General features: G+C 41.4%; 8 protein-coding genes across 14 annotated transcripts; 6 read left to right on the top strand and 2 right to left on the bottom strand.

The window, feature by feature from the left end:
- The first annotated feature begins 31,658 nt into the window (after window positions 1–31,658).
- cfap20dc (CFAP20 domain containing) lies at window positions 31,659–50,575 on the top strand. Of its 2 annotated transcripts, XM_062468670.1 has the most exons (17): window positions 31,659–31,852; window positions 31,963–32,052; window positions 32,219–32,312; window positions 32,478–32,550; window positions 33,394–33,508; window positions 33,637–33,790; window positions 34,308–34,454; window positions 37,341–37,471; window positions 38,075–38,201; window positions 39,021–39,146; window positions 39,233–39,367; window positions 41,432–41,769; window positions 43,783–44,118; window positions 45,907–46,149; window positions 47,131–47,192; window positions 49,380–49,474; window positions 50,426–50,575. In XM_062468670.1, the coding sequence occupies exons 1-17, from the start codon at window positions 31,832–31,834 to the stop codon at window positions 50,548–50,550; spliced, it is 2,412 nt and encodes an 803-aa protein (XP_062324654.1). In that variant the 5' UTR covers window positions 31,659–31,831; the 3' UTR covers window positions 50,551–50,575. The 2 variants fall into 2 exon arrangements, with proteins under 2 accessions (XP_062324654.1, XP_062324663.1); XM_062468679.1 differs by lacking the exon at window positions 49,380–49,474 and having other exon boundaries at window positions 50,426–50,546.
- A 603-nt stretch (window positions 50,576–51,178) lies between these two features.
- On the top strand, window positions 51,179–52,764 carry LOC134031894 (sortilin-like). The gene is made up of 4 exons (XM_062475684.1): window positions 51,179–51,342; window positions 51,538–51,644; window positions 51,762–51,870; window positions 51,957–52,764. The coding sequence occupies exons 1-4, from the start codon at window positions 51,328–51,330 to the stop codon at window positions 51,969–51,971; spliced, it is 246 nt and encodes an 81-aa protein (XP_062331668.1). The 5' UTR covers window positions 51,179–51,327; the 3' UTR covers window positions 51,972–52,764.
- Window positions 52,765–53,585: 821 nt separating this feature from the next.
- Window positions 53,586–56,422, top strand: LOC134026139 (protein FAM3C-like). The gene is made up of 10 exons (XM_062468636.1): window positions 53,586–53,713; window positions 53,792–53,899; window positions 54,261–54,359; window positions 54,458–54,487; window positions 54,582–54,705; window positions 54,914–54,972; window positions 55,183–55,233; window positions 55,320–55,404; window positions 55,509–55,635; window positions 55,739–56,422. Exons 1-10 carry the CDS (start codon window positions 53,701–53,703, stop codon window positions 55,823–55,825), a joined length of 783 nt encoding a protein of 260 aa, XP_062324620.1. The 5' UTR covers window positions 53,586–53,700; the 3' UTR covers window positions 55,826–56,422.
- Window positions 55,850–75,724, top strand: LOC134026155 (protein FAM107B-like). Of its 3 annotated transcripts, XM_062468641.1 has the most exons (11): window positions 66,635–66,750; window positions 66,844–66,951; window positions 68,060–68,089; window positions 68,179–68,302; window positions 68,519–68,577; window positions 68,809–68,859; window positions 68,947–69,031; window positions 69,130–69,256; window positions 69,360–69,499; window positions 69,772–72,841; window positions 73,368–73,461. In XM_062468641.1, the coding sequence occupies exons 1-9, from the start codon at window positions 66,738–66,740 to the stop codon at window positions 69,444–69,446; spliced, it is 684 nt and encodes a 227-aa protein (XP_062324625.1). In that variant the 5' UTR covers window positions 66,635–66,737; the 3' UTR covers window positions 69,447–69,499; window positions 69,772–72,841; window positions 73,368–73,461. The 3 variants fall into 3 exon arrangements, with proteins under 3 accessions (XP_062324641.1, XP_062324625.1, XP_062324634.1); XM_062468650.1 differs by lacking the exon at window positions 68,060–68,089; XM_062468657.1 differs by lacking the exons at window positions 66,635–66,750; window positions 66,844–66,951; window positions 68,060–68,089; ... (4 more) ...; window positions 69,130–69,256; window positions 69,360–69,499 and adding exons at window positions 55,850–55,878; window positions 74,225–74,378; window positions 74,867–75,724 and having other exon boundaries at window positions 69,772–70,562; window positions 72,784–72,841; window positions 73,368–73,590.
- A 154-nt stretch (window positions 75,725–75,878) lies between these two features.
- Window positions 75,879–89,572, bottom strand: camk1a (calcium/calmodulin-dependent protein kinase Ia). The gene is made up of 12 exons (XM_062468635.1): window positions 89,424–89,572; window positions 88,435–88,553; window positions 81,934–82,065; window positions 80,784–80,858; window positions 80,536–80,674; window positions 80,265–80,391; window positions 79,857–79,932; window positions 79,655–79,767; window positions 79,346–79,424; window positions 79,156–79,243; window positions 78,852–79,023; window positions 75,879–78,630 (listed from the first exon to the last, which is right to left on the bottom strand). Exons 2-12 carry the CDS (start codon window positions 88,521–88,523, stop codon window positions 78,527–78,529), a joined length of 1,194 nt encoding a protein of 397 aa, XP_062324619.1. The 5' UTR covers window positions 88,524–88,553; window positions 89,424–89,572; the 3' UTR covers window positions 75,879–78,526.
- Window positions 89,573–90,237: 665 nt separating this feature from the next.
- On the top strand, window positions 90,238–101,346 carry pbrm1l (polybromo 1, like). 2 transcript variants are annotated; one of them, XM_062468634.1, is made up of 30 exons: window positions 90,238–90,400; window positions 90,790–90,961; window positions 91,129–91,226; window positions 91,422–91,569; window positions 91,997–92,149; window positions 92,245–92,361; window positions 92,450–92,518; window positions 92,638–92,736; window positions 92,842–92,927; window positions 93,032–93,123; window positions 93,214–93,430; window positions 93,513–93,654; window positions 93,783–93,868; window positions 94,158–94,437; window positions 94,525–94,630; window positions 95,235–95,874; window positions 96,025–96,236; window positions 96,434–96,619; window positions 96,740–96,897; window positions 96,989–97,240; window positions 97,353–97,498; window positions 97,619–97,776; window positions 98,340–98,523; window positions 98,618–98,825; window positions 98,998–99,196; window positions 99,291–99,446; window positions 99,875–100,027; window positions 100,454–100,521; window positions 100,661–100,874; window positions 100,955–101,346. In XM_062468634.1, the coding sequence occupies exons 2-30, from the start codon at window positions 90,818–90,820 to the stop codon at window positions 101,116–101,118; spliced, it is 4,935 nt and encodes a 1,644-aa protein (XP_062324618.1). In that variant the 5' UTR covers window positions 90,238–90,400; window positions 90,790–90,817; the 3' UTR covers window positions 101,119–101,346. The 2 variants fall into 2 exon arrangements, with proteins under 2 accessions (XP_062324618.1, XP_062324617.1); XM_062468633.1 differs by having other exon boundaries at window positions 92,842–92,928; window positions 93,021–93,123.
- A 141-nt stretch (window positions 101,347–101,487) lies between these two features.
- stau1 (staufen double-stranded RNA binding protein 1) lies at window positions 101,488–107,090 on the top strand. Of its 3 annotated transcripts, none has more exons than XM_062468631.1 (15): window positions 101,488–101,666; window positions 102,377–102,689; window positions 102,807–102,928; window positions 103,044–103,188; window positions 103,342–103,492; window positions 103,615–103,786; window positions 103,871–103,966; window positions 104,124–104,336; window positions 104,472–104,615; window positions 104,695–104,841; window positions 104,955–105,048; window positions 105,213–105,535; window positions 105,675–105,797; window positions 106,023–106,102; window positions 106,208–107,090. In XM_062468631.1, exons 2-15 carry the CDS (start codon window positions 102,485–102,487, stop codon window positions 106,293–106,295), a joined length of 2,103 nt encoding a protein of 700 aa, XP_062324615.1. In that variant the 5' UTR covers window positions 101,488–101,666; window positions 102,377–102,484; the 3' UTR covers window positions 106,296–107,090. The 3 variants fall into 3 exon arrangements, with proteins under 3 accessions (XP_062324615.1, XP_062324612.1, XP_062324614.1); XM_062468628.1 differs by having other exon boundaries at window positions 103,339–103,492; XM_062468630.1 differs by having other exon boundaries at window positions 101,488–101,671; window positions 103,339–103,492.
- A 649-nt stretch (window positions 107,091–107,739) lies between these two features.
- rdh20 (retinol dehydrogenase 20) lies at window positions 107,740–109,853 on the bottom strand. The gene is made up of 5 exons (XM_062468632.1): window positions 109,401–109,853; window positions 108,574–108,672; window positions 108,288–108,433; window positions 107,978–108,109; window positions 107,740–107,867 (listed from the first exon to the last, which is right to left on the bottom strand). The coding sequence occupies exons 1-5, from the start codon at window positions 109,851–109,853 to the stop codon at window positions 107,747–107,749; spliced, it is 951 nt and encodes a 316-aa protein (XP_062324616.1). The 3' UTR covers window positions 107,740–107,746.
- Between the last annotated feature and the right edge of the window lie 1,559 nt (window positions 109,854–111,412).

The following is a 111,412-nucleotide window of genomic DNA, read 5'->3' as shown; positions in this document are numbered from 1 at the left end:
GAAACCATGACAAGAAAATACCTAACCCTAACCCTAACCCTAACCCTAACCCTAACCCTATTGTTTTAAGATGAAGCTAATGCACTCCTCTGACAGAAATCATTTTGAAGAATAAGAATCCATTGGGCCGAGTAAATACTGAAATGCTAACACCATGTACTCTGAAGACCGAACTGTGATTGCATTTGTAGAAAACCAAAGTAAAGGTCTATGTAGGCCCTGAACTTCAATTTCTGAATTTAGAATTACAATTTTGATTGTAACATATCAAAGACCTAACATCTCATTTCAGCCTTCTTATTAGCAATAGCGGCAATTGTTCAGTAAAAGAGACTGTCAGAGCAGGCATATGTTTCAGTAAATAAATTTGTTTGGAGTTCGTTATTGATCTGTCAGCTGTTGTGACACCATTTGTGACATTGATGGTAAAAATAACAATACAAATGTGGTTTGATTTGGAAGGAGAGAAAGAGAGAGAGAGATTTCAGCCACCCTGCAGTCAGCAATGCCCCAGGCCCAAGTTTCCATATGTTTTTTTATACATTATACAATTTGTCCATGAATGAGTCAGGGACATAGCCAGAGTGTCCTTTTTGGGGAGTTCCATGTTAAAGAGACACAAAAAAAGATTACAGTTACATTGAAAGTTAATTCAGCTTCTGCTTCATTGAAGTGGCATCATGTGGCCAGCACACTAAAAGTCTTACATGAATTGCACCAGCACCAAGGTCACTTTTCCCTACACATTAGTCTCCATTAGATTTTTAGCAGACTACTGTATTTCTTATATTCCTCAGTGACCTGTAATCCAATAGCAAACATTGGCACAGTGGATTACATGAATGACCTCGAACATTTTCACATTCTGCAAGTGATGCTGATGTTGAGTTTTTTGGGAGTTTTTCCTTGTCTTCCTTGAGGGTTTAGGTTGGTTGAGGGGCAGTTCTATGGGCATATGTGAAGCCCTCTGTGACATGCTTGCGTGTAAAAAGGGCTATACAAATACATTTGATTTGATTTGATGCCTTCCTGATAATATCTCTTCATTCAAATCCTACATCAAAGCCAATCCTTTGAGAACATTTGAGTGTCCAACTGTTGTACACTGTGAATATAAATCCACTTTCCTAGAAAACCCAAATGACCAGTGCGCTCGCATTTCATTCCACTTTAGTTGATCTGTGGAGTGAAACAGCATTATGGCTTGGTTAGCCAGAACAGATCCCCTCAGGGCTCACTTCCAAACTGCTACTATTGTACCATAGATACTCATTCAGGATGTTCTTTGTCCGGAGTGAAGAATTACATCTTAATTTCATTAGTCTTGAGCAGTTTTACAACAATAAAGTACAACTACTCAATACTTGATAGAGCTTTCACTCAAGACCTTATATGGGGCATAGTATTCGAATATTTGTGTTTTGTTGTGGCTGCATATGTGAGTTTACACACTTTTACAAACAATGTTGTTTCTGTATCTGTCTGTCAGTAGTAAAACATACTTTTGCAGATGGCAAAGTTTATTCTTTCACTATAAAGGATATTCAAAGATCCAGCTATGTTTGTTTTAGAAGGTTTGGCAAGCTTGCAGCATCTAGTTCCTTCAAGTTGAGCAATTGGTTGCATGATTTCCATTCTAGCTGTAGATTATTTTCTGGGCTTGTTGTGATGTGGCAGCTGTCCAGCTGTATGGTCTATGCGTTTGGTTTTTGGCCCAGCAAAATGATGGCCATGGAACACAATTTGAGGATGAAAGATAAAAGCATTTCAAACTTGGATGCTGTCATTCTGGATTTTTAAATTGTTCAATATAATTTATGGATCCGATTGAAAATAAGACTTTTTCTTTAAGAGGAATGTGTGGGGCTTAAAACATACACAATGTATACAACAGTATAGTTCATTATTGCACTGCTATAATCAAGGTACTGTATATGAAGGATGTTGTTAAGCAAATACTGAAGCTGGAATTCTAATACTAAACCATATTATTTTCCAAACTTCTGTCAGTCATAACTGACCTATTTGCACGCTGTATTTTGGTAATAATGGTAGAAATTAGTTGCTGTTGGGTGGCATTCTGTAACATAAGATAAGATAAGATACCCACCCACGTCTTTCCGTGTGTTGTCATGTTGTTTTTATTGGTTTGTTCTTACCTTATAGAAACCCATTACATTTTACAGTCCTACCAGTACCACGAGTGACTTGCAGTGTAATTGCAGTCCACACAGAACAAATTACATTAGACCTGGTGCTACTCATCTCACCATCTCCCGCCAGGCTATCATATGCCTGTATCCACCCCCCATCTATGCTTATGTTGTACTAGACTTATAGTGGTGGTCCGCATGATAAAAATGCATCAGATGCAATCTTCCTGGCCTCAGCACAACATCACTCAGGGGACAGAATGCAGACCTTTATGATAGCTAACGACCCATGGCTTTTAGTGTCCCACAACCATCAGCATAATTAGGTTCAACGGCTGTGTTCGACCCTTCGTTTACGTGCCCTTGAAAGCAAAGATAGCTATTGCTATTGACAAATTGAGTAGGGGGGTTGGTCGGGTGGTGGGTGCGAGAGGGGTGGGGGACACATACTCCAGATGATGTAGACACAAACATATTTAAAAAACAAGGATTTCCTCATCTCCAGTACCACACATTTCATTACACAAAAAAACAGCTTTAAGGGTTGTTATTCTTGATGAGACTATGGGTAGTAAGTGTATAAGACTGCGTGTAAATCATTTTGTGTGTGTTGATAGAATATAGTGTGCACTGTGTAGGCTCTCTGCTGTCAAAAGTTTAAATTTGTTGTTCAGGTTTACGGAATACCATGATGTAGCCATAGAGATGTAACATGATTAGTAAACACCATCAAGGTATTTATATGCTGCATTGGTTGAATGAAAGAAATCTGTGAGGTACAGATTTAATAATGTATTGAATAATGCTTCTGCGGACAATAGCCTAGGCCACTGAGGTCTATTCAAAACTATTCAATTTTGTTGTGAACACATCACCCGTCATGGTTATTTGCAGCAAGGTGCTGTTGATTTGAACGCTTCCTGTACAACTTTCCCTGCAAAATTAGTTTGACTCATAACTTTACTGCTAACATTACAGCACCATTCTGTGTGATCTAAAATTAAAGGTAGAATAATGAATAATGGATTATACCCCTTGTGTTGGTTTTTAACTCCCTAAAGATAAAGAAAAATATAACAACAATTAACACCTCATGCTAAACAGGGAATTACAAAGCAGTGGGAGCTGCTACAATTTACAATGCATATTTTCCAGTTTGTTCCAACAAAATGAGATGAGGAAAAGCTCTTCCGTTTCCTCCATATCAATTAGGAAGACAAAGGGTGAGCAGTGCTACAGGTACTGTGGTTGGAAAAGGCTATTCTGTAGTCTTCCATACCCTATATGGAGGTAGTAGTCTACCTCAGGGTTCGAATTACGGGTGGGTTTGGACTCCCCCAAAATATTTTTATAAATATACCTTTAATGTTGATGGTGTCTTTTGTTCTGGTTTAGCATGTGGGTCTGTGTTTGAGCAGAAATTATGGTCTGCTGTTGTGCGGGTTTGACGTGCTGCCAGTTTTGCTTTACGATACTTTGTTGGTGACCCCTGACTACAAAGGTTTTGTGCCATGAGCTTGTGGAATGGATTGGATTTATTTACCAACCGACTGCAGACATTACGTTAGACAAGCATGATACTGTAGGGCAGCCATTCCCGACCTTTTCCACGTTGTGGCCCACTTGCATAGCTCAAATATTTTTTGCGGCCTCCCATAACATTCGTTCACTTCATTTGCACTTATCACATATGTTTAACAACACGGTAGCCAAACAGTTTCGCTTTCACGGCCTTTTTTTTGCGATCTTAGAAGACAAAGTTTCCACCAGCGCCACAGTAGGCTATGAACACAAAGAGAGGTAACCACGTCCATCTTAAAACGTGATTTTTAATAACCAGAACAGGTTGTTAACCCTGAACTAATTGCTCTCTTATTAACCCTACACTCAGATTGCGATAGAAGATGTTGCAATCGAATATGCAATAAAACACCTGACGAGTCAGGTTAGGAAACACATGAACACAAGGTGGATTCCAGCTCGTTGTCGTTCACTGTAATGACATGTTACTTTTCCTATTCGCTTTCCTCAACCAGTGAGCGCCGACAGGTATACTCACAATGGCGTGCAAAGGGATTCGAGCGATTCCCGTTGAAAGAGCTCAGCAAGGGCGAAACATTTCTTCGGCTATGAAAATGAACATTGTTCGTCAGGTTTAAAGTCTTAACCATTCAGTCGGTTCTAAGCGTCGTTATTCCCATTAATCTAGATTGTCCTAGCATATAAATGAGTTTAAGTCAATAGAGTGCCATTTCGAATTGTGTAAAATAAAAGTAACTTCTAAATTGGCTGGTCTGGGACACTAATTATCACGGCTATCCTTTGATGTCGTAGCAAATTCGCTGTTGTCTTGCAATTAATAGTTAGTCGAAAGCTCAATATTTAAAGAAATGTAACATTTTGTGGTAGATGGGCTCAGATTCTTTGCAGAAGCCAAGCAATATTAGCAGTTATTTTGGGGGATTTTGAATGAAAGTGCAGACCAAACCATTTCAAATCATACATCCTCTTCCATATTAAATGATCCGGATAACTTTCATAGTAAACATTTTGAAATGCTACTATGTTTTTATCTGTGACTGTACGCTAATCTAGTTTGCATTACTTGTCTCTGTCACATTAACTTGTGGGTGGGAGAAACACTTCAGTTGAGCTCAGAGCTGGGCTGTTTGTGTAAGATGACAGTAAGTCATTGTAATGCAATTCCCGCTTAATGAGTCTCACCACCATTATGGCAATGCTCCATTCTCCTTCTTTTCTCAAATTTGACAATTACCACAGAGGAACTTTTTCAATGAGACAGATTCATACAATTTCACCTCTCCAACAGCTTATCAATATAGCTCATCAGTAGACTGTGACTCTGTGGGTGAGAGACTTGTTTTGGCAATTCACTTCAGTCCCATTGAGATATTTCTGATATTGATTGCAATGTCAAAAGACTTGGTTTTTAATGAGCTACTTATTTAGGGCAGTGACAGAAGTGAGATTGAAAACCATTCATGTATTATCTGGAACTGGAAGAAGGCTTGATGAGACTGGTTTAATATTTCTCTGGACTGAGACAGTTTGGTATCCACTTTTCACAGGGTGCATGCGTTATCTCTGACTGTTGCCTGACTGATTTGTGCAAATCGCTTGCACCCTGTGATGAAGATGTACTTCAATGTCAATGAACAGGTTCATGACTACATTTCTTTATCATGAGATGGGTGAAAGTGTCGGCAGGTGTTTATCCCACGAAGCCATGAACTCCCTGATTGAGCGTGATTAATCATATTTTTCTGCAGTCAGTTCTGTCAAGAACAGTGGGTGAGATGATTAGCCAAATTAAATGATTTGGTCTGGCTAAATCCTTGGGTTGATTATGTTGAAAGAGAGAGAGAGTTGCAATAACAAGAAATAACTTTACTGAAAAATTATTTGGCAACCATCCCACTGGGCATGATGGATTGTGAATGTTGTTGATATTGTAGTGGGTTGCCAATGTTTACTGTGTACCCCTTAAGTCGCTGCTCGCCGGTCTCCCTGCACTGGCTACCCATCACGGCCCGTATTAGATTCAAGACCTGACCTTCCGAGCGGTGAACCGGACTTCACCCAACTACATCAAGTCTCTCCTCCAGCCTTACACCCCCATCCGCCACCTACGGTCTTCTTCTGACAACTGTCTGGTGGTCCCACTGCTCAAGAGCGCCCGGTCCCAACACAAGCTCTTCTCCTGTCTGGCCCCCCAATGGTGGAATCAACTCCCCACCTCCATCAGAGACACTGACTGTCTGCCCACCTTCATGAAAAGGCTTAAGACGCACTTGTTCCGTACAAGTACAATGGTACTTAGGAATGATTTGCTGGACCTGATGATGCTAGTTTCCTCCAGGATCACAATGACTCTTATTGAGAGACTTGTTGCTCTTGTTGGTTAGTTGTAACGGATTTAAATTATTGTACTCGTTGTGAAATATTTTACTGTTGATTGCTTTTCTACAGGTACACTCTTGCACTTTTTGAGGTTCATGTTGTTTAATTGTAACTTGTTTAACTGCATGCTCTTATTGTTCTTCCTTTTGGCACTTATTTGGTTTTTCACAATGTATGCTTCATGTTTTGGCTGCCCACAATGTTTGGGGCTATCTTGTTGTTATGGTCAGTGACCTATGCACGTAAAGCTCTCTCTTGGAAGTCGCTTTGGATAAAAGCGTCTGCTAAATGCATACATGTAAGTTAATTTATACCCCTATTGAATACTGCCCACTATAGAGAGGCATACAGTAGAAACAGCAGCTTCCCGCTAGATTGATGGCCATCTTGTTATGTTAAATTTCCCTATTGTATGGTGCTGACAGAGAAGGTACTACATACAGCAATGTAATTTCATTGTGTTTGTATGCAATTTGGCAAGTCTAATTCTTGCCCTTGATTTGAATTACAAACCCTTGCAAAAGTATATGCAGTATTTGCATGAGGCGTGTTTTATATTTCAATTTCAAGGGTCATTAATCATGTACCCGTTTAGTACTGTATGAAAATGAATGCACCTGGGAAGGCATCGTTGAGCATCACAGAAGTAATGTTTTGGAAAGACTGAACATCCAATCCACACAACAACAACAAAACGTGAAACTGGGACCAGCCATTTAGCTCATATAATTTATGTTTTGTAAACATAGAAAACAGGTTCCCATCACATTGGTGACCTCTACCACAGCACAAAATTGATAAAATAACATTATTTTGAGTAATGTGGGTGTGAATGCATGTCTTTCCGGAGATGTGATTGTCCCTTCCAGACACCAGCCCTGACACTAATTCCTGTGCAGAGTCTTCACTGCCACTTTATGTGGCATCATGATTTATGAGCATGCTCTAATTGGTTCTCTCATTTACCTTTATCTAGTAGAGATATTTAGCATGAGAGATCTTATTTTCTTATCACAGCTGAGGTGCTAGTTGGATGAGTGATAGTTGAATGTCTTGAGACAAAACAAGGGGATATTAGTCTTCACTGTACTTTTTCAATCCAATTTCAAAAAGGGTCCTGAGTACTGAGTTCACATCTTGGAAAAACACATGCAATATTCTCCTATTTATGGTTAGTAAAGAGCAAGACATCTGATTCAGTTATGTAATCTCCAACTCTTACCAAGAGCACAATGTTTACAAATATAAATTGTTTGGATCAAAAAAGAAAAGAAAACATCTGGGTACATAGCCATTTCCTCTTATTCAAGAAATATGAGTAAAGTGATGGAGAAACCTGTGCATAACTTTGGCGCTTATGACCAGGTAAATCCTAGATAATCTCTCAGATTCTTTTTATAAGTAGCTGTATTTGGGGTTTTTGTTGCATGTATTTGTTATATGCTAATTACGTTTTGTATTGTCTCTGCATTCAATTATTCAGCCAAAGAGCATTCCAAGGCTTATTAGCTGGTAGATATTTCTGGAGAATGAAGATATGTTATGTCCACCCATTCCTTTCCAACATCAAAGCTCAAAGAATGTTAGAACTGTTTTACCATGCTGTATTTTTGTACACATGCACACATTGTCTCCAGGGACAACAGGTCCACATGTACAAAGAGACTGAGAGAATTCTGGTGTGGATTTGTTTTAATGTTGTGATTTCATGCAGAGAGTGAGCATGGAACCGGAGTAGGAAGATTGTACTCAATATAACAGAGTTACCCAGGAACCATCCCAACAATCTGTAAACACCACAGATGTTAACAATGTGTGAATTGTACTTGTCTCAAGAATAGATTTACAGGGGCATTGTTTGCAGTACCAGTGAGATTTTCAAGAAAATCACAATGCTGTCATAAATACAAACAAATGTAAGAGAATAATTTTACGGTGGTGAAGAATAGCTTTCCATGTTTTCAGTGAAAAGTTTGAACGTTTAATAACATGATTAAATACCATAAGTGATTTGACAAAAGTACCTACATTAATTGAAGCAAATTTTTTTGTACAACATTGTTTGGAGTTGATGGCAAGGGGATAACAGAGGAGAAGGCAGAGGAGACAAAACCAGTGTGTGAGAGAGAGAGAGTGTGAGAGAGAGTGTGTGTGTGTGTGTGTGTGTGTGTGAGAGAGAGAGAGAGAGAGAGAGAGAGAGAGAGAGAGAGAGAGAGAGAGAGAGAGAGAGAGAGAGAGAGAGAGAGAGAGAGAGAGAGAGAGAGAGAGAGAAGACAGCCATGGCTTTGGAGTAAGATGCAGGTAAAGCCATAGGGATGTAGACCACATAGGGCTGAGGGCTGTACTGAGATGTGATCGACCGCCTTGCTGTAATGAATTTATGAGCCTGATGTGTGGCTTTCCTGCCCAGAGCCTGTAAATTCATATTCTAGTGAATATAGAGAGTCTGAGGAGAGTAATCCCATTCAGTTTGATGAATGTTAATAGTCGATTCGGGTATTAGAGTGAACCTATTTATTCTTAGGGTTATGAATTACACAAATGTTATGACAAGAGAGCTGTATGTCGTAGAAGGATGGTTGTAGGCTCACCTCAAGTGCTTTACCAACCTTGAGGAGTTCAGCTGTGTTGATAAGTAGGAAAGCAAGGGAAGGTCTAAAGACACAAAGAACAAATTACTGTGCTGGGTTGTTATACAGAATCAGTGCACAATGTCAGCCCTCAAGGACCACTTTATGGGTAATTATTTATGAGCTTTGGTAGAGAATTAATTACATTTTGACATAATCCTGCAGTACACACTCTTTTTTAAATTCAATATAGGTAAGGTTAATGTAAGCAACCCACTACCATCCTTAACTAGACAAGAGCCTAGTCAGACATGATGAAGATTCTGAGGGTGCTTTTGAGGGTAAACCAGAACATTGCTTGGCATGTTGAACAGTTTATTTCACATGCGAACACCTAGAATAACATAGTATACCACAGATATGTATAAAAAGTATTATTTTGAAGTGATTCAAACTTTCAGGAGACTTCAGTTTTTATGTCAACCTTGGAGGACAGCAGTTAAAGTGCCAAGTCTTCATAGTTAGATTGGATCATTAGCAGAGATAATAGGGATAACTTCAGTAAGGCAGAGAAACATGTGCAGGAAGAATAATGAGGGATTCTAAAACCTGAAATCAACTACAAAGACATCTCAGTGTCCTAAATACCTTTAGATTTTTTTTTTTAACCAGGCTCTTGTAAATAAATATATTTTGTCGTTTTCTCACTTCTAGAAACAGTGTGCTGCTGTAAAAATATTTGTCTATGGTGAGACAGAGCGTGATAATTAAGGGTGTCATTGGAGCGAGGCAGACTTAATTTAATTCTAAATTGCCGCACATGGTAATAATGTAAGAAAGTTCTGATGCTCTGCCATCTGTCCCCATTAGTATGCTGTCACTGGCTGTTAATGGTCTAAGCCCTTTATGTGCACTTGGACATGAGAATGAGGAGAGCAAATCTGTGCAGAGTTTTTGTAAAGTACAAAAATCAAGCCCCCCAAAAAAGAGTCTTTATGAAGGTTGCCATTTCTTAGAAGCTGAGTACTGTGCATTTGTCCTTGATTAACTTGAAACACAACATGTACAGAGGAAGAGTAGAATTCCACATTCCTACCTGCCAACAGAGTTTACTCTGTCTATCTGCAACGTGCAGGTGCAAGATCTGTTGAGCTGAACAGCTTGTGCTTGACCCTTCCAACAGCAGCAGATGGATATGGCTCTCCCTGGGCATGCTGTCTAGTATACTACTCTGATTACAGCCAACAGGGTGGACAGGAGCCTCAGTTCATGACTGCATTAGCTGAGGGCCATGGTCCTCAAGGTTCTCCCACAACCTAGACCCACCAAGGGACTACTGCATGGAAGTGGGTGAAAACTAAATGAAAGTGGAAAGGGTTCAAAAGCTGTGTATGAAATTTAAATGTGAAGGATACAATTTGAAGTTTTATTTAATGATTTTTCAGTAAAGAAAACTATTCTAATGGGCTTTCAAAGACAGAAGTATGTTCTTTAGCTAATTGGTTGCGTGGAACTGATGATGTGCTATGAATCTCCATTTACTATCTGTTGCCTGCGCTGAAAAGACTATATTTATTGAATCCAATTACTGAATAAATGCAAGGTCCAGAGAGTGGGAAGAAGGTGAGATTCACATAGAGATCTACCTTTTGATACCTTAGTTACTCCAATTTCCTAGTTTACTTTACTAGTCTTGCCTAATCTTTTCATGGTGTTAATTGGAGTCCTTTCCACACGGTTATCCAATTGATTATGTCAACAAGCTGATGTTTGGGTTGAATCAACTTAATGAGCTCTGTAAATTAGCGTTACAGCTTTGAGTGAGTAACACCATCACCTTTGATGCACTGTGAGATTCATTAGAACAGGTTGCTCTCTGCAATGACCCATCACTCAGATCACACATACTGTATACTTTTTATTTTGTTTTGTGTAAATTGTGTTTCACCCTTCTGTCCAGTACATCCCAAACCGGCTCGATGGGGTTTAAACCTGGACTCTGGACATGGCCATTCCCTGATTTGAAGCCCACCATCTTGTTATCTTCATCTACATTTACATTTATTCATTTAGCAGACGCTTTTATCCAAAGCGACTTCCAAGCGACTTCATCTACGGCAGTTCTGTCAGGGCCAGGACCTATGTTTTTGATAATCATTTTGCTGTACTGTAGGATGAACCCCTGACCAACTAGGCATGCACCAGAATATTGCATGCCGCAGCAAAATGCTGTGGTAGCCTTTTTAGCTCAGCGTAGGCCATCTTTTCTGTGGCTTTGTTACTTCCATACAAACTTTCAGCTTGAATCTGCAAATTTTCAGAAACGTGTGTTCTGATTCTGTGGTTATGGGTTTGCCAGACCTCTTATAGTCAGTATCCTCCAGTTTCCAAGTGCCTTTTAACTGTGTAGAAAACTGGGATTTTTATAAAGGAAAGACCTGCCCTTCTTAGTCCATTATAATAGCAGTATACTACTTCCTGCACAATCTTGTCCAAATAATGCTTAAGAGTATGCAGGAACATTATCTGTTCCAACACTGCTTTTGTCAACTTTCAAGGCTTAATTGACTTCCATTATTGCAAAATAATGGAACTCATTATTTGTTCATTATTTGTTCCTTAAAAATGTATTATTATATATACTTATTATTTTGTTTACCAAAAATATTTTTGAACTTGTGCCTTTACAGAAGACATCTCAGATTTGGAAAACTTGTAGGTTTAAACCCACATTCCTGCTGACTGTTTACATCTTTAGATTGGTTGATTTCCTCATGTTGCTGTTTGGTTGCACTGACCTTTTCATATTTGCTCATCATTGACAGCACCTGTGTTAGTGGCTTAGAACAATAGTGAGAGTTCACCTAGGGATATGGCATTTGATCAAATTCTGCCACGCAAACTCGAACGTGTCCAGACAAGACAGCTAGAAATTTTTAAAAAATGAGTCTGTCTTCACTTATGTATTCTTTGATTTCTCTACCATCATCTCCACATACTGTAGTCCTTACTGACACTTTCCTAAAGTTCATCACCACCATGGAAGTGGGATGCAGATACCCAAATTCCAAGCTGCCAACTTTTCACATCATCTTTAATGGTCAGCTAATGATTTTGACCTTAAGCATGGCCACTAAATGGCAGTGAGGTTTGTATGTGCTCTGTGGGTCCTTAGAAGATCTGCAGGGGGGATTTCTCTCAATTACCCAACCTGCAGAAGGCCAGGGTAGATGTCTGACATTAGATGTCCTAATTATTGTATCAGTTCCTTTTTCTTTCAAAATGTACTGTAGCCCTGCTGTCTTAAGACTGAAATACATTTTCTGAAGTTTGCATATTAACAGTTTGTGTGTGAGTGCATGTGAGTGTGTATGTGTGCATGTATACAGACCCGAGTGTGGGAGAGAGGTTAATTTCTGTGTGTTGAAGCATTTAGGTCATGTGTTTAGATGTGGCCATGCATAGAAATGCTGCTGCCTGTCTCATATGCATAATTTAGTGTGAGATAAGTGTATCTGCGGAGAATGAAGAGCACACCTCAATGAATAATACAACTTTGGATTCTGGTTTTGGATGAGTGGGATTTTACATGACAAATAGCTCATTCACCAGTGCATCTTATAACCCGGCTTTACCTGATATGGTGTGTGACTGTGCATTCTTGCAAGATAATACCAGCTTGTCGTCTCTTTTTTTATACAGATTTACAATCCTTTTAGTTGTGTTATTATTCTAAACCCATCTCTTCCCTCACATCCTGGCTACTCCTACAAGAGAAGTCAGAAGGGCTAGTAAAAATGGTTTGTTCCTGCGCGGAACAAACTATTATTAACTACCCTGTTCTTAACTCACAGCTGGTCACATTGATAACTGTCAGAACCAACCTTTGAAGCATAATAGTGATTAGCTTGCTGGGGCCTCTTCTTTGATTACAGTTCTCACCCATTCCACAACTCAGCTCGCCTCATCTTATCAGTATTCTGGCTGATGTGGCAGGGTCATCGGTGTCCAGCAGGCTGACAGGATGCCAAGAGCAGCACAGCTGTCCGCTATTCTCATGACCCTGTGTTGCGTTGGACTAACCCCCTGAGTGGTGACACACACTCACACCTAGTAACACCCAGGTTGCTGATTGTTGACTCACTGTCCAGAGAGCATACCAAAACACATGTCTTAAATCTTTGGCAACTTGCTGTCTCACCAATTCCCTAACTCCACCTGAGCTATTTACTGTGCTTAAAGAGAAACAGCATCAGACAGAGTGTAAATAGAGAGATAGAGAAAATATACAAAACTCTACAACATAAATAATGATATATTTTTCAAATGTGAGATCAGGGCAGACCATTATAGTGGAACACACAGCTCATGAATTTACTCCTGAGAGTCCACTACTGTACTTGTCCTTCACAGAACAGTTCCAGTTCTAATAGAAATCCCTAAAAGTCTGATGTTGAGCAAAAGCATTATACTGATGTGTTGAAAATGCAGATTAGTAGCATGAATATGCTGATAAGTAATCAATGACAGTGACTTAAGTTCATGAGCTTACAATAAAGCCCTTAGGACAACATTATTTTGTACAGTGGGATCCTTTGTGTCCATGGTGATACTGTCGGCATACCATATCTTAACAGACAATCTCTTCCACCCATCCATTCATTCAGAGGACGTTTCTTGCTGATGCTTTAGTAGACCCCAGTGCACTGCCTAAATCCCTTCTTAAATCGCTTCCCCCCACACACATAGCTACAGAGCAATGATCAATTACAACGTGGTTCATGAACAGGACGGTTAATGAACTATGCTGCTTCCACAGGCTTGTGGAATTCCACTAGTAACTTCCTATTACAAATATCCTTCAACAGACGGACACGTTTGGACTTGAAGACAGCATCACATCAGTACAAACTCAGCTGGAGTCCATCACTCTGATTCAACGATGCAGAAACCTTCAAAGAGATGCACTAGCATATGGCACCGTCATGTTCAGAACATTCTAAATCTACCTGCCAGGGATGGCTGTACTGTAGGTTGAATGTACTCTACCTACATGAGCGATTTCTTTTTAGAATAGAACACATGCCTTCAGTTAGTCTCTGAAAGTATTGAGAGTTGGACACTTTCAGATCGAAACATGGAGTCCTCAGCGTAATGTGGTGTAGCCTACACTGTAAACCATTTTAGTGTTTGAAATGTTAAGCTACACAGTGTGAAATGTCATAAATTCTCAACAGTAGCACTTCATACAAAGACAAATCCTTCAACTCAATTCATCTCATTGCTATGTTATGTAATCCACTGAGCCCTTCAGCCCCCATACTGGGTAGTTTTGTTCATCATTTGCCCAAAGCTGAATGGAACTGCAGTCCAGTTCAGTTCTGGCCTCTGATGTGTGGCCAAGACTGTACACGACATGACATAGAGTATTGTTTTGTCACACATATCTCACATGGCACTGGTCATCTCAGCTGACTGTGAAGCTGAGGCACGCTTTCCTGGTCAGAGTTCTGTTTAACATAGTGAATCTGGATTCATGTGATACAGGTGTGGGGAAGGTGCGGAGATGGGGATGAAGGTGGAGGAGGAGAGGGGGGTGAGGGTGTGAGGAATGGAAGCCAGAAGATGGTGTAGTAATTTTAAGCAGAGGCTAAAGATTAATGGGAACAATGTAAATAAGACCTTTACAATGATCGGTATTTACATTACATTTAGTAGACGCTCTTATCCAGAGCGACTTGCAGTAAGTACAGGGACATTCCGCCGAGGCAAGTAGTGTGAAGTGCCTTGCCCAAGGACTCAACGTCATTGCATGGCCAGAATTGAACCGGCAACCTTCTGATTACTGGCCCGATTCTCTAACCATTCAGCCATCTGACTCCATCTGATTACAAGAGGTAAACTAGACCTTTGGCTGTCTGAGTGAGAAATAAGGCAGAGATGCCTAAAGTGTTAGTGGTTAAATGTTTCTATGACTATTTAGATATTTGTGCAGTGATACTTGATAGTGATGTATATATTTTTAATCAATTTCATCATTGATTTATTTAAGCAAGGGGAGTCCTAGCCTCAAATCCATTGTAACCTTCTTGCATCATGCTATCAATGGGAAACCATGCTTGATGGATCTACATTTTGCTGTACAGTATATTTTGCTCTACCAAGCTCTAAACAGAGTGGTCACAAGGGAGCCTGGAGTTGTGTCTCTCAGTCTATTTTACTTGCACTAATTGCACAAAACAAATCCGTATGGGATGAGAAGAGTTGGGATCTCAAGGTCTGTAATTCAATAAAATCCTAATTAAATGCTGATAGTTATTGAATAAACTAAGGAGCCAGTGGATGTATTGCAACCCTTTACGAAACCTGGTGAGTTCTTCTTCAGCATTAACTTTGATCTGTAATCGTAAAGTGCATTTAAACAATTAACGCAGTTCTCAAGGGATGTGAGAATCCACTTGATATGAAACATTTGTCTTTTTTTAAATTCTCATTAAAATCTTACCTCCGGTAAAAAGAAAAATACAGGTGGATAGTAATGTGCTATAGTGTGCAGCGTATTAATTGAAAAAGAAGATAATGGAATTAAAATGTGAGCTCTGCTATGTGCCACTAGCTACTTTCTATTTGTGCCAGTATTAACTTTAAGTCATCTTACTACTAGCTATTGTAATAATGAGTCTTGATTGCTTGCAAAATATTTGGAATCACAAAATGATGGCAGTTGACACCACCTTATGTTGATTTGAATACCTTTTTTTCTGAAATGCCTTTTTGCAGGATACCTTGATTGCTGAAATGACACAGAACAGGACACCATCATTTATCAGACAGTGGTAACATAAAGAGGACCATGGCTACTGGTGTCAAATCATATTATAGCAAGTAATTTATATTGTTTTGTTTGCTTTTATGCTTTCCCATTAACATTTCAATCTCTATGGAAAATAAAAACTAATCGAGTTGAAATTATATGGTAATGGATGTTGATTTGGTGCGAAAGAAAATAGGGAAAAATTTAGTATTGCTGATTTAACTGGTTAAAATGCAGGGAGGGATGGGGGGGAGGGGTTGGGGGAAGAGGGATGGGGGGAGGGGATCAGATAACTTTCTATACTCATCTGAGTTGGCTACTGTTATACCAAAACCCACAAACAACGGCACACACATTGAGCTGGCTTGCTATAGCATACAAGTGCTGGTGAAATACCGTACAGCTCTAAGATTTTGCTCTCCTCAAGGAGTCTTTGATTAGCTGCCTGTACTATGAGACAGCAAGGAGACAAGGCTAATTTGTTTAATGCTAATGTGATGGAAAAGAGATGAGGCCAGCGAGGTATGAAACTCCTCAGGGTGTAATTGATTCCAGATCAGATCTCACTTACGTGAGAAACATGGGTCTGAATGTATTGATTATGAATACTCAGGGACGAGTCCTGCTTTCCTCTGGCTCCTGAGAGCCAGAGTAAAGTAATGTCCTTCTTCACTGTGCCCTGTCCTTCTCATCATGACTAGACGTGCTTCAGTCAGCTTTTTCCTGCGCTAACGTGGCACTATCGGCCCTGGCTTGGGTTGGCTTTACTGGAAATCAAAGTGACTCAAGGTGTAATTAATAGATGCATGTTTTACATATAGGCTTCCTCAATTTGACATCAAACAAAGCCATGGGAAGACTAGGGTGCAACGGCTAAACAGTGCATCAAGACACTGTAGAGCTGCACTCTGTTGCCCCTGCTTTTAAAAGTGGAACTGAATTGTGATTTTATTGTTACTTCAGAACAATTTTCACCAGACAAGATGAATGTGTTGCATGTACCTGTGTCAATGTGCTTTGCTAGGGTGTTTTTCGTCCAAAAAAACAACCAGATACATTGCCAAGAAGGCAAATTATAGATGCCAATCAGGACATCATCTTTAATGAGAAGCCAAACTTGGTCGTCAGTACTATCAATAACTACTAAGTTATTTTACAATTAGTTGAAACGCAATTGGTGAATCATTAATGTCATTTAATTGTGTTGTTTGTTTGTTTTTTGGGAAGTATCTGGGCTTCTATGTGTTGTAGTGTAAGTAAAATTGATGAGACTGCCCTAACCTCTGAGGACAAAGCGTCTCACCTTCTGACTCTCAGGGTGACACTTCTCAAGTCAACCCCCACCCTCACAGGTCTCAATCACAATCTGCATTTAGATACAGCATTGATTAGGCCTGTGGATGTAAGAACCAGCAGGGAATTCTTGCCTGCGGGTGGAGGGAAAGTGAAAGGCGAAACAAACAAGATTAATAATAGCTGGTGGTGTTTATCCCAGGGGCCTGACAGCTAACAACTCTTGACAAAAACAGGCTTAGAGCAGCAGATGGATTGTCTGTAGACATGAAGGGAATATGCACTGGGATTGTAATAAGGAGTGAGAGCTGGGGGCTGGTCTGTCCCCAATTCCCGCTCAGGGAGGCTGGTGTATGGAAATTAAATCAGCTTGTGACAGTTCCTGTCCACAGCCTTCACCTGGGGAAGCCCACCGTGGTGACCATGACTGTGGATAAGCATTATTCAGACTTTGTTTTCCCTTAAAAGGCTTTTATAATCAGAACCGTGGAGAAAATAAGTTTTAAGTTTTTGGGGAGTTTTGAAAAACGGTTTGACAAGAGTTTATAAAGGTTACATTCATATCTATGTGTTCTTGATCAGTTTTTTATGCATATTACTGTTCATTGTGTAATATATATTCTATTTATTTATTTATAACTACAGTGAAATTAAAAAACATGTATTTTCTTCTCACTAGTAAACAGTAAATGTTTAATGTGGTCCAGCATTAAGGCTTGATCCTCCATCACGCTACACCTCCTGTCTTCACAGTGACAGGTGACAAGCTGCTAAAGTGGATGGTCAGGAATCTCCCAGAGGGCTACGGGCATCACAGTGTCACAGCTACAGTCTGCAATGATAGTGACAAATGTAGGCTTTGCTACAGGCAATTCTCTACAGGGTTGAGATTCAGGTCAGTAATAAAGGCTGTGCAGGTCTGAGATGAGATAAGACAGCCGCTTTGTTGAGCTTCTATTGACAAGATACTCAGTGTGAAAGGGTCAGCTTGGCACTTTATCAATTCATTTCCAGATAGCAGAGCACAATGGCCACAAGTCCTATCACTTGATGTGTTGTACTGGACATCACACTTCACTATCACAATCCCTGAGGTTGAAGTTAACACCTCTGGTGCAGTTTGTGCCTTTCATAAACATGTCCACACAGATAATAATTTTAACAAAAGGTCCATGTACTTATAAGTAATTGCATATCTTGTGTTGTTGAAAAATCAAATTGAATTCAATGGGTGAGCAAAAAATGTTGAAAAATAATCTCGCCACTTTCAGTAAATCTTGGACTGATCTAGAATGTTTTTGGGGTGCTGTGTAGATTTTTCACATGCTACTGAAATGTGTGTTTTGGGTTTAAGTTCTTTTTCATTAAGAGAGGTTTGGGATGTTGTGTAGGAAAGGAGTTTAGCCATATATATGTCTAATGTGTGTCTGTTACTGCATCCCATGGGCAGCCTTCCTTATGTCAAATCATCCACAGCTCCCTGTTCTGCTAAATCTTTCTCTGCTTCTTTAAAAAAAATATCGGACTGGTCCAATTACATCTACCTGTTCCCATGCATGACTGAATAGTTGGCACTTGAAACCTGGCTTGGCAGCCTGGCTTGACATTCTCTTCCAAATGAAACATTGCTTTTAGATGATTGGAGACCCATGTGAATAGTTATTGTCCTTCCTTTTATTTTTTAGGAGAACAAAACATGAAGGTCTCTCTTGCAAAGTATTCTTTGATCTCTGTTAATACAAACCTGTATATAAATAAAGGTTAAATAAGTAAAATGAATTAATGATATATAAAAAAGATAGAATCATGACTTATCTTAAATTAATGCATTTGGAAACTTTTTGGAGCTGTTGGTTTCAGAGATCTAAGCAGAGGCAATACAAACACATTTATTGTTAATGGCACATTAGTCATTGTAGGCATTAATATAGACGAGTCTTTGAAGAGGCAAGATTTCTCAGTGTGTATTTATGCTTCAATCGAAGATTAGTGCGACTAATTAAACCTCAAGAGAATAAACAATGCGCTTTGGTCTCTTTCAGGACAGCTGAGTTTTAAGAAAAACAAAAACAAACCTGTGGATTGGGTTCACTGAGGACCAGCATCTTCTCCTCCTCAGCTTGTCTTTCTCTTCCCTTTAGTCACTAACCATAAATATGTGTCCATGAATGTACAACGTCAACAGTTCTAGATGTTTAAAATGTATATGTCAATGTACAGTGAGTTCTGGTTGGGGGATGTGTAATGTTGACATTTTGCCACCATTGTACAACATGCAGTAATGATTTGAACATGGATGGACTGAAATTAATTGTTTAGAATTTTGCAACCAATTAAGGGTACTGACATATGTTTGATGGTAAATGCAGGGAGAATGATTGCATTCGCATGTACCAACCATATACACATTTACATCTTTCAAAAAAATTGTTTATCTAAGGCATAAACCATCTAGAAGTGGTGGAAGGACATAAAAGTTGCACATCGATTTACATTTTTTGTGGTAAAAAAGAAGAGAAGTCATGCATAAAGAACTGGCCTCAGAAAAGCTGAGGACCATGCATAGTTAATACTCTTAGGCCAAGTTATTGGTGGTTACTTCTTAATAACCATTTTTAAGTGTTGATTTGTTCAGTTCATGAAAGTGCACTGTCAGATCACTAACCTAACCAAGAATCCCATGGGGCGTAGAATCACTGAGGGCCGGCAATTGCTTGGCACATTTAATCAAGCATGTGGGCCTACTTGTAGAAAGGAAGAACCCACAGGGACCTGTCTCAATGTTCTGAAGGTCCCTATATCAAGGAGAAGAGGAAAGATCTCGTCAGAATCTGGCTTTACTTTAGGTTCTCCCTTTGAATGTATTCATGGAGACATTTGATGACAATGACTTTTTCAATAACTGGCTGAGTGACTTTTCCGACAGCATTGCAAATTACCTTTTCTAGACGCACTAATTAATATGTTTTTGATCAGTCAGTCAATTATTAGATTAAGAAAAGTATTTATTTTTCATTTAATGCAAACTAGAAACAGATTGTTGAATCAGCCAGTAGATTAACTGACTTAATACTTCAATGATAAAACAATATTTTAATTAACTTTATTTTATATGTGATTGTATGTGACATGTTTATACACTTGATTTAGTTGCATACCATAATGTCAGTCATATCTGTGTATGTTGAGTACATTATAAGCTGCATCTAAAAAGAGAATGTTTATGTTTGCAGGTCTGTTACATCATCAGAAACAAAAAAACTAAAGGCTATTATTTTGTTATTGCCAGACTGTACCTCCTTTTCACTTGAATCGTTGTTGTAACACTACAAGACCATGCAAATATTTTGCTCTTTGTGACACAAGGTCACCATCATCATGGTTAATTGCAATGTGTATTCGAAACAAAACAAGCCTTATGAGATTGGTGAAAGCCTTAATCAAAACTGTGAGGATCAGTAGACATGAAATAATGAATGTCATAGACCGGCCTTTATTGAGTTTCTTGATAAATTCCACATGAGCATAAAATTATAATGACTTTGTAGAAGTTATTTGTTTTAGTTAATCAACTAAATCACATCTTGATCTATGATCATGAAAAAAATATAAATATATCATCAGCCTTTCCAGCATGAGTTGCTGTAACAATAGAAATAACTGATTGTTTCAGTGCTGGTACAATAAATATAATTAAAAAACACTTATTCTTATGGACAAGCCTAATAGAAGGACAGGAAAAGAAGGATGGATGTGTTATGCCCTCAAATAATTCACAGTTTCCCATCCCACTGACAAATAATAAAGTCTTTGATTTTTTTAACAAGCAAATCTATAACAAATTTGCCAAAAGATGATCACCTAAAGTGTCAGTAAAAGGAATAAGATAATGTATCCTCTCACAAATCCGTTTGAATGAGTGGGTTGCCAAACCCATCTGTCAAACTGTTCATCTGACATCAAGTCTTGAATTCTTTTTTCCCTTGAAGCCTAGAATTTGCTTGTTCTACTGCAGAACTGACAACATTCACCAGTGATGGGCTGTTTCATCACTCAAGTGGCAGCATAATGCTTGAACTCGTTTAGCTGAACATATGGAAGGCGCCATCGAGTTCCCCTCGATGGCTTTTGTGCGGATCCGCGTGTACACATCCCATCCACAGAGCACATCACATTTGCACACACAGAGAACCAGGCTGCTGTGAATTTACAATAACGGAAATGTCACCTTCCCAAACATGCCACACTGACAGTCTTCTGACGTTCAAGCTGACTGCAATTTGAATTTTGATTGCAATACAAGGGCAAACTAAGTGCAGCCACAACAGAGTAAACCTGGACTAATTTCCATCTAAAATGCAAATACTAGCATGATCAGGGACAGTGACAAATATCCACCCATCGCCACCATTCTGTTCTGACTGCACGCTGCTTCAGTATTTTATTGAAAGTAATACAAAATCCAATCATTTCCTGAACATGTTCGAATTGATTGGCATCATGTATTACATTCTCATCATGAATCAATGACCTCCACAGCCTGCTTGCATTTGTTCTATGCATAGAGGGAAAGAAACGTAGGCACAGCAGGCCATGGCAGGGCAGGCAGAGAACTGACAGATCCTGACTAGTCATTTGGTACAGATTGTTTCTCACTTTCTCCAGCTGTTTCATGAATGCACATGTGGCTTGGGGATGAGACATTTCAAGTTTACAATAGAGGAGCTCAGAGTGTGCCCTACAGGACCACATATATTTAATCATGGAAATACTCCCAGCAGAGTGGAAAATAACCAGCCAGTCTTCAGCGTTTACTTCAGTTGACTTATTTTTCTTCAGGACTGCATCACAAGTGAGAAATCATTGGTGAAATCCTTGTCATTGTTATGTTGGTTTCACTTGTTTAGTTTTTTTAATAGTGTTGCTTGAACATTGGCAACACAATCACAGTTTCCTGTATTTGAGTTGCTTAGGCAGGTGTATAGGTTGCTAAAGGTAGTTAGAGAAAATTCTAATTTGTTCACAAACATATATTCTGTACATTCTGTCTTTTTTTCTTTGCTGAGCTGAAAGGCCAAATCTTGCATATGTATGAGAGTGACATTTCAAAAGGAAACACCGCTTTAGAACAAGTTTTGAAAATCAATTGGCTACTGGGCTGATTATTTACATCAGTCGGCTCAGAAAAGAAAGTAATTTACCCTGGGCACATACATTGCTCATGAGAGTTATCACTGTGTCTAAATACAGGAGATGAAGTGGTGGTTGTTAAGTTTTGATTAAGTAAACTACAGGGATTGATAATATGCATTGGTTAGATCAAGCAAGGCAAGTAGTGAACCGTCCTTGTTGTTCTTAAACTCTGATTAGTGGACCGTTGTTTTTAATAGAAGATAGCAGGTGTCTCGATAGTTACTGCACATAGAATGCACAAATTGTCGTCAAGGATAAGTTAAGGATGTGTGCATTTCTGTTATACTTGTCCATCTGATTTAAATTCATTAGTAATTTATTGTTTGATAAAAATATATATTTTTACTGACACCATCATTAGCAAAAAAAATAATGGATTGAGAATAGAAAGGATACCAACATGCAGATACAAATGTGAGGCTAATTGCCACTGCAGATTATTTGACTCTTCCAAACCAAGTCTGGTATGGCACACTGTTCTGTATAATGATGTGCCCTGATTAACAGATACCCTCCATGCCAAGAGATGAAGCCATGGTCTGCTTATGTGTGTGGCACTTAGATGAAGTGAGACAATAAATGGGCAAAAATATCAATTACCATGGCATAGCATAGCAATACGATTCAAATGCTTTGCATCGTTCAACGTATGACAGTATATGAATGCCAACTGTAAACAATAACGTTTCGTCTCATAATGAAGCATTTGTGTAGCTTCGGCATATTGCTTTTGTGGCCCTTGGCATGGTGTTTTGGCATACAACACTACACTGTACACCTACAGTTCAAGACATAAGGGATAATGCCCAACGAGGTGTAGGCCTACAATATCATAAAATAGTGGACGATGCGAAGCTTAACCGTCCGACGCGCAACGGAGTCCGCGGAGTATTTTCTCCAGGGCATAAATGACAACTCGTACAGCGCAGGCCCGTGCTTCAGTGACCTGAAGTCAGCTGTGATCACACCAAACGCGAAGCGAATTATTTGTTTATTTCACTCGGAGCCAACCATGTCCGAAATGACTACTATAAACCTACGAAGTAGTGTCGTATAGGCCTAGCAGAGGAAGCCCAGAGACAGCTACAATACTCTTGACCTCCATTTCTTCTCAGTGTCAGTGACATAAACTTTCGCGACACAGCGTCACGCAAATTTTTCATTTGAGTTGAAAATGATCGCTTCATTCGTGCGAATTCGCGTGTTTGCATTGATTTCACATGTAGCCTAATCTCGACGCGCGAATAATTCGCTTAACGTTTGGTGTGAACACAGCATGTGTCGCGAAAGTTTATCAATGTTGAGATGTCACTGACGTTTAAGAAGACACTGACACAGTAAATTCAGAAAATGTATATTCTCCAAGGATTTTTTTTTGTTAAAGTGTTTTTTGTTTACTTGCTGGTTTGATTCCCGGCCATGCGACATGACGTTGTGACCTTGGGCAAGGCACTTCACCCTACTTGCCTCGGGGGAATGTCCCTGTACTTACTGTAAGTCGCTCTGGATAAGAGCGTCTGCTAAATGACTAAATGTAAAATGTAAAGTAAAGGCACACTGTTCACTTTCCAGACATGTAACACCAGCTGCAGTAACAGGAACACTGATCTTGGGAAGAAGAGGATTCTTTCTCAGAGAAGAAGAAAGGAAGAATTGTCTTCAGAAAACTAACTTTTCAAAAAAAATAATTGATGGCCCTACCATTAAAGCTCTAACGTGGTTAAAATTGTCTTAGGTTATAGTATCAAGAGTATGATAACTAATTCTGCATTCTTCACTACATATTTTCCCTGAGAGCACTCTACTAAATGTTAAAAGGGTGTTCCAACCATACTCCTTTATATGGTTCTACAGGCCTGTGTCTAATAAGGCCAAGGTGGGGATAATTAACACAGACCAGGGGAACACACGGAAGTCTGGCTCTCACCTGTGTACCTTGACATGGCTGCTGCTGGCTCCTTAATGAGGGCTGAGGGCTCTCCTTTTGTCGGTAACTGAAATGTGAAGGCTTGTGAGACGATGCGTTTCTGTAGACAGTGCTGTACTGTATGGATCATTAAAGCATTGCAAATACACACAGGAGAAGCATAGAAATACAAGTATTCATGCTTTTCCTTTGCCTTTGACTAAATCAATGGTAAGGTCATCAGAGGAATGGGCAATATCAAGGTCAAGAACATATTGAATACTCCAAAGTACATATACTGTATGGCTTTATTCTTTATCCTCCATTGTTGGAATATAATAATGTGTCCTGTTGAGGTATTCAGTGTCCCATGTACTGATTCTAGATGCAGAACATCCATACCTGGTATATCACCAGTGAAATAAGGGAGTATTTGGGTATTTTATATACTTTGTGATAGAACCCAAAAGAACTCAGATCAAGAAAAAGTGTAAATATCTTCCTTAGAATAAGGCAGTGGCTATGATGTATTTTTGTGAACATGCTTGAGGACAGTTGTAACCAGACATGCCCTGGGAGGACTAGCGTCAGAGGCCCAGTAGACTGAGTCAATGTGACGAAGATCTGGGAAATGCCCCAAAGGCCGGGTGGCTGTCTATAGACAGTTCCAGCTGCAGGGTGAAATTTCCACTGCAGTATGATAATATTAGGTGACGTTGTCTAAGAATTGTCTAAATGTAACAATTAATGAATGTACATATATTTTACTTAGGTCTACATACCTTCTATATGTACCTCATTCTATTTTCTTATTGCAAGCATGTCTTCATTGTTGAACAGAAAAAAACACATACATAGGGAGTCAGGTGGCTGAGCAGTGAGGGAGTCGGGCTTGTAATCAGAAGGTCGCTGGTTCGATTCCCGGCCGTGTCAAATGACGTGTCCTTGGGCAAGGCACTTCACCCTTCTTGCCTTGGGGGAATGTCCCTGTACTTACTGTAAGTTGCTCTGGATAAGAGCGTCTGCTAAATGTAAATGTACAAGCATATTGTTCTGTTGACTGTTGCTTGCTCAACATCATTTGGTAATCTGGAGCAATGGGGAAAAACACAAATTAGTGATGTTTCTATACAATGAACTGTCTTTCTGTAAAGTAAGAATGTATGAAAATTAGTAATACAGTATGAAGTTCTGGGGGTTAGTTTTGAATTTATGATTTTCAAGATGAGAACTACTTCTGGCATTGATTTATAGTATCAGACATACACTCTTCCTTGTCCACTTATGAATGCCCCAGAACAACTCTAGGTTTTTGCTATCCAGCAGTAAGCTTTAGGTGTATCTAACCTCCCATTAATCACAGATATTACTAGGTCAAGTCAGGCTTCATTTGGTGGATGTTAAGATAGGTAAAGTTCAGAAAGTCTTCTCTGAAGGGGGGGAAATGCTTGCAGTCTGTGACTAACAGAAGCAGCTGAAGCTTTGATGGCAGTAGTAGACCTGCAGTGGCAGATGTGGAATTACTCTACAACTCGAGTGAGATGACTTGGACATCCCAGGGGATGGGAGGAGGTCAAACAAGGAAGACAGGAGAGAGGAAACCCATCCTCTCTTCATTCCATATGAGTACTATACTGTAGAGTACATGCATATGTAACGGGGATGTAACAGACATGGTCTTGCTCCGCCAGAGGCATACGAGCCACTATTCGCTCCCACCGGGAGTCGAATCTGCCACCTCTGACTTCCCAAGCGCAACCACTACCAGCTACGCCGAAGAAAAGCTAGCCGTTCGTTGATGCGGATGGCCTGTTACATACCTGAGGAGTGAGTTTCACCGATTCACACCGGTTACACATATACAATGAACTCAACATGGACCCAAGGCAACTGTGTGTCTGACAACTGTAGCGTTTGAGGCCCTGCCTGGTAAGCCCAGAAGCCCAGACCTGGCCAACATACTTCAGGGCACACTGCTTTTCTTTGCAGTGGTGGCTATTTTTTATCCGACTGGCATTTCCCAAAGGTATTAGTGCAAGGATGATAGGAGCTTTCAGTCTGGTAGCTAATAGATTCAGTTGCATGCGCCACTTATCGCCTTTGCAGATGGGATTGGAACCCAGCTGGTCTCACATTCTAACAGGGCTTATGAGAAGATTCTAAAGTGAGCCACAGACAAAGCTGGTTACAGAGTAATGCTACAGTATTGCAAGTAATTAAAGTCTGACCTTATTAATTCACAATTTAAGGAAAGATTTGCCTATATGATACAGGATTTGTTGAATCTTGCTGTTCGTATTCCCCTGGGAATATAATACTTGGTTGTGCAGCAGTGTGAGCTGGACTAAGCAATCATACTGTACATACAGAGCTATGGATCTCCCCAACATTCTCAGACTATGTATAAAGGTCATGGTAATTATATTTTTTATGATTTGAGATTAATGGTATTCCCACATTTGAATTTTCTGTGACCTATACTCGCATTTGTTGCAACAAATGAAACTTTTGGGAGTTGTTTTATAATAAAATCCAATAACTGACATTTATAATTTAAGTTCTGTGGAAGCTAACACTACAGTATGTACGTATGGTGATTTCCATGCTGCTAGTAAAGTTCCTCTAGTCAGTAGCTCCTCTACTTCACTTTGATACTCTATGCCTCTGAGAATTCAGACGTGGAGCATCTCAAATGAAATCCGATAAAGATAGACCACAAGAGAGCGACTAGTTTGATCATATTCTCTACATCTCATATTTCATTTTATTGATTTCTGTTTGTTCTTAGATTTTCTGGTTTGTAACCTATGGGGTCACAAACCAGACCTATGGGGTATTTTCCACACATCCCAAAGCGAATGTAAAGTCTTTACATGGGATAACCTTTATACCCTCCACACGTCTGGGTCCACATCATTTTGTTTATGAACAGTCTGGGGCCAATACCCACAGAAATCTATTAGCCAGTTTGACATGACAGCAGTTCCGAGTAGAATGGGTTTTTATTTCCCCTGTGAGTCCTAAATTTGGATTGGATCTCTGTGTCACAAAAGTTCTCAGGAAATGATTTCTTCCATACTTTCATGGAGGACAAATAAGAAAGCATATCGACTGCAGACTCAGGCCTACCTTTCAACTACAAAGTACTGGAGTTGGGGAAGTTTGATATTCTAAATATATTTTATTAGACTGACACAACTCTCATGTTTGTGCCTGAAGAAAGAATAACTATCCACATTTTGGTTCACATTAGATATTGAACAGTGGGTCATTAGAGCTCTTCATCCTTTTGAAATGCAAACAAGAAAAGTAAAGAAAAATCGACACTGTCATTGTCACCCTGTTTACTATGGCAGCAGGTTTATTAAGAGATCAAAAAGAATCATTTTTAATTAGCTACTGAGGGAGGCCACATCCGGAAGTGGGGCTACATGGCTTATTGCTTATTTACGGGTTTGCAAATATTTGATTCAACCACGAGGTGGTCTCCGTTATTTGTGGATGTGAAACAAAGGAGACCACACAGAAACCCAAATCTGCCCACTAAAGCCTCTGACTCTGAAGGGAATGTTGTGCCGAGGACATCCTTTCATGCCATAAACTTTGATGTTTGTGCTCCGGTTTTCTTCAGTGTTCACTATTTTCATGGACATGAATAGGTTTAAGTAGACAATCACACAATCACGTTGTTTCCAAACTCGGGCAAAGACGCAGAGACTTTTTTTGGGGGGCATCAGAGGAGAGCATCTCCAAAAAGTTTGCAGCTTTTTTTCCATTGAGTTGTTGTTTGCAGCTTGTTTGCAGCAATACTACTGTACTAATCACCTTGCAGATTACTCTGGTGCGGTGCCACATCAAGAGAGAATTCTAATGTTCCAGAAAAAGAAAGGCTGGTAATTGACTTCTGTCACAGGCAACGTCCTGACAATGATTGGGACTGGCACCATCATTAGAATACAATACAACCCAGTATGAGGTCCTCACAGAACAAACCAGCTTGGGGATTTTTTCAATTTTTACACCCTGCCCCTCTGCCTTGACAACATGCTTGATAACATACTGTTCCAATTATCAATTTATAATTTTCAGGAAGCCAGAAGAAAGTTATGTATGTATGTATAAGCAAAACAATCAAAGTCGACTAGCTATTAATATTTTACTGCAGATTCCACATGCAACTTTTAACATCCTTGTGTTTGATGACATCTGGAGGAATTAGAAGATATTTATTGATGGTTGCATCATCCTTGGTCCTTTGGTGGAATCAGTGATCTCAGCCCATGTACTACTGCGATAAATAGTCTATATTTATGCCATCATCCATGCATTAAAGATGATAGATTTTCATTGATCACATCTTAAAATAGATTACAAATGTATCTGAAAAGATATTAAAATACAAGATGTTCTCAGCAGATCTTAAAAGACACCACAAAGACGTCAACAAGTAGACCATGAAGTCAATAGCACATTAACAATATTATATTGAATGTAAGTTATTGAACATTACTATCAGCGTTCAGAGTTTTTATTGTGTGATAACTGTGTGATAAACATAATGAACATTCAAATGAAGTGTAAACATATACATGGATGCTAGAAACCAGGCAAATTCTACACACATGATTTGTGCACATACTTTACAGCAAAACATAATCAATTCATAGTTATCCACCAGCAGGGGCACCACATGTCAAGTATCTGTCTAATAATGCCAGGAATCTCTGGCCAGTTTGTTCTGTCAAGGGGGAAGCAGAGAAAGAGGACCCATATGCAGGAGACGGACAGGGAATAGGGAAATGTACAAGTATAAACACATGATGTTTAACTAGAAGTTCTAGCCACAAATCGCAGTCTGAAATATATACCACGGGCACTGTGTGAAAATAACGAGTGGGTAGATAATTACTAGACACAGGCATTACACATGAAACAGGAATGTCACTGCATTGGATATAAAATGCAGAATAATTTAGTACCACAGCATTTATTTACGATGTCAATAATCAGCAAATTAGTCAGTGTCAAAAGAGAGATCTTTGTCCTCACTACAGACAGCAACAGTTGAACCAATGGTAGTAGACTCCTCGCTGATTCTAGAGGCTTTTATCTGAGGTTTAATGGGTTCTTAGCTGTAATGATTAATGGGCAGTTAGAAGATCCACCAATCCTTAAGGATAACAGTGAATCACAGGTAGGCAAAGAATTCACCTGAATCCTCAACAGTTTATTGTGAAAAAGGGAGATAAATTATCGTGACCTTAATGGTAACATGAAGTCAAAATAAAAAATAATAATTCACAGTCAAGAATAACTGATATAGAATAAATATTAGCAAGCAATTAAGCTAGGTGTGAGGTAAGTAAAAAACATTGCAGCCCTATTTCAGATCTCCGCCATGGACTCAAGTCGTTTTGATAACTTAGAGGCTACTTCAGACACACTCCTCAAAGTGCCTGATCAAAATTCAGTTTTTTTTTTAAGTGCAGAGGAAATAGGCCTAAGTCTCAGACTAAAGCAACAAACCTTTGTTGGTAGGGCATCAACCTCCTAAAATACAAAATAACAAATATATTGTGTCACACTATAAGTCACAAACTCTAATGTGTGTTATTCCTTTAAAAAAAAGTGTATTTGGACAGTCGGTTTTCTCAATTAGGTCAGCCTGGGAATGGAACCATCTCCCTCAAAACATTAGAGAATCAACCTCATCCAACTGTTTTAAAAGTAATCTCAAAACATGGTTGATAAATAACCAAAAATGTGATCACTAGTGGGTAAGCAGTAGAACTTGTATATTGGGATTGTATTTTATTTTATTGTTTCTTATTTTTATTTTATTTTTGTATTTATTGTCAATGTTATGTTTGATATACGTTAATGCCTTTTTTTTTAGGTTGTATAGCCTTTTTCCCTCTGGCAGAGGGACTGCCAATGGAAATTAGCCTTTGGGTGCATTTTAATGTTTATGAATGTACACTGTCCCTCTTGATCAAATAAACAAATTGAAATTGAGCTCCCCCTCTTAGTGTATTATTTTGCACACAGCAAGATGAAACCATATACTATTTGTATTTCTTTGGAATGTGGTTGTCTAAGGCTGTGACCCTCACTTTATTTAGGAGAAGAGGTCAGGCCCACAATCCAATCTTGGCTCTGGCCAATCTGCAAATATTTGACTCCACACAAACTTGGTATCCAGAGAAACAGCCCTTGAATACAAAGCCATGTGTATGACCTGATCATCTTCCGGTCAGTCCCAGCAGATTGTTTCTCCAGAACTCATTTCACTCAGGGCCCTCCCTAACCCCTTCCCTCCCCCACCACTCACTGGCTATATGTACTCTTGTTTTACCCCTTTTTTGTGTACTGAGCATTTATTAAAACTAAATTTCTGTCCATCAAGTGCATGTTAGCTGTTTTTTTTGCGACAGCCGCCCTCCACATTTAGGGTGGCGGATGTTCAGACTAATATTAACTCCACAGTAACATACTTGTGCAATTATCAGCTACCATTAAAACATTTTGTATAACATCTTTATAAATACGATGTATAATAACCTAATTGAGTGGATGAGAATCAGGCTTTTGATTAGTGTTGTCCTAATTGGTGTGCACAAGCAATGTCCAAAATCACAAAGCGGCAGAAGACAAACCTTTTCATTTTATATATAAAAAATTATTATATAATTTAGTTATTTGGGGGGGGGGGGGGGTGGAGCATGTTCTAAAATGCAATTGGGTGTACTACATATCAGACATTTTTCACATCAGTTAAAGATTTATGTCTGATTTCTCATGAAACAATCAATGGGTAACGCTATTGTAAACCACAGACTAGCAGCTTCCCATAACACCAAAGCAAGGAAGAAATTATGTTTGCTGATGAGAGGTATCCTCCATGCTTGACAAGATTTACTGAAGTTCACTGAATAAATGCAATTAAGTCTTTATGATCACTACCTCACTGCATGTGAACAATTCATTAATCACAGAAAGACACTTAGAAATACACATTAGTCTGAAACTGAAAGCATTTAATTTGTTTTGCGCTTCATTGTAATTCTTAAAGGTCATACAAATTCCATTCCCTGGTGGTTGGAAGGAGGCATGCTGCCTTTTAATGAACACATTTCACAGATGTTCATATTCTGGGGACACTATTACAGGTTAAGCTCTTAAAAGTCAAATTATGATGTATGATGACATAACTGGAATTGTGACTAAATCCTTCTGCAGTAAATTATATAAAATACCTCAAAATCATGCACTTCTTAGCCTACTTGGCAAAGGCGAGAAGGTCTGCTGTTTTTTTAAGCTTTCCCTATTCACGAAATTGCAATATCGGTCCAGAGTAAAATGTTACTCCCAATGTTCACAGAAAACTATATGGTCCAACTAAAATAATATTTACAACACTTCTATGTTTATGACTGGGTTTACCGACGGGACTCGGGACTCAACAGATACGGGCTAAGAGTCCACTTGACACCACGCGCACTGGCGCTCAGTTCATTAAAGGAGGGCCTGTCACCATGGTGATATCACTCTAACACAGCAGCTTCCCTAGATGCGTTGAAATAATAATGTAGTTGTGTATAGCGATTCAGCTAGCAACAAATGTTATATATATATATATAATGAGTTTCAATGTTTTCATGGATTTAGTGACTTTAGTGATTTGATAATACAAAACCAAGTCAGAATGAGTCAACTATCGGTGTACAGTAGCTTAAGACGCAGCGTATAATGTTGTTGTCTGGGAGGACTAGTAGATCTACTACTAGTACTAGTAAGTCCTGTACTAGGCAGCACTGCCCGCACACACTACTACTAGTAGCTTGCTGGATAACGATAGCAAGCTACATTTCTATATGTAACACCAGCTAGCTAGCAGGCTTGTTACCTGCTAACGTACTTGGCATGACTGAAGTTTGTATTGATCCAGACCCCATTGACGAGGAAAGAAATATAGTTAAACATGTTTAAGAATGACTATCAGGTGAGTGTAAATGTCGCCATTGATTTGATTGGTCAATCAAAACAAGATATCGTTATCCTGTTCAAATAGCCTCTAATAGTTAACCCCTTTGATATTATGCAATATCCAAGGGTGGAGCTGTGGTTGAGATCTTCAGTGCACATGGCAAAGATCCTGTGGCAAAATGGAAGCTCTGTGGAGGGCAGTCAGCAATAAGGAAAGTGAGTATTCATTTTCATACTAATCAAGTGTTACAGTACTGTACACCTATGCTACATAAAACACTACACCGTATGTATTAATTAGGCATTCCGTTGAACACAATGTTAGACTATTCTTTGCATAGGTGCATTATATAGCCTAATACGGGTTCTTATTTCTGTATAGGACTTTGACAAAGAGGTCAAAGGCTTTGTGTACATATTGGATGGTAGCAGTCAGACAATTAAAATGCAGATGCCAAAGGATAGCAAAATGTCTCGTAAGTGAAAAAACTAAAATCACCTGTTTAAGCATCTGTAGTAATATTCTGTGGTTGGTGCTAGATATTCAGAGTGCTGTTATTACTATTGATTTAGAAGTACTAAAAACAGAATTCAATTGTTCATCAGCAATGGTGTTTAAACAGATATTTCTGTTTTCACAGTTTGCCTTGTTCAGAGATTCTTGGTCCTCCAATTGAATGTTCCTCTATGTAAAGAATTTTCGACAGAGCTTGTGTAAGTAGGCTTTTGTTCAGCAAGTTTTTATTTTATGATAATACATTCAATTAGTGACTAACATTATGAAGGCCATTTTTGTCAGGAAGATCTGCCTAGATACAGTAATACAGATATTAGCTAACCCACATATTTTCATAAACCCTTGGCAATAGTCCCCCCAATTTTCTTTTATTACTTAAATCTTTTGAAAGACTAATTAAAAAAGACACAGACTTGTGTGATAAAAACACAGAATTGTGATTGTGTTCTGATCACAACTAACTAACTTTTTAGTTATTTTTTACAAGCAATCACCACCATGTAATTATTCTAAAATGCTTGCTGAAGAAATTGCAGTTCATCATAGGCCCCATGGTCTACTCTGGTAATCAAGTAATCATTCAGAAGCTCCATGTTCGATCGAAATACTGTTAGTTTTTCCCTGTAGAGTCAGACGTTGGCACCCAGTTGGAAATATGTAACCCAGTCTGCGTTATTTATTCTCTTGCTACATTATTTTTTTTATGTGACCTTCCTAAATACTAGCCCTTGTTGCTACATCACAAGGTTTGCTACCTATTTAAAAGTTCAATGTTTTTTCTGCTTATACTTAAGGAGGTTCAAGAATGTTATAATTGATCTCTTTGTGACTAACAGAACTCACAAAATCTCTCTTCCTTTTAATTTGTGAGAGTGGGTGCTGAAAATAAAGTAGCACGTTAAGTGAGTTCTTTCCTTCATGACATGTTTAAAACAACCAGGGGATGCATTGTGCTGTGTAAAGTCAAAACCTTACATTGAAAATGAGAAACTGCTAATATTTTCTGTTCACAATGTTTTTAATTGAGTTTGTGTTTTCAGAATAACTGATTCTGGGCATCTTAAAAGAAGACTTTACTTTTCAACTGTTCATAAAGAGTTCTCTGCAACGCCTTTGCATGCTAGGATACCTTTTGTTGGACTGAAACGTTGCATTGTGAGTGTGTGTATTACCTAAAAAAATTGAACCTTTTTCACCCTCAATGTTATATTAAATCCTTGATTATTTAGTCATGTTACCACTTCAAACTAGTTTCTGCAACATTTTCCCCCTTTGGTGTTTAGTGGTGCAACATGTGCATCGACCTTGTTTCATTCATCGCCGAGCTTTTTAAAGGAGCTGGCTTCTTGAGCTTGGACGGCATCACTTTATCTGCCAGCTGTAAGCTCAGAAGAATCTTCACCATGAAGGAGGAGCCTACAGGGGCCTCAGTTGGAGGTAAAGCAGTCAGTCACAGCTCACGCCTAGTTATGGTTCCTGCCAAAACAGAGCTTAGACAGTTCACCTTATCGCTGGAGGAATAACCACCCACACAGTCTGATGTTTCTTGGTGACACTCATCTCATTACTAACTTATAATTAACTTATCTGCACCCTCGAAAACACCTCAGACATTTTCATTTGAATTTGTCTTTTGAATCCTAACTGTGAAGTGTTTACTTTCCTGTGTGCTTTGAAGTGCAAGCCAAGATGATTGAATTTGGGTATAAATCTCATGATGTGTGCGTGTAACTTTCCCCAGCAGTGGGGGAGGTTGCCATACTTTAAAAAAAATAATTACCCAGAGAGCACTGGAATGGTATTGTTAAGGACAGATGTGACCCAGCAAAGTGCAGCCACGTTGTCTCTGGTGAATTCACCTGTAGAATACTAGGGATTACCATTGTTTTTTGAAATTATATAAATTGAGAAGCACATGTGTGTAATTTGTGACCTGTTTTCTGTCCTTTCACAGACTTGTTCCTCAGTGGGAGTGGTCCTAGAGATCCTATTCCCCGGAGCTGCCAGTTTCCGTCTGATGTACAACATGTGACTCAAGTCTTGAATATGGAGAAAATAAGACTGGCAGGTGCAAGGGTAGCCCCAGTGAACTGTGAATATGGTAGGTGAGACAGCAAATAAAACAAGGCTTGTAAGAAGAAGAAACTTAGTTGATATGTTATTCTTGTATATTGCAACTGAGTGCATCTCCAGGAATCATTACTGTTCTCACTATCATATACAGCAATAAGTCATTGACTAGTTTCAAGGAATGACAGGTGTTCAAGGAAATTAAGTATGATTTAGAAGTTTATTGATAGATAAATATCCTTGCACAATCATTTAGTTTATAGGTGATTACTCTTGTGCAGAAACAAGGGGGAGAGCAGTTCTGTCTACTTCAGTTTGTACAGCTTGATCTGAGTTTGTATCTGAGGTAGTGTGACAGGTAGGCTATTTATTTGAAATACAGTTTAGAGCACTTTAACTCTTCTGGAGCAGCGTTTGCTATAATAAGTCATATTAAGCTAGTTATGCTTGCAGGCTTGCATTCTGGGTACAAAAAACTAGTTATTTGTTCTGACAGCTGTCTAAGTCATGGTGACTCATCCGGCTGTGGCGATAGAAATCCAGAGCAATCACACACTGAGTTTTCATGGAAATAAGCTCTCATAATTGGGTGTGCTCAAGCCTTCGGCGAGAGCACAACCTTTGTTCTCTCACATATATATTATTATTATTTTTATTTCTTTTTGCCCCCCTAAAACTCAGTCAATATTTGGCCTACATAGACAACGTAGGTGTCAAAAGTTTCGTCTTGGTAGCGATTGAGTTGCTTGTATTGGGATTTAGGTTCCGTTGCACGGTTTAAGTAGAAATTACGTTTTTGTGTCGAAAAGTGAAGCTAACGGTGGCTAACTTGCTAACCACAGACAATGACGCTACTTACGTCACTAACGTCACGAAAACTCGCGTGACTACCTCTAGCAGAATATTAGTTTAGCAGCTCGTTAACTTCTGGGAGATAGCTAGGCTAACTATAGCTTTACTGCAAGGCAGCTGCAGAAACGCCACAAGCAAAGAGGCCAGGTGATAACTATTTACTAATTTTACTTTGTGATATGACACACAATTGTGATGTGTAATGTACAATATAAGCTGATATTATTAAGGAAGTACATCTACTTTCGGAAACAGTAGTCTACTATTTCACTGAAGTATTAGCATCATGACATTAGCCTGTGTTGCCCGGGCAACACATACTACAGTGGTCTATGATGTAGCGTTATCTGTTTTCAATCGTTAAAATAAACATTCCTCACATATACATTTTCGTTGTAGGGTTTATTCTGACATTAGTAAACGATTTGTTGGTGAAATTACCATTACCTGTGGTTTCAAACCAGTGTAGCTCACTGCAACGCTGTAGCTTACGTGAGACACACTACAAAAACATCTAGCTTACACAACTGTAGGAAGTCAAACGGCGACAGAACATGTTCGGCACTCCCCTTACTTAAATCAAAAGTCTATCTAACTACTAACCTCAACTTCATTGCCACAGCCTAAACGTTGTCAATCTGTTCATGAAAATAATTAATTTCAGCTTAAACCGTACAATGGAACGTTAAATCCAATTCAACCAACGCAATCGCTACCAAGACGAACACAGCAGTAGTCTAGTACTGTGCCGTAGTAGTACAATTTATCGGGGCAGCTTCTCCACACAGGGCTATATCGCATTTTGCGTTGTTACCTTACAATGATCGCTACCAGTGAGCTTTTTATGAATGAGCGATTTTCCACTAAATAAATGTCAAGCTTATTTACGTTTTGGGGGGCATATTTTCAGTTAGCAGATGGTACTGTTTGAATCGCGATTCCATCTTCTACTGCCGGGTAACGTCGTAGAATAATCTTCAAAGGGGGTTCTTTATTAATGAATGAATGCAATGAGTAGGCTAAATGCATGAAAATATCACGAGAAGGGAAAAACTTAAAAGGACGTTTAAATCATAGAGATTAGGTCAATTTTTACACCGGTCTGCCCAATTTATTCGTTTTGTTTCAACGATGAGGCTGCCTCTTGCAGGGGAAATGAGAAGACATCCATTTCATTCTACACCTCACTCGTATTTTCAGTTGTAAATGAGCAGCAAAAAAAAAATGCTTTTAAATCTATGTCATCTTTATAAATAATAAGTATGCATTTTTATATAAAATACAGAAATATCAGTTGTAAAAATGTCATTATAAAACGGACCCCTGTGCAACCGACGCAAGCAAGCACACCCTACAATTTCCCCAGAAATTGTACCCTCTCTAGTTTGTGTTGTATTATTAGCATAACAGGCCTAATAATGATTTAAAATGATTGCTATTGAAGCAGGCACCAAATCTACTTGTGTAAGAAAGACCGTTGCTAATTACCGTTGCTTCAGTACGTTTGTCAGAGGCAAAAAATATTTGTTTTGTTGAGAGAAGCAATCACACTCTGGGTATAGTACTAACCAATCGCATTTTTGTTCCTTCAAGGTCATCCAGTTACCAAACTGGCAAGTGACTGTAAAAACATAAAGCCCATGTTTGGTTTTTCTTTACAAATCTAAGAATTATGAAACCTTCCCCTGTTACTATGAAACCTTAAGAAATATAAAATGGACATTTTCCCCAGTCAACACTTTCCAATACACCTATTGCTTTATAACTGGCACCAATGAAACTGAAAACAGCCTTTGTGTCCCTTTCTGATGAGAACAAGTGTCTGCTCTGATAGAGATCAGACAGAGGGTGTCAGTGGAAGTTGCCATCAGTGGTGCTTGAGCAAATGAAGACTGGCACACAGGGACACTAATAGACCTGCCAGCCAGGGCCATGGTACCAGTCAAGCCCTGTCCTTCCTGCCTTCCTCCTGCTCCAGACTGAACCTCGCTGGGGATCGGTTGGCTCAGCATGTTTAGCTACAACCATTGTGATGAAAAATGTGCTATCTCTCTGTACCTGACAGATCAGTCAGGCAGTGCCCGGTTGACCAGCGCACGAAGCTTGAGGACCCAAGAAGCCTCCCACATAGCGTTTGGGTCAAGGGTCGCAGGACCCCCCCCTCTCACTGGGAGAAAGAACAGTGGACCACAAGAGGTATACCGTACACCTAACAGGGTAGTCCATTGTTGAATATGCTTCTTAGTTTGCTGTATTTAAGTAGATGTGTAAGATATAACATTGATCTTGTTTTGTACCACAACCTTCACTTGCCTCTTTGCAACATGCACTTGCCCAATACAGTAAACCCCATTCTGTGTCCCATTAAAGCAAAAAAACACAGGAGGGCGTGGTATATTGAAGCAATAAACCACGAGAGGGTGTTGTTTATCGCCAAAACACTCATGGGTTGTGCTGTGGTCATAGGCACAAGGTGCATTATTCTGCTATCAACCAATCAAATTTTGAGGTCGAAATTACCCATTTTATAAACTTCAATAAACTTTAGATACCACTAGCAAATAATAACATTCAATAACATAGCAATTCCTATCTACTTACAATATTTTACAGAAGGCATTAATATGGTAGTTAATGCAACATTAATGTAAAGTGTTGCCAAAAGTTATTTTCAAGAAGACCTGTGGATTTATCACAAGGAAAAAGCTTTTTATGTAGATCTAACTCATTAGCGTTGTGTCATTACCATGATCCAACTCCAAAGTCTCTTTCAAGTGTATTTTATTAAACATTTCCCAGGAGTGTGATCCTGAGCCCAGACCAAGCCAAATGTGGGCTGCTGTAGAAAGACTGAATAATGCAGACAGGAATGAGAGACAGCCTTGTCCCTGTGCCCAGGAGAATGACATTGTTCATGAGCTGTCAGGTAAGAAAAAGACTAATCTGCTATTACGTCACCAGAATGAACTACTAAACTCACAGGAGGACTCGATTGCTAGTTTAGTCTCACAGCTTTGGAAAATCAATGTCAAATTGACAGATGTTTGGCTTTACAATTATTGATATAAGAACTTTGTAAGAAATATATGGTAGATCTGTCATATTTCAAATACTTTACCATGATGACAGCATAATTGATCACTGCCACCTATTACCAATCCCTTGTTAACTTTAAGCAATTATTTATCATTAAAAAAATACTATGGCATGAAATAACTGACTCAAATTATTAAAGCTCCTTGACTTGGCTTTACTGACTAGTAAATCAATGTATGTTACAGAAGTGTGTGTGTTACAGAACTATTTACTGACTAGTAAATCAACTGTCTGTTGTATTTTGTCCTGGCAGCTGCATATTGTAGTCTGGCCTATATTTGCTAATATTAGACTTGGTAAGGATATACAGTATTTTGAGTGGGATGGGATGCAAAAGAGGAAGTCTGCACTGATTAATTTCATAGCAAATGCAATGTACTGTATATACTGTGTGTGTGTGTGTTTATATATATCCTTCACTGCCTCACAAGGTTTTTTTTTAATATTTCTGTCTGTCGTAGGGTTTAGGCTGGCATATGTGTGTGTATGCATACTGTACACACGTGTGTGTATATATATACATCTGTACTATATACAGTATAAAATTGTGTTTCTGTAGTAACTAACACAGGAATTCGAATACATCCGATTTCTTTTGATGGTGATTTTTAATTATTTTCTATGTTTTTTCTCTAATGTGTTCCTGTAGTGTCTACGGTGCAGCCAGGGAGTCTGCAGCCTCAGCCCCCCAGAGACAGAAATAGGGCCTCTGATAGGCTGGCCTCTAGGAGGCTACGGCTTCACAGTGCTGGGAAAGAGAAGCCAGCTCCCACAGGTAAACTTTGTGTTGGAAATGGAAAAACACATAATTCAAGGAGGTTTTCTTACAGTGTGAATGATTCTTGTCTGTGGAATACAAAGGGACATCTGACATGGTGCGTGGCTTCAGTGGAGACATGAGAGCCTCTGGTCAGATGTCAGCTCCTCCATCTAGCAGGGACAAGAGGAGCCAACAACCTCTGGACCTCAGACAGACGAGAGAAGGCCGGCCAACAGGTCGGTTTCTAATCCAAAGAAAGTAGAGTCTTCTGTCTGACACGTGGCCTTGTCAATCAATCTTCAATTAGGCTATTCAGTAAAGTTACTGCTTGCTAGCAGCAAGTGTGGTTTTACAATAAAGAGTATTTTGTTCCATTGCCTTTTATGGACCAAACTTCATTCCCCCCCTCCCACACACTTACCCCGACACCCATCAACTGTAAATGAACCCGTATGTGAGCTTAATGTGTTTGAAGCACATTTATGGGCTGATCCCACAGGCAATAGCACACCCGTGGCCTCTAACTGAATGCAGTAAGTTCATTAATGGTAATGGAACATTAAGTACTAGTCAGAGAGCTGCCTCTTGGGTCCAGGGTCCACCACACCGTGGGCAGTTACAGAATTTGATTACACTGTTGGGACATCTAAATGTGTTATGAATGTGTAGTCACTCATACCCATGAACGTGGGACTTGTGTGATGCATTGTACCTTGCACCACGATTTTCTGATTGTGAAGGTGACAGGATTGACATGAGCCCTGCCAGCTGTCAAGAACAGTTTTCTTGACACTGTTGATGGCCCTGAGTCAATTTGATTCCTCTTTTAAAGTTCTGGCAACTTAATTGAGTCTGGCAGCATTTTTTTAGCCTGGCTCTGCCCTCCTACATACTTCCGCTCAATTTTATTTTTGCTTCTGTACATAGGTCTGGCCATGAGGTACGTAAGTCAGATTTTTCAGGGTGATTTTCTACCGGCGAATCAGTGAACAGAGGGAGTGGCTGAGAACGATGATGTTGATGCCGTGCGCTAGTTTGTGTTGTAGTTCCGTAATGGCGGCGGAGAAAGATGCGAGCAAAGCCATTCGGTCCGTTGTGGCAACACTGCCGAATATCCAACAGCTAAAGCCGGAGCAAGAACAAGTTTTGCTGAGTTTTGTTGGTGGCCATGATGTTGTGGCCCTCCTCCCCACGGGGTTCGGGAACAGTTTGATTTTCCAGCTACGGCAGCTAGCTCTGTTACAGTAGTGGTGAAGGAATTGGCTAAGGCGAACGCTAGCGATTGGTTATGGCAGATCAGAGTGGCTCTGGGCAGATCCAATAGTTTTAAACTTCAACAGAGTACCCGCCTACAAGGAAGTCAACGCTTGTCAATGGAGCGAGGCCAGACTCTCTGTACAAATGCAATGTACGAGAGTCTGGTTAGGACCAGGCTAGCATTTTTTTACTTTCCTGATAAAATCTCAGAGTTTGGTTTTTCACAGTAGCTACATGCAGCATCGCCAGCGCAATAAGCAAACATTGTTAGTCAGCTTGGACAAGAAGTCTCTAAGGCGGCCTTTTCCTGGGTGTTTTTGAACGTGGAGCCTGGTGGACCCCCTAGGCGGAAGTATCCGTGTGTGAGTGATGACTCTGCAGCAAAGTGCCGCCCTCACTACTAATGATGTCGTTTGTGTGCCGGCGGGTAAGCCCAGCTCTGCCAAGGCGACGCGTTTTTCTCCCTGCATACCGGAGACAAATACATTAGCATTGTTTCCAAGGCTTCGGCTCTGCTTAATGCATATTTGAAATGCTCATTAAGGCATTACACAGCTATTAACAAAACTGCCGAAAATATATCTACACTGGAGAAATTAATATGCAGCTTTTGGCAAGTATCATGGAATTCATTTCACTCTGCCATATTGTGATTAGGTGGTTATTTCCATATGAAAATGAACTGAGAACAACAGGAGCCTCCTGATGAAGACATGAAGAGGGATCAATTTCTCCCTGTAATTAGATTGCTATAATTGTTCTCTATTCGATCTAGCTAGCACAGGAGAAACACAAGAGGCTTGTGCTGTGTATTGTGCACTATGCTTATTGATTTGAAGTGCTAACTCGTGCGTTGTACGATCTCTTCTCTTGAGACCCAAAACATAATTGAATTGTGTGTCGTAAATGAGGTGCAACTGTTTTAGTATCAGAGACAATTTGTTGCATCTTAGAATCATCAAATTAGCTCATCGAGTCAACAAGAATGCTGAGATAACAACCAGACCACAGTCATGTTTGTTCTCTTCCTGCTCTTCTTCCAGATGAGGTGTTGTCTCACAGTCCTGTGGAGGAGAGGAGCTGTTGGCATCCCTGCTCCAGGCTTCCTGCCAGGCCCAAGTCTAGGCAGCCCCCCACAGGCCTACTCCCCTCACACCTCCAGCGAGGGAGTGACGAGGGCAGTGAGCCCCATCTCTCTATGGATGAGGTGTTCACGTTTGCCTCACAGCCCCACTCTGCCAGGAGAGGGCAGGGACGGCGGGAGCCAGAAGAGCCGAAAGACGAGGAGAAGGATTTGGAGATCTCTGACATACAGATGGATACTGGAGGATGCAGGGGAGCCCGGCCAGAGGACGACTTCATTGCTAGTGAGAGTGATGAGGTATGGTGTGTTCCACACGCGCACACATGAGCATACTGCCCCTGAAGAGTTACTCTCACCTTTACTTTTACTGTTTTAAAAGTAAACTTGTTTACTTTCAACTTTGATATTATAGAAGTTTAAGACTAATGAAATACTGTAATGTAAATATTTTACTGAATAAAAAAAGGCTGAGTGGAAAGTGAAATGACTTTTAAACAATAGATCTATTCAAGGGAAAGTAGAGATTATACAGTAGATCTATTCACAGGAAAATTGATTGTCTTTACTGATTCTAAATTTAAGAATATAATTAAATATTCAGACTTAAGGCTTACATTAATGATCAAATTGATTATGAATGGCTGAATATTCAAAAAGAGTTCTTAATGTTTCTTTTCTTGGCTTAGTCTAATGATTTTCACTCATCTGTGAACCTTTTTGTTCTAAAGTGAAGTCTTTGCAGTTGAACACAGTTGGACTGAAAATAACATCTTCAGTTGTTTTGTGGTAATCTTTCTCTCTCTTTGCCCTTATTCATGTTGTGCCAAAATAAGCTACCAACCTAGGCTACACTCTTTTCTATTTCTGCCATTGGCTATGAACCATTAGAGGCACTAACTGTTTCCAGTTATAACCATTATTCTATTTCTAGCAGATAGTTTGGGTGAAATATATGTTGCATATCCTACTCCTGTAAACACACCTACCTGTATGTGAGTGTTAGCATCATGTAGTTTGAGTGTGTTGAGTATGTGGGGCTGGAGTTCTGGGAGAGACACAGGAGTTGAGGTCAGACTGGTTTACACACAACTCTGTGGTGAAAACACATCACAGCTTTGTTTTGTTTGGGAGAAGTTTGGAATCTCTTTCAGTCGAAAATAAAACAACTTGGAACCAGTTTTTCTGAATATACATACAGTAATCAAATAGTATGTCAACTTTCATTTTATGAACCATAACAGTAGTTAGACCAATTGGGTATACTCACACATGATGAATTACAATTCAGTTTTGTTTGAGGTCCATTTCATTTTCAAGATACATATGCTCTGCTTCTGTTAATTAGGCCACTGTGATTGATGTCTGGGAGGTTTGGTTTCAGCCCTAACTGCTGAGCGAGAACTAAACATTTGACTCTTGAACAGCACTCTTTCCTTGTTGTTCTACTTGACAGTCCGTGGACCCTTTCAATGCACTGTAGTTTATTGGGGGTTGAATATTCCCCAAAAATGAGAAGCATGCTGCTTACATGCTTACATTACTGTTTTTAACATTGAAAACCGATATTAACCTATTCTTGTGGCCTGTTGTGGACAGTTTAAAACCCAACAGAAACTAGCGAATATAGTAAATATATATTACATAGTTACTAAACAAGTATTAACAGTCAGCTCTTCTCAACAGCAGATCCACTACTATCCATAATGGTATAGGGAAATGAGGTTACAAATAAGTGGAAGTGGATGGAATGTTTCTATCAGTAAAGGTAGGAAATCTTATCAGAGGAGGGATGAAAAGTAAATGGGGATTGAGGAAGGAGTCAAATATGCCCTTTCACCAGGTTGTCCTCATTAGAAGGCAAATAGAACTGTCCGCTTTTAAGCCAAACATAAGAAGACCATTAGCAAGGATGAAAGCCATGCAAGTTTAAAGACATCGCCTTTGCTAGATACACTAATGTTGTGCCTTTTTAGATAGCATACTGCCATACCTAATTGCAAGTAATTTGTGATGTTATCCCAGGTCCAGTAAGTCACATTTGCTTGACTTTATTTCTCATTCATCAATGACTAGTTTTTCTATGCAGAAGTCATTCCTTTCAAGGTACTGCAGCAGACCCACCATGATGCAGTTTTAGATGTCTCTTGTATTTAATCAGACCTAAAACCGCTTGGACATTTTAATATCCATTATCTCCACAGAAAACATCAAATTAAAATCTAACTTTAGACAAATGAAAGAAGTTGCAGAAAAGTCATTTTTTTGCTGGAAAGTTAAAGATGTTTTTCTGATTCATTGTTTTCCATACAGGAAGAGGCCTCCACTAGGTTCCTTCAAAAAAGGTGCAGTATTGTCTACATTCCTGCCACTCCGAGGCCATCCAGTCCAGGTGGGGACACTCCTCTCAGGCCTGAATCCAGTGCTGCAGACCGCACACCTATCAGACGGACCATCCCAGCCGACTCTCCATCCAGCAGGAGTGCAGAGGTGGCAGGGATGGTCCCAACCCGCTGTCTCTCTCCCAGCACAACCACCCAGGGCCATGGCCCGGGACCTGAGGGAGTGAGCCGGGACCAGAGATGCAGGACATCAGTGAGCAGGACCTCCCTCAAAGAGATCCCCCCAGGAGACTTCAGACTGTTGCAGGTTGTACAGTTATTTAGTATTCAGATCCTTGATTGGCTGAGATATGACCCAACTTCCTGTTTGGTGTCTTTGCTGCCGATTTTGATTGGCTGTACCATACCTCCTCATCAGCTCATCCCCCGGGATGGAAGCACATGGTTTCAGAAGAGAAAGTTCTGTTAACACTGTTAGATACAATATTCCACATTTTATTGGTGCTGGTGATTTGAACATCTGTCAGGTTGTTCACTCGATAATCGCTCCTCCAGGTGGCCCCGGTAACGCTGTCTCATGCCACATAGGGAATTTGAGGTCCAGTCAAAGTCCAATCCTGTGCAAAAACAACATGTGATTCTACCCTGTTTCTTTTTTAACTATATTGTAGACTACATCATTACAGAGTTGTAGATTGTACAACACTGAAGGCCCCGAGCACTAGCTGATCAGAAGCCCTTATCTCAGGTGCTTTTTTACATTATCAGCACTTTTTCAACATCATCGATACACTTATTTGGGTGCATTATAACCAAGGATAACTCAGGGACATCGTTTAACACAAAACGTTTTGTTGTGCTGATTGAATCATCTAACCCAGTGGTTCTCAAAAAGTGGGGGCAAAATCCCCATGGGGGGCTATGAAGGAATGGATAATAGGAGGGGGGGGTCCAAAATAAATTTATTCTTCCTCAAAAATGTCAGAAGCACTATTCTAAACCTTCTGCAGCCTTCAGAAAAGTGCAGTTCTCTTTCTGATGGATGATGAGTTTGTGACCCCTGTTGATCTCTCAACACCCCAATCTCTGGAGGTGCCGTAATAATCTCTGGAGGTGCAGGAAGAATGAGAAAGCTTTGAACGATCATGGGAGAATATTGGGATAGTGATAAAAACCCTAAGGAAGTTACAAGTGAAAGTGCCGAAAATGATTGCTGTGACTCTCTGAGGAGGGCATTGTTTACCTGGACCAACCTGACTCAGAACTCAGAACTGAGACTGGAATCAAAAATATGTGAAAAGGTAAATGTTTGTGTGAAGAGAAAGGTTGAGGCTAGAAGAGAGAGGCTCCTGTTGACAGAGAGTAGTTCTGACAGTCAGTGCATGCCACAGTCTCCCGTGGACAGGCTGGGCTCCAAGGCTGCTAATTTAATCTGTGATTTTTGGATAAGAGGGGAAGGGGGGAAGCTTGTTAAACGGTGGGCATTGTGCGCTGCCTCCTGTGGCATCGTATATCGTGTCGTGCTGCTCCCCTTCTTCATCCTCTCTGCTCATATTAAAGTGTGTGATGTGCCGTAGAGAGCAGAACAGGATTTGAGAGCAGGTTTGTCACGCTGCACTGAGGAGGATTTCAGAGAGGGTTGTCTCACCTTGAGGAGGCTTCTGCTGCTCCTGGGGGAAACCAGGATCAGAGGACAGTCAAGTGGACGGATCACAGGGCCACAGGGGAGGCTGCTTCAGGGTTTTCCCAGGTTCAGACCCTTCAGCTCAGTCTCAGACAGCCCTCACCTCCCAGTTCCTGGTTGCTGGATAAAAAACATTTTAGCCTTCCTCTTGTCTTTGTCTCAGAAGCAGCCCTTGATTATCATGCCTGGGTTGCTCGTCTGGTATCAAGTTGCCTTAGAAGTGTACTGAATCAATATTGTTTATAGATTTTTCTTCTGAGCCACGAACCAGTAGGTGGTTTGTCCAGATGTACCCCATGTTCTGGTTTAAACACCTCGTCTCTTTTCCTCACAGGGGATTTTCTCAGACTCTTGATTTCGTAAAATAAACATTGTAAGAATTCTCTTGGTTTTGTTGCGATGGGTGTAAAGGTGCAGGGGGAGAGGAGTCTGGCGCGTGTCGGAACCAGCAGCTGTGACCTGCATCTGCTGAGCAGTCTGCACATGCAGGAGGAGGAGGAAGAGCTGCGCATGCTGGCAAGTCTGCGCCGGGAGCAGGAGGAGGAGGAGGAGATGGAAGGAGCAACAGGTCTCACTTCCTCCCAGATCCACCAATGCAATGTCAGCATCAGCACCAGCAGTGACGACACCTCCACCTGGACACTCATCCCCGCGGTCCGTCCCATTTGTATCCTGCACACGCTCACTGTTGTTATTGATTTCACTCAGTTCCATTCATAATCTACAAACCTCCATTCTTACCTAACAGGCACTCATTCCAATGGCCAATTCCATTCATACATGTTCAGGAGGAGCCTCAGGAATCCTGTGTTATTGATGTGAATGTTTAATCACATCTTTCTCCTAACTCCCACTATCTTTAAATTTCCAGTTGTCTCTAGTTTGTGATGCTCTCATGGTATTACATACAAAACCTTCTTCCAAAATTAGCTACAAATGGGCAACACTGCTGAATATGAGAACATGATGTCCTTATTGACTCCCAAATAATCCCCAGCAGCCCTCCTCACTATGCAGCTTGCTACAGGAAAATACAATAGCTGACAATACCTTAGTTAAGTGCACAAGCCTGTAGAGACCGTTGTATCTCTGATGGATGCCTTCATTTTAGAAACCCCAGCTGTAGAACTATAATCAAAACTGCACACAGGCCTTTTCTGTTTTCACACTGAGACTGACAGACCTAAGGCACAAGCCGTCATTCCGTGTCAATATCATACTTAATCTCATACAATCTCATACAATGGGGAGCAATACAGTCATATGCCATTATTAGTAGTTTAAAAACAATTGTATTACAAGGGGCATACAGGCTGCTGCCAAGGCCTCTCCCTGCTCACCTTTAGTTTTTAGTTAGTTTTGAGGCTTTAGTTACACAGGGTTATTCTACTCTTCTGTTCTGTATTGAAAACATGTAGCAACAGTGCCACCGTTAGACATGGTCTAGGGTGTGATGTGATGGTGTGATGGTGATCAGGAAACTGATCACCATCACATAGTCTTACTACAATGTTATAAAACGAAATATAAAATATACTATTATGTGAAGACAAACGCTTTATGAACCTACAGTACATGATGGATCCTCACTGCCTCCTACTACCCTCATCTATTGTGTCCTTCCATTTCACCCAGCCATCCAATCAAGGACATCACTATCAAAATGAAATGAACCCTCTCCTACACTCCAATCCAAGGTGAGCATTGATCGTGCATACTAATGTGTATTAATTTAGGCCAATCAGATTTGGCTTTCTTTCATTACACACTTTTTTTTATATTATTGTGTTTATCAACCGCAATGGAATGGGAATAACAGAAGATAAAGGGAAATGAAAACATTTCCACAGTAGCTCTGCCTTGGTGTTAGTGTTTAACTTCAGCCTCGCTTATTAGCTCTGGCTGTCAGGGGTGATTAACACAGTGTTTCTGGTACTGGACCCACACACACACACACACACAGAGGTCTGGTTTCAGTCACCTGGCTGTCAGTGCCTGGACCAGTCTTGCCATGCAGGGTTACAGGGTGCCCCTCCCGATGAGAGGGGGTGTCATCTAGTCCTCTCTCCTCATAGGCTAGCTTGGCTCCCCACTGCTGCAGCAGCCAGAGCACAAGCCTAGTCAAGTACCAACGCCTCATCAAGCATGTTACACAGGAGACAAAGTTATTGCATCACTCTTCCACCACTTCAATTATGCATAGTCCACCAACATTTAAAAAATGTATTGATGAAAACAAGGCCACCTCATGTGGACATGTGTAGATATCCATGCCTGTAAATGTAATAATAGTTCCTTTTTATAGATCTAAAGTCAACACAGAAAATAATTGTTGGGAAGGTATCTTAGGACAGACTGCAGGAACAAATCAAAGACCATCACCATTACTGCATATGTGTATACTGAATCTGTGTCAAGGCTTTTTCTTGCTTTTCTGCAGTCTGAGCATTGTGAAGCCTGAAAGTGAGATCTGTCATGGTGTTGAGTATCCTGGCAGTGCTGCAGTCTGTTGTTTGGAGTGGTAGTCCTCCCCATGACAACTGAAATGCTGCTCTACCTCTGGTTTGTCAGTGCTTTTCCAACGCATTGAACATGTTCCTTTGTGTGGGATTTTTGTGTCTCCCTCTGGCAAACGAGCTTTGAATCCCTTAAACATCCTGTCATGTAGATGTTGAGTGGCATTTCCGCTGTTTCAGAAAAGGCTATTTTGAACATAAACAGGAATGCCAAACAATATAGTTTTTTTAACCTTTAGCTTTACAGATGTAGCCTGCATATATCATGAATGGAAAAGCCTTCGTCTCATTGTTGTATAAACTGAAGGCAAGATATTATAAATTTTTTCTGCCTGACAGTAATGGAAAACACAGACCAAGAGGATTTTTCCCTGTCCTATTTATCCGTTTTGCCTAAATGTTATACATATAAAGATTTTTATTTATTTAACAATTACATCTCTAGCCACGCTGGGTGCCACATAGCAATGTACGATCCCTGGGTGTTCTGTAAAGATAGGAGTTAGAAAATAAAGATACCATTGGTGAAAATAGATATCTAGAATAAAAAAATCCTTACATGTGGTAAAGTTTATCTTTACTTTCTGATGTGTGTTTAAATCATCAAAGGAGGACTTTTCTGTGTGTGGTGTGTGGCTGTAAAGTGAGAATCAACCTTGACCATGGAGGTTTTCTTCTGAGTGCTGTATATAACACAGTGGTGAAAGACTAAAAACTGTATTTATGCTTCCTCAGTGGGGAATATCTACCTCTCCTACCATTATTGAGAGGGCGAAATGTGTATTGGTACTTCACTGTCTTTTCTTCTGACAAACACACACACACAAGCCCACAACACGAAAATCCCATTTGGTCATGGATGTCAACAGTCCTTGAGCAGTTTCGGCCCCATCTGTCAGATGTTGGGGTGGTGTATTGATCTGCTTTGGACTGTTCCAAGAGAAACTATCCTGTAATATTCAATTAAATTGTCCAAAAGAAAGTTCTGAAAGATTTTTCCCAAAACCCTGCAATGATGTTTCACGATTAAACTTTATGTGTGATCCAGAGACAAATAATATAGAGCCATCCACCTCCAACTTACAGCCAGGGGCAAGGTTGAGCCCCCTGCCCTGGACCACAGAGTGTACAATTGGAGATCACAGCTGGCCATAGTTTCCTACAGCTAAGCCTCTGTACTGTAGCCAGTAAGAACACAAGAGAGGATCTTAAGAGCAGGGGGTTGGGAGTGGCTCACTCGGGGCTAGCAGAGAAGATGGGGAGATTATGAGGACATCATGTCAAGATAATAATATGAGATATCTACAGGAAGTATTTTATGCTTATGTTTGTTTTTGTAATGGCTGTCTTCTGATCTCTGTTTCCAAGAGAATGGATGAATGTCCTCAGTCCTCCCATTCTCTCATCCAGCCTGCTTAAGGGGTCAGGGGACACTTGGGACCATCACAAGGATCCTACCAGAGGTACTGGCGAGACACAGACACCCTGAATCCAGTTCTCCAAAGATAACCCCAACCCTCAATTACCTTAACAATGAAAACAGCACACATTCACTTGCTGATACTTTCATGATGAAGGGGGAGAGGGAGAGTGATCAAATGCTAGGGACATGCACAGAATACATACATTTTGATTTGTCCAGAAACCTCAGAGAGATAGCAGCTTTAGCCTGCATAGCACTAATGGAAACGTTGACTTGGGTCAGAGGTTACACAGGCGGAAATGTTACGCTCCTGTAAAGATGGCACTGCGTGGAGAGGAGGGCTGTAAAACGGGCTCCAATTAAGGATAAAACCCCCATGCGACTGGAGCGCTCTGTCCTCGGCAGGGCTCTATAGGTCAGCTGAGATGTGCTCGTTACAAGGCTGGGCTCAGAAGACGCGCCTGCAAGGTTAATTGGTGAAACCTTTTCCATTTACAACATAATTTTTAAACCTCTGACACATTGTGTCTTATAATTAGTTTTCATTATCATCGTTGAGTTCTGATTAGATGACAATGTTCCTCCTGGAGCATTCTATAACCTTTTTAGTAGTTAACAGCCTGTCAGTTTAACAACTAAAATCGTGTGCTTTAAGCAAGAAGTGAAATTAGATTTTGAGAGGCTTTTTACAGCTTCATGATGTGACTTTGGGTGTGAATGTCTTAAAAGTCCCTGTCTTGATTGATGAAGGAAGAGTGTTGGAGATGGTGGGAGAAAGGCTCCCATCGCTCTGGGGCAGAAGGTCACCCCACCCTCAAATCTCCCTGGAGCCATTTCCTTCTACTAATAGTTCATCAGGGACAGAGCAGATACAAACTTTTTCCTTTGGTGATTCTGTGGGTGATACTGCCATTGATTGTGTCTACATACTGTGCAGTATAGTTCATTCTGTGTGTATTTGTGTTAGTGAAGACCTTTATTTGTGTTACAGGGGCTGATGGCTCAGACAAGGAGAACAGAGAGGAGAACGAGGAGGAATATTTAAATCTGCTCTATGATCCCTGTCTAAATTGCTATTTTGATCCCCATACTGGAAAGTACTATGAGCTGGCCTGATTTAAAACCTTTCATAATAAAACACATAAAAGTGATTGAAATTGTCTTATTTATATGCCTATATCCCTATACATTATGTGTTCGTGGTTATGTATTCTTGTGATCTAAGACGTTTATAACTTAGCTATACATAATAGGTTGTTATAAACATATAATAAGTGTTTAGCTATCCTACAAACAAACCTTTTGTTTCAATGTGCCCTCAAATCAATTGCAGTGTTAGAATTGAGACATTTTACATTTAGTCATTTAGCAGACGCTTTTATCCAGAGCGACTTACAGTAAGTACAGGGACATTCTCCCCGAGGCAAGTAGGGTGAAGCGCCTTGCCCAAAGACACAATGTCATTTGGCACGGCCGGGAACCGAACCAACAACCTTCTGATTAATAGCCCGACTCCCTAAACGCTCAGCCATCTGACCCCTGTTGTAGTTTAAAATTTGAGTTTTTATAAATATATGTATCAACAGACAATGAAGTATTAGTTGCTGATAAAATAATGCCTGACAAAAGTGCAATCAACAACCGCTGAAGGATCGACTAAAGGTACAAATGTAATTTCACCCAATCAGAAAGGCCGTTCTTTTACATGCTGGCTTCTGTCACTACAGGTGAGTCAAACCAGGAAGTAAACAACGAGTACTCAAAAAAGGCCAAACTCCTCTTACTCGAGGTAGCAACATTTTGTGAGACATCCAAGTCATCATGCAAGATTGACTTCCGCTATACGACGATAAAATTGGATTCCAAAGTGCAGACCGTGGTACTGATAGGAAAATGTCAACCGAACAGGTGTTACACTCTAGCTAGTTGTGGCGTTAGATTGTAACGTCAAGGCAACTGCTAATATCACTTTTCGTTGTGCTTGTATTGGTCTATTAAGCGCCGAAGAATGTTAAAATGAAGACATGTGACAGTCAAGCCTATGTAGCGTAGGCCCACTGTTAAGTTAAATTAACACTCGCTGTATGATTTACCTTTCTAAAGCCAGGACAAAGACTTCATCCTGGGATCATTGCATCTGTGATATTTGTTTCATTGGTTGCAATTATCGCTGCAGTATTGATAATCAGAAAGTACTGCTTTCCACGCAGGTAATCTAAATGAAATTAGTGACCTAAAATCTAAGACCGCTGTAGGACTGTATTTGTTTAATCTGTACTTCAGTTATGAATTGAGTATGCTAATGTTATGTTCCCATGTGTTGTCAGTGAGGCATCATATAGATATTCAGTGCTGATGCGGATGGAAAATGAGGGGCCAGCCGGGACAGAATATGCTGATAAGGGGCTACACACAGTGGGAGAGGAGTCAGATGAGGTGAGAGTTTACTACTGTACATTCACATATGTCTCATTGTAATGCAATCAATTTTTGGCGGCTTATGTCCATGTACCTTTCAACAGGACCTTTTGGAGTAAGTCTTTCGGCCACAGCATTGATGGAATGACTTGGAAATAGTCAGATGTTTTATTTTTGTTGCATGGTCTTTTATTTTTACCTCCCTCTTCTGTCTGCATTTAATTTGTCTATAGCATTTCTGTCTTCTGTACTTTAGGGGGTTATACATTAGAATACATTAAATATAAATGTTAAATATGATTAACATATGATAATTAAATATGTTGTTTTGTACAGTTTGTCAGTTGTGGGCTAGCAACTCAGTATCTGATGAAACTTTACACTTGACCAAAGACCATGTGCAATGGATTATGTAATAAGAAATTGTTTTTAGACTAAGAGCAACTGTAGCATTTTTCCTCAAAGATGCCTACAAAGTTCAAGCCCTATCCTGACTCTTGTTGGTGTTTTCTATGGACCATTCACTCTAACTTCTGATTAGGAATTAGATAGGTTGAGATATCAGGGTTAGCTGTCCATATAGAATTTATAGGTACAGTATACCCTGCATTGCAGTCTGTCTGAATTATTTCCACATTCTTAACGTGGTCTGTTGTGTTACTGATCTCTGGGTAAACCAAATATTTTTCTGAAATTATTATAGAAAAATATTATCAAGTGTTATTTGCATATCATGTGACATTGTGTCCTGTGATATTTACGACAAACTACATAAATGGTGTGTGGTTTAGTTACCTATATTCTTAAAACAAAAAGGCATTGTTAACTTTTATATTTTTCTATATGTATGGTTGTGTTTTATGTTTTCTGCACTTAATAACTTTGACAAACAATAAATACCATGCTGCTGAAGTCATTGTGTTAGTGTGTGAGTGTGAAAGTGAAGCTTTCTTCAGTACCAGTAAATACAGTAAGGAGGACATCTACTGGGCTATTAAAGTATCACAAGTTCCATGAGTAGACACCCATTATTCTACATACACCATGAATTAGTCTTCATATGTAATTAAAGTGTCTGTGGCAAACAATTTACTGATGAAAGTTTTAATAACGTGAGTATTATCTAAAGAGTAACCCTAACGTGCAGTGCACATTACATTTGTTGACAGAATTTACCAGTTGAAGTACTGTAGCTAACCTACCTTGTAGTGATCTGCCTGAGCTTGTCTGGAGAGGGCTCAGGCCGATCATCAACTACAAGCCCAGAGGCCCCCACACCATTAACGACTCTCGCCTGACCAAACGACCTGAACAAGTTCTACTTTCGGCTTGAAAGACAATTGGACTGTCCTGACCCACACCTACCCATCCTTGACCCCCCCCCCCCCCCCCATCACCATAGAGACGATTTTCTCCAAGTTTACAGACTGTTCAAGAGGCAGAACCCTCGCAGAGCAGCTACTATTTATACAGCACTAAAGTGTATTGATAACAATAAAATGAGTCAGATATTTGTGCCTGTCATACTGCTGTGTGAGGTGTTGTATTTGAACACCAGAGGACAGTAAAGACTATGGTAAATACCTGGCCTGAACAAGCTCATTATTCAGGTCAGACCCATATTTTTTACGTGTCACTGAAGTTGTTACGTTGTGACTGAAGTCTGAAACCTGTTTGGTTTAGTGGGCGTGGACAAACTGTATCCTGCTCTTGCAGTGGCCTGACTGGATGGCTGGAACTTTCAAGATTAGGGTGTGTTTTTCATAGCAAGCGGTAATAGAGGGATGCAGACGTACTTTGTCAGTAAATTACTTTGCAAAACTGTCAGTAGGTCATCTAATTGTCAAGATGAGATTGCGAGGTGAGATCACCATGTTTGATATAATAAACTGTTAGGATGTAATTAGTGTGTCTGTAATATGTGTCTCATGGTTTACAGATCTTTTATATGGTGCTACTGTCATCATCGTCACCCTCCTAGTATGGCGGATCTCTGTCAACTCTTTCCACATACAGGAGAGAGCAAGGGACATTCAACGCATTTTCAGTAAGCTTGAATTTTCAGTTATCATTGTTCAAGTATTTTATTGTCAGATGCACAGGGTCAGACTGGGCACTAAAATACTTAGGACGAGACAACGCAAAGCAACCTGGCATAACATGACATATAAGAACTCAGAACAAGTTTACACATATAACAAGTTAACATATAATATAATAAACCTCCAAAATATAAAAAAGAATAAACAATAGAGTAGTATTCTACACCTATAATACACATAATATCCTATACTAACCTAGAGACAAGTAGGGTACAATTATTGTGGATTGTGCAACCAGTAGCTAAAGTGACAGTGTGTAAAGTGACTAGTGTGAGTGTGTCGACAGTGTATAAATATCCATATCAGTGTTCATTCAGAAGCCTGATGGCCCTTGGAAAGAAACTGTAGTCCAGTCTGCATGTGCGAGACCGAATGCTTCAGTATCGCCTGCCAGAAGGCAACAGGGTAAAAAGACTGAAGGATGGGTGGTAACAGTCTCATTCTTGTCCTTGTCCTGCTTCACTGTTGGGCTGTAATTTCATTATGATTTTCATTCATTTAAGGTGTTCATGAGATATCCAGGGTCTCTACCAGTAAGTGTGCATATTTGTTATTTATGCATTGTTTTTTTATATTCATGTGGAAACAACAGTCATTTCAGTTATTTTTCACTGTGTTATACATCAGCTACACCTGCAGCCTCCCCAAAATGCAAGCTTTCCAAGGTCTGTCCCATCGACCATTTTGCATTTCAAATCACAAGTGGAGCAGCTGACGTTGTCGGACCACAGATCTGTTTTGAGGGTAAAATGTATGTCTTCATAATAAAAAGGATACATTTAGCTGTATAATTATGTGTATAAGTTAAATAGTTGTGTTTATATAATATAATGTGACCCCTTTCTATATATATATTTACAATTACACCAAATATATCACTTGCCGATAATAGTGGAACATTTGATGCTAATTTGTTGCAAATTATGTTTTACTTTATCTTCCTGGTCGTTTCTTCATAGTGTGATGAGTGGAGTGATTAACAATGTGGGACCTGGGCTTAACATAGTGCTGGTGAATGGTAAGTATACATCAGCTTATGCATATGTACACACATACATACACAAACTTTCCCACTTATCCTGTAGGCACAGAACAAAGGTCAACTGCTTGGTGAAAAACTGTAAAACACATTTCACACAACAGGTTCTACAGATTGGAAATCCAAATGCACTATTGTAATTGATGTTGCTACTTGAATACTATAGCTGTCTGTGTATGTTATGTCTAGGTGAGAATGGGACTGTTGAGAAGTTTTCCTACCTTAATATGCTCATTGGAAGTAAGTAAAAGTAAAAATAACTATAACAATTTAAATTCTTAGCAATTTAATTAGCTCTTATTTTTATATAATGCTTTTTTTTTAAGAACCTGAAGATATCCTGGCATACTTGAAAGATATTAAGCCTGGAATGATTGTTTTGGTCGCGTCATTTGATGATGTGACAACAAAGTATGTAAAAAATAAATTTAAACTTTCAATTTGTCACTATAACTTTTTGCATGCACTGTACAGTACAACAACTTTCTCTTCCTGGTCAATTCTCCTCTCTCCAGGTTGACAGACGAAATGAGGGAAATATTTGATGCACTCGGGAGCACCATGATCAAGTCTATTAAACACAGAGATAGCTGGGTCTTTGCTGGGGGTGCTGGAACAAATGAGAAAAGTCCATTTGAAAAGGTTGGCCCCAATGTTTTTATTTACCCACCATCTTCATGGGGTCTGTGAGTGTGTCTAATACCTGTCTATAACTGTACAGCGTGATTTGTCTCTCACTGGTCAGGTTGCTGTAAGTGATCCGACGAGCAACATTTATGAGGGCTGGCCAGAGGTTGTTGAGATTGGAGGCTGCTTTCCCAGGAAGATTTGACACACTGTAATCCCAGAGGACCTCAGGGAGGCATCTGAGCATCTATTACCAAGGTGGAATAGATTTTGTGAAGGATCCCTCAAAAGAGTTTGAACTTGAATAAAAAAATATTTGAAAACATGTGTTGGGTTACCCTTAAATGAGGCAAACTCTGGGTTTTCCGTTCCACAAATAGAGGTAACGAAAACTTTTGGTCAGTGTCCATGGTAACTTACTCTGTGAACCTAACCTACCAGCTAGCAGGTTTTCCATGACAAACTCTGCATTTCTACCTATACATCCCACTTTCTGAGCATGATACAGTTGACAGACATGGGGTGTCCTTTCCTGGCTCAGCCGACCCGATCTCGGACAAAATGTAATTTGCTTATACGTCGGGAGAGGATTATAAAACCGCGATTTGATGTAGCCTACTTTAATTCCCTGATGAATACCTAAGTTAACGTTACCGTTTCCGTCACACTCCGTAATTTATTTTAGCAACATTCTCAGCCCTTACATCGCTAATGTTAGGTAGGCTACACACCGCGGACCTGCACTCAGAACCAACCAAATGCTTTTTGGCACTGAAATAAAGACCAAATCATTGAAATGTAATTTGTTCTTCTTCATTGCCTACAAATAAAAATTAACAACGAGTAGGCTATTTATATAGGCTATTGTTCATACAATTAACATTATTCACATCACCTGTGACCATGCACCCACCTGTAACTGGTGTTCCAGCAAATCTATTTCAAGATTAGCCTTTATTCTTCTGCCCTAAATAGGCCTACACATCTCTAGATCAGTTTTTGGCACTTGCTTCATGAGATGCAGTTTGTACAACTCATTTACTGGTAACTGGGAATACATGAGATTTCATTAAATTCCACTGTTCCACATGCAGAATTCACCCTTAAATAAACATCTACAGCATCCATGCTCTGTTCAACAAGAGCAGAATGTGCAAATCGTTTTTTATATTCATTATTCTTGTTACGACCCCCAGTCTATGGCATTCTGTGTTTGTGTTTTGTGTGTTGTTTGTGTGTGTTCCCTGCTGTGCTGTCTGTTCCCCATAGGTGGCGCAAATCATCTCAGCCAGTCAACACCTATGCATGACTCCTCCCCTCCATAATCCGGTTCACCTGGTTCCTGTCATACACCATCCTTCCACCAGTATATATAGTGCCATTCTGTGTTAAGGGGGGGAATAAATCGTTGGCTTTTTGTAGCAGTGTGTTGTGTGTGGGTAAGGCCTACATGTGTTTAGTACTGTTTTTGGATTCCCCTCTGTGTTGACCATTGTCCTTGGGAAGAGTTTTCTTTTGTCTTGTTGTGTTGGTTTGTTTGTAGTGTTAAGTGTGGTTCAGAACAGTTTTGTTCTTTTGTTCAGGGGCTGGGGAGTAGTTAGAGCTGCCCCGGGGTATACATCACCCGTAGGGATTAATCACTGTATACACCAGCTAGACCAGGGGGGTATTCGTCGTAGCTCGCTAAGCGGTTTAGCGAGCTAATTTTCAGGCTAAGATAAAAAACGCCCCTCTTTTTGGTTAATGGAAGCAACTTTCGATAAATCACCATAGTAACATATCAATTAGCACTAACCTGCTCCAGAGCAGGCTAACGTAAGTGTAGCTGGATAAGCTTGCCACACCCCCGGAAAACAACATGGCAGCTCCCTTTTTGAGAGACCCAGTTGACCAAGGAGCTATATTTAAGTTCGATTAGCTTTCCATACAAATAGAGTTCTTCGCGATTGCCAAGATCCTTTGTTTCACACGGATGAGTTCTTGTTTCAGCGATATCGATTCAGCCGACAAGGACTCATTTATTTGCAAGACCTTCTCGGGCCGTACATTGCAAATATCACACACCGCAGCAAGCTTTATGCTTTATTATGAGCTTATGCTGCTGTATGTGAATATGTAACGCTATGTTTTAGGAAATGTCTTATCTGTTGTGCCTGTGCTTTTTATGTTTCACTGTGGGAGAGTGGGAAACGTCATATCGATTCCTTTTTATGTCTTGACATGTGAAGAAATTGACAATAAAGCTACTTGAAACTAACTGTGCTTCAGACTCTGCATAGCCTTGAGTTTTTTTGCGTCAGGTATAGGCTACATTTTTATACAGTATAGGCGATGCAGAAAACATTGGCAAAGCCGCAGCATGCGTTGCTGTAATTAAAGTGTACTTGGCGCTTAACCAGCTGATGAATCAATTCATCATATTCCCTGGCCATGTCCCAGTCAATGAAATCAAAGAGGGATTTACACATAGGCCTACATGCATATACACATATATAGTACATGATATAAGCGCAGTAAAGAAATGTGATCTGATTGATTGGGGTAATGAGGCACTTAAGATGAGCTTATACATTTCCCCAAAACTTTCGCATTTAGCTTATCGGCAATTTTTTGCCAAGCTGCTTGTCTTGTTCTGGCAGCGGTGGCGGTGTTTGACTTAGCCATGATAATATGCTTATTGTCTTCGTAGAGACTCATTATAATAGTTTGCTCGGATGGCTAGATAGCCTATCACCGCTCTCTCTTTCGTCTTTTCCGCCATCATACCGTTAGAAAATCACGGTTTTGGTTATCGACCTTTCCTGCCTTTTGAAGTAGGACGTGCACGTGCAATTTCCCTGATAAGTTTAGCCTGATTGAAATTAACCACATGATTTGGATGCGGATCAGCCGTTGACGAACCGATATTTGCTGTTCTCACTCATCTCGCTAATGTCAACGGGCTAAAGGGACAATTGATTAACTTAGCTTCAACCCTTACGACGAACGGGGCCCTGGGCAGACCACTCCTGTATTTTTGGTTAGGACACCTCATTCGTGTGTCAGTTGCTTTGTGTTTAGCTTTGGGAACTTTATGTTGATTTCTTTTCTTTGGTCCTGTCCAGCCCTCCCCTTGTCCCTGATTATTATTTTTATTACCGTTGCTGTTATTGACTATACCGTGGCGGCAAAATAAAGCCTTAGTATTCCATCGGTACCATTCGTTGTTGTGTCCTCGCTCACACTCCTTGCTCTACAAACACCTTTCCCTGGCCTCGGATCCCCTGAGCGGTGGCAGGGTTTCAGGTTCCTTTTACAGGCGTAGACTTGTAACAATTCTCATAATGTCCGTGTAACTGACAATTCCACCCAAGCCTGTAAATAAAATACATGGGGAGAGAACTACCAGTAGCTTCATCATCCATTTCTGCCGCAGCAGTCAATGTCTCTTCGTCATCTTAATCATCATCCTTTGATGAAAAGCATTCTGTTGGGGGGAAACTGCTACTACTAAGTTGAAATAGGCACCAATTGATATTTACTTTGCATCATGTCAAATATGATTAAAACCAAGGTGACGTCGAGGCTACAAGCACAAGAGTGTAGCCTAAGCAAAATATGTCTTACCTGTTCGTAGTATGTTTTTATATTTAATATAACATTGAACATGTTATTTTATTAAGTCCACCACTTTTTCTCCTGTAATATTAATGGACAGTGGGATTAAATGTTCAATGTATGGACTGTAAGAAGAGGGGAGGGAACCTGCCACCTGACACCTGGGCCACCTGACACCTGGGGAGTCAGGTGGCTGAGTGGTGAGGGAATCGGGCTAGTAATCCGAAGGTTGTTCGATTCCCGGTCATGCCAACTGACGTTGTGTCCTTGGGCAAGGCACTTCACCCTACTTGCCTCGGGGGAATGTCCCTGTACTTACTGTAAGTCGCTCTGGATAAGAGCGTCTGCTAAATGACTAAATGTAAATGTAATAAAGTCTGGTGGGATCAGCCAATAAGAGACCGTCTAAGTTTTAGTTAGAATCTTTAGAAAATAACGGTTGGTTGTATTGCTTATGCTCGTAGTCAATAATCTTTGGTTTAGAAAAGAGTGCGTTCATGACTAAAGTAAGTTGTTCGTTTTGTTGTCCTGTGATAGTTTAATTCTGTATAGTTTATATTCTCGGATCATTGTATGTAGAATGTTTAGTTTCGTTTTCAACAGCGATCGGAATTCATTGATATTGTAATAAATGTGGGTTTGTTCGTGGAGCAGGAAATTACTGCCAAGTATGTCAGGCTGGAAGAACAAGTACAAGCTTGTAACAATATAAAAAAGGTGGGGTGGAATACTCCAGGGCACAACACAGGCATTTAAGGAAGTTTGGCTCTCCCTGGACCACACTCCACCCTCCCCAATCTGGTGAAAGCACGGCACTCAGAGCTGGGCCAAACCCCCAGTAGACACCCCAACGTCACTGCACTCTCAAAGCTGGGCCACACCCCAACGCCACTGCACTCTGGCACTCACTCGAACACACACCTATGCTACGTCACACGTGTATAGGGTAGACCCAACTACCCACTATGGACGGTGCACTGCTCCTCGCACCCTGTTCTCTCCCACCGCCAGGTAATTTAATAAAGCTATTTAAAATGGACAAGTCAATAATTGGATACTTAGCCGCCGCTTGGCGAGACCCTCCCCCGGGGTCTGAGCTTGGGCGTCGTACACTCTCCGGGCTGAATGTTAGCTGGACGCGTTGTCGGCTTAAAAGTCGTTGCGGTCAGGTCGTCAATTAGCAACGGAGCACTCTCCTACTTTCCCCGCCCTATAGCTGCTACAGGAGGCAAATACTCCTCCCATCCTGCCACAGGAACACTAACCCCTCTCACTCACTGACTTCGTCGCCAGCAGCCCTTGTGACTGCGAACGCTCGCCACCCGTCTCCCAGAATGCTCAAGCTCCGACCAGCCTACCTCTGTCTCGGCCCAGTCCCCCTTTTAACCCCTCCTCTATACCCCCTATAATCAGCCACACCTGCAACCACTAATTAAATGAGCCCGCAGCTCATTGGGTGTGCTTTGCCTTGGGCAAGGGCACAACCTTTGTTCTCTCACATATATATTATTGGGTGTGCTCAAGTCTTCAGCGAGAGCACAACCTTTGTTCTCTCACATATATATTATTGTGAGAATGCTGTTAAGCATTCTCACTATTGTTTTCCTGTTTCTCTTTATTGGGTGTGCTTTGCCTTCGGCAAGGGCACAACCTTTGTTATCTCACATATATATTTGGGTGTGCTCAAGCCTTCGGCGAGAGCACAACCTTTGTTCTCTCACTTATATATTATTATTCTTATTATTCTTTTTGCCCCCCTAAAACTCAGTCAATATTTGGCCTACATAGACAACGTAGGTGTCAAAAGTTTCGTCTTGGTAGCGATTGAGTTGCTTCTATTGGAATTTACGTTCAGTTGCATGGTTTGGGCTTAAGTTAAGTTTTTGTGGCGAAAAGTGAAGCTAACGGTGGCTAATTTGCTAGCCACAGTCACTGACGTTACTAACGTCACTACGTCACTAACGTCACGAAAACACGCGTGACTACCCTTGGCAGAACATTCGTTTTGCATCTGTTAACCCATTGACGCGTACGAACACACCGGTGTGTTGAGTCCTGGCTGGTCCCTGGAGCGTACCAACACACCGGTGTGTTGGAACGCGTCCTTTAGAATGTCCAGTTTGGCTTATTACGTAACAATAAACTCTTCAGCATTAGCCTACGCGTATGTTATAAACATGAATCTCAATTTACTGTATATTTTGAGAAAGTTTACCTTTATTATCCATAAGAAAACGTTCAAACAATTTAGTTTAGCTAATGTTAGCTAACAGCTAACCAAAAATAACTCACGCTTTACTCACGCCACCTAGTAAACCATAATATTATCCGTTTTCCTTGACTTGGCTATCGCTTTCAACAGATTTTACTATTGTACAACCAACCAGAGATCGAAATAATAGATATACGTTCACAAATATGCATCTAAAACATCTGACATTCGTCTGTCTTTCGTCTCGTTTTGAGCTACTAGAGGCCATCTTTGATTTTTTTGTCTTCCGGCAACAAATATGACCCTTGATGATGTACCCCTTGACCCCGTACACCTCAGTATTTTCTCGTGAGAAGATTAGGTCATCTCGTTGACCATTTGACACCCACAATGCAGAGTACTGATCAAAACAAAAAACATGGCAGCCTACATTATCGTCATTAGCCAAGTTAGCTTCTCGAAAGCTACACTACGATAATATATCATATCAATTCACTGTGGATTCACCTGTGTGAATATTTAAAAATCGGAACAGTAATGACAGTACTAAGTTATTTTAATAAATATTTTAATAAGTTAAAAAGCCCACACCAACACGTTTCTTAATTTTTAACACGTATCCTTTTACTCATTTCAGGTAGCTAATTACATGTCCAGGAAAGGGTACAATCTCGTCATTGTCACGTTACATATCAATGAATATCATTAGCACACAGCTATAAAAAATATCACATCAAAATTATTTAAAACCTTACTGTGTAGGGGTAGGCAAAGCTTCCGTCAACATATCGGCAAAAAGGTACAGCATGTTTGAGTTGTGTGATGTACTGGCTATGTTTAGGACATGATCCTTTACACAGGATCCACTATGGACATCCAGGATCATGAAGGGCTTGGGATTTCTGGATCTGTTGTCATGACAAGTCAACTGGTATTTATTGTCATCATATACTTACAGTACACAATGAAACAAAACAACGTTCTTCCAGGACCTAGACATAACCTAGACAACTACAACAACTGTGTGGAATTAGGTCAATAAAATTGGTCCAATAAGACAAGATGAAATTTGTGACAAATGCCTCAAAACACCAAGAAGTGGGGATACTGTGAATGTAAACAAGTAAGCTAGTGCAAGGGAAACTGAATGTAAACATAACATACTAATACCATAATACATGGACATCAGTTATTGAGGTAGCAGCAATATGCAAAAATATTGAGTTTGATGATGTACAGGAGCGTGTGGGGTGCATGGGTTTGTCCACAATGCGTGTGGGTTTGGGGATGCAGCATTTGGTATAGATGTTTGTGAGGGAGGGCAGAGAGATCCTGACTATCTTCTCAGCTGTCCTCACTGTCCTCTGCAGGCCGTGATGCAGCTCCTTGGGATGCTCTCTACAGTCCCTCTATGCAATGTGGTGATGGTGTGGGATGGGAGATGGGCTTTCAGCCTTTGCAAAAAAATAAACATGCTGCTGGTACATCAAGGAATTAGGTGTTTGACGGTCTCGTTGATGTTCAGCAAGGAATGGTCACTTTGTGCTGACCGTACTTGCTCGACACCTGAGAGAAGGCCATGTACTATACATGGACAATTTGTACAGCAGTGCTGTCATGTTCTGTTTCTTGGAACGGGGCCTGTGCAGGCCAACATTCACCTGTAAAATTATAGGGAGATGTTCAAGATATAGAAAACGGTCAACAGCAGGCAATCAAGTGGTATGACAAGTGGTGCGTTTCATTACCCTATGAAACATTACAGTCATACATTGCCGTCTTGTCATTTCAATAGGTTGTTAGATTGAATAAGCATAAAGTCTGGTTTATTCTACATGTCGTCCATCAACTAGCCCTAGCCCAGATTTTCCAAACAAATTACACTTGCCTCTCATTTTTGCTTGAACTGTGGCCTGACAATAAATGAGGAATACATTTTCTATCAACACGGAAATTAATGACAGTAGATGGTAGCAAGAGATCACAAAACATAGCCATCAATATAGAATGGATGTCTGAATTATTGTGTTTGCTTTAATTTGACTAAACATGGCAAGTTAGTAATCGCTAGTTACCTGAATAATACCCTTTACTACGAGCTAGCTAGTAAAAACATCAGATAGTGGAAAACAACCACAGGTCATGCTTTCGTCTCAATATCATGCCACAGGTATGTGTATATTTTGTGGGTATAAATAATCTACTCACCAGAAAAGTTTCCCAGATAAAGATGCCAACCAAAAAGGTTTGAAGGTATCCAAGCAGCATGAGCTTGCTTGATCGCCTTTCGCCGAGGTGTGTGGGAGTCATGTTCCAGTCTCGCCTATAGCTCAATTTGGTTGACGATCAACAGTTGCTGCTAATTTACTTGGCTATGTTACGTAGTTTGTGTAGTAGGATTATAACAAAGTAATGCAAGTGCATCTAGTCAGTCTAGCGTATTACTAGGATTGTAATGTATCGTTTTGTTTTCGTTTAGCTGGCTTCCATCCAGTAACTTATTTTGTGAACACTGGCTGCGTTGCCAACTCAGAAGGTTTACGAGATGGAAGCCAGCTAGAGAAAACAAAACGATGAATATAAATCAAATTAGACTGACTGGATGTATCCAAATTATTTTGTATTCGTTATAATCCGACCACACAAACAACGTAACATAGCCTAGTAAATTAGCAACAGCTAACTTGTTGATTGACTCTTTACTACACTACGAGCTAGCTAGTTTGGCAAAAACATCACCTCGTGAAATACAACAGTTCATGCTTTCATCTCAGTATCGTGCAAACTATATGGGTGGTATAATTTGAGTTATACAAATACTTCAGTCACCAGAATAATAGCCAAAATATCTACTTTGAAGGTTTCCGCCAGTCCCCTGAAGCGGAAGAAATACGTAACGAGAAGGTGGATAAACAAAACAACCAATGAATGGAGTATTCGTCACTAATACGGGGTGCAAACTAGGTCAATGGAAAATGCGAACCGAGAAATACTTAAATTGTATAGCAATTCGATTTTAATGCGTCATAATCAATTTCTGGAACGTTGAGATTGATCCAAACTCACGCGCATAAAAAACTCACTCTGGGGGACCAGTCAAGGAATTTAGAACCTACGTGTGAAAAGGTTAACTTGGGGGATAGCTAGGCTAACTATAGCTTTACTGCAAGGCAGCTGCAGAAACGCCACAAGCAAAGAGGCCAGGGTGATAACTATTTACTCATTTTACTTTGTGATATGACACACAATTGTGATGTGTAATGTACAATATAAGCTGATATTATTAAGGAAGTACATCTACTTTCGGAAACAGTAGTCTACTATTTCACTGAAGTATTAGCATCATGACATTAGCCTGTGTTGCCCGGGCAACACATACTACAGTGGTCTATGATGTATCTGTTTTCAATCGTTAAAATAAACATTCCTCACATATACATTTTCGTTGTAGGATTTATTCTGACATTAGTAAACGATTTGTTGGTGAAATTACCATTACCTGTGGTTTCAAACCAGTGTATCTCATAGCTTACGGGAGACACACTACAAAAACATCTACTACAGTACACAGCTGTTTAGGAAGTCAAATGGCGACAGAAAATGTTCGGCACTCCCCTTACTTAAATCAAAAGTCTATCTAACTACTAACCTCAACTTCATTGCCACAGCCTAAACGTTGTCAATCTGTTCATGAAAATAATTAATTTCAGCCTAAACCGTACAACGGAACGTTAAATCGAATTCAACCAACGCAATCGCTACCAAGACGAACACAGCAGTAGTCTAGTACTGTACCGTAGTAGAATTTACCGGGGCAGCTTCTCCACACAGGGCTATATCGCATTTTGCGTTACTGACAATGAATGATCGCTACCAGTGAGCTTTTTATGAATGAGCGATTTTCCACTAAATAAATGTCAAGCTTATTTACGTTTTTGGGGACATATTTTCAGTTAGCAGATGGTACTGTTTGAATCGCAATTCCATCTTCTACTGCCGGTAACGTCGTAGAATAATCTTCAAAGGGGGTTCTTTATTAATGAATGCAATATGAGTAGGCTAAATGCCTGAAAATATCACGAGAAGGGAAAACTTAAAAGGACGTTTAAGTCATAGAGATTAGGTCAATTTTTACACCGGTCTGCCAAATTTATTCGTTTTGATTCAGCTATGAGGCTGCCTCTTGCAGGGGAAATGAGAAGACATCATATTTAATTCTACACTTCACTCGTATTTTCAGTTGTAAACGAGCAGCACAAAAAATGCTTTTAAATCTATGTAATCTTTATAAATAATAAGTATGCATTTTTATATAAAATATACAGAAATATCAGTTGTAAAAATGTCATTCAAAACGGACCCCTGTGCAACCGACGCAAGCAAGCACACCCTACAATTTCCCCAGAAATTGTACCCTCTCTAGTTTCCATTACAATATAATGTCAATAGGCTAATATTGGTTTAATAATAGAATTGGTAACGTATTATTTCTTTATATTCTGTCATATGCTGCCGGGAGCATGATGGTAGTCTAATGGTTTTACTAGTGAGTTCTGTGTTGTTTCAGCACCACTCTCATTTCACGCATGTAAGAAACTCCGTTTAATAAATCAGCAAAAGAAAGCAGTTTGCAGAGTTGTGTTCTGACAGACACACCGGGAGCGAACACAACGCATCAACCAGCTGCATACCAGTCTTAATTTCTCACCTACAGACTGGCTATTACATTCAAATGTATGCATTGACTCGGCAGTTTGTCTCCCACGCCAATTGTACGCTGCTACAGCCGTGTTGCTACTTTCCGGAATATGTGCTCAGATTGACCATAAACACGAAATTAAACTTATATCTGAAGTGTGGTGAAGTAGGACAACGTTTTTTGTCGCCGGGTGCCATGGTGGATCCTAGTATCGGAGCTACATTGATGTTGGCTTTTAATAGTGTCATGTCCGCACTTAACTCAGAGTTGAGGTACTCCGAGTTGAGTTAACAAATGCAAATCGCTTTTCTGGAACTGAAAAGTCTGAGTTTCCCATTTTAGACTAACACAACTCAGAGTTCAGGGTGAGGCTCAGAGTTTGTTAAACCCGCTACCTGGAATAGCCTCAATAAGCTCGTTATTCAAGTCAAACCCATATCCTTTTACAATAGGTTACACCACACATGTTATGACTGAAAGCTGAAATCAGTTTTGTTTAGTGGGCGTGGGGAAATGGTATGCTGTTGAGTCGGTCTGACAGGTCGATGCAGACGTACTTTGTCAGTAAATTACATTGCAAACCTCATAGTAGGTCATCTAATCGTCAAGATGAGATTGCGAGGTGAGATCAGCATGTTTGATATAATAAACTGTTAGGATGTAATTATTATATATAATTAGTGTGTCTATGTAATATGTGTCTCATGGTTTACAGGTCTTGTATATGCGGCTGCTGTCATCCTCGTCATCCTCCTAGTATGGCGGATCTCTGACCAACATTCCCACATACATGAGCGAGCAAGGGACATTCAACACATTTTCAGTAAGCTTGAGTTCAGTTATCATTGTCCTTGTCCTGCTTCACTGTTGGGCTGTAATGTCATTGTGATTTTCATTCATTTAAGGTGTTTGTAGGGGTTAAATATTGGCCAAACAACCAAAACTAATTCCCCTATGGTGTAAAGGAAGATGGGAAACTGAACAGTATATTAACATGAACCAAATAATGCCAATACAAATATAATTATAGTTCTTTGACTCAATGGGTTAAATCAGAGCAAGAACGGTCAAAGTAAGGTTAAATGAAATATACATGTAATAACATTGCAAATGAATGAAATCAATTACAAGGCAAACATGTTTCATTTACATTACATTTAGTCATTTAGCAGACGCTCTAATCCAGAGCGATTTACAGTAAGTACAGAGACATTCCCCCGAGGCAAGTAGGGTGAAGTGCCTTGCCCAAGGACACAAATCATTTTGCATGGCTGGGAATCGAACCTGCAACCTTCAGATTGATAGTCCGATTCCCTAACCGCTCAGCCATCTGACCCCAAAATGAAGGTTAACTCTTACCTACGCTACCATAATTATTGTAAATCTGAGAGGCAGCAAGAGGTGAGCAAGGAGAATGAGTACAAGGACAAGCCAGAGCTGAGGAGAAGGTCTCAGGAGATCAAGAATCCTCAGAACAACAAGTTACACCATGGGGTGTGAGAGCCATCAAGTTGAGATCCTGTAGAGCAGCTCCATACTTTAGCATATGAGAGGTGGGGGCAGGTATAATATAATATAATAATACACATAATATCCTATACTAACCTATACTAACCTAGAGACAAGTAGGGTACAATTAGTGCAATTTTGCTGATTGTGCAACCAGTAGCTAAAGTGACAGTGTGTAAAGTGACAAGTGTGAGTGTGTCGACAGTGTATAAATATCCATATCAGTGTTCATTCAGAAGCCTGATGGCCCTTGGAAAGAAACCGTAGTCCAGTCTGCGCGTGCAAGACCGAATGCTTTGGCATCCTCTGCCAGAAGGCAACGGGGTAAAAAGACTGAAGGATGGGTGGTAACAGTCTCAGTCTTGTCCTTGTCCTGCTTCACTGTTGGGCTGTAATTTCATTATGATTTTCATTCATTTAAGGTGTTCATGAGATATCCTGGGTCCCTACCAGTAAGTGTGCATATTTGTTATTTATGCATTGTTATATTCATGTGGAAACAACAGTCATTTCAGTTATTTTTCACTGTGTTATACATCAGCTACACCTGCAGCCTCCCCAAAATGCAAGCTTTCCAAGGTCTGTCCCATCGACCATTTTGCATTTCAAATCACAAGTGGAGCAGCTGACGTTGTCGGGCCAAAGATATGTTTTGAGGGTAAAATGTATGTGTATTCATAATAATAAGGATACATTTAGCTGTATAATTATGTGTATAAGTTAAATAGTTGTGTTTCTATACTAGAATATGACCCCTTTCTATATACGTATATAGATTTACAACTACACCCAATATATCACTTGCCGATAAGAGTGGAACATTTGATGCTAATTTGTTGCAAATTATGTTTTACTTTATCTTCCTGGTCTTTTCTTCATAGTGTGATGAGTGGAGTGATTAACAATGTGGGACATGGGCTTAACATAGTGGTGGTGAATGGTAAGTATACATCAGCTTATATGCATGCATATGTACACACATACCTACACAAACATCCAGAAACACTGACAAGCACAGAACAAATGACAATTGCTTGGTGAAAAACTGTAAAACACATTTCACACAACAGGTTCTACAGATTGGAAATTCAATGCACTACTGTAATTCATGTTGCTACTTGAATATTATACCTGTCTGTTTATGTTATTTTCCCTCATTCAATTTATCTAGGTGAAAATGGGACTGTTGAGAAATGTGCCTACCTTAATATGATCATTGGAAGTAAGTAAAAACAATAAAATAACAATAACAATTTAAATTCTTAGCAAATTAATTAGTTATTATTTTGACATAATGCCTTTTTTTTAGAACCTGAAGATATCCTGGCATACTTGAAAGATATTAAGCCTGGAATGATTGTTTTGGCGGCGTCATTTCACGATGTGGCAAAAATGTATGTAAATGTAAAACTTTCAGTTCATCACTATAACTTTTTGCATGCACTGTACAGTACAACAACTTTCTCTTCCTGGTCAATTCTCCTCTCTCCAGGTTGACAGACGAAATGAGGGAAATATTTGACGCACTCGGGAGCACCATGATCAAGTCTATTAAACACAGAGATAGCTGGGTCTTTGCTGGGGGTGCTGGAACAAATGAGAAAAGTCCATTTGAAAAGGTTGGCCCCCATGTTTTTATTTACCCACCATCTTCATTCAGTCTGTGAGTGTGTCTAATAACTGTCTATAACTGTACAGCGTGATTTGTCTCTCACTGGTCAGGTTGCTGTAAGTGATCCGAAGAGCAACATTTATGAGGGCTGGCCAGATGTTGCTAAGATTGGAGGCTGCTTTCCCAGGAAGATCTGAGACACTGAAATCCCAGAGGACCTCAGGGAGGCATCTGAGCATCTATTAACAAGGTGGAATAGATCTTTTGAGAAATCCCTCAAAAGAGTTTGAACTTGAATTGAAAAATAGCTTTTCGCTGTAATATTTAGCAAAAGGTTCCCAACAAAGTGTTGTCTTGAGAATATGATTAATAAAATAATTCCTAAAAGAAAATCCTCTATCCTTGATCTATATCAATACATATTTTTTTATTGTTTACTAAGTTTAAGCATGTGTATGTGAGGATGGGGGTAACTTAGAGAGATTTAGTCTGTAACAATGCTGCCTTGTGATTCTTCTAAAGGTTTAGGGATGCATCCTGACCTCAAATGTATCTTTGGCCGATCAACCTCCCTTGAGCTGGTAACTGCGTTTGGTTAATGCTTCATAGCTTCTCCTTTGTGAACTTGATTGTACCAAAGATGGTTGTAGATCCCTGACTGCTCTTTTGGAGGAGCCTGGAGACCCTCTCTGCTCAGAGCTGTGATCTTCCCTCTGCCAGCCTGCTGCTCCATCACCATCAATTTGTCTAATCTGCCTTGGGCCCCCCTTAAGCCCCTGCAAATGCGGGAACACTTGTTACACATGAACAGGTGGTCAAGAGGGCTCTTTTATGTTATTCCACTTAACTTATCTCCAACCTCTTTCTCTTCTTTTTTTCTCCTCTCTCTCTTCATCTTTTATCCTCTCAAACTCTCATCCCCTTCACCCCAGTATAATTATCTCCTTTTCTTTTTTTTCCCACCTCCTCTCCACTTCTCTCAACCATCCACCTCTTGTTTTCTCGCTTAGGGGCTCTTTCATGCTGGGTTAGGGTTAGTCATGCTGTTGGCTGGAAACAAGAACAACTTTGGATTTGTTTCAGTTGTCTGTTGTTTTCAGGGTTAATGTGTGGAAACCCCAGACAGAGGGCCCTCTAAGATCCTGATGTCCCACATTAGAGGAGTGTACTGTAGCACTGTCATTGGCTCTGGAGGGCTGCATTCCTTTCTCTTTTCTCTCAACTGTGAGGGTTGTCAAACTTTTCTGCTCCTCTTACTCTGGTTACGGATCTAAACTCCGCCTATGGTCATGGGAGTCACCTATGGAAAGAAGGTAAGATCTTTGTTTCCTTTCACATTCATTCATTTCTTTTTGATGTGCACTTCTGTAACAACTCTTAGTTCTTAGCTTATTCTTAGCTAAGATTAATTTAAATTGTTAGGTGACTTTAGGTGACGCACAACTTATTATTGTGCGTTTTATTACATTTTTCTAATTTAAATATGGTTAATAAGTATAGTAGCTCATATCGGTTTGGACTATTTATTACATTATGTAGTGTATATGTTAACCTATATTACATAATGTAGGTTTGTATGGGCTGTAGGGGTTGTCAAGGCGAGCAGGACCAAATCATTCCAACATAGTCCATCAGGACCAATACCTCACGCCACAAAAACAGTTTCTTCCCTTCCGCTGTTGGCCTCTTCAACAAGGCCAAGGGACCACACTGACTCTAATGACTTCCTGCTTAAAACACACTGCTTTTTGTACTGCATTACAAAATTGTATCTTGTACATTTGTATTTTTTGTAATATTTGTATTTTTGTATTTTTATATTGTAAATTACGGCAACTTATATTTTATTTTATTGTATATTTTATTTAATTCTAATTCCACTTAGTACTGCTAGTTTATGTACCCTTAGTATAGATAGTCCACATATTTACATTTTAGGTCCCTATATGTTTATTGTATGCACCTTCCTGCCAATGCAAATTCCTTGTCTGTGCAAACTTTCATGGCGAATAAATCCCATTCTGATTCTGATTCATAGCACCTGTACTTGTTACAAATGTCAAATTAACTTAAAAACTCTTAGTTCATGTGGTGAGCTTGCAATTTCGTGCAGCAGTGACATGCATGATAACATGGTGGAAAGGCTCTCAAATATGCAAACCAGTGTTGGATGAATAAAAAAAGGAAAAAGGAAAAATTTGAAAGAAAATGTAAAAGCTGATAGATTTAACATACGTTGGTACAAATTGACAATTGTTACAAATTGAGTTTACTTTCAAATTTTGCTGATGAGTTACTTTCTGGTGGTTTGGATATATGTGGGTATGTTAACTGTCAAATAATAAAGAGCAACAAACATATTACAATAAGTAGCTCTACATGTTTACCAGAGTGGTCAAACTAAAACAATCAGGATTAACGAAGCATCCTTCTTTCATCTAACCTGTTCTGGTTCAGACAAACAGTTAGTCACTTTGACAGTGGTAAAATATTGCGATATTCTGACAGCAATAGCAAGATAAGGTATTGTTTGTTAGATGTCATAACAGGAGAATATTCCCCGCAGTTTAATGTGTTTACCCTTTCATGTCACATTAATGACTCCCCACACAGCTACTCACATCTACTCAGAGAGATTAGCCAATCAGCAGGAATTCCACTTCATTAACGAAAGAGCAGCCGGAAAAGATGCCATTAGACTAGCTCAAGCTGATTAAACACAACACTCTCCCTTCATTGACCAGCATTTCAGTATGACCTCGACTACTGTAACAGCTTCAGACCAAAGTTAGATCATAACATTATTATGACCCATAATGACTTAGTTTTGAATGCAATTACACTAGTCAACAACTAGATTTAATTTCTTAATGCTGCATTATTAAACAGAATGAGCTGTCACAATGCAACAAATGCTTAGATAATGTTGTGTTTGGTTGCATTAAAAACCAGATGCACACAAGATTAGATTTGTTAAACTCTCTTTTTAGTTTATTTGCCTAGTCCAACCACTGCACTGACATTTTACTCTGAGAGCATATTGTAGTTCTTAATTGGTGAGAGTTCTAGGTACCCCAGATTGCAGTGATGGAGCTGTACAGTAGGGGTATAACTGTTGTTTGTAGCAGCCAGGAATTAATGAGGTGGCAGCCCTCCAGTTAGCTAGTGAGGCCTCTCGGTCTACTGAAGATACAGGGCTGCAGTTGGCCCTGGTCTGTCTTCATCACAATACAGCCTTGTGCTCCTTCAACCCTGATCTCACCCAAAGAACTGTTGTTGAATTAGCTGGCAGCTTTTGAGAGAATCATGCCATGTAAATATTTATAATAAACATTCTAAAATCATTCATATGTACTATTGTAGTTTTACAAGAAAACATTTGACACGTTACATTGGCAACATCTTGTCCCTATTCCTATAATGTATATTTTGCCATGTGGTTACTGTGAGTTTGAGCTAAACTGGTGAGTTATGACTTGACATGATAACCTTCACAGTCTCTCAGCTCATGTTCTCTTTCTTACCTATTACCAGAGAGAACACAATCCCCAGCATGCATCTACGGGGAGTTGGACACACGTGAAAGGACCAGGTAAGTAAATAATCAGGAATCTAAGATCAGATAAAGCACAATATGCAAAGTCTGCGAAATTTGTTAGTCTGGTTTTTCAGAGGGGGTTGTCAGGAGACAGGGTCATGTGTTTTAACTTTGTTGTGCCCAGGATCATCCTATATCAGTATTCCTTTTTGCTTGACTACTATTTTTTGATTACATTTTTTACAAATATTCCCTTGTGTCCTTTGCCCATAGATTCAAAAGGGCCATACATAGTAGTGGCGTTGTGTAACTTGACCTCTCCTTTCTTATACATATGTGAAAAATAATGGTTTTATGTTTTCCTGGAGCTGATCTCAAAGACCCCTTCTGCTTCACCAAAAACAAATTATGACAATTATTTCATTTATGCAGTAAATATTATACTGATTAGCAAGTATTGTGCTGTTTTCTTTAGTCATTCCAATGATATATACTTCACAGTCCATGATATTGGCACACTGTATTTGTGCACTGACACTTTGAACTAAATCAGTTCATACATGTTTTGTGTGTTGCTCAGTCCACTGTGCCCTGCAGAGGGAGGAGGATGGACAACAAGGTGGAGAAGACCTGGGTCTGAATCAGGAGCAGGTCCAGTCAGGTGACATGCTGACACTTCCTTCACAGCCATATGACCAGGAAGAGAGCAGTGATCTAATCATTCCCCAAAAACTCATCAACCCTGTCAAAGTGTCCAAGAATCATCAGGAGCTTCATAAGGAATTAAAAATGACCTATAAGAGGTATGCACAAGGTTTGTTTTACTATTCTAGTTTAGGGCCGACAATTCACTCCCATTCCAAACCCTGTTATCTCTAACCCCTAATCCTAACCCTAACCTTAGCCCTTAATGTCATTCTAACCCCCTAGAAATAACACTCGAAGGTGTGAGGCCCCACTAGGTCAATTATTCTCAATATACGATCTTTTTGGGGACTTGAGTCCTCTACAAGGACAGTTAAACAGGACCACACATACACATAATCCCACACGAGTTTCAAGTTTTATCATCAGGTGCACAGAACAACACAAGATCAGACTGTGCACTGAAATTTTTGGGACAAGACAGCACAAGCAACCTAACATAAGATATAAGTACTAAGAACATAGATTACATCTATGATAAGATCAAATAAAATAGAATAAAATTCAAATTAAATAATAGTAATAAACATCCTAATATACAAAAATAAGTATGCAATACACATTATACACTAATACACATAATGACCTACTGTATACTGAATTTATAGACCTATACTAACCTACAACAAGACCTCTACTAGCCTAAGACAAGACCTATACTAACCTAAGCCATACACACATAGACACTCACACCAAAAAGGCCTGACCCTGACCATTCACATTCTTTATCAGAACTGTGTGTCCAGAGGGGAAGCCAGAGCTCCAACGTGTCCTGGAGAAGAGGAACTGGGAACAAGGGAGGAAACAGAAGAGAGAAGAGGAAGCAAAGAGAAACACGTCCCCTTTTCACCAGGAACTTCTCAAGAGGCAGCAGAGGCTGGAGGAGGTAAAATGGACACAACATGGGGAGTCAGGTGGCTGAGCGGTTAGGGAATCGGGCTAGTAATCCGAAGGTTGCCAGTTCGATTCCCGGTCATGCCAACTGACGTTGTGTCCTTGGGCAAGGCACTTCACCCTACTTGCCTCGTGGGAATGTCCCTGTACTTACTGTAAGTCGCTCTGGATAAGAGCGTCTGCTAAATGACTAAATAAATAAATAAAAACCTTCCGTCACTTCTAGCTCTGGTACAGCAATAATGTCATCCATTTAGCTCTGAGTGCTCAGTTCATACAAAATATATCAGTGTTACGAGCCTGAGTCATGTAGACTATGGCAAGGTCAGCCAGTTACACACATATTATGTACCCAAATGCTCTTTAACATATGATTGTATGTTCATGAATAAGACCAAACCATTCGCAATATTACATGGCTAGCTTCTACACAGTGCACATTTACAGTATCTCAGGCCTGACTCCAGTTTTTCCTCCCAGCTGGAGAGAGAACTAGATCTGCAGCAGAATGGGCAAGACAGTTCACCTGAGTTCATCAGGGTCAGAGAGAGCCTGAGAAGAACCACCATACTGGACGCTGGAGAGAAGAAGGTCTAAAAGGAAGGAACCTACTTTTGTGCATTCAACTGAAATAATAGGTCAAGCTTGCCCTTGAGACCTATGGATGGAGGGTGTGGCTGTAGGTGGATGTCTGCGGTTTGGCAGGTTCACTGTGTGTGTGTGTGTGTGTGTGTGTGTGTGTGTGTGTGTGTGTGAGAGAGAGAGAGGGCATGGTGCAGAACAGTACCTCCCTAAGAAAACACAGGATTCAACTTCCACTCCATAGAGGCAAACCTATACTTGTTATTTAACCCATGGAAGGTTGTCAATTATACATGTGGTGAATGAATGTAATGAAAGTGTAGAGAACCTTCTGTAGGAGAGAAAGGGGAGATAGAAGTCTAACTCTTGTGAGTCTTTAGTCTTCTGAATCACTATATATATATTTTCATTTATCAGATCAAAGTCTCATCTATGTATGTGTTTTTTTGTTTGGTATTTTACTTAGTGAATTCACCCTATTCACAAGGACATGCACAATTCACTGCCTATTACTTTTTCAAGACCATTTACTGTGTTATATTTTGTCATAGTATGACATGTTTCCCTGTTCTGAATCCCTGTGTAAAATTAACTGAGCAACTTTAATGAATAATTTTTTTTAAATGTACACATTTATAGTTTTCTTAATGTGTGTATATGTTGTATTTACATTTCAAAATGTAAGACAGTCTCATAGTATAACTACAACTGTATTTACCAAATGGTTTCCCAAACATTAAACATCACTGTGCTGTATTTATTGATTTACAACCTCACCCTGGCCCAAACATCCAAACTCATTTTAACATCAGACATCATTTTACACGTCCGAATTAATCTCAAAATCCAAGACCCTGAGTGTGTAAGCAAGTGTACAAGCTGAGTAAAAGGACAGAGCACACAATGCATAGACAAGGAATTTGTATTTTATTTCCCGCAATCAGATCTCTCTGGGTACAAATCATGAACATGTTGATCAATAACCCATGATGCATTGCATCCATACATTTGAGCTCAAAACAGCTTTTACAAAAAAGGATATACAATATATATACCTATATATATAATATACACATTTCTTTATGCATGTAGATGTCTTGTAATGAGTAACATTTGCTTCTTACTTATAACAACCAAGGGCAAACTAAAATCAAGGAAAAGTTGAAAAGAAGCTAATCTCTAAAGACATAAAAACAGCCAGATCATTAAAGTCATCAACCGTGAATACTGTGTCTTACATTTAACATGAAGCCCTTCACACACAATTTGCATATTTACCCCACTGCAGTCATCCACAAAGTCAATTTGATTGCCATCTTTGCATCCACAATGGATTTTGACCATACACATTTTGAGTCCATATGGCAACATCAAGGTAACTAGCCTACAGTGGTTAATTCATAACTCACAGTTACTTCAAATTCAGCAGAAGAAAAATCTATAGGTCATCCCAATGGCACTCAAGAAACAGTATTGCATCAACAACTTTTAGCACGAGCTTGACATATTGATGTATCAACTGTAATTTGTGCCACTGTGCCTTAATAGGTCATCAATTTACCTCCCAAAAATCACTACATTGTTTACCAAGTCCAATTTTCTCATTCTTTGGATTTGTGTGGTATCAGAAACACAGCACAGCCAGGCGAAGTGTTGTTATTTAGCCCCTAGATGCTAACAGACTGGAAAAACTATAACTAGCAGCAGTGCAGCTTGGGCTTCAGTCATCCAACGCTATGTGCTGTGCTTGCGTGTGCTTATGTGTGTTATGAACTGTTACAACAGCTTATACAGTACCAGAGTGGGTTAGGGACAAGTGGGTTGAGACAGACTACCAAAGAAACAACTACAAAGAAACTCACCCCTACAAAAAAACATCTTAGGTTTCCTCTAAACAAACATCAAACAGAAGATTAGTGTCAGAGGGTCACTAGGGTGGAGCTGTGACCCTTGTAGTCAACGCAGAGGTTATAGTACAGTTCAGACTGTGCTGTACTTACAACATTACTTCTGGTGTTTCTCACTTCACATTATAATATTTCAGAATTACAGAACAGCATTTTCAATACAACAGAGTTATAATAATCATGTGTGTTTATACGTATATGTTGATCTTCATTCATGTAAACATATTTAACCAGGTCATGCAAACAGTAGACCAAAACTTCTTCCACAAGAGGTGTACAGAACAGAGCAGACAGAGTGCCCAGACTGAGATCCCTTCCACTCTACGCCAGAAGGGGTGGGGTTAGACTAATGATTGACAGGAGAGGTGCTCAATCTTGGGCATACAGTGCTTTACACAAAGAGGCTTCAGTCAGAGCACTGCAGATAGAAACGTTACAGGCTTGAATTGTCCTCCCCGTGAAGCCCTAGATATCACCTTGTCAACATGCCCCAATTCCCAGGGAGAGTCCCAACTAGCAGGGAGAATGGGAGTTTCGTCTGGTTTGGTGTTGCCACAGGGATCTCAGTTTAAACCTCTGAAATCAGAACAGCCATAAGATAGAGATGTATCCCTTTGATATCCATACATTTCACATTTCATTCCAACTGATGCATGCAGTTTCCCCAGGCCACAACCGTTGTTCAAAGACCCAGTCTGAGCCAGAATATAGAGTCCAGACTATCCTCTCAATCCTATACTTTTAAGTATCCTACCATACACAAGACAACAGAGGGATGAGGCTGCTGATGATGTGTGAGAAGAATGGATTAACATGGATAAAGACTTACAGCCACATGAGGTGAGAATGGGGGATTTGTGGGGAAAAGTCTGACAAAATGACCACAGCAGTTTACCCGCTGTTTCCCCTGATGACACCTGAAGATATGTTTCCTTCAGAATGAAGAAGTGGCAATGAAAACACAGCATGCATCTTTTGGGGACAGAAAACACTTCTGAAAAGGAAGTATACCTTTATCTCTCTTACTGTACAACCGTGTCGGTCCTTCTTGTTGGGTTTTAATATGGTGGGAAAGTGGGAGGACTTGAGAATGTGACAACACAGGTGGAGGCAGATGTAGACACAATGTGTTATAATGAGAACAATACCAACCCTGGGTGTGCTCCACTTTAACCATGTGAGTGAGTCACCTTATTGAGGTTGTGTCCAAAGCCACCTCCAATCTCTATCACAACCCAATAGTTTTTCAGTTAGTCACAATCTACTGTAACTGTACCTCTTGTTCAGGGAGAGAAATACCACATTGGTTAAGGAACTGGGCGCTGCATAATAAGTGTAGTCGGGAGCAGAAGACTAAGATAAATATCTGTAGTTTGATGGAGAGTATTTTAGGGCTGAACTTAATTGTGTGTAAATCCCTCAGCTCCCCACTTCCACACTTGGTCTTGACTCTGCAACCCCTGAGCCAAGCCTAAGAGATGGCTCTGGACAAGGCACTCAAAGTTTCCCTGCACCCAAACCGTGACCTGCTCATGATCTCCCCCTAGTGGACCCTGCCTGATACTACTCTGCATTCTTGGTCAGACTGGGCGGATGGGCTCTGGTGACTCCATGGAAACGTATCACCATGGTGACGGAGGGAAGGTTGTGATCAGACGCGGCTGGCAGGTCTGCAGCAATAGGTGCAGCTCCTCAGACTGTCCCGGTCAGCACTGCCCTCCGCACTCCCACGACGACCATCCTCACAGTGAGATACTGGAGGGGAGAGGAGACGAGAGGGGATGACAGCCAGAGGCTCCACACATATGAGAGAGAGAGAGAGAGAGAGAGAGAGAGAGAGAGAGAGAGAGAGAGAGAGAGAGAGAGAGAGAGAGAGAGAGAGAGAGAGAGAGGAAGAATGATGTGATGGGTAGCTAAACGTTATGGCGAGGAGACAATGAGGAGTCTTTACGGTTCAGCCTTGACTGCTCACTTACAGCTCTCCTCCTCCTCATTTCCCTCCTCCTCCTCCTCCTCCTCCTCTTCCTCCTCTGGGAGCAGATGGCTGTGGCAGGGGCTGGTGGGAGTGATCTGACTGGGGCCCTCCAGGCTGGTCCCCAGCTGCAGCCTCCGCATGTGTCTCACCACCGCTGTGGCATTAAACGCTTGCTGTGTGGAGACACACACAGGATGGGTCGAGAGGGAAAAACGAGGTGAACCACAAATATGCATTTGATTCATATTTGTGCACTATCTATCACCACCAAGCTTCCATCCAACCAGTGGTTCACCAACACTCACCTTCCATTTACTTTTAGCAAAGTTCTTCTTGATTTGTGCACTGACAGACTCGTGGATATTCTTATCCAAAGCGGTGTCTCCACAGATCCTGCGAGGCAGAGATAAGGAATTTAGAGTGAGATGTGAGGTGTGAAGTGTAGGGCACACGGGTGTTGGAGAGTGTATTCAGAGCTATGGAAGCTCACAGTACCAGGGGTGCAGGAGGGCCTGTTCACAGGTGTATCTCTTTGAGTGGTCCTTCTCCATCAGATGACAGATAAAGTCTTTGGCTGAAATCAGAAGATTGTCTCAAATAGTGATTGAACACTGACTCACTCATGACACCATCTCTAATACATACAGTATGACTCATAGTACAATTTAATGACTCATTTAATGACAGTATAGCAATACCTGGGGGTTAAATACCCATTTGTGTAAGGTAGTGTTATGGTTAATGTGAGCTGTAGAAGACCATGTAACAACAGGAGAGAATGAGTGTGGTGAATGAAGAAGATACCTGAATCAGAGATGTCATCCCAGTATGGAGAGTCAAACTCATACTCTGCTTTCAAAATCTGCTCAAAAAGCTTGGCATCATTCTCGTCGTAAAACGGAGGGTATCCACATAATCTGGAAGAGTTCAAGAAACATTTCTTCACAACGATCTCAGGTACACGTGTGGTATCTGCTCAACCACCTAACTGGAAGGAACAACTTACAATATGTAGGAGATAACCCCTATGGACCAACAGTCTACTGCTTTGCTGTAAGGTTTCTGAGCCAACACCTCAGGAGCTGAAAAATAACACACACATCATCAATTGTGAGAGAGGGAAATGACAACATAGACAGACTGAGTCAGTAAGAGAGGGAGTGAGACATAAACGACCCTCTCAATCATTTCCCTGAGCTCTGCTTGGTTACATCAAACAGAGAGGGGGGAAAGCACTTCTAAAGCACTAACAGTTTAAACAATAGCACTACAGAGGATGAGTGAGCTCTTCAAACACAGCGGAAAGTGGGATATTAGCTGACTATAACTACATGCTTCACAGAAGGTTGCGGGCTCGGGAGCGCTAGTAATGAGACATTGAGAGACCGGACTACACATGCACTGTTACTCTTACCCACATAGCCAGGGGTCCCACAGGCTGTGGACATGACACTGCCAGAACCCTCGATCTTAGACAGACCAAAGTCACTGATCATGATCTTGGAGTCCTCGTCCATGCTGTAGTACAGCAGGTTTTCAGGCTACCAGGAGAAGAATGGGGAAAACATGGAAAGACAGGTATGGTAAATACTAATCTGAAGGACAATCAATGAAGTCGATTCTCATTCAAAACAGTACTGTGTTGCAAATTTTAGAATGTTGTGTTCATTAGGGACATAATATACCTTCAAGTCTCTGTGGACAATACCCATGTCATGGAGGTATTTAACTGCATCCAGTATCTGGTGGATAAGTTTGCTGGCGTCCCTCTCTGTGTAGAAGCCCTTCTCTACGATCCGGTCAAACAGCTCCCCACCAGATACACTAAGCAATAGAAGTTACAGAACAAACAGTCACTCTGGCTATGATTATCACCATACAACAACACTACAGGATGTTGGAGAGAAATCAGAGAAGAAGAAAACGCCCTCACAGCTGCATGACCAGATACAGATGGGAGGTGCTCTCAAATATGTCCTCCAGTGAGACGATGTTGGTATGTTTGATTCTGAGAAGACAAAGCCAGAAGGAGGACAATATATTCATATTGTTATGCATCATGCATCATGCATCCACAAATGTCCCCATGTACAATTCCAATTCCCTTTCTCCCATAATTTCTGCATGGTTATTGCATCAGATGGCGTAACTATTGCATCTCTGCCCAATCTGACACAGGCTGGAGAGTTGATACACAGCACCACGATTAATTCAATTATAAAATTTGCCAATTAGGGAGTGAACTAAAAGGACTTAGGTACATGTATAAAACGAAAAAGGTAAACAGGCATTGGTTATTATGTAAGCCTGGGTAGTCCATTTGGGCAGAAGTCTATAGTTGCTTCTGAACAGCCATGTTAAGAACATGTCAACCCACATCAGTGGAACTAGACGTCCTTGTCTTTGTCGGTGTCTGTGTATGTCTGTGTGTCACATTAAGTGTGTCACCCTCTGTTTATCTCCCACTCATCACTTCCTAATCTATCTTCTTCTTTTTTCCTGTCTGTCTGTCTGTCTGTCTGTCTGTCTGTCTGTCTGTCTGTCTGTCTATCTATCTATGAGTCTGTATAATTGTCTTTCTCTCTTACTCTCTCTTCTTCAAACCCCTCACTAACCCCTTTCTCTCATCTCCCTCTGGTATATTTCTTCCATACCCCGCTCTTTCAGTCAACCACCCCCCCCCCCTCAACCCCATCCCCCCTGTCTCTTCCTCTTCCTTCAACACACTGCTGCAGGGAACTCCACACCATCTCCGCCTCTGAGTGTGCTGTTGCCCTAGCAACAGGGACACTAAAAATAGGTCTATCTTCTTTACTCCCGACATTTCCGGTGCAAAATCCCACTGTTTCTACTGACAGACACCATGCATTTAGTCTCACACTCTATTGACCTCTGAGTCGAATGCTCCATGTTGTCTTTTGTTACTCTCTCTTTTAGTCAAGCTCCTTCCACCTATTCTGCGCCTACTGATTGCATCTACTGAATAGATGTCATGCTCACAATCATTGGAGAATTGCCTTTCATTTTAGATCGTGCAGAGAAGGGCTGATCTACAGGAGTGCGCGTGTACTGGAGGGCCCCACCTGTGCAGGACAGCAATCTCATTCTCAATGTTGTTCTCCTTGCCCTCCAGGGCTTTCTTGGGGATACACTTGATGGCCACCAGCCTCTGGGTCCTCTTTTCCTCTGCTAGGACCACCTCAGAGAATGCCCCCCTGGAGTAGGAAGAAAAACACAGAAGATGGATCAGAAAGCTGGTACAACTTCAAGAAGATCACTTATGCACTTCCTTTGAAATTCTGTGGAATACCACTTAAGGAGAAAATGTTCCATACATTGTTGGTGTCTTCACAGCTACATGTAGTTGTGTTATTACGTGTGTGTGTGTGTGTGTGTGTGTGTGCATGGAAAAGAGAGAGGAAGAGAGGGAGAGACCAGACTAGTATGCAGGTTATGATCTGTTTTACTTTTCCCCTCACAAAAACCTATTAATAGCATGCAGCTCTTAGGCACCTTTGTGTAAGTGTTTGTGTGTGTGTTTGTGTGTGTGGTGTAGGAATGAGTCACTTCAAGGTATAAATAGAGACTAAAACTATCTACAAATATCCAAATACCTTACAAGCTGTGATAGAATTAAGGGAAAACGTAGATATACATGATACTGTTAGAGTTGTGTAATAGCTTGTCGTGTAAAAGTAAATGTGTCTGCATTTATCATAGGCATGTGTATGCGCATGTTTAAATACATGTATCTCTGTGTAGGCGGCATTCACGTGTGGGGTAGATTGGTCTGTTAGTGTTAGAGTGGTCTATAGATGAATTATTCAGTGAAGAGTGGTGACATTACTGTAGATCCTCTAAAGGTTTGTGGTTTAAAGTGGGAGAGGGGGGAACCAAGCAACACAGCTATCGCAAACATCACAATTATAAGACAAATATCCATGTTGATCTATTGTATACATAAATGTTGCTGTTTTTGTGTTGCATGAACAAACAAGTTGGTGTTTACCATGAAGCCACTCTCCCCAGAGAGGGCCGTGCTCTAGGAAAGACTCCCAATTAGAGTCTTTTATGTAGTTCTTAGCCTGACGCTCTGTTTAGGTTAATGCTAGGGCTTGGGACCAGGGCTGGATCTTGGACTGGGGCCAGGTCTGGACTGGGACTGAAAAACGGCCCGGGACTTTGGAACGCAGACCGGCCCACGGCCGTGTATTATTATTTTAAAAAAAAATTGTCACGGCCGTTTAACTGGCCGTTAGGGAAACCTCCCGACTCTCAAGGCGGCCAGTCCAACCCTGACTGGGGCCAAGCCCAAGGCAGGAGCTTTCACTTTTAAGCTACAAATGATAATATGTATCTTAGACCACATAACCAAGTAAACAGATATGAATACAACTTTGTTTTCCATTGCATTTAAAACTAAGAAGTCCAAGTGAATCCTCCGTTCTCTATTGGACTGTCAACCAGGGCCCCTTTTGTTCAACGAACCAGTCTAGCAGAAAGGTTTGCATGGTTAGACTGATTTTCAAGGATGGTATCAAATCTCACGCATTTTTCGTTCAGCTTAACTGCATTTTAAATTTGCCCTAAAACAAAAATCACATAAAGCTGCACTTGTCATCGACCCTCCCCCAAAAGCTTTTTTGACTGCACCGTTTACAGTAACTGTTAACTGATGTTTCATCACAAGGGCACAACCCCTCAATAAAGTATCTTCGTAAAATCCATAGGATCTAATGGAGCCAGAAATAAAGAAGAACAAATGGCTCAGCTAAACATGGAGCAGGAACTGTCGTTGTGATGTCAGTTTCACTAAAGGCAACTAAACATGGAGAAGGAAGTGTCTCGTAGAGATGTCAGTTTCACTAGAGGCAAAGGAAACAGAATCATCTGTGCGTCATCATAAAACGTGGTTTTGTGTGTATTTTGCTGTGTGTGTGTTTTGCTGTGTGTGGATGGGGGAGTGGGTGGGTGGGTGGATGGGGGGCAGTGCAGTGAAGCAGAGTGTAATTAGGCATCCTGTTGCTCATTTTTCCTCAGAGCCAGTGGGGCAGTGTGGGGGTGGGGGTCTCTGTAGGTTTGGACTAAAGCCAGGAGCCATGTAGGAGGGGCCACTCACTGGGATTGACACTGAGATGCCTGTAAGGCTCTGTGTGTACGCAACTGCACTAGTGGACAAGTGTGTGTTTGTGTGTGAGTGTGTGTGAGAGAGAGATGGGGGTAGTGAAGCTAAACATTCTCACACAGAGACATAGAGAGAAACGAAGAAAGCAAGAGATCAAGAAACAGAGACAAAGAGAGAGGAAAGAGATGCGCCTTAAAGCCTGAGCTCTGGGAATCCTTTGTCTCTGCAGACAAGTGATAGTTAGGAGGAGTTACTCTACCCCAGAGAAAACAACACTACATGCTGCCGCCCTTCTGTAGGAATGAGTATACAAACAATATAATCTAAACGCATAGGCACTTAAATACGTACACACACAAATGCTTACTATCTGTTAAACAAGTTATGATACTCTCAGCTGTCCAGATGGCCAAACAACACAGCGATATCTGGATATCACTGTGTCTCATTATTCAGAATCTTGTGGAAGCTTGGCTTATTTCTTGCACGTGGGTTATGGTTTCATAACAGAATCAGGCACACGCCATGACACACACATTTCTGCCAGAATACTAATACATTCACACAGCTTAGAAAAAGAGGGGGATGCCTCAAAAACATTGCAACTTACTAGTTACTAATTTCATTTTTGAACATAAAAATTCCATCACTGACTAAAAAGCTTCTTAAATAAAAATCCATGGTTGCCACGTTACTATAAATGCATGTATCACCAATATGCTGACCTAAATACCATCAGACCATGTATCACATCATCCACCATAAATGCTTAGCGCTAAAATTGGAATATGGATTAAAATACCATGAGTAAATTCAATTCAACAAATATCCTTTATGCCTAGGCACATCATTTCCACTGACAGAGAGAAGAGGAGTGCAGAGCAGAAGAGTATCAGAGCAGAGGAGTGGAGAAACGAGAGGAAATAAGAAGAAAGCAGGGGAGAGCAGAGGAGTGGAGAAACGAGAGGAAAGAAGAAGAGACAAGTCACTGCATTGACACGCAGGGGGAGAAGCAGAGGAGACAAGTCACTGCATTGACACGCAGGGGGAGAAGCAGAGGAGACAAGTCACTGCATTGACACGCAGAGGGAGAAGCAGAGGAGACAAGTCACTGCATTGACACGCAGAGGGAGAAGCAGAGGAGACAAGTCACTGCATTGACACGCAGGGGGAGAAGCAGAGGAGACAAGTCACTGCATTGACACGCAGGGGGAGAAGCAGAGGAGACAAGTCACTGCATTGACACGCAGAGGGAGAAGCAGAGGAGACAAGTCACTGCATTGACACGCAGGGGGAGAAGCAGAGGAGACAAGTCACTGCATTGACACGCAGAGGGAGAAGCAGAGGAGACAAGTCACTGCATTGACACGCAGAGGGAGAAGCAGAGGAGACAAGTCACTGCATTGACACGCAGGGGGAGAAGCAGAAGAGACAAGTCACTGCATTGACACGCAGAGGGAGAAGCAGAGGAGACAAGTCACTGCATTGACACGCAGAGGGAGAAGCAGAGGAGACAAGTCACTGCATTGACACGCAGGGGGAGAAGCAGAGGAGACAAGTCACTGCATTGACACGCAGAGGGAGAAGCAGAGGAGACAAGTCACTGCATTGACACGCAGGGGGAGAAGCAGAGGAGACAAGTCACTGCATTGACACGCAGGGGGAGAAGCAGAGCGTGACAGGGACAGAGAGAGCCTGGAAGCTGCGGCTGCATCTGACTCTAGTGTTAACATGGGTAGATGTCAGTGCTATTATCATTTCAGTGTTTAATTCATTGCAATTTAACTGTACTCAAAACAATATATTTTATTTTAACAAATCAGTAAAGAAATCCTATAAACAGAACAATATGGTATATAGCCTGGGGCATATATTGGGTTTGAATCAGATAACAGTCAACCAGTTTAGCTATACCCCTTTTCAGGCCTAGTTATTAGTGAAAACTTAATTAATCTGTGAAATACAAAATAGAAAACAAAGTGGTAATATTAAGATGTTTCACAAAACATGTGAACAGAAATGAATGGATGCTGAGAACCTTCAGAAAGTGTGTGAACCATGATAATGTACAAGTTAGTAAAAATGTGTCAGGAGCTCTCACCATTCTCACAATGTAGTGAGTGTGCCTGTTGTACTTAAGATTCCATCCAATCCATCTCTCTCTTACTGATGGATGTTTGCTGAGGTAACAAATATGACACATTATGGCCATTTTTTGCTGAGAGCCAGTGCCATCAATCAGGCCGGGGAGGGCCTCAGTACCGTGCCCATCACAGTCTCTGACGTTTAACGTAGCGGAGGGCCGCAGCCATCCATCAGCTTATTGAGTTAATGTGATTTAGAAGCCCCCAAGCCTCCAACCTACCCTAGCCTGACAAAACACAACTGTGTGTGTGTGTGTGTGTGTGTGTGTGTGTGTGTGTGTGTGTGTGGGGGGGGGGGGGGTGTCATAGAGAGAGAGTGAGAGAGGGTGCATTCTGAGCAGGAATAATACTAAATCACTTAATAGTCATATTAATGTGGATGAAGCTAAACAGAGACGAGGCTGACAACTCTTGTGCCCTCCCTTGCTTCCTCCTCACAGCCTCCAGGAGGCAGGGGGACGCGAGGCCCAAGTCGCTAGACGAACACTGGCAGGAGGTTTTGAGTCAACAGTGGGGATCTCAGTGTGTGTTACACAATCATCTGCCAAAAAATTAACTTCTGTCTCCATAGTGACTGTGAAGTATTCATATGGAAACTCACTCGAGCTGTAGTCCAGGCAACCAGCAATGACCTCAGAGGGTAGTTAGACGGGTCTGTCCATTAGGCCATGACTATGCTGATTGACTAAAAGTAAAACAACGAGAACATATAAATGACCCTGAAAGACGTCACTGACTGAGTTGTCATGCCGACAACAGTGTCGATAAACACTGTCACTCGTCCATTTCTGTTCTAAATCTGAGAACTCTTCTCCTGGTATCCCTTCTCCAAACATTCCCCAACCCCCAGCTTAATGATTTTCTAGGTAAGGTGTACAGTGTGTGTAAACTGCATAGTCTTTGAAGAGAAACAGTGCTGTGTAGCATTGTGCCATAATTCCTTATGCAATGCTAGGCCATGTAAACACATTGTAACTCAATGCAGCTCTGCATGGCCATCCCTCCTTTTCCCCCAGAGGCTGAATAAAACAGAGCAAAGCAGACAAACCCACAACACTGCAGCAAGTCTCACACAGGTCCTCTCCAAATCTGCTTCAACAACTGCTGTCTTTTTACTTCAGTTGACTTTCATTTAAAGGTGTCTGAAATCCTTCCATGTATCAATTCAACTTAAATGTCAAATGGTCAATTCTAATTAGACATAATGTCAATGACAAAATAAAATACATTTTAACTGATCAATAACTATCTCAATAAAACCATTCAAAATCAACACAAAAGCAGGAAAATGTGGACGGCAAAACAACCTTCTACAAGGGCAGGTAGTACTGAAGTAAACTCGGAACAGAAGAGAGATGTCAGGATTAACGGCCCTGAATATAATTTTTTCCGACATAAATCAATTAACTTCACATGTTGAAATTCCTGGATAAAGCTACTCTGTAATCTTCTCTCCGAACGTAAGAAGCTTTCCGTCAACACATTAATTCTCATCCAGGACAAGCTAGTGGTAAGGAAGGAATATTGCTACAAGGTTTTCACAAAATACAGGGACATGCTATTCTTATACTCACACTTTAAATACCAGTTATATAACTTTTTAATTTATCTCAATTTTTATCACACCCACATTTTATCAGACTCAAAAATTCTGTATTGAACGTGATTGATCCTGCAAAAAATATGTCATACATCATACACTTTACCTTATCCTTTAGCTACACATCGGGTTGGACACTCTTACTACCATCAGGCATACAGTCAGCACTATTTCATCCTCCAAACTCAGAAGAGTGTGGCTAAGTAGCAGCACAATTTATCAGTGGCTCAGAGCTCCCCCACTCAAGAGGAACACAGTGTGATTCCCAGCTGCAGAGCTCCAAGAAACACATTTCAGGGAACAGTCCAACATTGAATGGGGACAGAAAGGGGCCCCTTGACCATGATGTTGAGATGAATAGTGTTCTGCTGCAGTGGTCCAATCAAAAACCTGGTCCACTGATGACCAAGAGAGTGTAGTAAATGTAAAAAGAAAAAATCATGATAAAAAGGATTTTGTTTCAGAGCCCAGTTTCAACAGTACACTGTAACATGAAACTGTGCTGAGACAGACAAGCCACAAACATGAATGAAACAGAAAGAAGACACAAGCAAAACACAGACAGACAGAAAATGGACACACAAAAAGAATACCGACAGATGGATAGACAAAAGGACATACACACACGATGGCAATTGGTTTGATAAGACCAATATAAAAACATACTGCTGCGATTTTAGAGTATCACGTTATTATTTTTGTAATGCCTACTTACGTTCCCAGCACTTCTTTGAAGTCATAGTTCTCTTTGATGTCTGATGTCTTCTTTTTCCATCCATTTCCATCCTCTCCAAGGGGCATCATGTAAGGTCAATCTGATCAGAGACAGGCTAACTGTTCAGATGCAGAGAACAGATTGAAGTGGTTAAGAGGTGCAACAACTCCTCACAATGTGAATTCAAACACGTCAGGCAAAGTTTGGGAGAAAAAGAAATATAGCCAACGACGATTACACACTACTTGAACCAACAATTAATAATACGGAACATCACAAAATGAGTCAGAGGAACTCAGAGGTATAGAATGGTGTCCCTAATGGTCCGTCTGTGGTAACAATTAATATGGACCATTTAAACAACTCTCCAGAGTTGCTTGCTTGTGGTCCATTTATTCAAACTCACAAGGGTCAAATAACTAATTGATTACCTCTTGCGGATTTAGGCCTGGCATTAACAAATAACCAGCAGAATGAAAGATAATGGGTGGGAGGTTTATCAAGCTTTACTTTGGTAATTGCAAAAAGACAATGTGGTTTGCATTTGCAATCACTGTTACATAAGTTTGTCTCTCAACAAATAAATTATTACATAAGTGTATTTGTACAGGGTAATGCATAAATTATTATCTTTTATTTTAGAATACTGTTTAACATGCAAATCTGTCAGCAACATTGTGGAGAGACATATTAGATAACATTTTTGTAAGTCAAGAATAGGCGGCTTGACAAATGCATGCTTACTACAATGATCAGATCAGATACAGTTTTGTGTGTATGTGGTGTGTATGTGATGTGTGTGTGTGTTCCAGCGTTCAAGGGTACATGCATCTTTTGGTTGTAGCCTCAACACAGAATTGTATAATACCGGACATAGAGATGCTGCAAAGCAAGCACACAGAGAAAAGGTACTGTGATGATGTTTAGATAAAAAATGTTGAACCTCATGCTGCCCAAATATTGCTTCCAATATTATATAAATAGCATACCTTAATGCCGTAGCTGCTCCTTCTTGCTCTCCGTGTGCGGTGTGGTTCTGCGCTGCACCAGTTCAGATCTGACTTGTCTCCTGACGTCAAGAAGCATTGGCCGTAGCTATACTGTACGCGCGCAACGCAGCATTCCAGAGTGTGAACATTTTGGGAAATATCACTTTATCAACTCTACTGCTGTGCAGATGCTGTGCTCATATGACTGTATTTGATTATGGCATGCTTAGGAACACACTATCGTTAAACAAAGAATAAAATGTAGGCCTAGTAATTTTGTTGTAAACAACATTTTGTTGAAAACATAGGACGCTGATCATGTGTACATAGAATGTGTGAAAAGTCAATTGGGAGCTTGTGCTCTAAGTTAACCATTAAGGATGTATTCATAATATGTTTTAAATGTTATCCTATCTTTAAACAATGTAATGCGTGGACTGTGTAATGGGAAGATTCCATAATTTAGGACAGTGATAGTAAACTAAAACCATCGAGGTTGTAAAAATTAATCCATAAACCGCAACCGACTATTTGCAGCTCACTCCTCACTCCCGCATGGACGGTGGCAGTGTGAACAATGTAAACCTTTACTTAATCTAGACCCAGTGTCACGTGGTCTGATTAAAACATTTGGTTGGGGCCACTTCAGCAATATTTTAAAATACATTAAGATTGACATGTAAAGATATGCGTCTAATTCATAGTTTTCGTTGTCAAGTTGAATTATGTATGTAAAAACTCATCATGTGGGAATGTTTTAATTAAGATCGTAAATGGTTCGCCCCGATGCACCGTTTCGTTTGCCAGTCCGGGTATTCTGAACGAAGTGCAAATGTCTCTTTTGTTGTCGACAAAAACACACAACTTCCGGGCAAATGCTAAAGAGGATAGCTAGTTGGCTAACTTGCTAATGCACAAGGTTCTGCTCAGGGAATAACGTTATATCTATCAAATTAAGACTACTGCATTCATTCAAGGTAGAACTGAATTAGATTATATAGTTGGATAGTTTGCGATGGTATATTTGTAATCGCTCAGCTATGGTAATCTTAGTTAGCATGCTTTTTATTTTTTTATTGCGCAGCAGTTTGCTATCTGGTATTGGTAGCTTGAATTGCACTAGCTTCTACCTTGTGTTAGTTGGCTTGCTAAAAACATAGCCGACTAGCTACCATTTCATGATTTAGGCTTTCGTTTTGTTTTTGTTTGTTATTATAAGATACTACAGTAGTGGTAGTAGTTTACCTCTCTAGCAAGTGTTTAGCAGCACAACTCACTAGCCCCCGAGGTAGGCGGCGAATTCCCCTCTATTGTTTTAGCAGCCCATTAGTTAAGTGATTAAACTTAAGCCCTTTTCTTTCTTTAGGTTTTGTACGAGTTTGGAGCTAGTAGTTATGTCAATGAGCAGTACTAAGAGGAGAAGAGCCACATCTCCTTCCAGCAGTGTGAGCGGTGGGGACTTAGATGATGCCTCCTCTTCCACTCCCGGTAGCGGCAGAAAAAGGAGAAGGACCTCCAAGCTTCCAACTGTGGATCCCGTAAGTAGATAATTCAATTTACAAACTTTTTGTGGGCTACTTTAGCCATACAACATTTGAGATATTTAGCCTATCTATCTTGCATTGTGGATTTTTTGAGTGTTGAGTGATGGTCACTTTATAGCTAGTTACCTATCTTGAATGTTGAATGCGTTTTATTTTAACAGATCGCAGTGTGCCATGAGTTGTACAATGCTGTTAGGGACCACAAAGATGACCAAGGGAGGCTGCTTTGTGAATTGTTCATACGAGTTCCAAAAAGAAGGTACTGTATGAATAAGTGATAAAAAAAATTGTATTAGCCACACAACAAATGTTTTAGTCAAACTATAAGCCTATCCTAAGAATTGTTGACATTATTCCAAACAATGGATGTGTGACAATGGATAGATTAGATTGTAGCTATGTGTATGCAGTGAGATGCTTAGCTGAATATTCCATCTTTTTATCTCTTCCATAGGAATCAGCCAGATTACTATGAGGTTGTATCTCACCCCATTGACATGACAAAGATCCAGCAGAAACTGAAATCAGAAGATTACCAAGATGTAGACCAGCTCACTGCTGATTTCCAGCTCATGTTTAACAACGCCAAATCCTATTTCAAGGTAGAGGAATTGTGCTGTTGATGACACCCATACATATTTTTAAGAGGGTTGTAAATCTGTGTTTTCAAAAGTGTGTTAGTTAGCCTGTGTATCCATGGATACATGGATGAAGTAGATGAGGAACTGAAATTTTGCTTTACTTTACATTTTCTCATTGTCCACCATTTTATAACACAAATCCCATTATAATTATAAGAAATATTTTTACCCCACATAAATATTATATCCTTACCTTACATTCGGAATTCCTTCGTTCAGTCAAGTTGGGGTTTTCGATGTCTCAAAATTCAATCAATGTCAGAGGACAACTTTTCTACAAGAGTTTGATGTCCTAATTTTTTTTGCCAGAGCGTCCTGTTAGTTTGTAACAAGTGAATTACTAGGTCATAGGTACAGCTCACTAAAGTTTCTCACTAAAACTCCTCAGGCTGATAGAGATGAGTACCAAGCAGCTTGCAGGCTGTGGGAAGTCTATGTGCACACCAGGAATGAATTTGTGCAGCCCGGAGATGGGGATGAGGATGATGATGAGGATGGTGACGACATGCTTGACAATCCTGGACTTTCCACTGAAGATGAGGTAAAACACTCTGTCCTTATGGCCTTTATTTATGTTTTCTGATGTGGTAACTGGGTTGTCAATCTTTTCTGCCTGTGCATGATCTTAATTGACAGACCCCACCAAGCTGTCTGAAGGAGGTTTTGGAGCAGCTCTTGGAGGCTGTGGTGGCTTACACTGACCCTTCAGGAAGATTGATCAGTGAACTTTTCCAGAAGCTTCCCTCCAAAATGGTAAGGCTCTCACAATCAATACATGTAAAAAATACAACTTCCGTCGGAGGACAGTCTTGAATATGAGTTTTTCTTCCATTTCCTCAAGCACTACCCAGACTACTATGCCATTATTAAGGACCCAATTGATATGAGAACCATTGCTCAAAGAATACAGGTAAGCGCATCTTAATTTTAAATTGTGTAGTTGCTCTTTGTTAAATAACATATTAAATATAGTTGAAATGTACACACCTTTGTAAATATAATATTTTTTATTCCGACTTTCCTTAATAGATTGGATATTATAAAAGTGTCAATGCCATGGCCAAGGACGTTGACCTTTTGGCCAAAAATGCTAAAACGTATAACGAACCAGGATCTCAGGTTTTTAAGGTAGAGGTTTGAGCAGAATTTATTGTAATATATTGCATTCCTGCTTTTGTATTCTCAAGCACGTGTTGTATATAGAGTTCTTATCCCATCTCTCCTGTGATGTAGGATGCTAACACAATCAAGAAGATCTTTGTCCAGCGCAAGACTGAAATTGAACATGCTGAGCCTACAAAATCTAGTCTTCGCATCAGGTAACATCTTACCCCCAGAACTACAGTATTACTCAAGCAAGCTTAAGAGACGCTGATGATGACTGGTTGACGGTTGTCTTATCTGTTTATTGGCGTGTATTCAGAAACCGGCGGTCAGCCCAGGGAGACCGTCTGTCAGCCATCACCCTGGCCTTGCAGTACGGATCTGAGAGTGAAGAGGACGCCTTTCTCTCAGGTAAGCCTTGATTTCAGAATACTTCTCTGCTTCAGAGGGATTACAGTTCCCCCCAGACACGTATGAACTTACATGTGTCTGTTCCTCCAGGGTCTGTGCGCTATGACGAGGGTGAGTCTGAAGCTGAGTGCCTCAGCTCCAGCATGGACATGTCCAACCCCATCTTCCTGCTGTATGAGGCTGTCCGAGGAGGCAGGAACAGCCAAGGACAGCTCCTGTCTGAACCCTTCCTACAGCTGCCTTCCAGGAGGGAATACCCTGACTACTACCAGCAGATCAAACAGCCCATCTCTTTGCAACAGATCAGGTAAGCGTCTCTCACCTTACGGACACTACTGCTGGAGAGACTCTGTCACGTGTTTAATGACCCCGTTCCTCTGTCCTGCCAGAGAGAAGATGAAGAATGGAGAGTATGATAGCGTGGAGCAGATGGAGACTGACCTCAGCATGATGCTTGAGAATGCCAAGCGTTATAACATGCCCAACTCTGGCATTTATAAACGGGCTGTCAGGCTTCAGCAGATAATGCAGGTTAGGCTCTCATGTTGTATTTTATTTGCTGATTCAAAGGGGGATCTATTAAGTAATGAGAAGAAATGTAGTGTTTTGTGGACTTAAAATTACTAGATATTTACTAACAATTTTATTTCATTTTGTAGATCAAGAAGAGGGAACTGTTGAGAAGAGATGATGATGATGGGGACAGCATTCTGTCATCTGATGCAGGGAGCACCAAGAAGAAAAGGTATGACAGATTCACCTCAGCCAAACACCAGCCCAACGTTGAATAGGATAGTGTTAGCTTGAGTCTAGAGTGACATGTAGGAGGGGTTATGTTTGTAATTTGGGAATAGTCCTTTAGTCCTTAATTTTGACTTATTGTTTAAGTTGTGTTATTCTAGTATCCTTGAAAAAGAAACTCGGGTCTCAATTTACTTATGCCTCTTTTTAAAGGATACATACCAAAGTCTGTGAGAATGTATTCTCCATCGCACTGTTTTAATTACTATGAAAAATCAATTCCTGTTTGGCAGCCATAAGAAGAACACCAAAAAAAAACAGATGAAGGCCCTTTATGCTGCAGTAACAGAGGCCAGAGAAGAAAACAGTAACCGGCGCCTCTGTGACCTTTTCATGGTCAAGCCATCAAAGAAGGACTACCCTGACTACTACAAGGTCATCCAGGATCCAATGGACCTGAAGACCATTGAGCACAACATCCGCTCAGAGCGCTACACCACTGGGGAGGCCCTGATGGACGACATGAGGCTGATGTTCCGTAACGCCCGCCATTACAATGAGGAGGGTTCTCAGGTAGATGCAATGGCCTGTGCATTCAACCGACAGTTTGATAAATTATTGCAAAGTATTGATTTTTTTAAATGTCTGATTTGTTTGAAGGTTTACAATGATGCTGGTATTCTAGAGAAGGTCTTGAAGGACAAGCGCATGGAGCTAGGGCCTGTTCCTGATGAGGAGGATATGGGTTCTCCCAAGCTCAAACTAAGTAGGTTTGCCCCTCTTTTTAGTTGTGTAACCCTTTATTTACATAGTACAGTTTTTCTATATTCTAGATAGATAAATTCAAGAGATATATGATTCCCATTAGGGATGCTCATAATGAACCGTAAACCATGTTTTTTTTCCGGTTAAACAGTGTTGCCAATTTAGTCGTTCGATTTTAGATACTTTTCACCTTCCCAAGTGACGACAAAACGTTGTCGCCTATCTAGCGACTAGCAACAAATCTAGTGACTTTTTGCTACTTTGTCAATCTCCGTTTTCATTGTCGGCAAAAGCAAAATAACTAATTGTACATTTGTGTTGTTACAGCCGCCAATCGAGTACAGTCAGCACTCTCTGATTCTATCTTTTTTTGTTTAGTTTTTGTTCTGTTGCTGTATGCTGTTATTTAAAAAATCAACCCCTTATGGGGAAAAAAAACAGTGTATTGGTATATGTTTTTAAATGGGTCACATACAGTCATCCATTATTTTTTTTTTTTTATCTTGTCGGATAACTGGTTAATGCCGGTCGTTAACGAGCGTCGGTTATCTCTAAAATGTATCTTCAAAATGAGCATCCCTAATTCCCATGTTCTGCACCTGTAGGAAAGATTGGTGTCTCACCAAAGAAGTCCAAGTACCTGACTCCGCTCCAGCAGAGGCTGAACGAGCTCTACGATGCTGTGAGGAACTATCAGGACCGCCGCGGCCGACGCCTCAGCACCATCTTCCTGCGCCTGCCCTCACGCGCCGAGCTACCGGACTACTACGCCACCATCAAGCGGCCCATTGACATGGAGCGCCTGCGCAGCCACATAGCAGGCGGGCGCTACCAGGACGTGGACGCGCTGGTGGAGGACTTCGCTCTGATGTTCAACAATGCCTGCACGTACAATGAGCCAGAGTCTCTGATCTACCGCGACGCCCTGGTGCTGCACCGCGTGCTGCTGGAGACACGCAGGCTGCAGGAGGGTGGGGAGGAGGGCGGGGCTCCAGTTGTGGGCTCGCTGGTCAGAGAGCTCATCAGGAACCTGTTTGTGTCAGTGCTGAGCCACCAGGACGAGGAGGGCCGCTGCTACAGCGACTCCCTGGCGGAGATCCCGGCCCAGGACCCGACCAGCCCAGAAAAGCCTCCTCTGAACTTTGATATCATCAGGGTGAATGTTGACCGTGGGCGCTACAAGAGGCTTGATGTATTTCAGGAACACATGTTTGAAGTGCTGGAGAAGGCCAGGCGGCTGAATAGGTACACCAAAATCTGCCAAAAATAACTGTACCTTCAAGTTGTCTGAAATATTCAACATGAGAGTACAAATGAAACCTAAACAAGAAAAGGTAATTGAACAATTGTATTTTTGCCCACCCCTCTTTTAAATCTTGCTTGTCATGTTTACAGGACAGACTCCGAGATCTTTGAGGATGCAGTGGAGCTTCAGCACTTCTTCATTAAGATCAGAGATGAGCTGTGTAAGAATGGCGAGATCCTGCTAACGCCTGCTCTCAGCTACACCCACAAACACCTGAACAGTGACGTGGAGCAGGAGAAGAGAGAGAAACTGCCCAAGGAGATGGAGGAGGACAAGCAGAAGAGGGAGGAGGAAAACAAAGGTGTGTGAGAGATGGTAGCCCTTTTTAAACAGATCTCACTAGAAGACCGTGAAGAAGACCCCTGTTTATGGCGGCTTTGTTTGTTTACATTGAACCAAACAAAGGCAGCCTAATGCTGTCCTATGTGTGCTTTTAGATAGCATGCTAGTGTTCATATTTGACGTGCTGCTGATGAGGGGGCTGTTTGACGCTTACAGAGGGGGAGAAGCCAGAAGACCTACCAGGGGGTGCATGGCAGTCTGGCCCAGAGCGTACCTACAGTCAGGACTGCAGCTTCGAGAACAGCACCTACCACGTGGGAGACTGTGTCTATGTGCGGCCAGCAGAGCCCAACCTGAAGCCTCACATTGTCTGCATTGAACGCCTGTGGGAGGATGAAGCAGGTAACATGTGAATAGTCTCTATACATCACAGCCATTCATACAGTCCAATAATCCGGTACAACTCACAACCCCTCAAGTACACCAGTAGTGCCTGTGCTTGACCTTGCTGTCTGTGTGTAGGAGAGAAGTGGCTCTATGGCTGCTGGTTCTACAGACCCAGTGAGACCTTCCACCTGGCCACACGCAAGTTCCTGGAGAAAGAGGTGTTCAAGAGTGACTACTTCAACAAAGTACCTGTCAGCAAAATAATTGGCAAATGCATGGTCATGTTTGTGAAGGTAAGGCGTAGGTTTGAACTTCTTAAATCAGCGTTTGAAACAGCACTCATCTAGGAAGGTGGCTGCAGTATTTGTGATCTCTGTCCTTCAGGATTACTTCAAACTGCAGCCAGAGGGCTTTCGGCTGGAGGACGTGTATATCTGTGAGTCACGCTATGCTGCCAGGAACAAGTCCTTCAAGAAGATCAAGATGTGGGCCATGCCTGTCAACTCTGTGAGGTTTGTCCCTCGCGATGTGCCGTTGCCTGTGGTCCGGGTTGCCTCCATGTATGCCAAGCACGACCAGGAGAAGCCTTTGGCTATGCCCCACATCGACAGTGGCAGTGGCAGCGTTGTTATCAAGGTGAGGAAGTGCATAAACTCAGTCAAGAAATGTTAGGGGACATTTTGGGATCACACTGCCATATCCTTTCAGTTGTAATAAGGGTGTGTGTGTCCATATCCTGTCCCTAAAGGAAAGAGAGGATGTTCCAGTGGACATGAGTGGAGGGGAGCCAGGCTGTCAATACTACGACCAGCTCCACTATAACAAAATGTGGCTAAAAGTAGGAGACTGTGTCTACATCCAGTCCCATGGTCTGATTCGACATCGCATTGGCAGGTCCGTTATTGCTACTTTCTTTACCCCTTGAAATATCAATGGTGTGTTCTAGTAATGTGGATATCAAGAAGCTTTGGTACTTGGGTATGTGTGCGAATATCTGCCATTCTCTGAGGGTAGGATTGAGAAGCTGTGGGTGTGCAATGGAGCTGCGTTCTTCTTTGGGCCCATCTTCATCCATCCCGAGGAGACAGAACATGAGCCCACCAAGATGTTCTACAAGAAAGAGGTGTTCCTGAGCAACCTGGAGGAGACCTGTCCAATGACCTGTGTCCTCGGTATGACCCAAGAGCCTCAACAAAAACGTTATTTCCTATCTGTCCCTGTTTATCCTCAGACTTGAACATGTCTAGCGTTGTCTCAGCTCAAGCAAGGTTTCCTCCTTCACACCCCAAAACAAACCTGGTTTTGTTTTTAAAGCCAGTTTAACCCTTGTGCTGCCTTCGGGTCACATGACCCAAAGGTTCATAACGAACCATCGTTGTTTTTACCCAATTTTACCCAATACAAAAACAAATAAAATAATTTTATTTTAACCATCGCAATGTGGGGGGTCTGAGACAGCCCAATGGTTAAAAGAAAATGCTTCACTTTGTTTTTGTATGCAGTAAAGTTGTCGCAATACGACGGTGGGTCACAATGACTGATGGGTCAGAATGACCCGAAGATAACACAAGGGTTAAAAGGCTCTTTAAGACGGCTTATTTTCAATAGCACCATTTGATTACCTCAACATTGAAGGGTGTACTAGAAATGAAATTAAGTGCAGAATTCTCTTGAATTAATTATGATAATTAAATAATTATCCATCTTATGTTTGGTCGGCCCATGTCTCCTGCAGGTAAATGCATGGTGTCCTCCTTCAAGGACTACCTGTCCTGCCGACCCACAGAGGTGGCCGAGGAGGACGTGCTGCTCTGTGAGAGCCGCTACATCGAGAGCGAGAAGCAGATGAAGAAGTTCAAGGGTCTGAAGCGCTTCTCCCTCTCTGCCAAGGTGGTGGATGACGAGATCTACTACTTCAGGTGGGCCTCGCTTTACTTAAGGCGTCACGCGACCGCAAAGATGTGGCTGTCTTGTCACGCTGATATCCCTCCACTCTTATCGGTCCATTTCTAGGAAGCTGATAGTTCCTCAAAAAGAGCCATCTCCTCTGCTGGATAAAAAGATTGAGGAGCTCGAGTTGAAACTAGCAGACATGGATGAGGGAGATGAGGACATGGATGACATGGAGGATGAGGACGAGGCCCCAGAGACTCCCTCCATGCCTCAGATGCAGACCCCTCTGGCAAGCGATATGGACATCATGCCATACACCCCTCCACAGGTCTTACACCCACCCACGCACCCACACACTCCAAGATCACCCCCACCCTTCTCTTTCACGTCACACACCTAGAGCTCTGCACAGCTTAGCAGGTCAGATGCCCCTTATCTCAGGAACATAGAACGAGCGGTAGTTGGAATGCCTGTGGGTTGACCTCGGTTTCTTTTTGCAGTCCACTCCTAAGGTAAAGGGCATGTCCAAGAAGGAGGGTGCCAAGAGGAAGATCAACATGAGTGGGTATATCCTGTTCAGCAGTGAGATGCGTGCGGTGATCAAGGTCCGACACCCGGACCTTTCCTTTGGGGAGCTGAGCCGGCTGGTGGGCACGGAGTGGAGGAACCTCGAGGCTACCAAAAAAGCAGAATATGAAGGTAAAGGGGGCCGTACTGTCCAGTTCACAGGATGGAGATTGGTCCCTACTTTACCCATCTATGTGGGTTATTGATTTATGCGTGTGTGTTCCAGAGCGGGCAGCCAAGGTGGTGGAGCATCAGGAGCGCGAGAGGGCAGCCCAGCAGCAAGCTTCCCCTAGACCAGGTACCCCAGTAGGGATGCTGATGGGCATGGTGCCTTCGCCTAGCGCTATGGGAATGCTAAACCAGACCATGACGCCTGTGTCAGGTAACCCCTCAAAGTGACAGTACGAGTGTTTGGGACTTAGCAGCTGGGAAATGAGTCTGGACTGACAAAACGATTCAACCGTAAAATTTTACCCCCTCCCGTCCGGAAACTTGGACAATTCCAAACTTCTCAGCACATCTCATCGGCAGTAGTTTGTTTGATTTCTTTTGCTGCTAATGTCATAGTGTTTTATATGCCTGATAGTTTTTAAGCTTGCATGATCAAATCAACAGCATGACAAGAAATTAATTCATCCATCTTTTGACTTTTTCCATCCATAAGCTTGCTTATTTTGCCATGCTTTAGCCTACTAATTTGTTCATCTCCTTTTGTTTTTAAGTTTATACTTAGTGCATGCTAGTTGGTAGCAAGTTGCATGTGACTTATGCATGGTTTGTTGTTGTCTATTCCTTGACCCTTCCCCCAAGGCATGATGGGAGCTTATGGCCCACCCTACATGCAGGGACCCCCCGAGGGCTTGTGTGTGGGTCCAATGCCACCTTACCCCATGGGGGTGTCCCAACTGCCTCCCCACCACCTCCCACCAGGTGTGCTCGGGTATCCTGGCATGCCCCACCCGGGTAAGGACCTAGCCTCACCTGCTCAGTTTCTTCCAGTCGTGTCTGTCCTGCTGAAGGGTTTTACCTGGCCAACAGGATGTGGTCACTGACAACTGAGGCAGCAAAGCCTGGTTGTCGGGTTCACTATGCACCCACTAAATTGATATGGTTTCCACTCACCTGTTCTTTTGTTTCTCACTCACTTAGTTACTAAGTTACTATTTACACATATCTTAATTGCTGAGTAACACATGAACAAACAGTCAATGCATGTTAAAATGTATAAATACAGCAACTAACCACCTCACATACTCATTGATTCATATCTGTATATATCATATCTTAACTTTTTGAAAGGCTAACCTGGCAAACCCATTGGTCCTGCCTCGTGGTATACCCTTCTGGCGTAGTGTACAGTATGGACATGTATTCTTGTTATTACTACAGGTATGATGGGCCCTGGTATGAATGGCATGGCTGGAAGTCCTGGACCCGGAAATCCTTACATGCAACAGGTAAAAGATATTCCACATCTTTGTTATATCGAACAGCTTAAAATAATTAATTCAAGCTAATTTCTTTTAAGGGACAGAATTGCTTTGTTGATTAATTGATTGACAATTAAACCATGCTCTTTCTTTCTGTATCTCCTAGCCAGGAATGTTCAGCCCAGGGCAGCATGCCCCACCTCCTTACCCAGGACAAGGCCAGCTGGGTCAGCCTTCACACCTGCAGCCCACCACCCCCATGTTTGTGGCTCCACCACCCAAGACTCAGAGAGTCCTCCACTCGGAGGCCTACCTCAAATACATCGAGGGCTTGAACTCGGACACAGCCACTATCAGCAAATGGGATCAAACCCTCAAAGGCAAGTAAAACAATTTTAGAGGTGTTTTTAGAGGTGTTAACAATGATTTGTATCTAAATTTGTTTTTGATGTTACCTCAGCCCGCAGGAGAGATACCCACCTGACCAAAGAACAGGAGAGCCGTTTGCCTTCCCATTGGTTGAAAAGCAAGGGTGCCCACACAACAATGGCAGATGCACTGTGGAGGCTGCGTGACTTGATGCTGCGAGACTCTCTGAACATACGCCAGGCATATAACCTGTAGAACATTCTTAGCACTCACTGTCCTTGTCATGGAATGGACAAAGTAAAACTAATAGGTCATAGAGAAGCAATATGTTATAGGCCATGAATCATAAAATTTTTATTTAGAAGTCAAATAAGCTTACTTAGTGTGTTTTTTTTATTGCTAATTTTTATGTGTGAACATTTCTCAAATGAAATCAGTGTTTTTGGCTCATTCTTCTGACTGCCAAATAAATTTGATTAGAACATGAAATTGGTATCTTTGTGATTTCCGACCCACGATGAAAGAACAGCTGAATGCTTTTTTTGTTGGAATTTGGAAATGCCATGAAATTACATTTCCTCCCTGTTAAAAGCCACGTCCCTGATGTCACTTCCTGGACGGCGCTGTCAAGATTGGCTATTCTCTTTAGTGTTTGCCTTGTCTACCTTCCTTTCACCTCCTCACAACCAAAATTTGACCAAAAATCACAAAGGAACGCCCCTAGAATTTGGCGAAAAACATAGCGATACAACATTTAAGCAACGTATCCTATGGAGTAAGACCTGGGCAGGAAGGATAAAGAGGTGAGGTAAATTTAGGCACCTCCTCAAAAAAGTAGGAGCGTCTGAACTAGACAGCCGTCAGCAGCAGTGCTAGCTAGCTAGCTTCCAGCAGGAACTGCTATCGACTCCCCTGCAGTTTACTACAGAAAACCTAACGGATTTGTACCGATGCGTCATTGCAAAATATAGGCATAATTGCTAGTGCAAAATATTTGACACGACATTGTGAAAGTAATTTCCAATATGCCGGTAGCCAACTTGCTAGCTGGCTAGCTGGCTAGCCAGCAGTAGCCAACACTTAATCATTTTGGCCACAGCACAGAATGCAAGCTTAGCAGGCTAACGTAATGTTACCGAGCTCGTTGGAACGCTAATATCGTCTTAAGTGAGCACTGTAATGAAAAAAACACTTGACAGCTTCAAAACTAATAACAGATTTCTATTAACAGGCTGTCAAATGCAAATTGATTTTTATAAGATAATATAATTGTACATTCTTGACAGTCAACTAGCCTACTTATCTAGCTGGGCCTGTGGTATTCAGTAGGAATCAACAGAGTAATAAAAGAGAGAGAATATCTCATCACATTATGTAAAGACAGTGGTACTTAATGCTTTGTTCAGTGATACGTTTTTACTTTAAATGTAGAATGCCAGTAAGCTTTCACAATCACACATACCTCATCTAGTAAGTGTTCTGTTATCTGAACTCTTTTCAATTTTTTTTTCAGGCAAAGCTTTGCAGTCTCAAACATTATCTCCCTCTGGCACCTATTGGTACTCTGCTGCAAAGCTCCACCTTTACTCCAGCCTACCAAGCACTCCTACCCAACAAGAGTATGTCCCAACTCCAGTTTCAGTGTCCAGGTAACTCCATGTCTGGAGCTGTGCTAGCTACCACCCCACTGCAACTACCACCCCACTCCCAACCTGGCTACAGTATTCCCTGTTCATCGAGCCCCCTGCCCTCAGAGAGTGCCAGTCACCCTCTCAGGAGCTCTGCTCTGCCCTCAGGCTCAGCCACTGCCTTCAGTCCCCAATCAGGTTTGTGTGTGCGTTTTCACTTTCAGGTTGATTCCCAAGCATCCACGAAATATACACAGAGCCATCGACTTGTACCTGAATAACTAACAAGCCTCACTCTCTGTTGTTCTGTTTTAGTATCTAACATGGCAAACCCTAAAGAGAAGACCCCCATGTGTCTGGTGAATGAGTTAGCCCGTTTTAATAAAATCCAGCCTGAGTACAAACTGCTGTGTGAACAAGGACCAGCTCATTCTAAGGTAACAGCAGCCATTCACTTCCTCTGCAGAAAACCTGAGACATGTCACCGGCAGGCTGTACGCCAACGTAGTGCCAAAGGCCTCATCCTGTCTTTGTCTCTGTTCCCTCCCCCAGATCTTCTCAGTGAGACTGACCCTGGGAGATCAGCGCTGGGAGGCAGAGGGGACCAGTATTAAGAAAGCCCAGCACTCGGCTGCTGCGTCCGCCCTGGCACAGACCACCCTGCCCAAACCCAGTATGAGGAGTCCCCGCAACACAGGCAAGAACCCAAACGATCTGTTCCGAGAGGCAGACCCTGCGTGTGTTTGTGTGTGCTCTGTTCTGTCACACATATTTTATAGCATTTCCAATACCTTTGTAAATAATCCAGGTTTCTGTTTTGTTTTGGGGGGCGGTGGTATATTTGTAGTAGACTGCATGACACACACCATGGAGTTGAATGCACTTTGTATGAAGCTGGGGAAGAAGCCTATATACAAACCTATTGACCCGTACCCTGGTATGAGGCCCAGCTTCAACTACAACATCAGGCCTCCTGGGCCTTACCAGCGCTCCATGCAACAGTGAGTCCACTCACCTCACCCTTCAACTGGCATTTATTAACAGTGAGCTGACATGTAGTACCTTCCTACAGGCAGGGTGTCCAGCATGAGTGAAAGGTGCATGTCGTGCTGTCCTCCCCCAGGTACTACTATCCGTTTCCCCCAGTGGGGACAGTGCTCTACCACATGGAGCTCTCCATCGGAGGCCAACAGTTCCATGGGAAGGGGCGCACCCGGCAGCTTGCCAAACACGACGCAGCGGCCAAGGCACTCAAAGTGCTGCAGAAGGAGCCAATGCTGCAGCAGCTGCCAGAGGTGAGAGAGGGAGATCCATACGAACACACTTACTGGGATAGAACAGCTTCACTCTAGGTCATTGACCAATGCTTGACATTGCAGATAAACGGAGAACCCGAGGAAGAGAATCTCAACAAATCCGAAATCAGCCAAGTGTTTGAAATTGCACTGAAGAGGAACTTGCCAGTTGACTTTGAGGTTTGAATTGATCTCCATGTCACACACGTACCCCTGTTTCACTGTTTTTGATCAATCAAGCATTCGTTTCAATTGAGCAGGTTGAGTCAGGTACTAAAAGAGATCTTTTACCGTGCCGTTACGTTCCTGCCCCCCCCCCCCCCCCATCCTGCCCCAGGTTCTGCAGGAGGCCGGCCCCCCGCACATGAAGAGCTTCATGGTGCGTGTGACCGTCGGGGAGTTTTCTGGGGAAGGTGAGGGCAAGAGTAAAAAGATCGCCAAAAAGCTAGCAGCCACGGCAGTGCTGGAAGAGCTCAGGAGGCTGCCCCACCTGCCCACCGTGGAGAAGATGCTGCCACGGATCAAGAAGAAAACCAAGTCCATCATCAAGGTGAGGGCCTCTCAGACGACACTGACGAGGGCCATCGGGCCCTTTTAAAAAACCTGGAAGGAGGCATAGCTAAGCTGTTGGTGAACTTGCGACCATGCTCCCGGGGGCTGTTGCTGACGTGTGTGTGCCCTGCAGCTGCAGACGAGCCCAGAGTACGGCCAGGGCATGAACCCCATCAGCCGCCTGGCTCAGATCCAGCAGGCCAAGAAGGAGAAGGAGCCCGAGTACAACATGGTAACGGAGAGGGGCCTGCCTCGACGCAGGGAGTTTGTCATGCAGGTTAGTAAAGCCAGGAACTGACAGCGGCTGCTGAGGATTGGCCTGGAATTCACAAGGGTCGTCTGGTTGTTTTGAACAGGTGACTGTGTGCGGTCAGTGTGCTGAGGGGATGGGTCCCAGTAAGAAGGTGGCCAAGAGGAACGCAGCAGAGAAGATGCTGGAGCTGTTGGGATACAAAGTGCCTCAGCCTCTACCCCCCAAACCGGCACTTAAAACAGATGAGAAGGTACTGTTGCGCTTTGCACATGGTTAGCAGCATGGCTAGATTAGAACATCAAGATTGGTGTGACACCGCAGGATCTAGTGTTGTAGCTGACCTGTGTCTGTGGTCAACTGAAGGCTCCTCTGAAGAAGCCAGGAGATGGACGGAAGGTGACCTTCTTTGAACCAGGTTCTGTGGATGAAGTCGCTCTGGGTGACCATCAGGGGAGAGGTGCTTTGAGTCCTCATACTCCTATGTCATATTTGGAATGCTTTGCATGATCTATAATAGTCATTGTCACAGTATTTGAACAAATTATGGTTCATGCATTCTGTGATAGCATACCTTTCATCCTCATCTTTATAATTGGTATGCTCTCTGCCCCACCCCTCCAGCCTCCTCCAAGGAGGAAGACTTCCGCATACCTTACCTCAGCCACCAGCAGCTCCCTGCAGGTATCCTGCCCATGGTGCCTGAGGTGGCCCAGGCAGTGGGGGCCTGCCAAGGGCCCCATGCCAAGGACTACAGCCGTGCCATGGCCAACCCAGCCATGGCCACAATCACTGCCATGATTGCCAACGAGCTGCTGTATGCTGGTACCTCCCTGACGGCAGAGACCATCCTGAAGAGCAAAAACAGCCTGGGCCACTTACCCCACGGCCCCCTCACCAGACCCTCAGAACAGCTCAGTTATCTGGCCACAGTGCAGGGCCTTCAGGTACTCACTCATACTGGGTTTAAAACCTCACTACAACTGACCTTATTGGCTGATGTTTCTTCACTGGTGCCCTCTCATAACAGCCATACAAGCGACACGCTAACTAAGTTCACACGTTTTTCTGTTGTTCTGTTTTCAGGTGGAATACAAAGACTTCCCCAAAAACAACAAGAACGAGTTTGTGTCTCTTATCAACTGCTCCTCCCAGCCGCCGCTTATTAGCCATGGGATCGGGAAGGATGTGGATTCATGTCACGACATGGTATGTCAGCGCTACAAAGTTACACTGATATACCTCACTGGGCTGGACCAGTGTACTTTAGTAATTGATGGAGTTTTAACTGCAGGCCAATTTCATGGTCTCCTAGACATGAAGCTCGAAGACACTGTATGTAACTGTATGTATGGGTTAACTGTTGTCAGTGATTCTAACAAGCCAAGGCTAACAGAGCTGTGTGTTTTCTGTTTTTGTCCTGCTTGCAAACAGGCTGCCTTGAATATACTGAAGTTACTCTCTGAACTGGATCAGCAGTCCAATGACAGGACAGGAAACGGACCAATCTCTGGGTAAGGCGGGACTCAGCTCTCTGCAGCTCAGGTTCTGAGGAAGAACAGCACAGGAAGTGAATCCTATATTTGGGAGGTAGTCATGCTGATTTTATCTTTCTACAGGTGTGGCAAACAGGACATGGAAGGCGACTCTTTGCTCAAACAGGCTAACTCAAGCACCTTGGTACAGACTCTGGATGGCACAGTGTAAACACAGGATTGGTTGTTTGAAAAAGCACTAGAGAAAACTCAGACACTGTGTTCTGATTGGCTGTCTTTGCAGGCCACAGGAAGCTGCGGACAATGTAGACTCTAAAGCATCTCTCCTCGTATTCAATGTTACAAAATGTTCACAGTTAAACAAGATTGATAGAAGATTGGTAGATTTCCTCTCCTTAATGTTGTTTAATTGTACACATTATTTATTTTTTATGTCGCTTATTAGATAATGTAGCTGCATCCTATTCTATGACATAGCGGTTATCATTGACATGTGGTTGAAATCCAAAGGAATTATGATAACTGTGAAAAGAGATTTTGTGTTGTCTCAGACAGATTTGTTGATTCTGTTTTAATTGTTTTATCATGCCTTACCTGCTTGAGGTCTTGAGTAGGTTGTTACATTTGAGTTTGGAACCCCTTTCTAGGCTAGGATGCAGCTTATGAACCACTGTTGATTTTCCTAGAGTGCTTTTATATCAACAACCACAAGTGAAGTGTTTATCTACATTACCATGTAGGGCTGGGAAGGTTTTGTGACTAAATGTAGCGTGTGATGTCGTGATGTTGTCCCCACCCTGTGTGGTGGGCCAGTATAAGTCTCTGTTGCGTATGTACGGTCTAAGCACGATGTCCCTCCCCTCCCCCCGCAACTCCCCAAACTCCCCCTTGTCAAATCAGTCTCCCTGATGCCCGTCCCCTCAGTGTCAACCCCCCCCCCCCTCTCTGCTCCCCATGGAATGTAAATAAAACCTGTGTGCTGTCAAACACAAAACAAGGTCAAAAAGCTGTCATGGAGATGTTCTCAGCTGTGATGTGTGTTGCATATGTTTTATGATTGGACTGAGTTGACTCACATGAAGATACAATTCCACAGGTGCTTTGACAACAGGGAATATTTTACTTCATGTAAACACAATCCTTATGCCAGGATTCTTAGTAAAGCATATAGACATCTAATGTAATCGTTGACTAGTCTGAACAATGTTACAAGCACGGTTTTATATCAGTTGCTGATTGTAAGTCATCACCTTGCTTTCAGTGTTCAAACATATTGTAGGGACTGACGCTTGATTTAGAATAGACAGTCTGGTAGCTTTTACCCACTCAGTGCTAATGGCATTCCTGGCTGAGAAATCATCAAGCACATGCTACCATATTGTCGTCTTGTATATTCAGTCAACCTCCTGCACTGCAAACATATCTGTTCTGCAAATCAAACACTTCTTGCAGAGCTCAAAACCACTACCTTCAATTGATTGAAAACTTGTTACAGCAAGACCAATCTTTGGTTTATTGAATGCAATCAGTGCACCACCGTCAGTGCTGATTGCCGATGGAATCAACCTCTTTGTCTTCTTTAGCAGGGCCCAATTTGAGACTTATCCAACTAGGTGTTGTTAGGGACCAGTCAGTGGACAGGCCGGGGTGAGTCGCTGGGGATTAGGTGAGCTGTGAAAGGCCGTTGGTGGTGCGTTTCTTCATTGCGTCAACAAAGGGATACATGCACTTGTCAGATCCTGTGAACCTGTAGGTTATCACGTTTGATTCCCATGGCAGTAACCTGGAGGGAAGAAAGAAGCATGTGAGGCCAAAGCTGGAAAAAAGGGGGGGACACCAAGCGTACACCGAGACAACATTTTGAGGTCTGATTGAACAGGCCTCTGTACTCACGCTCGGCATATGTAGGCAAGGTAAGTGATGCGGGGGATGCACACCATGGGCTGGTCTATGAGGATGGCATTCATGGCCTCCTCCACACAGTATAAGGGGTCAAGTGGTGACAGGAACAACTCAGCCTCGTCCCTTGAGGGGGTGCCAGAGAGCAAAGATAAGCATCCTGTTAGTGGGAAGATGAGGATCCACCATGTAGACCTCACAAATGTATTACCATCATACAGCATGATGTGTCAGATCATTTGATGTTTGTCCATCAACCTTTAACCACAATCCTCAGACATAGTCTCTAAGTGTGGAATCTTACCGGATCCTGCAGCCCTCAAACATGCCAGTGTCCACAATGTATGGGCACACCAAAGTGGTTTTGATTCCTTCGATCTCCTCGGCTGCCAGCTCGTGTGCTAACGACTCATGGAAACCCACCGCTGCAAACTTGCTGGCACAGTAATCCTGCCCCAGACACAAAACACAGCACACTTCAGGCATTTTTACAGTGATCTTTACCTTAGTCATTAGTGTATAAACTGGGATACTTGATTCTGGTTCCTATTGTTAATCAGAGTCTTTGCTTTCTGGACGTCCAGGTTCACCTCGACACACGCTGTGCTGAAGAGCCCCAGGACGCTGGCCACCGTCACAATGTGCCCATGGTTCTGAGTCTTCATCTGGGGAAGGAAGGCCTTGACTGTCTGTGGGAAAGAGAGAGAGAAAGCTTTCACTGAACATCTTACCCTATGATTCAGGCTTATGTGAAGATAATTAAGAAACGGGTATTAGCATATGACTGTAGGCAACGGAGTGAGTAAGACTGCAGAGTAGGCTTCTTAAAAGTTGCTCAATGTGAAGGGAGCTTATCCTGCATGTGCACAGTTGCTGTGGTAAGAGGGTTAGCGGGTTAGAGGGTCAGAGGGAGAAGCCCAGAACCCTTTAGCTGGCTCAGTCTGTTGGTGTCGCTATGCTAAAGGGATAGAATCGTATTAAAGCTATGCATTTTACACATCATGTCAGACTGCACAATAACCTGCCCCGTGAATGTCTCGTGGCAGCTGGTGTAAGGCTCCAGCAATGCAGAGACTGATGGAAACTACTACGTACATCATCTTTATGGGATTTTCGTTCCATTATAAAACATTATGTTATCCTACATGACAGTTGTAAAATTATGCGGCTCATGGTTTGAAAGAAAGTTAGAAAATCTTTCTTGACACTCTTCTACTGTCAGGCATATTATAAGATATTATGACAGACTGAATTGCACTCATTGATTGCATATCATTGTAAATTCAGAACTATTAAGCAATGTTGAGCTTGTAACGCTTCATGTTTCAAAGCTCACATCGTGGGCCATTATGATGATGACCACACCACCCCTCCACCCTCCGTGTTCCAGCCTCACAACCAGTCTGAGGGGGCTTACCCAGAAGAGGGCGTGGCAGTTGACCTTCATGGTCCTCTCCAACATTTCATCGGGGCAGTCCAGCATGCGTTCCCCAGCCACCACCCCAGCGTTGTTGACCAGGATGGTGACATCACGGCCCAGATCCTTCCGCACCAGGTCAGCGGCACGGTACACCTCTTCCCGGTTGGTCACATCCACCGTGTAGGGGTGCGCCGTGCCCCCCTCCTCACGCACCAGCTTGGCCGTCTGCTCATTGCCACTGGCGTTGACGTCCCATAACACCACTTCAGCCCCTTTCTTGATAAACTCCAGGGCAAAGAGGCGCCCCAGTGCTCCCCCCGCGCCGGTGATGAGCACCAGCTCCCCATCCACTGGTTTGGAGCGCGGCTTGAAGACAAGCTGCACAGTGGCACGCAGGATGGAGTACAACACATCCAGCAGCATCATCTGCAAATCCATCAGGAAAATCATCTCGCCCTCCTTCTCTGGTCTGGTGATAGAACAGTTCTGACTAGAAGCAGTATGGATCCTACTTTATGTGAACGTGTGAAATATTTACAGAGCACCTCGCCTCTTTTGTCCCTGACTGAGAAAGTGGTTGTGAGAGTGCTACGGATACTGGTGTTTCCCTCCTTCTGTGAGGAGCGTTTAAGGTCTATATAAACTCTTCTCTCCCGGATTAGAGCTAATTCTTTGAGCCCCTATAGAAAACCACTTTTGTTATGCATGTATGTTTGCATTACCATATGTAACTCTTTCCAACTACACGACATTCATAGTAGTATTAGAGGTGTGTCTCACAATTTTTCTAAGGCTGATGTTATAAGCATCCGCAATCCTCCTGTTACACCACATGACTCTTGATCCCACAGACACAGTGCACTAAATGTGCAAGTTGGTCCCTGCTTTTTATGTGCACCATGTGGAATACAGAGAAGCCTAAAACAGAGTACATTAAAGCAGAGCAGAGTACAATAGAGTACAGCAGACTATAGTAGAGTCCTCATCAAGTACTCATTAATGATGCAAAACTTTTTGCAAAGCTTTTTTCAACAAAAAAAATTGTTTTCAACCTTTGAAAACGTTTTTTCAAATTATTTTTCAAAAATATTTTGTCAACTTGTCAAACTTTTTGGGAGGTCAAAACTTTTTTTTCACAAGCAACACGACACAAAAATATTTGTTCGATATGCACCATGTGGAATTGTTCTCATGTCAATGGCAGTTCAGTTATTGTAGTCGGCATGTATGTAACTGGGCCTCACCATACCCAGACATTGTCACCAGCTACAGCCTACTGGAATGGCAATTAACTCACACACTGTGGTAGAAACTGTAAGGATAAAGTTTCCCAGGTAACTGGTAAATGTTTTGAGTTTATATTTGCAAATTTTGTCTTGTGAGTTTGTCCCACTTTGAACCCTTGGTTATGGTATTTCGGGCAGAAAGCTGAGACTCGAGACATTGCTCACTGTATGAAGTGAGAACATAAGAAGATTACGTACGCGTGCATAGTAAATCTTAGAATAGATGCTTATGTTCTGAGCAGGCGATGTTTGTCTGCATTGTGCGTGTGAATACTACTTCTATTGTTAATGTATAAACGTTTGATGTTTTCTCATGTTGATCACTGAAAGTTAAGACACTAAACAAGGAAAAGTAAGAGACCTAAACTCATGCATGTGAGTCATGGTGGAGTATACAACTAATCCTACACATTTATAATGTCCATAAACATGCAATCCAGTGATAAAAAAAAGCTATATTGTTGGGTGTACTTGGTTCTTGATAACACTTTTTGAGTCTGCTTGAGCTCCACCCTGGCAATAAAAAAAGACACCTTATCAGCAGTCACATTACAGTGGTCCAACTTGTTAAATGCTGCAGATATGACAGGATATCTTTTGAGACTGACTCCAGTTAGCTTAAGTCTACAGTATAGGTGTGATCTACATGCTGGCATGCAGCCTTTTGGCACAAAAGGCTGCATGCTTGTCTTGTAGGATGTGCCTCAGTAAATAAATGAGTCA

The sequence above is a fragment of the Osmerus eperlanus genome, chromosome 1, assembly GCF_963692335.1.
Source record: "Osmerus eperlanus chromosome 1, fOsmEpe2.1, whole genome shotgun sequence".
Taxonomy (NCBI): Eukaryota; Metazoa; Chordata; class Actinopteri; order Osmeriformes; family Osmeridae; genus Osmerus; species Osmerus eperlanus.
Note: the sequence above shows the minus strand (reverse complement) of the source record. Positions and strands in the feature narration are given on the sequence as shown.

Excerpts from the sequence above, each read along its gene's own strand:
- cfap20dc (XM_062468670.1), top strand. The coding sequence starts at position 31,832 with ATGTTTAAGAATGACTATCAG. Across the intron at positions 33,509-33,636 it reads TTGGACTGAAACGTTGCATT|TGGTGCAACATGTGCATCGA; the intron begins GTGAGTGTGTGT and ends TTTGGTGTTTAG. Across the intron at positions 34,455-37,340 it reads CCCAGTGAACTGTGAATATG|ATCAGTCAGGCAGTGCCCGG; the intron begins GTAGGTGAGACA and ends TGTACCTGACAG.
- LOC134031894 (XM_062475684.1), top strand. Across the intron at positions 51,645-51,761 it reads AAGTACTGCTTTCCACGCAG|TGAGGCATCATATAGATATT; the intron begins GTAATCTAAATG and ends ATGTGTTGTCAG.
- LOC134026139 (XM_062468636.1), top strand. Across the intron at positions 53,900-54,260 it reads GGACATTCAACGCATTTTCA|TGTTCATTCAGAAGCCTGAT; the intron begins GTAAGCTTGAAT and ends TATCCATATCAG. Across the intron at positions 54,360-54,457 it reads GCCTGCCAGAAGGCAACAGG|GTGTTCATGAGATATCCAGG; the intron begins GTAAAAAGACTG and ends CATTCATTTAAG.
- LOC134026155 (XM_062468641.1), top strand. Across the intron at positions 69,032-69,129 it reads TTTCACGATGTGGCAAAAAT|GTTGACAGACGAAATGAGGG; the intron begins GTATGTAAATGT and ends TCCTCTCTCCAG. Across the intron at positions 69,257-69,359 it reads AGAAAAGTCCATTTGAAAAG|GTTGCTGTAAGTGATCCGAA; the intron begins GTTGGCCCCCAT and ends CTCACTGGTCAG.
- camk1a (XM_062468635.1), bottom strand. The coding sequence starts at position 88,523 with ATGATGCCCCTTGGAGAGGATGGAAATGGATGGAAAAAGAAGACATCA. Across the intron at positions 79,933-80,264 it reads TGGGACCCCTGGCTATGTGG|CTCCTGAGGTGTTGGCTCAG; the intron begins GTAAGAGTAACA and ends GTTATTTTTCAG. Across the intron at positions 79,244-79,345 it reads CAGGCCCTCCTGCACCCCTG|GATCTGTGGAGACACCGCTT; the intron begins GTACTGTGAGCT and ends TCTGCCTCGCAG.
- pbrm1l (XM_062468633.1), top strand. The coding sequence starts at position 90,818 with ATGTCAATGAGCAGTACTAAGAGGAGAAGAGCCACATCTCCTTCCAGC. Across the intron at positions 92,519-92,637 it reads CCATTGCTCAAAGAATACAG|ATTGGATATTATAAAAGTGT; the intron begins GTAAGCGCATCT and ends TTTCCTTAATAG. Across the intron at positions 99,197-99,290 it reads CAAAAAAGCAGAATATGAAG|AGCGGGCAGCCAAGGTGGTG; the intron begins GTAAAGGGGGCC and ends TGTGTGTTCCAG.
- stau1 (XM_062468628.1), top strand. The coding sequence starts at position 102,485 with ATGTCCCAACTCCAGTTTCAGTGTCCAGGTAACTCCATGTCTGGAGCT. Across the intron at positions 102,690-102,806 it reads TGCCTTCAGTCCCCAATCAG|TATCTAACATGGCAAACCCT; the intron begins GTTTGTGTGTGC and ends GTTCTGTTTTAG. Across the intron at positions 104,337-104,471 it reads AAACCAAGTCCATCATCAAG|CTGCAGACGAGCCCAGAGTA; the intron begins GTGAGGGCCTCT and ends TGTGCCCTGCAG.
- rdh20 (XM_062468632.1), bottom strand. The coding sequence starts at position 109,853 with ATGATTTTCCTGATGGATTTGCAGATGATGCTGCTGGATGTGTTGTAC. Across the intron at positions 108,434-108,573 it reads TCAGCACAGCGTGTGTCGAG|GATTACTGTGCCAGCAAGTT; the intron begins GTGAACCTGGAC and ends TGTCTGGGGCAG. Across the intron at positions 108,110-108,287 it reads TTTGAGGGCTGCAGGATCCG|GGACGAGGCTGAGTTGTTCC; the intron begins GTAAGATTCCAC and ends CACCCCCTCAAG.